This window comes from Rhinoderma darwinii, chromosome 1, assembly GCF_050947455.1.
Source record: "Rhinoderma darwinii isolate aRhiDar2 chromosome 1, aRhiDar2.hap1, whole genome shotgun sequence".
In the NCBI taxonomy this organism is placed as follows: Eukaryota; Metazoa; Chordata; class Amphibia; order Anura; family Rhinodermatidae; genus Rhinoderma; species Rhinoderma darwinii.
This window is the reverse complement of record NC_134687.1, coordinates 448,860,703-449,004,881: the sequence shown is the minus strand read 5'-3', so window position 1 is coordinate 449,004,881 and position 144,179 is coordinate 448,860,703. Positions and strand designations below refer to the sequence as shown.

Below are 144,179 nucleotides of genomic sequence, written 5' to 3'. Positions count from 1 at the left end.
TAGGGAAAAGATCTCTGTAGCTAACTTCATCAGAAGCCCTGATCTTGTACCTCCCTGATGGTTTATGTATGCTACTGCACTCATGTTGTTTGAAAAAGCCTTTACTCTCTTTCCCAAAAGTATAGGGATTCTGCTCCTTATTGACTGAAGTACTGCCTCCAGCTCCCTGTAATTGCAAGACTTTATGGAGGTCTGAGGATCCCACTGACCCTGAAGGCAGAAGGATTCGCCATGGGCTCCCCATCCCCAGGGGCTGGCATCTGTTGTGATGTTCAGGGTTGGGGACATTTCCCATGAAACACCCTTCCTGAGGTGCTCTACTTTCATCCACCACCTGAGCGAGAGTCTGGCTGCTGAGGAAAGGATCAATCTAGAGAGCGCTTGCTCTTGTCCCACTTTTCTAATTTGTCCCTCTGCAAAGGTCTGGACCTGAACTGAGCCCACATTATGGCCGGGATACAGGAGGTCAAAAAGCCCAGAACCGACATGGCCCTTCTGAAGGAAGTCAAACGATCTAAAAAGAGGACAGAGACTATCAAAGGCTTGATCTTTCCCTGAGGGAGAAAAGACATCTGTTTGGAGGTGTTTAGAGGGATCCCCAAAAAAATGCATCTTTTTTGATAGGGTTAAAGGAAAGGTGTCGAACATTTTTTTTTTTATATATAAATTAGCTTTTAGTATGTTATTAAAATACATTTTATTTATTTGTGTTTTTGTGTTGTACTTTTTTCTTTTTTATTGCTTTTACTTCACTATGGGGGCTGCCATTTTTTTTTCCCATCTCTGTATGTGTCGATTAACGACACATACAGAGATGGAATACGGCACATACATCCCCCCAGAGAATGCGAACGGGAGCCATTCCATTTACTATGGTGTACACCGTCTGTGTGGAAATGGCGCATGCGCCGCTCCCACACAGTCCAAAAGGAAGGTCTTCGGCCAAGCGACATCCGGCGCCATTTTCTTGTGGACCGGAAGCCGCACAGTAAGATGACTACTTCCGGACATATGTTCCAGGCAGCAAAGACGCGAGGAGTAGGATCGGAGGCAGCAGCGGAGGCAGGAGCAGGTAAGTTATGTTTGTGTGTGCATTATGTTCGTGTTATACGGTCTGATTACCACTGTATGTAATCCTCCTACACTGTGTGCCGCCATTTTCTGAGCGAATGCAGTGTAGGAGGATTAGAAGATTCAACCACCTCCTTCTCCTGGCACTAGCCAGGATAAGGGAGGGGGATTCTGTGAGCTCACTAGAGCGTGTGTGTCTACACCAAATTTGCAGCATAAAGCAATGAGGTTGCTTTACCACATTGCAATGCTGCAATTTTGGGAATTGCTCCCTCTAGTGACCAGCACATGAAATTGTTATAAATTAGAATCTAATTTATAATATTTCCTGACTTGTGAAAAAATTAAAACAATGTTTAAATCACTTAAATACGAACTGTTTAACTGAAAAAAAAAAAAAAACATTTCTAGCGACACATTCCCTTTAAGACGGACTTGTTCATGTTTATATTCCAACCCAGATCTATGAAAGTCGACTGTACTGACCGTAGATGGAGTGTCAAGGTCTCGGTGGTGTCTGCCACTACCAGAAAGTTGTCCAGGTAGGGAATGATCAGAATGTCCTTTGTCCGTATGTAGGATGTCATTTCTGATATAAGCTTGGTAAAGACTCTCGGTGCCTGAGAGATGCCAAACGTGAGCGCTCCGTATTGGAGGTGGACTAGGGAGTCGTTTAAAACTACTGCCACCCTCGGATACTTCTGGTGAGTGATGCAAACAAGGACATGGTAATAAGCATCCTCCAGGTCTATAGATGCCATCATACAATCCCTGAAAAGAAGATTTACTGTAGAGGGGTTACTCTCCATCCGAAATCTTTTGTAAATCAGGAAGGAGTTTAGCGGCTTTACAATTTATTATGACCATGAATCGGCCCTCCTGCTTCTTTACCAGAAAAAGTGGGGGGGGGGGGGGGGAATAGAAGCCCCTCCCTATCTCTGGTCTCGGGACTGGTACCAGAAAACCTTTCCTGATAAGAGCAATAACTTCTGATACTAGGGCCTGCGGTTCTTCTGAATCCTTCTGCCTCTTTGTGGAGGAGTCTGTCTGGGGGGGGGGGGGCCACATGAATTATAGCTTGCACCCAGTTTTTATGATATCTAGAACCCACTTGTTTGAGGAGATCCCTTCCCATTCTTGATAGAAAGGGGATAAATCGACCTCCTACCCTGCTCCCCCTTGCGTCATTGTTGGTGATCCTTGTTTTTGGGATCACTCTGAGGCTTAAACAGGAAACCCCTGTTCTTTCTAGGGAACTTAGAGGATCTAAAATACTGTTCCTTGGAAATGGGTTTTCTACCGGTATTAAATTTCCTGGGACAAAAGGAGTCTGGTTTGCCCTGGGTAGGAAACCCCTTCCTCCTATCGGATGCTTTGTCCAGATCATCATCCAGTGGGGCTCCAAACAAAAAAAAAATAAAAAAAAAAATCACCTGAACAAGGGATAGAACAAAGTCTCCCTTTGGAGCCTGCATCACCTTTCCATGTTTTCAGCCATATTGCCCTTTTGGCTGAATTGGATAAGGCTGCGGATCTGGCTGCCAGACGGACCGAGTCCACTGAGGATCAGCCAAAAAAAAAAAATCTGTGGCCTTAGACAAAACCGGAAGAGAAGCCAGTATCTGATCCCTAGGAGTATTGTCCCTAAGATGAAGCTCCAACTGGGCTATCCAGACCTTTAAAGACCTGGCTACACACATAGCTGCAATACCCAGCTTAAAGGCCCCCACAGAGGCTTCCCAGGTTCTCTTAAGGTAATAGTCCGCCTGCCTATCCATAGGATCGGGGAGAGACCCCAGATCCTCAACCGGTAAGGCATTCTTCCTGGATATCTTCGCTACTGGGGCATCCAGTGTGGGAAAACTATCCCAGTCCTTGAAGAGGCTCTGTCACCACATTATAAGTGCCCGATCTCCTACATAAGGAGATCGGCTCTATAAATGTAGGTGACCGTGCTTTTTATTAAAAAAAAAAACGATCTGTTTTCACCACTTTACTAGCGATTTTAGATTTATGGTAATGAGTTGCTTAATGCCCAAGTAGGCGTTGTACAGAGGAGTGTATGTTTCTGACCAATCAGCATCATGCACTCCTCTCCATTCATTTACTCAGTGCATAGGGATCCTGCTAGATCCTTATGTGCTGTCTTATACTAACACATTAACAATACTGAAGTGTTTAGACAGTGAATAGACATTCCACAGGATGTCTATTCACAATCTCTGCACTTAGTTACGGTTTCTATGGTAGTTACAGCAGAGCAAAGCGTAATCTCGCTGTAACCGGTCATTTACTGCGTAATCTCACGAGATTACGCATCCTCTGCTGTAACTACCAGACAGAGTAATGAAGTGCAGAGATTGTGAATAGACATCCCATGGAATGTCTATTCACGGTCTAAACACTTCAGTATTGTTAATGTGTTAGTATAAGACAGCACATAAGGATCTAGCAGGATCCCTATGCACTGAGTAAATGGATGGAGAGGAGTGCATGATGCCGATTGGTCAGCGTCACACACTCGTCTGTATAACGCCCACTTGGTCTAAAGTAAAAATACGCCCACTTGGGCATTAAGCAACTCATTAGCATAAATCTAAAATCACTAATAAAGTGGTGAAAAGATTGTTTTATTAAATAAAAAGCACTGCTGTCACCTACATTATAGCGCCGATCTCCTTATGTAGGAGATAGGGCACTTATAATGTGGTGACAGAGCCTCTTTAAGCCCTCTTCAAAGGGATATTTTCTCTTCAAGATCTTGGGAATGCCTAATTTCCTGTCAGGGTTCTTCCATTCCCTCTTAATGAGGCTGGATATATTCTCGTGAACAGGAAAAGTCCTCTGTTTCCTGAGACCCAGGCCCTCAAACAATGTCCTGAACAGACCGGGGTTCCTTGGGGTCATCAATATTCATCGTGGCCCGGATTGCCTTAAGGCGTTGGTTCACGTCCTCTGCTGGGAACATGTTCTTCCCTCCACCATCCTTGTCAGAGGAAAACTCAGGAGCCCTGCTCCCCTTCCTCCTCAAATCTGCGCTGTAGCCCCTCCTCCCCACGTGGGCCGCCGGAGCACCGCTTCCTGGGACAACCGCGCGTCCTTCCCACCGGAAGGGACGTGCACCGCGACCGGAAGTGGTCACTGCAGTGCGCCGGAAGCGGCCGAACGCTGGGTCAGAAGTCCTGGCTGACTGCCTGTACCGAAGCCAGAGGAGACCTCAACTGTGGCAGGAATCTTCCACCTCCGTAGAGGGAACCAGTGACCGGGAGGAGGGAGATACCAGTCCCAGACTACGGGTTGCTCCCTAAGAGACTTCTACCCTCAGAACACCTCCAGGAACAAAGGTGAGCACCTGCTGGAGGGTCTGCAATCCTGGAGAGTGTGTCTTGCCATCAGGACAATCCCATCCGGAGGACAGGAAACCTGACTGGGTGTGTGGAGAGATGTCCTTTTTTATATAGTCAGGCTTCCTGTCCAGCGAATGGGATGTCTCTCCAGGGGTGCTGTCATAGGTGAAAGGGTAAAACCCCCTCAGTTTTTTTGCGCATGTAAAATAACGCGTGTAAAAAATGCGAACACAGATGTCACATTTAACTGCAACACAGGAAAAACGCTGCGTGTTTTTACGCGCAGAAAACAGACCTTATTCACACGAACGTGGGGAAACTGCCGTTTTTCACGTCTGAGTTTTACCCACGTGGGACCAGTTTTCATGAAGGGATCCGTGAAAATGGAATAGAACATGTTCTATTTTTCAATGGACCCTTCACACGGTCCCGTATAAGAGGACCCCAAGGCTCTGCTTGGATCAGACTTTTAGCCACAACCAGAAGTATTTAATGCATTTTTTACAAAATGTTACAATTTGATGCAAAATTCCATAAAAGTGCCCAGGACTATGAAGTACTTGGTGACATTTTCACAATGTCAAGTGTCTAGAAAATAAATGGTTATGAGGTATCTCGATTTTTTTTTTTTACATTCAGTGTGAAATGGACCTTATGGAAGCAAAACGGGTTAACCCAAAACATGCAAACATGCTCTTTTGAAATAGAATACAATTCTACAAGGACGTGTCAACATTAAAAAGTTTTATTAATCAGAGTTCAAAAATAAAATAAAGGACAGTCGTTTGAGCATTACAAAAAAAAAAAAGGAAAAAAAAAGCCACAAGTGTAAAAAGGTTATCGTCGTTTTTGGAAGATGTTTCCCCGACCCATGCCACGTCCTCTGCCTCTTGCTGCCACTGATAGAGGGGAAAAATAAAAATAAATTTAAGTCAATGTTAGGAATACTATGTTAATCAGACTTGTGAAATTTCCTATTGTATATATAGGACAAGAGGCTGAAATACAGATTCATATTTCAGCCTTTATTGGGGAAATACAGGAGGTTACAATCTCAATGCCCAGCAGGATTCTAACAAGCCACAATTTTGCATAGAGCACGAGGGAGCGCCCTACTAGAACATTGGCCACTGTTGGAAATTGGCATTTTAACCTGACACGGAACCAGTAAGTGTAGCTTTTCTAGTGATATGCAAGTAAAGTGTGATCCTATTACTGACTGAATACACTAATATGCTTCAGACTAGAGATACAGATATGAGTAAGAGGGTAACTCTGGAAAAAGTTAGACAAAAATTTTTTTTAAAAAAAAAACACAAAGTCAAGACAAAAAAAAAAAAATAATTCCTAAATATTAGCTGCCATGAATACAGCTGGCCACACACACATCAGATAAAGCTAGCGCCTACCAGGATCAACTGGCAGTTTAATGCACCGTCTATAGTGGCAGCCTTAAACCCTTGCACATCACATGCGGAAAGAATTGTCCAGCAGTAGTCATTACCCTCTACCTATTAAAATATACACACTTGGCCGACGTGAGCTTTCAGGTTTATCAGTGTAGGGAGACTTAGCTGCCGGCTGGAGATCCATTTGCCTGTGTTGACTCTTAGGGTATGTTCACACGTCTTAACAAATTACGTCTGAAATTACGGAGCTGTTTTCAGGCGAAAACACCTCCTGAATTTGACGGTTTTTGCAAGAACTCGCGTTTATCGCATGTCCATTACGGATGTAATTGGAGCGGTTTTTCATTGGAGTCAAAGAAAAACGGCTCCAAAAACGTCCAAAGAAGTGCAATGAACTTTGACGTGGGCGTCTTTTGACAGCGACGTGTAAAATTACACCTCGTCTGAACAGATCATAAAACCCATTGCAAGCAGTGGGCAGATGTTTGCAGACGTAATGGAGCCGTCTTTTCAGGCGTAAAATAGGTCGTGTGCACATACCCTTAACACCAACAGATGCACCAGTGTTGGTGGGAAAAACTCTGCTGGCATTACTAAGAAGTCTCCACTTGTGAAGATAGTACGTATTAACGTAACATTATGGTGATCATTTTTTTTAAATAGATATTATTTCTCAGTCTTGGGCCTTTTTTTTCTTCTGCATCACTACTGGCACATGTGAACTTGCAGTTAGGGCTCTTAAAACTTTGGATTGTAACAGACCAAAAAATAAGTTTCCTAAAAACGTGGCTGGGAAAAATATTCTTGGGAAATTTCTTTTCTACCCTCTGCAGAGATCCATTCTACTTCTTGGGCAAAAAAGGATGCAAATGCTGCAGTGTAAACAAGCCTCGAGCTGTGTAACGTGTGCAGAGAATACATCATTAGATGCACCTACCTTGAGCTTTGAGAATAGCAGCTTTCCCCCTTCCAGCTCCCGAGCCCTGGTTTTTATTCTTCATGCTCTTTAACATTGGTGCATTTTTCAACATGTCCGGAAGGATGAGAAATCGTATTTTGCTACCTCTAATGTAGACCTGTTCAAGCTGTGCAACTCTGCCATCTCTGTAAGTCACAGTAATGTTTGACATCTGAAAACAAACATGAACACGGTCAATTTAATAGCATTCCAACACATAAAAATTGTTGATATATATATATATATATAAGACTGTAGAGAATTTTCAGCTGTTTCCTTAACCAAAGTTATAAGACATTTGAATTGAACTTAAACACTTTCATGACTGGGCCTAAAAAAGGCCTTCATGACCTAAATTTTTTTGTTTTTGCCCCTCTGCCTTTCATCAGCCATAACTTTTTTATTTTTTCATTGACGTGGCTGTATGAGGCCTTGTATAAATTAATTCTTCAGGTCATTACGATCGTGTAGATACCCAATACGTGTAGGTTTTGTTTTTATGTAATGTAGGGCCAATAAAATATTTTACGCAAAACGACACTTTTTTTTGGGACATTTAGATTTGTTACTTTTTTTTTTTTTTAACAGGTTCCCGACCGCTGGCCGTAAATATACGGCCAGCGGTCAGGGTCTCTAAAGTCCGGCGTATAGTATATATACGGCCGCACTTCAGAGACTGTGCACGCGCGATCGCGTGCACACAGCTCTATGCCCTGGCTGTTGCTAACAGCCATGGGCACTGGGCAGAATGTCAGGGGTCAATCTTTTGGCCCCTGAACATGTGATCGCTGTGACAACCAATCACAGCGATCACATGCATTTCTGCATAGAAAACAGTGTGCACGCGATCGCGTGCACACAGCCCTGTGCCCTCGCTGTTACCAACAGCTCTGGGCACTGGGCAGAGTATCAGGGACCAATCTGATGGTCCCTGAACATGTGGTCGCTGTGAAAATCACAGCGACCACATTTGTTTTATTTTGAGTTTTCTGGCAGTAAATCTCCTGCCTCTTTTCTTCTCCTCAAACATTGTTTCAGTTTGAGGAGAAAAAGAGACTCGAGAGAATTGCTGCCAGAAGATTACAGTGAAAAAAAAACAAAACAGTTACACTATAAAACATTCTCTGTATAGATAGATTGTATAGATAGATAGAAATCTATCTATCCATCTATCTTTTTTTCTATCTATCTACCTTTCTTTCTTTTATTCTATTAGAATAGGCAGGTAGGGAGTATATAATTATATATATATCCACATATATATAATATATATAGCAATAGCGGTTTATTTTTTTGTTAGCGGTAGTGTAGATATATATAGCAGTTAGGCCCCATGCACACGACAGCAAAAAACCTCCGTTTTTGCGGACCGCAACTGCGGTCCGCAAAAACTGAGCCATTCACTTTCATTGAACGCTGACACCTTTCAGTAGCACTACGGAAGGGTGTCAGTGCCGTGGAAATGTTCCGGGAATTATGGAACATGTCCGTTCTTTCGCATTTTGCGGGCCGTGCTCCCATACTTTGTATGGGAGCACGGCCCGAAAATGCGGCTGTCAGTCAGCGGCCGGCCGTGCCCGCGATCGCAGACAGCAATTGCGGGCACGGTCGTGTGCATGGGGCCTTAGTTTGTGTGTTTTATAAAAAAAATAAAAAAATAAAATTTGTTTAGTTAGTCTTAGTGTTAGTTACGTTATGGCGAGGAAGTTGTTTAGCGCCGAGGAGGCATACGCCATGCTGTGGTCTGAGTCGGAGACCGCATCAGAGATGGCGTCCGAGATGGAACCTGTTTTAGGTAGTGACGATGACAGCGTCACTTCAGGTTCATCTTCAGGGGACGTTGTCCCTGATGCAGTCGAAACTGCAGAACATGAAAGCGCAGGGCCAAGTAGCGCTGTAGCACGGGACAGCCTGGTCCCTCCAGTCCAGGCTCTTGTATGGGCACCTGCCCCATCTTTTGGGCCTAGAATCCACGGATTTACTGCCACTCCTGGCATAACCGTGGACAATACAAATTTTGTCCAAATGGATTACTTCCATTTATTTATAACGGACGACATCCTAAATCAGATTGTCCACGAAACAAATTTATATGCCACGCAATATATAAGGCAGAAACCTTCATCCACCCATGCCAGAGATTGGACGCCTACCAATTTGCAGGAATTAAAAAAAAATTTGGGGCTCACCCTAAATATGGGTATTGTCAAAAAGCCCTCCATTAGGTCTTACTGGTCAACAAGACCCGCCCAAGCCACCCCAGTATATTCTGCAGTAATGCCCAGGTCTCGTTATGAGACAATAATGAGGTTCCTCCACTTCAATGACAACGCACAGGCCCCCCCAAGTACCGATGCAAACCGGGATCGGTTGTTCAAAATAAGACCGCTAATAAATTCCCTGAATAATTTATTTCTGCAACTCTACACCCCTGAGCAGAATGTAAGTGTGGACGAGCAGATATTTTGGAAGTGTTATAGAAACTCTGTTGAGTTTTGTAAAACCAGCTTTGAAAAAAAGCGATATGTGAAATAATCTTCTTCTATCCTCCGCCCTCCTACTTCTCTATGTGATAAATAAGGCCACATATTTGGTATCCCCGTGCACGGGAGAAGTGGCAGAATGTGAACGGAGATTAATTTTGACCGTGGTCTATACCGTGTGTGAAAAATGCTGGTATAAACTGACGCATTTGCTAAAAAATTGCTAATTTTATTTTGTTCCATCTTATTCAAGAAACTTTCAGAAGAAAACTGGACTGTCTAAAAATATGATAAACCCCTTGAAGGAAACCTTGTGGGGTCTACTTGTGTGAATGAAGTCATTTATAGGGTGTTTCTAATGTTTCAGCAGCATTACGCCCCCAAGAAAACAGTATGCGGCTCTAAAATCAAGTGCAGAACTCCTGGACCGAAAAGGCCAAAAAGCCTCCTTTTATGCCAAGCCCTGGCACATGCCCGCACAGTGAATAAGGCACACATATTTGGTATCCCCATGCACGGGAGAAGTGGAAGAATGTGAAAGGAGATGAATTTTGACCGTGGTCTATACCGTGTGTGAAAAATGCTAGCCTAAACTGACGCATTTGCTAAAAAAGTGCTGATTTTATTTTGTTCCATCTTATTCAAGAAACTTTCAGAAGAAAACTGGACTTGCTAAAAATATGATAAACCCCTTGAAGGAAACCTTGTGGGGTCTACTTGTGTGAATGAAGTCATTTATGGGGTGTTTCTAATGTTTCAGCAGCATTACGCCCCCCAGAAAACAGTATACGGCTATAAAATCAAGTGCAGAATTCCTGGACCGAAAAGGCCAAAAAGCCTCCTTTTATGCCAAGCCCTGGCACATGCCTGCACAGCGAATAAGGCACACATATTTGGTATCCCCATGCACGGGAGAAGTGGAAGAATGTGAAAGGAGATGAATTTTGTCCGTGGTCTATACCGTGTGTGAAAAATACTAGCCTAAACTGACGCATTTGCTAAAAAAGTGCTGATTTTATTTTGTTCCATCTTATTCAAGAAACTTTCAGAAGAAAACTGGACTTGCTAAAAATATGATAAACCCCTTGAAGGAAACCTTGTGGGGTCTACTTGTGTGAATGAAGTCATTTATGGGGTGTTTCTAATGTTTCAGCAGCATTAGGCCCCCCAGAAAACAGTATGCGGCTATAAAATCAAATGCAAAATTCCTGGACCGAAAAGGCCAAAAAGCCTCCTTTTATGCCAAGCCCTGGCACATGCCCGCACAGTGAATAAGGCTCACATATTTGGTATCCCCATGCACGGGAGAAGTGGAAGAATGTGAAAGGAGATTAATTTTGGCCGTGGTCCATACCGTGTGTGAAAAATGCTAGCATAAACTGGCGCAATTGCTAAATTCTTGCATTTTTTTCCAATTTTGCCCACTTTAGAGAAAAAAAAAAAAATTATATATACACTGACAAATGCCACTAAAATAAAGCCCTATCTGTCCTTTAAAAAGAGTGTAAAATTCAAAGATGAACTTTATTCACCTGCTGAGTTATAGTCATCTAAAGAAGCGCATAGCAAAATTGTGAAATTTGCTCTGGTCATTTAGCTGTAAAACAGCCTAGTCCTTAACCGGTTAAATCCCATTGAGAGAACTTTACTTACAACTTTATCTTTTACTTATAATGTATTAGCATACTCCTGTATGCTAATACATTACACTGTCACTATGACACAAGCTGCTGTTAGGGCAGCACATGGTGCAAACTGGACAGCCATGGGGTCCTTTCTAGGTTCCCAGGGCTGACTGCAGAGGGATTCCCGGTCTTTGATCACGTCACCGGGTTTGCTTAGAGGATGAGCGCTCATCAGCCTCTTCTACAGCGATGCCAAAAGACCCCGTAGACTAAATACCTGCACCGCCTGCCATCAATAGACAGTGGGGGGCTCCTTAAGGAGGATCTGACAGTTTATTAATGCCCTATTTCCTAACTAATCTAATAGGCGCTATGATGCTGAAACTACAAAGTAATTTGTTTAAAAAAAAAAAAAAAAAAAACATTTGCAAAGTTAAGCATTTTTCTAAATATGCTTCTCTAATAGCAAAATGGGAGTGGACTTTTTTCACTCTGGGCAGTGTAATGTTTTCTGTCTGATGCTGTCCAATCAGTATACAGCTTCTCCCCCTTCCGTGCCCAGCAACAGCGTGATCATAAAGTATACAGCTTCTCCCCCTTCCGTGCCCAGCAACAGCGTGATCAATAAAGTATACAGCTTCTCCCCCTTCCGCACCCAGCAACAGCGTGATCATAAAGTATACAGCTTCTCCCCCTTCCGTGCCCAGCAACAGCGTGATCATAAAGTATACAGCTTCTCCCCCTTCCGTGCCCAGCAACAGCGTGATCAATAAAGTATACAGCTTCTCCCCCTTCCGCACCCAGCAACAGCGTGATCATAAAGTATACAGCTTCTCCCCCTTCCGTGCCCAGCAACAGCGTGATCATAAAGTATACAGCTTCTCCCCCTTCCGTGCCCAGCAACAGCGTGATCAATAAAGTATACAGCTTCTCCCCCTTCCGTGCCCAGCAACAGCGTGATCATAAAGTATACAGCTTCTCCCCCTTCCGTGCCCAGCAACAGCGGGATCATAAAGTATACAGCTTCTCCCCCTTCCGTGCCCAGCCACAGAGTGATCATAAAGTATACAGCTTCTCCCCCTTCCGCGCCCAGCAACAGCGTGATCATAAAGTATACAGCTTCTCCCCCTTCCGTGCCCAGCAACAGCGGGATCATAAAGTATACAGCTTCTCCCCCTTCCGTGCCCAGCCACAGAGTGATCATAAAGTATACAGCTTCTCCCCCTTCCGCGCCCAGCAACAGCGTGATCATAAAGTATACAGCTTCTCCCCCTTCCGTGCCCAGCAACAGCGTGATCATAAAGTATACAGCTTCTCCCCCTTCCGTGCCCAGCAACAGCGTGATCATAAAGTATACAGCTTCTCCCCCTTCCGTGCCCAGCCACAGAGTGATCATAAAGTATACAGCTTCTCCCCCTTCCGTGCCCAGCAACAGCGTGATCAATAAAGTATACAGCTTCTCCCCCTTCCGTGTCCAGCAACAGTGTGATCATAAAGTATACAGCTTCTCTCCCTTCCGTGCCCAGCAACAGCGGGATCATAAAGTATAGAGCTTCTCCCCCTTCCGTGCCCAGCAACAGCGTGATCAATAAAGTATACAGCTTCTCCCCCTTCCGTGCCCAGCAACAGCGTGATCATAAAGTATACAGCTTCTCCCCCTTCCGTGCCCAGCAACAGCGGGATCATAAAGTATACAGCTTCTCCCCCTTCCGTGCCCAGCCACAGTGTGATCATAAAGTATACAGCTTCTCTCCCTTCCGTGCCCAGCAACAGTGTGATCATAAAGTATACAGCTTCTCTCCCTTCCGTGCCCAGCAACAGTGTGATCATATAGTATACAGCTTCTCCCCCTTCCGCGCCCAGCAACAGTGTGATCATATAGTATACAGCTTCTCCCCCTTCCGTGCCCAGCAACAGTGTGATCATATAGTATACAGCTTCCATTCCCAACTGTGTATTCAACTGGCGATACCTCCGGTTGTGTCACAGCTAGAACTGCGATCCTGGTGTCATCTCAAAGATTCTTTCATACGCCACTGCAACCGTTCTAGGAGATACGGCTGTTTGAAGTGCCCCTTCCCTCTAGACTCACACGGTGTGTGAAAGCAGATTTATGCTGATAGAACAGCGTCAGAGGCTGCGAGGAAGTGCCACCTCAGGAGAATCGTGCCTTACCCATCACCTGTCTAGCATAGCCTCATTTGCATATTTAAAAAAAAAGCTCATAAACTTAAAATAAACTATGCCACACAATTTTCACTAGCATGGTCAGCTCCTATCAGGTGAGCTAGAAGATCGGGAATTACTAAACTAGTAACCGTCTCTTTTAAAGGGGGTTCTCCACTGATGACCCATCCACCAGAGAGGTCATCAGTACATCATCTGTGGGTGTCCAACACCCAGACCGATCAACCCCCCAAAAAACAAACACCTTTAGTAATCAGTTAACACCTTCCTACCACAGTACTTGAATCAGCCCTTCAGTCAGAGGACTAGTGTCACGATACTAGAATTTGGACGTCGATACCGATACTCTATATGAAAACAACACTTTGCCAACAATAACATTTAAAAAAAACAAAAAACAAAAAAAAAACCAAGCTTCCATTTTCTAATGCGAGGCTCGTGGTGTGATGAATTTGAAACCTCCATGTGCCTAACACATTAATAGTAATTAACCCATCATGTTCCACAGTCATAATTGACAACATTGGGTTAGTGAGGTACATGATGGGGTTAATAAACGATTAATGTGAGGCACATTGAGGTTCAAAATTCATAATACCTCGTGCCCCACATTAATAAGTGAACGAAAGCAGTTTTTATTTTATAACAGTGTAAACATCATAAATGATGCTATAGATTTGTTATTACGGTCGCAACAATTTATTTAAAGATTTATTGTAAAAAGTGTGTATTTTTTATTTAACATTACTTTATATTTCTTTTGCTTTATTTTTAAACTTTAATGTACTGGCATACATCTATATTCCAGTACATTAGCCTGTGTACTGATACATATGTCCTAACAACTGCCTGTGTACTAAGTATGCCCTAACAGGAAATATGATCAGACAGAGATGGGGCCCTTTAATGGACCCTGGGCTGTCTACCCATGTATGGTATGTCCCTCGATCGTGTCATATGGATTTGCTGTGACGCGATCCAAAGGGCATCCCCCCCCTTCTTGTTTTCCCCTTGAATGCTGCGGTCAGCTTTGACCGCAGAATTCAAGGGAATAGCGGCGGAGATGAGGTTTCTCTGATCTCTGCCGTTAGAGCGGGGCTGCGGCTGTGTAATACAGCCATTGCCCCACTCCTGACAATAAGTGCGCGCGATCAGCATGAGGTGATGCAGCTGGCACTGCACTAATGAGCGGCGACGCAGGCACTGAAGACAGAACATGGGGGCGTTTTGTAGCGCTCCCGCCATGTTCTGTCTTCAGTGCCAGCAATCATTAGTGCAGCACTGGTCGCATGACATTATCCGGACCGCATGCTCACATTGGTCAGGACTCAGGAATGGGGCAATGGCTGTATTACACAGCCGCAGCCCCGCTCTAACAACATTCACGTTACTATACTTAGCTGTGCGGCCGCACAGCTTAGTACCGAAACACATGAAAAAACTGTATTGAACAGTTTGAGGGTGCATGGTATTGAGATTTCGATGCATCGTGCAACCCTACAGAGGACACTGGCCACTTTCCAGGGAGATCAGCGCACGGGGTAGAGGCAAGAAGCTAGTGCACATGCGTGTCCATGGCAGACAGCTGCAGAAAGTGGACAAAGAATGAGGAGAGAAAACAAAAACTCCAGGAGGCGCTACAACTGACACCAATGTAAGATATTTCAGCTTTGAAAACACTTTTTAACCGTTTCATATTGCAAAAATACTTCATTTTAAAGGGGTTTCCCCCATGAAGGGAATTTATGTCATACCCACAGGATGTCAAATGGATGCGGGTCCCACCACTGGGACCAGCACCTATCTCTAGAACGGGGTCCCCTAATACCCATTCTAGCTTTTTGTGCTCGCGCTGACTCCCGGCCACTTCCTAATGACATGGTTGGGAGTTACGTGAACAGCGTTCTATTCAGTTCTACGGGAGTTACAGAAACAGCGTAGCTTAGCGAGATACGCGGTTTACGTAACTCTCGACCATGTCATCAGGAAGTAGCCAGGAGGCAGCATGAGCACAAAAAGCTAGAACGGGGTTTAGGGGGCCCAGTTCTAGAAGTGGGAACCGAATTGGACATTTTTTACATATCCTGTGGATGTCAAATTTCCTTCATGGGGAAAACCCCATTAACCCCTTGGTGAGCCTTTTCACGGCGGACCAGTCAAAGTCCTGCACAGGTGTCCCGTGCAGGCTGGAGCGGGTGCTCAGTTGTCTTTTGATGGCAGGCGGTGCAGGTGCTTAGTCTACAGCGACGCCTTTTGGCGTCTCTGTAGAAGAGGCTGATGTGCGCTCGTGTGAGCGCTCATACTCTAAGCAGGAGCTGTAACTGACAGCTCCTGATCTTAGAGCAGCCTCCTGAACACAGCTGGGGTCAGAAAACATTCCAACCCCAGCTGTTAAACTCTGATCGCCGCGGTCTGATCAAAGCAAACTCCCCTCTTTGACCTGGTCATCGTAAACCCGATGATGTGATCAAAGAGCAGGGAATCCCTCTGCAGTCAGCCCCGGGGACCTAGAGAGGAGCCCAGGGCTGTCTGGGCAGCACGTGCTGCCCTAACAGCAGCCTGTGTCAGAGGGGATCCGCCTCTATAAAACAACTCTGACAGACTCAGGCCATCCAAGTATTATATAGACAGCAATTCATCTGTACGGCCACCATATACTACTTACTACACTTCCACAGCAGGGAAAAGTCTGGATTATCCAGGCTTCCCCCAGGAAAGTCTTTGATAAGACAGACCCTTTAAGGTGGTCTTCCCAGAATCATAAATCACCACCTGTCCACAGGATAGGTGATATTTTCTAATCGTTGGAAACCACCAGTGATCATGACAACTGGGTCTGGAACCCCACATTCCTCCTCACTGCTGCTCCAAAGTTTATGGGAATGACTCAGACATTGAATGGAGCAGCAGGCACAAGCTCAGTCCCTGCTCCATTAAAGAGACTGTCACTAGTTTATCAATTCCCTATCTCCTAACTAATCTAAGAGGCGCTATGATGCCGATAACTACATTGTCATTTGTTTTTAAAAAAAATTGCAAAGTTAGGAGCATTTTTCAAAATATGCTAATAAGGCTATAATGGCCAAATAGGCGACTTTCTTTTTACTCTGGGCGGTGTAACGTTTTCTATACGAGACTGTCCAATCGCCATACAGCTTCTTTGCCTTTCCTGCCCAGCAACACCGCGTGATCACATAGTAGACAGCTTCCATTCCCAACTGCTTTCAACTGGTGACACAGCTGGTTGTTTCACAACTAGAACTGTGATCCTGGTGTCATATGAACGATTAAAATATCCTATGGTGTCTCATACTGTGTAAGGCAGCTTCATCGCTGGTGTTACCTCCCAGTTGTCTAATAAAGGCTAATTTACATATTTATAAAAAAAGCTAAACAATATAAAATAAATGTTTTGGGACAATTGTCACTAGCATTATCAGTGTGGCAGCATCTTTTAAATTAGCTAGAAGATTGGGCATTACTAAACTAGTGACAGAGCCTCTTTAAAGGTCCTATTACACCGGCCGATGCAACGAGCGCCGATCAACGAGACAGCTCGTTGATCGGCGCTCATTTGCTCCAGTCAAAAGGAGCTATGTATGGGGACGAGCAGTCGTTACTCGGATCGCTTGTCCCCATACGTTATCATGCCAGCAGCTTATCTCCCTGTTTTACACAGGAAGATGTGTTGCCGACAACAATATATATATATTTTTTAAACTATACAATCAACAGATGTACGAACGTTTGGTCGTTCATGCGCGGAACAGGCAATTATTGGCAACAAGCGTTATATGGATGCGCGTCCGCCCGATAATTGCCCAGTGTAAAACCCCCTTAAAGGAACAGTGTCATCACAAATAATTTTTTTATATGTTAAAGATGTTAGTGCCTTAATATAAACGTTTATTTTCATTTGTGTGTTTGTGTTTTACTGTTTCTTATTTTTACACTTTTTCTTCCCTATGGGGGCTGCCATTTTTTGTTCCATTTCTGTGTGTGTCGATTAACGACACACACAGACATGGAATACGGCAGCCACAGTCCCATAGGGACTGCGAACGGCTCCCGTCCCATTGACTGCCGTGTACGGCGTCTGTGTGGGAACTGCGCATGCGCCGCTCCCACACAGTCCTATTCGAAATTGGCGCCGTCCGGCGCCATTTTCCTGTGGACCGGAAGTCGCGGCCGGACAGTAATATTACTACTTCCGGTCGCGGCTTCCGGACTTGTGCAGAAGGAACAGCGGCAGCAAAGGGAGCGGACGGGCCGGAGGGAGCCGCGGCGGCAGGAGCAGGTAAGAGATTTCAATGTATGTTCGTGTTTGTGTGTGTTTACTACTGTATGTAAACCTACTACACTGTGTGTTAGCTCAAAAAATGGCGACACACAGCGTAGGAGGTTACACCGTTCAAACCCCTCGTTTATCCCGGCACTAGCCAGGATAAAGGAGGGGGGGATGCTGAGAGCTCACTAGAGCGAGGGCTTTTAACCCAATGTTGCAATGCTGCAATTTTGGGAACTAGCTCCATCTAGTGACCAAAAATGGGTAGTATTATAAATTAGAAAAAATTTATAATATTTCCTGACTCGCGAAAAAAATAAAAAAAATTTGAACAATGTTTAATCACCCACACACTAAATGTTTAATTTTTAAAAAAAAATCATGTTTTTCTGGCAACACATTCCCTTTAAAGAGGCTCTGTCACCAGATTTGCAAACCCCTATCTCGTATTGCAGCAGATAGGCGCTGCAATGTAGATTACAGTAACGTTTTTTTTTTTTTTTTTCAAAAACGAGCATTTTTGGCCAAGTTATGACCATTTTTATATTTATGCAAATGAGCCTTAAGTACAACTGGGCGTGTTTAAAGTTATGTCCAACTGGGCGTGTATTATGTGTGTACATCGGGGCGTTTTTACTTGTTTTACTAGCTGGGCGTTGTGAATGGGAGTGTATGATGCTGACGAATCAGCATCATCCACTTCTCTTCGTTAACACCCAGCTTCTGGCAGTGACCAGACACAAAGCGCGTTCGAGAGATCACGCTGTGACGTCACTTCCTGCCCCAGGCAGGTCCTGCATCGTGTCGGACGAGCGAGGACACATCGGCACCAGAGGCTACAGATGATTCTGCAGCAGAATCGGCATTTGCAGGCAAGTCGATGTAGCCTCTGTCGCCTGGTGCCGATGTGTCCTCGCTCGTCCGACACGATGCAGGACCTGGGGCAGGAAGTGACGTCACAGCGTGATCTCTCGAGAACACGCTGTGTGTCTGTGCACTGCCAGAAGCTGGGTGGTAACGAAGAGAAGTGGATGATGCTGATTCGTCAGCACCATACACTTCCATTCACAACGCCCAGCTAGTAAAACAAGTAAACACGGCCAGATGTTACACACACAATACATGCCCAGATGTACTTAAGGCTCATTTGCATAAATATAAAAATGCTCATAACTTGGCCAAAAATGCTCGTTTTTTGGAAAAAAACAAAAACTTTACTGTAATCTACATTGCAGCGCCGATCTGCTGCAATACGAGATAGGGGTTTGAAAATCTGGTGACAGAGCCTCTTTAAGGCTACATTCACACGACAGTGAAAAAAAAAAATGGCCATTTAACTGATCAACGGTCAGTTTTTCATGGCCTTCTTGCATCAGTGTCTCTAAATTTTCATCCATTTCCAGTTCATCTGTCCGTTTGTCATTTGTCAGTTTCTTTGTCCCAACCTCCTGAAAACACCCCAGTGCCCATGTGGATAGTGCTGCAATGTCCATCTAGATAGTGCTACAGCGCCAACTGTAGATAATGCCCACATAGCAACAGTGCCCACCATAGACAGCACCAGTGACCCCACGCATAGATAGCTGGTTTTTTTTAGCACTGTGGTGCTATGTGAATACACCCATAGAACGTCATGGTTCTGAAAACAGCCATCACACAGGAGTTTTTCACAGTCTTGTGAATGTAAAAGTCCTGTTCACATCACCGTTCGCTTTCCGTTCCGTCGGGTGAACCACGCAACGGAAAGTGGAACTGAAACCACAGCTTCCGTTACCATTGATACCAATGGTGCCGGAAACATTGCTAATGGTTTGCATGTCACCATTCTGGTAGGTTTCCGTTTTAATGACGGAATCAATAGCGGAGTCGACTGCGCTATTAATTCAGTCGGATAAAACCAGAAACCTGCCGGAATGGTGACGAACGGAAACCATCAGCAATGTTTCCGTCACCATTGATATCAATGGTGACGGAAACGGAAGCTGTGGATTCACTTGCAGGGTTCACCCGACGGAAACCTCCAACGGAACGGAGAGCCAACGCTGATGTGAACGGGCCCCAAGTCTTTCTTCACTGCAGATGGGGCAGCACGGAGTTCAGGACCCCTGTTTTCATGATCAGTGGGGAATCCAGCTATTAGAAAACGGTGGACAGGTAACAATTTATACATTTTGGAATTAACCCCTTGGGCCACCCTCAGTGATAGGAGTGCGCTCACCTGGCAGTTCATGTTATCCTCTGCCTCGATGAGTTTCCCTCTGTAAACCTCGCCAGTATTTGTCTCGCAGGTCACAATATGTCCCTCTGCTTCGTGCAGAACTTTGATGGGCACTCCGATAGACATGGCTCGTGGTTAAGTGTTTCAACCTGGAATAAAGCAAATTCAATCAGACGCTCCTACCACACCAGGGCTGTGTTATAAACGGCCTGAGCCGCAGCCAACAACCCATCCACTGCTACTCACTGCTTCAAACCGCTGGACATACTCACCTTACTCGTGCAAATGCTGATCTGCGTTCTAATGGCGTCCCGCCTGCCCCACAATGCAAAGCGAACAGGAAGATGAGGAAAGCCGGTACGGCTGATTTCCGTCGTAACAGAGCAAGCGCCGTCAGATACAAGAACTCGATCGGAAGGTTCCGGCCAATCGTGCTGCGTAATAACTGTTCCACCCGCCCTTCTGCGCATGCTCGAGAGCGCCCCTGTTTTTCGAGCTCATTCATGGTCATCCTGTAAGCAAACTAAATGAGAGACTGGCCTGTACTATTATAGCTATGCTGCACGGGTGACCTATTTTAACTACTTAAACTTGGATACAAACCAGAATCTGTGTTAATAATTAAACAATATTAGCACAATAATATATTCGTTTTTTTGTTTTTTTTCTAATGCGCAAATAAAAAGGGGAGCAGTTGCATAAAGCAACCAATCAGATTCTAGCTTTCATCTTTCCAATGCATCTTTCTTGTACTTGGGAGTAACAGGAGTGTCCTGATTGGTTGCTGTGAGGTAACTTCTGCTTTTTCTGTTTATTGCTGTGCATCTATCTCACTTTTGTGTCATGGGTTGTACTTTTTCTTACTTTGAGTCTTGTTTTGCACTTTGATTTTATGGACCATTCCAGGGGCGTCCATTAATGGGGTGTACTACTATAAACACATCAGGTTACCCTGAAATAGCGATACACATACTCCGTTATTCCACAATAGACCCTATTGTCAAACTGTATTAGTACACAACCCCCAAAAAGCTACAGGACTTACTAAGGACACTTTATAAGTTCATGAAGACATTGGGAGCTCAGACATTGATAGAGACGTTAAAACTTTTCCTTTTTCACTCACATTATGGGCAACGTGAGCGGGTTAATCAGGAGGAACAGTGAGAGGGTCATTGCTCCACAACAGGAGAATTGATCAAGGCATTCTGGTGAGGAAGGGAATGCTATCCAAGATGGCCACATGATATCTGGTGCCAACATGTCTGGTGCAGAACAATAGAGGGAGGAGAGTATGGTGTTAGGGCGGGAAAATTAAAAGTATGGGTTGAAAAGGCTGCGGGGATGGTAGAGGTAAGTGGGTTACAAAAAGGGCCAGGTAAGGAGCTCAGGTACATTTTTGTCTGGATTTATGATAAAATAATATCAGTAATTGCACAATAATGGCGGATCACGACGCTTCATTCTGCAATGGCAATGTGTGGGCCGCTGCGAGCAAATCACAGGCAGTACAGCGGACTACTCTTTAGTGGAGGGTTAATGGTAACGGTAAATTCACACGATTAACAAAATACATCTAAAAATACAGCTCCTGCATTTCAGACATTTTTTGAACAACTCGTGTTTTTCGCTGCATTTTTCGCAGCGTTTTTTACGGCCGTTTTTGGAGCTGTTTTCAATAGAGTCTATGAGAAAACGGCTCCAAAAACGTCCCAAGAAGTGTCCTGCACTTCTTTTGACGAGCCGTAATTTTACGCGCCGTATTTTGACAGCGACGTGAGCAATGGGCAGATGTTTGCCGACGTATTGGAGCCGTCTTTTCAGGCGTAATTCGAGGCGTAAAACGCATCCATTACGTCTGAAAAGAGGTCGTGTGCACATACCCTAAGGGCTTATTCAGACGAACGTAAAATACGTCCACTGCTTAAAACTCATGACATGTCCTATATTTGTGCGTTTTTTGCGCGTCACGCACCCATTGAACTTAATGGGTGCGTGAAAATCACATGCAGCACACGGAAGCACTTCCGTGTGACGCGCGTGATTCGCGCAACAGCAGTAAAAAGTATGAATGAAAACAGAAAAGCACCACCTGCTTTTCTGTTTACTAACATACAAACAGAGTGTCCTAATGATGGCGGCTGCGCAAAAATCACGCAGCCACGCATCATACGCAGCTGACACACGGAGCTGTTATGGACATTTTGCGCGCGCAAAACGCCGCATTTTTTGCACGCGCAAAACGCACACGCTCGTGTGAATCCGGCCTAACACAGAGGTTCCTATTGGTCAGCACAGGAAGCCACAGCCAGAGGCTACCTGGGGGTTCACTTGGGGATAGACAGAACTCGAACATCCTTAGCAAGTGTGACATCGCTGAGGCGGGCAGACTCAGCCGTAACCAATAGCAGCAGAGGGGGATTGGTATTGACAGTTGTATCCCTTGGTGGACCTGGCATGTTACTAGAATACAACGCTTAGAAAAAAAAGCTTTTAATAGCATATTAACGGTAAACAGAGGATAATCATACCTGTCCTATTCTTGTCAGTAATTACGGAAAGGACTCTCCCATAGAAGTCTATGGGAGCTTCCGTAAATACGGACGACTACTGAGGTACATCTGTAAACCATCCGTATATACAGAAGCATTACTAGGCAGCATGTTGATGACATCATTTGCAACCTCCCTCTTTTTGTACGGATCCGTATTTACGGATGCAATACAGACCATATTTACGGACAGTATTTCGGGATAGATGAAAATGCTGTCGTGTGCATGGGGCCTAAGGCTCTGTCCACATCTGCGTTGGTAATTTCCGTTGCTCTGCTCCGTCATTTGACCAGAACAATGAAAATAATGTCAGTGGACACCAACGGTGCCGTCGAACCACATTGTCTATAATATGGTCCACCAGGTTTTACCTGACAAAAGAGGGCTGCATGCTGCACTATTTTGTCAGGCATTTGTGACCGTTTTTTTCGTTAGGCATTTTTATCATAGGCATACAATGTAAAGTTCTGTTCGGCATATTTTTACGTTGCAGAAATACAATGCAAGCATGCCACGTGTGAGCGCACCCTTAGACCTTATTTACACGAACGTGTTAAACGTCCGTGGGACGGCCGTTGAAACAGCTATGTAATTCAATGTGGCCGTTCACACAGCCGTTTTTTCAACGGTCCGTGTGAAGGGTCCGTGGGAAAATAGGACATGTCCATTCTTTTCACGCTTCACGCATCCCTCCATAGAGTCTCAACTATGGGGGATGCGTGACATCGCGTCCCGCAGCGCTGAGCACGGATGCACCTCGGACGTGGAAAACTGCAGTTTTTCATGTCCGAGATGCGCAGCGCTCGTGTGAATCAGGCCTTAAAGGGGTTTTTCCATCAGGGACATTTATGACATATCCACAGGATATGTCACAAATGTCAGACAGATCTGACCTCTGGGACCCGCAACTATCTCTAGAACGGGACCCCCTAAACCCCGTTCTAGCTTTTTCTGCTCACGCTGACTCCCAGCCACTTGTTAACTCTATGGTCACAAATGACGAAAACAGCATAGCTCGCTAAACTGCACTGTTTCCATCACTCCCATAGTAGTGAATGGCCGTTATGGAATCAGCATAGCATGCGAGCTACGCTCTTTCCGTAACTACAATTTAGTTCTATGGGACTTACAGAAACAGCGTAGCTCAGCGAGCCATGCTGTTTCCTTCTTCATGGTCGTAAATGACATGAGTCAGCCGGAGCACAGAGCGGTAGAGCAAGGTTTAGGGGGCCCCATTCTAGAGATAGATGCAGGTCCCAGAGGTGGACTGGATATCCTCTGGATATGTCAAATGTCCCTAATGGGAAAACCCCTTGACACTTTCCCAAAAAATATACCACACGAAAAAAAGGAAAATATAAAGGCAATACACCCATTGTATTTATGAAAACACAAGTTTATTAAACATAAAAATATATATAAATATTTAAATGTGACAATTATTCAAATAAACATCTTGACCGTGTATTCATATATATACTGGGCGTATTACCTTTGTTTTCTTCTTTTTTTTGGTGTGGTACACCTGCTAAATAGCATGGTATATTACTTATGGTGACAATATAAAATGTGCAAGTACTAGGATTTACAGAAGAATGTTAGGGTATGTTCACACACCCTATTTACGGACGTAATTCGGGCGTTTTAACCTCGAATTACGTCTGAAAATACGGCACCAAAGCGCCGGCAAACATCTGCCCATTCATTTGAATGGGCTTTACGATGTTCTGTGCCGACGGTCATTTTTTTTTTACGCGCCGCTGTCAAAAGACGGTGCGTAAAAAAGACGGCCGCGTTAAAGAAGTGCCTGTCACTTCTTGAGACGTAATTGGAGCCGTTTTCCATTGACACCATAGAAAAACAGCTACAATTACGTCCGTAATGGATGCAGCGAAAAGCGCCTGCACTTGCCATTACGTCTGAAATTCCGGAGCTGTTTTCTCCTGAAAACAGCTCCGTAATTTCAGCCGTAACGGAGGCTGCCGTGTGAACATACCCTTAAACTATGCTCACGTTTGATTTGTCATAAACAAATCCGATGTGGATTTTTCAAAGATGCCATGGCAGAAATCCAAGGTTGAAACTCAGATTTCTGCTGCAGATATGCCAGCAGCTCCGCACAAAGATTAGCGTCAATGTAGTTGACTGCTTTTCCGTGCAAATAACATACTGCGGATTTTAAATTCTGCAGTTCGTCCATTATTCCGCACATATTTTATCGCTGCCTGTGAATGGCGTAACTAAAACCCCATTCATATGCATGGGATTCGGGAAATGTTAACACATTTGGTGAGGATTTATGTGTGGAATCTGCACCTAAATCCTCATCACATCCTGAACGTGTGAACATGGCCTAACGTTGCCTTATTAATGAAATTAATAAAATATATTTTGTTCTTACAAACGTACGCACCAGAGCAGAAACCTTGCATTCATCTTCTTGTCCAATACATAAGCTGCTGCACTTCACTCTACCCATCTGGTAGAATAATGATCTAAATGCGTCAACTTCTTGAAACATCAAAAGCCCAGCCCCAAACACATTCAGGCTTGACAAATAGCGTCTACAGAAAATGATAGTCATTGAGTAATCTTCCTAATATTTACAATAATAAACTCTTCTAATGTTTTTTTTGCGTATTCATTTATTTGCTCAAGTTTCCCTACGTTATCCAAGTGAGCGCCTCTCAGCGCGGGCAACTACGCTACAGACAACCGGAGTAGGAGGCTTCTGTAGACGCGTGTCAAGCCCCGCCCCCGGTTATTGACGTATCCGGCAGTGGGCGTTGTCCCAATACAGCCGGACGGGTTCCCACTCTGTGCTTTGTGGCTCCGCCCCGGATACAGGACGGGACGGCTGGTGTGGAGTCCGGTATGAGGGAACCCCGTATACTTCACGATAACCTAGTATCGTCATGAAGAGCCCTGCAAGTAACGATGTAGAAGCCGACAAGGCCGCACTGCAGTCACCGGATACAAGGCACACAGACAACCGTCAGTAACGATTCCTGCACAGGCTGTGTTTATGTCTCCATGTAGTTCTAAAGTAGGGGACCAACCAATCCTCAACCCAACTATAACCTATATACCCTACAGAAACCTTTATACCACATATGTTCCACTGACCCCTTTATACCCCATAGCCTCTGTTGACCCCTTTATACCCATGCAGTCTGCTGACCCCTTCATACCCCATATCATCCGATGGCTCCTTTATGCCCCATATCGTCCGCTGACCCCTTTATGCCCTGTATCGTCCGCTGACCCCTTTATGCCCCGTATCGTCCGCTGACCCCTTTATACCCGTGTCGTCCGATGACCGCTTTAAGCCCCATATCCTCCGATGACCCCCTTATACCCCATATCCTCCGATGACCCCCTTATACCCCATATCCTCCGATGACCCCCTTATACCCCATATCCTCCGATGACCCCCTTATACCCCATATCCTCCGATGACCCCCTTATACCCCATATCCTCCGATGACCCCCTTATACCCCATATCCTCCGATGACCCCCTTATACCCCATATCCTCCGATGACCCCCTTATACCCCATATCCTCCGATGACCCCCTTATACCCCATATCCTCCGATGACCCCCTTATACCCCATATCCTCCGATGACCCCCTTATACCCCATATCCTCCGATGACCCCCTTATACCCCATATCCTCTGCTGCCTGCGCGGTCTCCTTTTATTTGTAAAAGACCAACTCGTGCCCGGTTCCTTTAATGTTTTTGTATACAGTGACAAGGTTTTTTATATCTCTCTTTGGCTGTGCCCCAGGCACAAATCGGGGTCCTTGAGAAAGAGATTATGAAGTTTTGTATTCCCCAACTGGTTTTTCCCTGGGACTTGACCTCAGTCACGTTGGACACCTTTGGAAATGAATTTGAACAATGGGGGAGATTTATGTCGCCTGTTGTTGATCAGGTAGCAGCCTCTGAATGACGCAGGTTGTGCCTGATGTTGCTTAGTGACACTTTCCTTGTAAGAAAAGCAAATAAAAACTTTGATAAATCCGTTGTACTCGGTGCACCTGGAGGCCACAACCCCTTTTCCATATGTGAAGTAACATTGTAACTCAGAAAATCTGTCAGGGACCTTCGTAAATCTAGTGTTCGTTACACCTTTTTTTACTGGCGAAATTGCGTTGCTATTTCACCTCCAACTGGGGGCGGTTTTACTGCTCAACATCACATGATTTTGTGCTTTCTGTAGACCCTCTTGCTCTCTGTTATTGTGAACTGTAATAAGTGAAGATTTAACTACATTGGAATATTTCTGATGTGTGAGAAGCAATAAGGTCTCGTTCACATCTGCGTCGGTCTTTCCGTTGTTCTACTCCGCCAGAGGAGCAGAACAACAATAATACTGGAAGCGCCAGTTCCATTGTACGACAGACACCATTGACTTTAATGGTTCCCGTCAAGTTTCTGCCAGGTCGTCCGTTGTTTCACTGGAAATAGCATGCCGCACTATTATTTTCGGACTGATCTATGACAAAGGCCCCTAACGGAGCCTCCAACGCAGATGTGAACAAGCCATAAGATCCTCGACAAACTTGAAATATTATTGTAGATAGTTTCTGCGAGAAATCTAATTATTATTTAAAAAAAAAAAACATTGTTACATTTTAGGTGATCACGTCCAGTTGAAGGTACCCCTCATCCAGCAGTCTTACCACTGGGATTGTGGCTTGGCATGTGCTCGCATGGTGTTGCAGTAAGTAGCTTTGGAGTATTTGGGAATGAAAGTGATATTGCAAATCATATAAATATAAGGAATCTGAGCATGGCATGATGTTGTGCATTTTTCTGTTTAATACAATTTTTTTAAATATTTTCTAATCGTTCTTATTTTTATATAGATGCTGATTAATTTATGTTCAAAATAGTAGACCGCTTAGTAATAATGTTAGGCTTTAAAATGTAACTAAACTTTTGACAGGTCAGAAGTTTTGATCGGCGGGGGTCCGAACACTGAGCCCCCGACCAATCACTAAAACGAAGCCGCAGAAGCGCTCTGGTGAGCACTGTGCTGTTTAGTTTCTGATTGGCTTTCCTCAGAGTAGTGTACGGGCTCAATAGAAATTCTATGAGTCCGTACACTGCTAAAAAGAACTCGCAGAAGTGCTCAGCTTAGCGGTGTGCTGCTTAGTTTCTGATTGGCTTTCCTTGGAAAGCCGAGCAAGCGGTGTACGGACTCATAGAATTTCTATTGAGCCCGTACACTACTCTGAGGAAAGCCAATCAGAAACTAAGCAGCACACCGCTAACCTGAGCTCTTCTGCCGCTTCTTTTTAGCAATCAGTGGGGGACTCAATGCTCAGACTCCCACAGATCAAAACCTCTGACATGTCACTATGGCATATCAAAAGTTTTTAAAAAGGTGACTAAACGTTCAACAAACTTCTAACATGTCATAGTGACATGTCTGAAGTTTTGATTGAAGGGGGTCCGAGCACTGAGACCCCCACCGATCACTAAAACAAATTGGCAGAAGTGCTTGTATGAACGCTGAGCCGCTTGCTTTCTGTTTGGCTTTTCTCGGAAATATGATGTAGTGGTGTACGGACTCAATGGAAGATCTATGAGCCCGTACACTGCTACATCGGCTTTCCGAGAAAAGCCGAACAGAATCTAAGCGGCTCAGCGCTCACACGAGCGCTTCTGCCGCTTCGTTTTACTCATTAGTGAGGGTCTCGGTGCTCAGACCCCCAGCGATCAAAACTGTTGACGTGTCACTATGACATGTCAGAAGTTTGTTGAATGTTTAGTTACACTTTAAGGTTATTAGGCCTTATGCAGACTAACGTATTTCACGTCCTCGTGCTGTCCGTTGTAATAACTGACGGCACACTGACCAATGCAATTCAATGGGGCTGTTTATACATCTGTGATTTTTCATGAAGCATGTGTCTGTTGCGTGAAACTTTCCGCATGTCCTATTCTGGTCCGTTTTTGCGGATCAAACTCGTCCATTAAAGTCTATGGGTGCGAGAAAAACATGGACATTTTTCACACATCATTTTCTAAAGCGACATGCCCTATCTTCGGGCGCTTCCGCCTCTGACCTCCCATTGACTTCAATGGGAGGCAGAGAAAGCGTAATTCGCGCTGGTTTATGCCCGCGGCGCTCAATGGCCGCGGGCGAAAAACGGCGCGAAAATCGGCGTGCAGGGAGAGGAATATCTGCCTCAAACTTCCAAACGGAATTTTGAGGCAGATATTCCTCCTGCAAAATACCCCGTGTGAACATAGCCTTACAGAGGAAAAATACGGATGACAAAAACATTTGACACACGAAAACCACACTGACACAACCTTGACAGTTATATGCATGAAAAACTGCCCTTTTTTTGCAGAGGTAAATGGGACATGCTCGTGTGAATAAGGCCTTAAACTTATAAAATGGCAGTTTCTCAGACATGAAGCATATCAGAACCTAAAGACACCTACTTCTTGTTAGCACTCCACTTGTAAAGAAAAAAAACTCCTGTGACAATGGGAGAGGGGCTGTCACATTAACCCTCTTAGCACCTATCAAAGGGGCGGGGGCGCCATGCTTTCTTTCTGTTTGCCATGGCCAGCGTTCCTACATTCACTTGCTAGAAGATTGGCAGTAATGTGATGTCTTGTTAAAAATAAATGTATGATAATTAAAGTCCCCTAATGGGAATATAAAAAAATATAATGTGGAACATTGTTCTGAGATTTGCATACACAAGGGTTAACGTCTCCTTGACTGCCGGATAGACGAGATGATAAATTAGCAGTACAAACAATTAATATCAACTAATTTGCCCCCTGAAAGAACACAGATGTGCTTTGTAGGCAGCAATAAAGAAAACGGTCTATTTGGGTGTGGGTATATTGTGCTGCCTCCGGACTCCAGGAAATGAAAATCTCAGGTAACACATTTTCCACTTCCTGATCGTCCTACGTTAGAAAATGAAAGAGACATATAAAGCAATGTCAAGGGGGGGAGATTAGGATTGGCTGCAGCTTGGAGTGCTCTTTTGCCAAAGGCTGTACCCTCTGAAGAGAAGATCACGAGCCTGTAGTGGCTTACAAATGCTGTTGGTGAAGACCAAGTTGCTGCTCTACATATTTGGTCAGCCCAAGACGCTGCAGTGGTTTTAGTAGAGTGTGCTTTAGACCAAGGGCTACTTTGAGACTTTTTGTAGCGTTACTGATTGATTTTAACGATTGAGTGTCCGCTGCAGTCCACAAGATAGCCTGCAACTCAATGTATTCTTTTGAACTGCAGTTATAGCTAGAATCAATCAGTAGCGCTATCAAAAGCCTCCATGTAGCCAAGGCCTTAATGTTTAATGGTGAATCAAGGCCTTCTAAGACGTAACGGTCTTTGATCAGTTCCCTAATCCATCTAGCCAGATATGATTTGCTTTTTTTTTTACCCTTTGTCCATTAAACCATAGAACAGGAGTTTCCGATTGTCTGAATAAAGCTTCGTTCACATCTACGTCAGGGCTCCATTCATGAGTTCCGTCAGAGCTTTCCGTCAGGGGAACCCGTGAACGGAACCCTTACTGAAACAAACGGAAACCATAGGTTTCCGTTTGCATCACCATTGACTTCAATGGTGATGGATCCGGTGCAAATTGTTTCCGTTTGTCACCTTTGTTTAAGGGTTTTGTCGTTCTGACTGAATAAATAGCGCAGGGTTCCGTTCATGGGTTCTCCTGACAGACCTGCGCCGGCGGAACCCATGAATGGAGCCCTGACACAGATTTGAACGAAGCCTAATTGAGTTTCTTGTAGTTAACTTAGGATGGACCTTCTAACATCCAATAAGTCAAGATTATCTATGGTGTCTTCCTCAGTTTACTGAGGTAAAACTGGTAACGCAATTTTCTGATTATGATTACAAATCGAGAGGACTTTTGGAAGAAATCTAGGCATAGTCCTTAGGGCCTATTCAGGAGAGCGTTGTTCACGTCTGTGTCCTGTCCGAATTTAGAACAAACACACTGACTGAATATTAAAGACAATGGCCCAAGTCACATGTCCGATTTGACACACTGACCATTGCAGTGAAAATGTCCACGCAGCTAAAATGGCAGCATGCACTACTTTGGTCCAATTCTCGCACTAGTCTCTCCCATTCAAGTCAATGGATCAGCGAAAAATAACGAACAGCACACAGATGCCATCCAACTGCAGTCAGTTTTAGCATGGGATGCTAAAATTAAGCAGGAAGTTCTGCCAGAGAAGCATCCGTTGTTGTTTTTTTGATGGACGTGAAAAACTGACACACGGAAGGCGCTCTGACACAATACAGATTGAACTCTGATGTAAAATCATCAGTGTTTCCCTCATGAAACACACGAGTTTTAGAGCGCACTTCTGAATGCATTAGAATTACATCAAGCAAGATTCTCAAGTAAAGGTGACCATGCACATTAGATAAACGTTGGCTGATTTTGGCGGGACCTCCTGACCAACTGTGTATGGCGGTGTTCCAACTCTCCCCAATGGCAGATGTCTGGGAGATAAATATTGGGCCGTTGGATTTAAACATGATCGATCCTTTTGTTTTTGTTTGGTATAAACCGCTGCCAAAGGTGTCTGGCAGCGGCTTGCCCCTTCTATCTATTTGAGAACACCTGCACGCTCGGCCGAGCGAGCATGTGTATGGGGGGATTGGGAGGAATAGCTTTCTACCGGCTGCGATGCAATGTGTATGGAAAACGTAAGGCTCCTTATGTGATTGGGTCTGTAGTTCACTTATTCTTGCGGAGATTATAGCCAACAAGAAGAGTTTTGCTAGACTGAATTTTTTAACTGGAGTCCTGAAAGGGATGCAGGCACAAGTGCTTTAACCCAATAGATAAGTCCCAAGAGTGAAGAGGACTATGATATACTAGTCTCTAGGAACCTGGAAATCAATGGATGGTGGGAAAATTTTTCTTCAAGTTTAGCAATGGCAGACCTTGTAAAAACCGTAGCATGGTAGAGACAGCTTCATGAAGTCTATCATTCGTAATGCACCAGGTGTAAAAAAAATTCTCCAAATACGCTAATAGACTTTAATTGTACTGGGTTTTGAAGCTAAGAGGGTCTTCACTACCTCTTCTGAAAGATCCATGTCTTTTAAACTTGGCCGCTCAATTTCCATGCCATCATATGGTCTCTGTCTAGGTTGGAGTGATATGTTTCTTTCTGTGTTGAAAGAGCTGTGCGTAGCGGTTGCTTCCACAATCTGCCTTGTGATAAGGTTAACGGAAGAGAAAATCAAGCCCTTCTGGGCAAATGAGGGAGAATTGCAACGATTCAACTTTCCCGTCTTGTATCTTTCTCAGGATTTGAGATATAAGAGCAGAAGGGAACACCTAAATGAAGATCCTTTCCCAGGGAATAGAGAAACCATCTATTGCCAAAGGATGATCTGTTCTGCTGAGTGAACAGAATTTCCTGGTTTTGGCATTCTCTCTCGTTGCCATGACATTCAAATCTGGTTTGACTATCTGCCAAAATACTTTGAGGGTCCACTCGCCAGTATGTAGAAAACTGCGACTGAAGCAATCTGCTGTTATGTTTATGTCTATCCTGATGTGGACAGCTGCAATCGACATTAATTTGACCACTGCATAATCTGCCACCGTGTTGTTTATATAAAAAACCGCTGGCAGCAGGTCCAAATGAATTTGGACTTCTTGATGTCAAAGGAGAGGCATAAGTGGAGGAGAGCCAATTTAATCGCCCTTCGTGTTGGAAGAGAGAAATTCCTCGGCTCTGGACCATCTTTTCTGCACCTAATTGGTCTCCACATAGGCACCCCGGCCCAAGCTTAAGGCATTCATAGTGAGGACTTTTGAGTTCTTGTTTAACAGCAGGGGAAATTGGCATCAAGTGGTCAACGGACTTGGGATTTTTGTATCAAATTTTCAGAATTTCGTTCCATATGTTATTCCAAATGGCAGACAGTTGAACTGGAAAATCTGACTAATTTCTCATTGCAATGTGCAAGAATTTTCTGTGGGTTTTGAGGATGGGAATGTATAGGTAGGCGTCTTTCAGATCGAAGGTGGTTAGATGGTTGTTTTGTTGAATGATGTTAACTTATTTCTTCTTGAGGAAAAAGGTGTTCAAATACGTGAAGTCTATTACCAAACACTATGCGCCATCTGGCTTGCGAACTTCAAAGATTGGAAAATAAACACCTAGACCTTGCTCGGTTGTGGGATGCTTCTTTTTTTAACACCTTAGTGACCACCAATACGCCTTTTCACGTGAGTCACTAATGGGCTTTAGGCTAGGCTGACGCCTTTTCAGCTAAGCTCCAACGCCCGCTATCGAAGTTTACTTAGATCGTGGCCGTTTAACCCGTTAAATGCCGCCGTCAATAGCGACCGCGGCATTTAACTTTGTTTACAAAGGGAGTGCGCTCCCTCTGTCACCCACCGGCGGCCCGCGAATGCAATCGCGGGTCTCCGATGGGGTGTCATGGCAGCCGGGGGCTTGATAAAAGCCCCCAGGTCTGCCCTGGACATATGCCTGTTAGGACGCGCCGGAGGCACGTCCTAACAGATTGCCTGTCAGATTTACACTGACAGGCAATAATGCTCTGGTATACGAAGTATACCAAAGCATTATAGCAGCGATCGGAACATCGCACAGTAAAGTCCCCTAGTGGGACTAATAAAATAAGTAATCAAAGTGAAATAAAGATTATTAATAAAAAGTACAGTAAAAAAAAACAAAAAAACATTTTTTTCAATAAAAAGTGGTTTTATTTAGTGAAAGTGTAAAAAAAAAAAAAAAAAGTACACATATGTGGTATCGCTGCGACCGTAATGACTCCATTAATAAAGTTAATATGTCATTTAAACCGCAAGGTGAACACCGTAAAAAAAACCGCAAAAAACCATGGCGAAATTGCAATTTTTTTCCATTGCCCCCCAAAAAAGTCCTAATAAAAATGAATCAATAAGTCCCATGCACCCCAAAACAGTACCATTCAAAACTACGTCTCGTCCCGCAAAAAACAAGCCCAAAAAATCACTACATTGATGGAAAAATAAAAAAATTACGGCTCTTGGAAAGCGACGATGCAAAAACAAATAATTTTAGTTCAAAAGTGTTTTTATTGTGCAAAAGTCATAAAACATAAAAAAAACCTCTACATATGTGGTATCGCCGTAATCGTACCGACCCATAGAATAAAGGTAACATGTTATTTACGTCGCATAGTGAACGGCGTCTATTTAAAAACGCATAGAACAATGGCGGAATTTCAGGTTTTTGTTATAATCCCCCCCAAAAAGGTTAATAAAAGTTAATATAAAAATTATATGTACCCAAAAATGGTGCCATTAAAAAGCACAACTAATCCCGCAAAAAACAAGTCCTCATACAGCTATGTAGACGAAAAAATAAAAGCGTTAGAGTTCTTTGAATTCGACTATAGAAAAACAAATAAAATAGCTTGGTCATTAAGGCCTAAAATTGGCTGGTCACTAAGGGGTTAATATTCTTGAAGATGATGAATAACTGCGTTATTGCCCTTATTTATAAGAAAACAACATGGATTGGGATTTCCTTCAATTCCAGAGCATATAATTTTTGAATTGTAGAACAGACCCAGGTGTCTGATGCTTAAATGCATCCAAGTGTTCATCGCACAAAAAATCAGTATCCTATTTTAGGAGAGGAAGTTTTTCAAATATTTCCTCCTTAGGTTCTCCTTTCTGGCTCAGTCAGATGCAGAGGGCTCTATATGTTGGAACAGTAGATGCTGCAACTTTGCAAGCTGCTGCGGAGAAAATATATTCCTTTTTTTAAAAAGCGAGTCAGCTTTTCGATCCATAGGGTCCTTGAGCAGATATGATTACTCAAAAGGAAGCACCGTCAACTTTAGGATAGTCCTGATCTGAATAGGCTTTGGGGTCTAATTTATACATGCCCCTGGATCTATCAATTTTTTTTTGGTATTTGTCCCAATCTTTTTCAAACCAATCTTTCCGTTTATCTGCCTGGCTTGTTGATCAAAGCTTTGTCAGATTTCAGTCTTTTTTGAATTAGGAATTTTCTTTTTATTAAGGAAATAATATATTCTTCCGGTAAATCAATATCCGAGTCACCAGAAATGATCTCCCCCTTCAGAAACACAATCGAATCAGAGGATGATTGAGCAGGACCAGCAGAGTGTCCTCTTTCTAGTCCTCAGGGACAGGCTGTTGACAACTGCTGCACAGATTGCATTTAGACTTGCGCTTCCTTTCTTCCATACAAGAAGAGAGGCTGGACATCTGTAAAGGGATAAGGAGCAACATTGAGAAATGAGTTAAATCAAGTAGCCAGGATTTTTGCTAACCATTTGATATTGAGATGGTAATTGTGCATATCTAGAGCGTCTTTGTTATGTTTAGGGATCATGGCTATCTGTGCTAAAGTAGAAGTAGGGTACAGGAAGCACAAAATTTTAGAGTGTTAAAAAGGTTGACAAGATGCGGACTTAAGATGGAAGCACATGTTTTGTAGAAGACTGCTGAAAAGCCATTCGGGCCTAGGGATTTAGAGGTTTTTATAGCTGCTTTAATTTCTAAGTGGTGATATCCGCCTCCATGGTATTGACATCAATGGGGTTGAGGAGAGGGAGAATGAGATGATCAAAGAAGTCCGAAGCTAGCTCTGATTGAAACTGGAGAAGTTTGCTGCACAATTTAGCAGGGTGTTGACAAAATGGCTCCGAAATCCTCTGAGGTTTGACAGTAATAGCTCCTGTTGGATTGCGGAGACCGGTTTATATGTGCGGGTGGCGGTATTAAGTTGGCAAGCTAACCAAGCGCCAGACTTATTACTAAGGGCGTATTATCGTTGCTTAGACCGCCTAAGTTTTTTCCCAGTTGTGCATTCAGAAAGGATGTTGAATTTTAATCTTATTTTGCCTACCGCCTTCTCATTATCAGGAGTGGGTCATTCTTCCAGGCAGATTCTAGACGCGACAGCTCCGTAGTTAGGAATGGAATTATTTAGGCGAGGCTATCTGGATAAAAGCACCCCTAATGGTGGCCTTTTGGGCTTCCCATAGCATGACCTGGGAGTCAAATTTTTTTCAGGTTTCAGAAGCCAAAAACCAGGTGTGAATCATATAGGGAAATAAAGTATAAAGGACAGATACTGCTTCTGTTCTTAGTATATATGGTCCGGCATAGGACCAGAAAAAAAAAAAAAAATGTGCTGGATCCATCTCATGAATGACAACAACGGCGCCCGATGGAACCCATTGACTTTAATTAGTGTGGTCTGGTTTCTGTCATTTTACTGGATAAAAGAAGCGCAGAATGCAGTGCTATTTTTATCTGGCGTTTTTGATGGAATCTTAGTCTTAGGCTCATAACGGAGTCTTTGACGCAGATGTGAGCCTTATTTGAATCCACATCTTGTTTTGGCTTCAAAAACTGTATTAAAAAAATGCAACAAAGGGTGTATTCACTCATGCAGGTTTTGATCAGATTTTTTTTCGTGCACTTTTATGATCCACACCTGGGTTTGGCTTCAAAGGGAGAGAAAATATAAGGCTGGATTCACATATTGCTTTTCTGAACTGTTGGGAAGGAAACCCCATATAAAAACACATGCGTTTTTTAATTAACCATTTTAGAAAGATTTTTAGCTGCAATCCGGTTTAAATTTACTAGTCATAGGCTTACAACTGAAACACTTTTTAAAATGCATCAGTAATTATAAAATGCATGCATTTTTGCAATGCGGATTTCTCCTCAACAGTTCAAAAACACAACGTGTGAACCCAGCCTAAAGCACAGATACTGCTACACCTCTAATTTGAATCCATACCTGCACGCGTGTATACACCCTTAGGCCTCCCTGCACACACTAGTTTTTGTTGCAGAAATCTCTGCGCCTATCAGTGCCATTTGTCTGAATGGGGTTGTTTCTGTAGCAAGTGCATGGGTTTCTGCAAGTTCTATACAGATGATGAATGAAACTGATTTTTCTTTTGCAGAGATTTCTGCAAGAAAATCTGCTGCTTGTAAATCGACCCTTAGGCTGGGTTCCCACAGTCCAGATTTTGCATGCAGTTTTTAAGGCAAAACCAGGAACGGAACCTAAACCGAAGAAATATATAAAGAAAGGCCTTGGTGCCAGTTCATACGTAGCGTAAATACTGAGGATTTTCCGCAACGGAATTTGTTGCGGAAAATCCACAGCAAATACAGTAGCAGCTGTGGATGCGATAGAACAAACCTCATTCACACGCTGTGTAAATACTGAGCAGAAAGAATGCTCAGAAATTGACCTGCGGTGCAGAGTTTTATACCGCAGCACGTCAATTGTATTTGCGTAAATGCTGCTTACTTGAAGCGTGTTTTCACCGTTGAATTCAATGGGGAGGTAAAACCCACAACAAATAGCAGTTGTTTTTTTTGCGGCGGGTTCGCTGCAGTTCCGCCGCAAAAAACCCAACTCGGGGAGAAAAAAAATCTTATACTTACCCAGGAGTCTGTCTTTCTTCCTCCTGGGATGACTCTTCATCCCATGTGAGCGTCGCTGCAGCCAATCACAGGCTGCATCAGTCTCCTGGGTTCGTAACGTTATCTCTGGATGCCGGCTTGCTAGCTAAGTACTGCGGTTTTTCGCAGCGGACATACCGGGCGAAAAACTGAACCAGTTTGATTTGGTTTTTCGCCCGGAATTCCCTGTGGCACGCAGGGCGGATACGCTGCGTGCTTTTACGCAGCTTTTCCCCCCGTGTGAACCCAGCCTTAGGCCTCAGTCACACGAACGTGTTAAACGTCCGTGTGATGGGTGTTGAAACAACGGCCGTCACACGGACCTATATAATTCAATGTTGCCGTTCACACGGCCGTCGTTTCAACTGACCGTGTGAAGGGCCCCTTAGAAAATAGGACATGTCCTTTTTTTTTTTTTTTCACGCATCTCTCCATAGACTCAAGTCTATGGGGGATACGTGATATTTCATCCCGCAGCGCAGAGCACAGATGCACCTCGGATGTGAAAAACTACCGTTTTTCACATCCGAGATGTGCAACGCCCGTGTGAATCCGGCCTTATAGGTCTGCTCTCCTGGATCCTATTCTGGTTATGACTTGCAAAATCTGCCGCAAATTTTCACTGTGGGAACCCAGCCTTATGAGGAAAGCTAATTAGTTGATATCGATTGTGTGTACTGCTAAGGCCCCATGCACACGACCATAAAATCGCCTGTAATTACGGACCGTAATTACGGGCCCATTCATTTCTACGGCCGACAGACCCCTCCCGTATGTCTACGGGAGAGTGTCCGTGCCATAGAAACCTGCCCAAAAAAATAGGACGTCCTATTTTGTTCTTTTACGGACCGTGCTACTATACTTTATAATGGGAGCACGGCTCGTAAAAACGTTCGGCTGTCCGCTGCCGTAATTACGGTCATCATTACGGGCACGGTCGTGTGCATGAAGCCTAGGACTGGGTTCACATGTCGGGGTCAAAACCCAGCTGGATAACTGTGTCTCTTCTATCTGTCAGTCAATGAAACATTAACCCTTTTGTGTGCCATAGGATAATCAAGAAGATATATATTTTTTTTAATTCAATAAAAGTCCCCAAAAGTAGAAATTTTGGTCGTAGTAACCCTCACTATAAAGCTGTCATATTAGCCCCTTCCCGGCCGCCGCTTTATGTATGTGTGTGTGTGTGTGTGTATATATATATATATCTGACTTTGCCCCCCGTGAGGGCCTAAAGGCTATGTTCACACTGAGTTTTTTGCAGGAGGAAAATTCCTCCTGCAAAAATTGCTCCAGACGTTTTTTGCGCAGTGGTTTGACAAAAACTCGTCAAAACACTCGTCGAGGCGTTTTTTTCCTCTTTCTGACTAATTGAAATGGGGTTTTGGAGGCGGAAACCGCCTCAAGATGGGTCATGATGCTTCTTTTTACCGCAACGCGTTTTTTTTACTCGCGGTAAAAAAAACTCGTCCAACTCCAATTTGAAATCAATGGGAGGCATTTTCGGCCGCTTTTTGAGGAATTTTGCGGCGCGGTTTCCGCGTCAAAAAACTCAGCGTGAACAGGGCCTTATAGGAGCCTGTAAAGATACATTAGTATTGTAGTATATTGTACAAGCGATCTGATTGCTGGTTCAAGTCCTCTAGATAATCTAATAAAAACAAAAGTTAAATATAGTTTTTCTTTATATATAAAAATAGTTCAAAAATAAAAAAAAGCCTTTTTTCCATTTTTACTAAAAAGCTATGTAAAAAATATTAACATAGCTGGTATCGCTGCGTCCGTAAGAGTCTGAGCTATTACAATATAACATTATTTAAACTGCACGTTGAAAGCAGTAAAAAAATAAAAATAAAGATTCAAGTGCCAGAATCGCTGTTTTTTTGGTCACCTCATCTCTCACAAAAAAATGAAATAAAAATTGATTAAAAAGTCGTATGGGTACAGCTCGTCCTGAAAAAAAAATATATTTTTTTCACACTGCTCAATCAACGGAAAAATAAAAAAGTTATAGCTCTTAGAATATAGTGACACAAAACTAATTTTATTTTTGAAATATTTTTTCTTTATAAAAGTAGTATAACCTAAAAAAAAACCTATATATAGTTGGTATAGCCATAATCGTATTGACCTGCAGAATAAAGTTCACGTCCTTTTTACCGCACAGTGAACGCTTTTTTTTTCCCCATTCCACCTCACAAAGAAACCTTTTGCAGTTTCCCAGTACATTATATGGTACAATAAATGGTGTAGTGAAAAACTACAACTCTTCCCGCAAAATACAAGCCCCGAGACTGCTATATAGCCGAAAAATAAAAAAGTTTTGGCTTTTGGAAAGTGAGGAGGAAAGGTGAAAATGAAAAAAACAAAAATGACTGCGGAGGGAAGGAGTTTAAAAAAAAATCTATAATACGGAATTGCTGTTTTTTTCTTTTTATTATTATTTTATCATGTACTCATTCTGCAAAAAAACATATATTAAATGCTTACTTATATGTACCCTAAAATGATGCCTTAAAACATCTGCAACTCATTTCATGAAAAACAAGGTCTCAAAAAGCCATGTAGTCATTAAAATAAAAGTTATGGCTGATGGAATGCGGGAAGGCAAAAACGAAAAAAATTTCCTGCAGTCCTTAACATTAAAATGGGCTTAAATAGGAACTACACTTTTATCAAACTTTCGATATATCATAGGGACTTATCAAAAGTTTGGATCGGTCGGGGTCCGGGTGCTGAAACCCCCATTGTTGCTGAACACTTTTGCGACTTCGTTTCAGCAACGGAGGGCGTCTCAGCACCCGAACTCCCACCGATCCAAACTTCTAACATGTCTCTATGACACATCAAAAGTTTGACAGTGCAGTTAGGCTATGGACACTTTTGAACTGATTTTTTTTTTCTTATCCGGAGATGGGACCCACATCTATCTGACATTTATGACATATCCTGTGGATATGTCATAAATGTCCTTCATGGGAAAAAACATTTAAATCATGTTTATAACAGGCCTGGACAAATCCCAGAAGCTAGGCAGTCAATATGCCTAGAAATGTTCTACTGGCACCTAACTCTATAATTTTGTTTTCTACTAATAACCATTCTTGCCTGGCCACTAAAAACAGAAGAAATAATACAAACCACGCATTTTCTTAGGAGGAGATGAAGAAAATGTAGAATCCATCTTAGACATTTCTTCATATTTTAACCTGTAAAGCGTTAGTAAATATATCAGAAAGTGGAATATTGATTTATTTGGTATGAATATTTACCTGACCACCAGCCTTCCGTATTCCTTACCTTTGGTTACATCTAACATATTAGGTACCTCAGTCTCTTGAACGAAGATGAGTTCCAGAATGCTATGCAGGAGCTCCAACTCACGAAAAGTATTTGGACTATTGACCTGGCTTACCTAATGCACCACTTTGGGGTACAGCACCAGTTCTGCACACAGACCTTAGGTGTAGACAAAGGATACAAGAACCAAGTATGCCATTTATGTTTTGTCTATTCTTATAATGAAATGATTTGCATGTTTAGAAGATGTTGTTATTATTATTGATGATTTTTATTGCTTTGTTATAATGGGTTTACAAGTATAAGGTTTGATACATTGTAATGGATATTTGTTTCTCCATAGTCCTTTTATAGAAAACATTTTGATGCCGAGGAGAACAGGGTGAACCAATTATTTGCACATGCCAAGGCTCATGGTGTTAATGTAGAAAAAAGGTACATTCATTTTTGTTATTCTGTGATTCCTGCATGTATCCTTATATTCACTAAAAATGGAAATCCTGGCTTGTAAAAAAATTTTTTACACATGAGGTAAATTTTTGTTAAGGTAAAAAAAAAAAAAAGTGATTTACTTCCCTCCATATACCCCACTCTTCCCACCCTGACACATGAACCCAGCAATCAATCAATGGCCGCCACGCTGACTTCAGTAAGGTTCACCTTTCAGGGAACCATTAATGCAGGAGAAGTCTTTTTAACACATATACAGCTTATATAAATCTTTTATTTAAGCCTGGAAAACCCCTTAGAAGAAGCACTCCAGAAAGCACCTCAAAAATTATTATTTTTTGCCTATATAGGGCAGCATAGGCCATTATTCAAGAATAATGTAGAGGCTCTTGTGTATGACTTGTGTATACCTGTTCTAGTTAATGTACCACTTATGGGTTGTCTGGTTCCTTCTTCCTGTCTTATGTGGGTCCCCTAATGCAGCCTACATTTCCCATCATGCTTCTGGCTTTCCAGAGGAGGCTGGGGCTCATCACACTGCACTTGCTCTGCTGAGTCCCATCTAAGTTCCGCAAGTGATAGATCAGTGAGTCTCAATGTATTCCTATGTGATACAGCTTCAGCCTGTCTCCTGCTTGTGATAGGTTTCTTTCTGTCAGTTTTTACACAGGAGACAGTGAGAAGCAGCATCTTATAGAAATACACTGGAGACTCTGCACACACAGATAGTAAACTGAAAGTACAGAAATGGAGTAGAGGTAATTAGACAAGCCACGGTCAAAACCAGACTGTTAGATTAACTCTAAAGCTAATCATTGTAGGGGCTTGCCTATTATATCACTGCACTCCTTGTCCCTTAGAGAGGGCAGAAATGATGTCTTCAGCAGCTTCATATGCATGGGGGGACATACAGAGAAACAAGAAGGGTGGGGAGGATAGGGGTCTCAGAGCTGCCTAGATGGATTTGTTAGGTGATTATGTATAATCCTGCAGTTCTCAGGAAGTCATTCAGACAGCAGAAATTAACCTGTCTACACATAAGAGCATGGTCTAATTTGGTGGTCAGAATGCGATCACATGGCACAGCTGCGAAAGCGGTCAAAATGTATGGATGCATCAAAGCTGAGAGGAAACAAATGACACTGCTAGAATATTGATGGTGAGTTAGCATGATATATGCAGAAAAAAAAAAAACTTTTGCCGGAGAGCTTGTTTAAATATGAGGAGTCGATCTTGTAAGTGCAGCTGTTTGTGCCCCAGACTACCTTTTAGTTTCTGGGACAGGAAGCAGAGAAAGCAGTAGAAACACCCCAAAATGGCATTATACTCTCTTAATCATAGCATTACCCCTAGACAAATGTAAAACCGGTTTTAAGCAAGCCAACCAAGCATACTTTTAAAACCGATTGACCCCCACCCTGGTCATCATTTACATATTGGGCATTTCATACCAATATCGTATCATTAAAAGCTATAAAAATAATATATACATGGCAAAAATGTAATAACATTCTCAGATTGTCTTCGATTTTTAAAGGCACCTGCGGTAAATGTAATAAAATAGAGAGGTTAATAACCTTTTAAATCCCCCTGCCTCTACATCGGCGATGCTCCGGTGATTCCTGTTGGTCCTGCAGCGATGCCGTCCAGCTTAACCTCGTTAACGTGACCGCTGCTGCCAATCACTGGCCTGCATGTATGGCAAATGACCGCTGAGGTCTGCGATTTACCTGCAGCGGTCACGTGACCATTAAACGTGACATCATCGGTGCAGGATCGGTGGGTAGCATCGGCATAGCAGGGGCATTTAAAAGGCGAGTTGCCTTTTTTATTTTATAACCTTTAATGCAGGTGCTGACATTTTTAAAAATCTCGGACAACACCTTTAAATCCAGTTAGAGTACCCCCCCATCCCTCTCACTGAGCAGGGGCATGCTTGATAGTTTCTGTAGAGTGTAAAACATTATTGGGTATTAGTAACCAAATGCGTTTTTACCCATCAGGGATGTATCAAACAGACCTGTGTCACTGGCTGCTTCCGGGCGTTTGAGCTCAGTACTGCAGCTCAGCCGATATTCTTTGACTGTAGCCATCTGCTTCCGAGAATATCGTCCGGTGCCCGGAGGCAGCTGGAGTGGCGGGGTCCGGGTGTTGGCCGTGCACCGACCATATACTGATGACCTATCCGGTGGATAGGTCAGTAGTTGTCATAACGTGAAAAACCCATTACACGGGCCAATGTTTGGCAAACGAGCGTTTATATGAACGCTCTTTCCTGATCTTTGCTCTTTATAATCAGGGCAACGATCAGCCGAGGAACGAGAAAACGTTCTGGCAGCACATCTCCATGTGTTATCAGCGAGATTCGCTGCCGTCATGATGAAAATGTATGGGAACTATACATAATCATTGCTCAGTTTAAAAGGAGCAAACGAACTGTATTGTTGATCGGCGCTCGTTTACACGGCCCACATCAGGCCATGTAATGGGACCCATACTCAGTGATAGACAGCGTTGTGTATGGGCATGCATACAAAGACAGATAACAATCAGGCCCAACGATTGATAGCTAAGTCACAATTGTAGACAAACACAATACAACTAAACTAATAACACAATCATTGCTCAACATTCAGAAGAAATTTTGGACCATTCCTCCCTTCAAATGTGTTTCAGGTCATCAATATTTCTGGGATGCCTGGTGTTCAGTCCTCTTTGTCATGCTACAGCATCTCGACTCTGTGTTGGCCGTTCCAAAACACAAATCTTCTTTTTCAACCATTCTTTAGTTGCTTTACGTGTGCGCTTTTGGTCATTGTCTTGTTGCATCACCCAACGTCTCTTCAGTTTGAGGTCATGGACTGCTGCCCTTACATTCTCCTGTAAAATGTTTTGATAAACCTTTGAAGTCATTGTTCCCTCAATGATCGCAAGGCATCCAGGCCATTAAGCTCCAAAGCCGTTCCAAACCATGATGCTCTCTCCATCATGCTTCACAATTGGGATAAGATTACGGTGTTGGTGTGCAGTGATCTTTTTTTTTTTTCCAAACGTAGCGTAGTGCATTTCTGCTAAAAAGTTCAATTTTCGTCTCATCTGTCCGTAGAACATATTCTCAAAAGCATTGTGGAACATACACGTGGTCTCCGGAAAACTTGAGACGGCCGCAATATTTTTTTTTATTGGACAGCAGCGGCTTCCATTGTGGTGACCTATGATTACTTTCTAAGATTACCAATCTTGTCCACTTCATGTGTCACTCTAAGGCCCTGTTCACACTGAGTTTTTTGGCACTGATTTTGATGTGGAAACTGTCTGGAAAAAAAAGGCCGAAACCGCCTCCCATTGATTTCAATGGGATGTGGAGGCGTTTTTTTCCCGCTCATAGGGGGAAAAAAGCGACGTGATCTTTCTTCCCACGGTTCTGTCTCTGAACTCCTATTGAAATCGATGGGAGGCAGAGAAACGTTTTTCGCTGCCTTTTTTGCCTGCAGTGCTCAATGGCAGTGGCCGAAGAACGCTGCGAAAACTGCGGTAAGAAATTCCAGGCAGGTCAAAATCTGCCTCAAAGTTCCTGAAGGAATTTTGAGGCAGATTTTTACCTGCCTGCAAAATACTCCGTGTGAACAGGGCCTAGCACGTCTTCTGCCTCGAGGCATGGTTTACACTAACCAATCTTTCTTTAGAACAGGTTTGTTCGATTTGTGTCTCTTTATTTATGGTGTATTTACGCAGCGCAGTTTTAATGCATTTTGTGCTGCTGAGAACCGCACTGTAAAAATGCACATGTTTTTACAGCAATTTGCCACAGTTTTGCAGTTAGCATGGAAACCTCAGTAAAAACGAATGCGTGGTTTTTGGCTGCGCAGCAAAAATGCAACAAAACAGCATCGTGTGTATACACCCTTAATGGGCAAATCACTTGTGAATCCAACACTCCCAATCTCATATCCTTAGGCTATATTCACACGACAGAACAATGAAGTTCTATGGGTGTATTCACACGGCCGTTTCTTTAACGGCCCGTGAATACTGGCCGTCACAAAATAGAACGTTGTATTTTCATCCATTTTCGCGGCCCACTATAAGTCAATAGATCAGTTTTTGACGCCCATTAACAACTGACCCTCACATGGGGACTCCCTACAGTGTCCATATATGGACGGTGACTTCAGGGGCTTTCAACTATGGAGCCCCCAGCCAGAGCATCGCAAGCAATTTGGCCGGAGACTCCTGTTTTGGGCAAGCCCTTGACATCACTGTCCGTTTATGGACAGCGACATTAGGGGCTTTGTAATGCAAGAATCCCCAGCCAGAGTGTTGGCAACGCTCTGGCTGGGGATTCCGCTCCTGGAGGGAGCCCCTGACGGCACTGACTGGATAGTGATATCAAGGGCTCATCCAGGGGCGGGGTGGTGTGGCGCTACCTACATGGGCACTGTGTGGCACTACCTACATGGGAACTGTGGCAATTCATATGTGGGCACCACCTATGGTGGGCACTGTGGCACGATCTACGTTAGGCATTCTGGTGTTTTCAGGGGGTTGGGAAAAAAAAAAGCCCTGACAAATTAAATATATTTTTTAATGGCTGTGAAAAATGGATGATAAACGGCCGTTAAAAACGATCAGACGGCCCAGGAAATAGTTACAATTTTAGAGACCCAACACTGATGCAAAACAGCCATAAAAAAAAAACTCCGTCAATCAATGGTGATGCAAACGGAAGCTAAGGTTTTCGTTTGCCTTTCCGTTGAGGGGTTAACCCGACAGAAACCTCCGACGGAACCCCTCAATGGATGGGCAACGCTGATGTGAACAGGGCCTTATATAACTATCCGAACATATCTTATTAATAATCATAAAGACATCCAGGTAGTTCCAAAGGCTTCACTTACTTTTTCTTGCTACTGTACGCCCTGAGACACATACCCTGAGCATTTTGTAATGGAATCTGTGGAAGTATGCTATAATGTAGGATCATTTTATTACAATATTGTCCTAATATGTGTCCTGTAATTGTAGAAGTGTAACAATACAAGAACTGCAAGATCATCTTTCCCAAGGACATGTGGCCATCGTACTGGTAAATGCTGTTCTGCTCCTGTGTGACCTCTGTCCAAGCCGTGTTAAGTACTGCTGCTTTCTTCCCATTGGTCAAAAGTGCTTCTGCAAAAGCAGCGAATATCAGGGCCATTTTATTGTGCTTTGTGGCTACAACAAATCCTCTGGAAGTCTTTTCTACAATAATCCTGGATATGCAGACAGTGAGTACCTTTACTTTGTGTCATTAAATTGCTAACCTTCAGCCTGCCACTATATCTAATAGTATCTTTTAACCTAGGATTGTGTCGGACAAGCATCACCAACTTTGAAGAAGCCCGTAGTAGTTATGGTACAGATGAGGATATCCTCTTTATCTATGTGGACAGCTGACCTCAGAATGAAACTTGTCAAGAAACAGATACTTTCTTGTATGCAGAACAATTTCTGCAATACTTGCACTACAGAAACTTTTCTATGTAGAGGTTGCAGTTAAAAGAAACAAAAAACGGATAATAGTTGGATACACTGATCCATCCCGAGAGAACACTGTCCGTGTCTATCCAATACCAGAGGGAGTTATTTGTAGTATCAGGCTATGCAGTGAATATGCTAATCCAGATGTTGGCCTCATTACAATCCGGAGAGAATGTTTAGACATGTGCACTACATGGTCAAATGTTACGTGAACCCCCTAAACATCTCCTTTTAAAACCGTGGGCTTTAACATGGAGTTGATTTCCCCCTCCTTTAATAACCCCTTTTTTTCTGGGAATGCTTTTCACTAGAAGTCTGTAGAACAGATAGATAGGACATGGCTGTGAGGATTCACCGCCGCCACGAGAGCATTAGACCTTGTTTACATTTTTACGCTGATGTTGATGCGGTTTCCAAGTCGGAATCGGCATCCAAATACACCTTAAATCAACCTCTTATTGATTTCAATGGCTGAAAAAAAAAAGCATCCTGCTCTATCTTGGGGTGGATTGCGCTCCTGAAACTCCCATTAAAATCAATTGGAGGCAGAAAAATACGCTCTGTGCGGCTTTTGATGCTTTTAAGACCATGCTAGCGGATTTTCCAAATTAATAAGGTTTCCAATTGATAAGAAATTTAAAAAAAAGTGTCAGTCGAAATTCCAGAAGGAGATTTGTAAGCAGATTTTTTTTCTGCTTGACAAAAAAACGCTGTGTGAACATACTTTTAGTGAAGTCAGACGACAGTAAGGTTCACCTCGGTTTTTCTCGGATGTCTACAGCAGGGTTGACGGTCAGGGCTTGGTGCAGTTTGGTCCAGTTCTTCAACACCAGACATGGCAAACCATCTTGTTTTCATATTGAAACAGAAAAGGGCTTTACTCAGTTGGTACTACTCCTCCACCAAAAACACATCTGTCAGACTGCCAGTTAAAGGGGAATGTTTCCAGCCAATAGCCCTGGCATGGCACGTGGTGGTCTCAGATTTGTGTGGCTACATAACCTTGGAGACCCAATCCATTAAGTTCCTCACTAACCGTTCTTGTGCCAAGACTAATGACTTTTAAACAACATCTTGGAGCAATAAGTGTTGCAACTGAGGCTGGGAAGCTGGCAATGATTCTAACGAGGAGTCCATGGGCTCATCTACTCTTATATCTGATGTTCAGTGACTGGTGGTGGGTCACTTCTTTCCCCACTCTTTCTTCCAACTAGACTGTATAAATAGGAAAGTTGTGTACACTTCTAGTACTGACCAATAAGGTACAGTATGCAGTAAAGTACATTTATTTCTTACCTCTCCATTTATTTTTTTAATGCAGCTGCCAGAAGGGCATCAATAGGGCAAATAAAAGCTTTTATACACATATGGGTGTGGTCTCTTATATATTTAACCAACCAGTTCATTAATCTAATGTGGTCCACCATGTACGTATAAGTGAATAAAACACGATCTGCTGGCTGTCCAGCATGTATACCATTCACATCACATTTCCATTCTATGACTACAGCAGTTCTCCGCACCTTTGCATACTCTGAGTTTACAGTTTGACTCTCAATGCTGCTCCGCGTTTGAACCCCAATAAGCAGTGTCTGCTGTCTCTTATTTTACTAATTCATACATTGAGCTGCAAATAAATCTAATTTTAAATATTTCTGTGTTTTATTCTTCTATATACACATAGATCCATGGGGATAACATAGGAAATGTAGTTTTACTTTTTTCTGCATAGCTAGATTGTGTTCTTTGTAAAGAATCTGGAGTATTGATATTCCTTGTCTAAGCTGATCTACTTTCATTTTTATGAGATTGATGGCCTATTCTCAGGATTCACTTGAACAGGGATGAACTGCAGTACCAGTCCCGGCCACACAGATATGGATAGCACTTGGTCGGTTAGTGTAGTAAAGGGCACAGCAAGCCCTGGAGCCAATAGAAATAACTACTTGTAACCATACGAGCTATGCTGAACAACGTTTCATAGGTAAAATCCAACCCATATTGGGATTTGTATGCAGTTTATCAGCACTTCACAAACATTCACTTCACAGCTCTGACTGTGTAACTGTCATGAACTCCCACAATGCACTGCTCTCTGGAGACAAGAAAACAGCAGAATTTTAAATTTTAGCTTTGTCCGAACAGAAAATAAAACTTCATGTAAACAAAAAGCAGAATACGATGAGTATAGCAGAGATAGTCAACACATTTTGTAATGTTTTAAACATGTACCTCAGTAGTGCAAACACTATGCGCAGACTGTCAAGGTACCATATTATAATTAAAGGTACCCCTGTGTGTATAGAGTTCGTCAAAGACCTCTATATGCTAAAAGGCAATAATATTTAAAGGGACACTTAATCCTATGCTACCCCATAGGGGTTTGCGGCAACAAGAGCTTGTAATGGAGACCAGGCAAGCAAAACTCTGTACCTTTAACGTAAAGCCCACCACCCCACACAAAGGGCTAGGAGGAAATTGATCTCTCGTTTTCTCTTTTCCAGTTTCTACAAGGCTGTTTCAGTAGCTTGCAGAAAGTCGTGTAGACTGACAGACTGGTGTTTTGTGTTTTTTTTTTTGTTGCTCATTTATTTCTCATATGGGTATGCCTAGAGAAGTGTAAAAAGGTAGCTGTTCCATCTGTTTTTAAACCTGCATCAAAATAACATCACAGCAGATATGTTACCTTAACCCCTTCAGGACTGAGCCACTTTTGGACCAAATGACAGAGCCTCATTTTTTAAATCTGACGTGTGTTACTTTATGTGGTAATAACTCGGGAATGCTTTTACCTATCCAAGCGATTCTGAGATTGTTTTCTCGTGACATTGTACTTTAAAGTTAGTGAAAAAATTTGGTCGATATATTCAATATTTTTGTGTGAAAAACACCAAAATTTAGAGAAAATTTGCAAAAAATTTGCATTTTCAAAATTCAAATGTATCTGCTTGTAAGACAGATAGTAATACCACACAAAATAGTTACTAGCTAACGTTTCCAATATGTCTACTTTATGTTGGCATCATTTTTTGAACATCCTTTTATTTTTCTAGGACGTTACAAGGCTTATAAGTTAGCAGCAATTTCTCACATTTTCAAGAAAATTTCAAAAGCCCATTTTTTTAGGGAACAGTTCAGTTGTTAAGTGGCTTTGAGGGCCTTCTATATTAGAAACCCCCACAAATCACCCCACTTTAAAAACTTCACCCCTCAAAGTATTCAAAACAGCATTCAGAAAGTTTTTTCAACCCTTTAGGCGTTTCACAGGAATTAAAGCAATGTAGCGGGGAAATCTACAAATTTAATTTTTTTGGCATAAATTCCATTTTTCCTGTAATACTGAAGGTTTTTACCGGAGAAGCACAACTGAATATTTATTGCCCTGATTCTGCAGTTTTTAGAAATATGTGGCCCTAGTGCGCTACTGGACTGAAATACCGGCCTCAGAAGCAAAGGAGCACCTAGAGCCTTTTAGGGCCTTCCTTTTCTTAGATTATATTTCAGGCACCATGTCAGGTTAGAAGAGGTCTTGTGGTGCCGAAACAAAGGAAACACCCCAAAAAATACCCCATTTTGGAAACTAAACTCCTTGAGGAATTCATCTAGAGGTGTAGTGAGCATTTTGACCCCACAGGTGTTTCATAGATTTCATTAGAATTGGGCAGTGAAAATGAAAAATGACATTATTTTCCAATACCATGTAGCTTTACCTCAAAATTTTTAATTTTTTCAACAAATAAATGAGGAAAAGCACCCCAACATTTGTAAAGCAACTTCTCCAGAGTACGGAAATACCCAACATGTGGTCATAAACGGCTGTTTGGGGAAGCGGCAGGACTCAGAAGGGAAGGCACGCCATTTAGTTTTTAGAGCGCTGATTTTGCTGGATTCATTTCTCTGCACCATGTTGCATTTGTAAAGCTCCTAAGGTACCAGAACAGTGGAAACCCCCCAAAAGTGACTCCATTTAGGAAACTACACCCCTTGAGGAATTCATCTAGGGGTGTAGTGAGCATTTTGACCCCACAGGTGTTTCATAGATTTCATTAGAATTGGGTAGTAAACATGAAAAAATTCATTTTTTTCCCACTAAGACGTAGCTTTAGGTAAAAATGTTTCATTTTCTCATCAAATAAAGGAGAAAAATCACCGTAACATTTGTAAAGCAACTTCTCCAGAGTACGGAAATACCCCATATATGGTAATAAAGTACTGTATGAATACACATCCGGGCTCAGAAGGGAAGGAGCGCCATTTGGCTTTTGGAGAGCAGATTTTGCTGGATTGGTTTTTCTGCGCCATGTCGCTTTTGCAAAGCCCCTTAGGTACCAGTACAGTGGAAACTCCCCAAAAGTGACTCCATTTGGCAAACTACACCCATTGAGGAATTCATCTAGGGGTGTAGTGAGCATTTTGACCCCACAGGTGTGTCATATATTTTATTAGAAATGGGCAGTGAAAATGAAAAATTACATTATTTTCCAATAAGACGCAGCATTAGTTAAAAAATTTTCATTTTCTCTACAAATAAAGGAGAAAAAGCACCGTAACATTTGTAAAGCAACTTCTTCAGAGTGGGGAAATACCCCACACGTGGTCATAAACTGCTATTTGGACACACAGCAAGGCTCTAAAGGGAAGGAGCGCCATTTAGTATTTGGAGTGGAGATTTTATAATATTCGTTTTTTGATACCATGTTGCATTGAGCTATAGTACCAGTACAGTGGTACCCCCCAAAAAATTACCCCATTTTGGAAACTAGATCCCTCAAAGAATTGATCTAGGGGTGTAGTGAGCATTTTGACCGCACAAGTGTTTTGCAAAAATGAGTAAACAATAGATGTTGCAGATTGAAAATTGCTGTTTTCCACAAATATGCCATTTCAGTGCCCAATGTGTTGTGCCCAGCTTGTACCACCGTAGACACACACATCCCATAAATTGTTAAGCGGGTTCTCCAGAATACCCCATATGTGGTCATAAATTGCCGTTTGGGCACACTGCCAGGCTCAGTTGGACCACCATTTGGCTTTTGAAGCGCAGATTTTGTTTGGTGTATTAGTGGTATTTCAGTTTATAATGTGGGGGCATATGTGAGCTGGGCGGAGTACATCAGGGTATATGTAAGCTGGGCAGAGTACATCAGGGTATATGTAATCTGTGCGGAGTACATCAGGGTATATGTAAATTGGGCAGAGTACATCAAGGTATATGTAAGCTGGGCGGAGTACATCAGGGCTTATGTAAGCTGGGCGGAGTGCAACAGGTCATACATAATAGGATGATGTAATAAATGGGGTGAATGAATAATCCATGGATTGGTGTGTTACGCTTTGAACCAATCCTTTATGCACAGGCCGGGTTTATTGGGTATTATACAGAATATCTGCGCTCCAGCGTTGCCTTATATTTGACTTCTTCACTAGCCCTATAAGCCGCACATGGCCCTAAAGTTTCCTCATCACCGCTGCATCTACAGGGTCCACCTGTGGGGTCCAGCAAATGACGATGTGGTGTATTTAGTGAAATTCTACTGGACCTAAAAATGAGTCTGGGCCGTCATTTAGAATCATTTTGCACCATTGCGTTTTGGGAGTCATAACGTGTTATTTTTCCGTTAGGGCGTGTGTGAGGGCGCCTTTTTTGGGGAACGAGCTGTCATTTTTAATGGTTCCATTTTGGGGTACATGCGATTTTTTTTTTTTTTTTTTTTTTTTTTTAATCACTATTTATAAAATTTTTGGGGAGATGAGGAAACCAAAAAACAGCCATTCCACACGTTTCTTTTTTGGTTTTTTTGACCGTGTTCACCGTGCAGTATAAACAACATGTTAACTTTATTCTGCGGGGTGATACGATTACAGCGACACCAAATTTATATCGTTTTTTTACGTTTCACTACGTTCCCACAATAATAACTCTTTTCTAAAAAAAATCATGTTTTAGTGTCACCATTTTCTGAGAGCCGTAACTTTTTTTTATTTTTTCGTTGATATCGCTGCGGGAGGGCTTGTTTTATGCGTGACAAACTGTAGTTTCTATTGGTACCATTTTGCGTTACTTGCAACTTTTTGATCACTTTTTATTACATTTTTTTTGAGACAAGATGACCAAAAAATAAAATGCGGTCATTGTTTTTTATTAAAAATTTTTACCGTGTTCACCGTGCGGTAAAAATAATGTGACATTTTTTATAGATCAGGCCGTTCCGAACGTGGCGATACCTATTATGTATAGTTTTTTTTTTTCATATTTTCATGTTTTTTTTAATAATAAAGTAGTTGATCAGGGAAACAGGGCAAGTGTTGTTTTGATTATTTATTTATTAACTTTTATTTATTTTTTCTTTCACTTTTTTTTTTACATTTTTCACTTTTTCTTTTATACTGACCTGGGGACTTGAAGATCTGGTCTTCTGATCCCCGGTACGATGCACTGCACTACTTCTGTAGTGCAGTGTATCGCAACTGTCATTTTTCATTTGACAGTTAGCGTATTAGGTCCTGCCTCGGGCAGGACCTAATAGGCTACCATCCCTGTGCAACCAGGAAGCCTAGTAACTGCTTCCTGGTTGCCATAGCAACAATCGTCACCCGCGATCCACAGCGGGGGGGGGGGGGCCCGGGGGTTACAGAGGGAACTCCCTCCCTCTGTAAACCACTTCAATGCGGCGGACGTCATTGACAGCCGCATTGAAGGGGTTAAATGGCTGCGATCGGTGGTAACAGCAATCGCAGCGGCATGTCAGCTGTGTATAACAGCTGACAGCCGCTGAAGATAAAGCGCGCACAGCTCCTGTGCTCGCTTTATCTGCAGGGCGTAACTACGCCCGTCTGCGGGAAATCACTTTGATTTCGGACGTACAGTTACGCCCAATCGCGGGAAAGGGTTAAAGGCTATGTAAAGCTTTGAAAGGTTTTATAAACTGGTCAGTCAGTGTGATTAGTGCAACTTTCTAAATAGTTTTTATTAAAAACGTTTTACTGTTTGATACAGCTGCTTTGTATACTGTATACAAAGCAGCTGTATCTAGCGCTAAATCCTGTTCCCGTCAGGTCTGCGGGACTGACTGATTCAGTGACAGCGGGTCATGTTTGTCTCTGACATGCGGGATCGAGCTGCTATCTATCACATCTAAGCTCATAACTGACTGCGGGACTGACTGATTCAGGTCATAGCGAACGATACAGCTGCTCTGCATAGAGGATACAAAGCAGCTGTATCTCAAAAAGTAAAACGAATTTTTAATAAAAACTATTTAAAAAGTTGCACTAATCACACTGACTAATCTATTTATTAAAAAACAAATTGCCCTACAGGTCCATATTCCTAGAAGCCAAAACGGCACAAAAAAAATTGACATTTGGCTAAAAGGAGCACTGACCGAATACAGTGGGCTTATAGTTATGAGTCTGCTGTATTCATGAAGGGAGCACTCACCCAGCCCCTCTCTGTGATGACTGACAGGCTGCTGTGTGTACACAGCAGCCGATCGATCACCAGCCTGAAGGCACACATTTTTTGTGCCGTTTTGGTTGGTTAGGAGTATGACACATAGCCATAATATATTGCCCTTACTAGGGATGCATGATACTGTTTCGATGCTGTGCACCCTCAAACGGTTCGATACCGTTATTTCATGTATTTCGATACGAAGCTGTGCGGCCACACAGCTTAGCATTGTAACACATGAATGTATGAGAGTGGGGCTGCGGCTGTGTGATACAGTCATAGCCCCGCTCCTGAGTCCTGACAAGTGCGCATGGTCAGAATGAGATGATGAGGCCGGCACGGAGGACAGAACATGGCGGGCGCACTACAAACACCCCCATGTTCTGTCTTCAGTTCCTATGCTGCCTCTCATTAGTGCAGCGCCGGCCACATCACCTCATGCTGACCACGTGCGCACTTGTTGTCAGGAGCGGGGCAATTTCTGTATTACACAGCCGCAGCCCCGCCCTAACGGCGGAGATCAGAGAAACCTCATCTGTTGGCAAAGTATTATTTTGGTATCTCAAATCTCAATACTACACAAAGTATCGGTATCAAAGTCCAAATTCTGGTATTGTGACAACCCTAGCCCTTACATAGGGCAGCATATTTACCTGACCGAACCACTTTAATGTTTAACTTGTTTTTGAAGAATTTTGTTAGGTTAAATGCCCATCTACTTTGGATAACCCACAATTGCTCAGCTATGTCCTTGTCCCACTAGAGATGAGAAGCTCTGCAGAGACTATATGTGATATGTACTAAAGTAATGGACCAGCTGTCTATACTTTATGCAATGTGCAAATAATAGCTGACGAAGAAGCAACTGTACGACTTAGAAATAAAGAAGTTCGAGAAATTGGCAAACTCAATGAAAAACGGCTCAAGAAGTGACAGACGCTTCTTTTTACGGGTGTTTTTTTACGTGCCGTTTTTTCAAACGGCCGTGTAAATGCCCCGTCGGAATGAAGTGCCGTTTTTCCCATTGAAATCAATAGGCAGATGTTTGGAGACGTTCAGCTTCCATTTTTTCAGCCGTTTGTTGAGGTATTTCCCTAAAATCTACCGCATAGTGTGAACTAGTTTTCTGCAAAGTTACAGATGACGCAGACTTTATTATAAAAAAAACAAAAACGTAATTACACTAATTATTGGGTTTTGGAAATGACTAAAATGAGAATGTTTGCTCACCAGCAATACTCTTATTAAAACCAAAGTTGTATGGATTCCATTTGCCACAACTTATAATGTTACAGTAACATCCTTTGTGTTTTACTTCAGACCAGTTAATTTACTCCCGTACAATGTTAGGCTGGAAATCTGGTCTCACAGCTTGGGTTAACTCCGCAGCATACATTTCATGGCGTCCGGTCATCTGCGTGAAGGAATAAATCTGTAGTTTTATGGTTTTATTCTCTTTTAATATACAGTGAAATTCCTATACTCCAGCACCCAATCTTTTCTAATCCAGTGTGCGAATATTAAGCCAGACTAATTGGATAACTATTGCAAAATAATATACGTAAAGGAATTGTGATATTGGTAGTGCGAACACAGCCTAATCCTGACAGTTTGCAAAAATTTTGGCAATATAAATAAAGTATATGCAGGCAAAATAATCAAAAGCAAAAAAAGAGGTGCAAAAGACTTTTGAAAAAAATCACATAATAAACGTTGAGACAGCCAAATCCACTTTTCTAGGTGTTATGCAAAAAAGAATTTGATACTGTATATCATGTTAAGTAATGGGAAAGGGATCAGTACAGTACACTTCTATATAAAGAAATGTTAGAATAATGTTTTTCTTTTAATATGTAAAGAAATATGAATCCAGTTTTTTTTCCATGTTTTTTGAGTGTTGCTAATACTAACCTTGAAGTTCCATTTATCATTACTCTGTCGACAAAGGTTAAGGTCCAGCTCTGCAATCAGAAGACCATCACATAGCCTACTTAGCCCTGGGGTACGACTGCCATCAGGAGCTGCTACATAACTAGATCCATAAAAGTGGCCAAAGTCATGATGGGCTGCAGAAAGAAAAGATGTCCATTAACATAGTTTTCATAGTAAATGTTAGCCATAAATACCAATACAGAGATGTTGGATTGTTGTTTTGAGTCCCCTAAACAACAAGTCTGGTCATCGATTGTTTTGAAGCAGTTTGTTTGCCCTATGACTAACCATAGTAGCCAACAACTGACACTCATGCATCCCTACGCACACAAAAAAAAAATTCACACGGAGTGACCAGGTGTGCAAGTATGCTTGTCCCAGCTATCTAAGCAATTAACAGTAAAGCGACAGCCGTATTGCCTCTCACCTGTTTGTAGATGTATGTAGCAAACTGCTCTCACAATACAATATGACAATGTGGCTCCCAGACCAAAAAAAAATGTGCAACCATGTTTTAAATAGGATCTGTCACTGGTTCATTAATTCCCTATCTTTTAACTAATCTAATAGGTGCTATGATGCTGATAACTACAGTGTAATTTTTTTTTAAAATGTTTATTATTTGCAGTTATGAGCATTTTTCTGAATATGTTAATGTGGCTATTCTTGCCAAAGGTGAGGTGACTCTTTCTTCTCACTCTGGGCGGTGTAATGTTTTCTGTATGACCGTGTTCTATCAGCATCACACAGTTCTCCTCTTCCCAGCCCAGCCAACACAGTGTGATCATATAGTATACAGCTTCAATTCCCGACTGTGTTTTCAACTGGTGATACCTACGGTTGTTTCACAGCTAGAACTGAGATCCTGGTGCCATATGAAAGATTAGAATCTCCTATTTCATATGCCACTGTTCTAGGTGGTCCACAGCTGGAGATTTTTGAAAGTAAGTGAAGCACCTTCATGCTGATAGGACAGCGTCAGAAGCTGTGAGGAAGCTCCACCTCAGGAGAATCTCTGGTGTGGACGCCCACTTTTCTAGTGTAGCCTCATTTGCATATTTAGAAAAAAAAGCTCATAACTTTTAAAACAATAAACTTTTTGGGACACAATTGTCACTAGCATTATCAGGGAGGCAGGGCCTATTAGATTAGCTAGGAGATTGGGCATTACCAAATTAGTGACAGATCCTCTAAGTAAATATTTCCTCTGCTGGTAATACCTAGTAATTGTTTATACAGAGAGGACAAGCGGTTCATGACACCACTTAGTGTAGGTGCTGATAGTGTCCGAAGTGTCAAAAATTAGGCAGAAAAAATAAATAAAAAATCTCTGCATCCTTGGACTCCAGATAACGGAGCATTTTCATGACTATATTTGTGGCCTGTGTTCATTCTTTATATTTTTAAAAGAGAACAGGAATTAATCCAAGCAGGGGGGGTGGAAGAATTGCCTTGTTCAGATTAAGGCCCAATGCACACGGCGGTGCCCGTAATCACGGCCACGGTCAGCCGCCCGCATTCTCGGCCGTGTTCCCATACAAAGCGTGGGAGCACGGCCTGTAAAATGCAAAAGAACGAACATGTCCTATCTAATAAATAAATATACGGGAAGGTGTCCGTGGTCAATAGAAGTGAATAGGTCCGTAATGGCAGACTGCAATTGCGGTCCTCAATTACGGTCGCGTGCATGGGGCCTGACTCCGATTATTTGCCCAAAAAATAAATAAATATGGAGGGAAGGGTGAAAGCAGCACATCTATGTTACATTAAAAAAAAGATATGCTTTTCAGTCCACATTACTTCACACAAATATTAGAGCAAGCAATCTCATTTTGTCACCTTTCTTGCCATCTCCAGAAGTGAACTCATTTTCAAAGTGTTCCTAAAAAGAAATTGCCAGAACAATTTCATCAATTATACGTTATAATCACTTATACAAAAATGATCTAATACTGCAAGAAATGGAGAGTTAATCCATTAGTTGCGGATTTTCAGTGATGATGTTAATGAACGGCTCCGAAAATATGCTACTGAAGTACAATGCACGTTAATGGGGTTTAACAAAAACCCGTGTACATGCAGCTGAAAAAATTACACGCAAATCTGAGGGCATGCTATATCTGTTGCATTTTTTTCTGCATTTGACGCACTCCACCCACTGCTATGTATGTAACATTTGCAGATTCAAGGCTATGTTCACACGGAGTATTTTGCAGGAGGAATATCTGCCTCAAAATTCCGTTTGGAAGTTTGAGGCAGATATTCCTCTCACTGCACGCCGTTTTTCGCGCCGTTTTTCGCCCACGGCCATTGAGCGCCGCGGGCATAAAACACCGCAATATACGCTTTCTCTGCCTTCCATTGAAGTCAATGGGAGGTCAGAGGCGTAAACGCCCGGAGATAGGGCATGTTGCTTTTTCCCGCGAGGCAGTTTTACTGCCCGCGGGAAAAAGACGCCGACTCCTCCCATTGAAATCAATGGGAGGCATTTTAGGGCTGTTTTTGCAGAGTTTTGCGACGCGGTTTCCGCGTCAAAAAACTCGGCAAAATACTCTGTGTGAACATAGCCTTAAAGTGGATTTCAGGCCACTGCTTTCTAGGCCAGATTCACACGAACGAGTGCAAACTCGGACGGGAAAAACTGTTGTTTTTCACATCTGAGTTGCACCCTTACGGGTCCCATTTTCATGGATCCCCATAGACTTGAGTTAAATAGTTACATAGTACAGTTGAAAAAAGACATGTCCATCAAGTTCAACCAAGGGATGGGAAAGGGGAAGGGAAAAATTTCTACATGTAGGAGCTAATATTTTTTTGTTCTAGGAAATTATCTAAGCTTTTTTTAAAGCCATCTACTGTCCCTGCTGTGACCAGCTCCTGTGGTAGGCTATTCCATAAATTCACAGTTCTCACAGTAAAGAAGGCTTGTTGCCTCTGCAGGTTGAACCTTTTTTTCTCCAGACGGAGGGAGTGCCCCCTTGTTTTCTGAGGGGGTTTTACATGGAACAGAATTTCACCATATTTTTTGTATGTGCGATTCATATATTTATATAAGTTAATCATGTCCCCCCCTTAGGCGTGATTCACATGAGCGCTTCGCATCTCGGACATGAAAAACTGCCTCTTTTAATCCACAACAATATCTTGCTGGCCTTTGAAGCAGCTGATTGACACTGCATGCTGTTATTTAGTTTATGATTTACAAGTACACCCAGAACCTTCTCAAAAAGTGACTCCCCGAGTGTAGCTCCCCCTAGGACATATGATACCTGCAGGTTGTTCGTACCCAGGTGCATAACTTTACATTTATCTACATTAAACTTCATCTGCCAACTGGATGCCCAAACACTTAGTGTGTTCAAATCTGCTTGCAATTCACGAACATCTTCCATAGACTGAACAATATTACATAGCTTGGTGTCATCTCCAAAAATAGAAATAGTGCTATTAATCCCATCTTCTATATCATTAATAAATAAGTTGAATAATAGTGGTCCCAGTGCGGAACCACTAGGTTACACAACGTATAACCGGGGACCATTCAGAGTAGGAATCATTGACCACCACTCTCTGGATACAGTCCTTGAGCCAATTCTCAATCCAATTACAAACTATATTTTCTAAACCTATAGTCCTTAATTTACCCATTAGACGTCTATGAGGGACAGTGTCAAATGCCTTTGCAAAGTCCAAAAACACTATATCCACAGCGGCCCCTTTGTCTAGGCTTCTGCTCACCTCTTAATAAAAACAAATCATGTTGGTTTGACAACTTCTGTCCTTAGTAAAACCGTGCTGGCTGTCACTTATAATACTATTTTTTGTCACATAATCCTGTATATAGTCCCTCAATAGCCACTCAAACATTTTCCCCACGATGGATGTTATGCTTACTGGTCTATAATTACCCGGGGAAGACCTAGAGCCCTTTTTGAAAATAGGCACCACATTTGCCCTGCGCCAGTCCCTTGGCACTATACCAGTCACTAGAGAATCTCTGAATTTTATGAAAAGGGGGACAGAAATAACTGAACTAAGCTCTTTAAGAACTCTAGGGTGTAACCCATCTGGTCCCGGGGCCTTGTGTACATTTATTTTATTGAACTTGGCTTGGACCATATCTACATTCTGCCAATTCAGAATATCAACTGATATATTAACAGCACTGGCACCGGCTACATCAGCTGCTCTTTCTTCTGTTGTATATACAGAGCTAAAGAACCTATTTAGTAACTCTGCCTTCTCTTGATCCCCTGTGACCAACTTCCCATTACCACTATCTAGGGGTCCTACATGTTCAGACCTTGGCTTTTTTGCATTTACATGCTTGAAGATTTTTTTGGGATTTGTTTTATTATCATTGGCTACTTGCCTTTCATTTTGTATTTTTGCTGATTTTATTACATTTTTACACATTTTATTAAGCTGTTTATAATTTACAAAGGCTACAGCTGTACCCTCAGATTTGTATTTTTCAAATGCCCTTTTTTTGTCATATATTGCCCTTTTTACAGAAGGTGTAAGCCATGCGGGGTTTAATTTTTAGTCATTTATACTTGTTACCTATAGGAATAAATTTTGCACTATAATTATCCAAAGTAGATTTGAAAATCTCCCATTTATCATTTGTACCATTATTTGACATTAGTTCTTCCCAGTCTATATCCTGAATTGCAGCCCTCATCCTGGGGAAATTGGCCTTCTTAAAATTACGTGTTTTTGCCCTCCCAGCCTGTGTTTGTTTTTTACAGTATAGGTAAAATGTAACTATATTGTGATCACTGTTACCGAGGTTTTTACGAACATTGACATTCCCAACAAGCTCTGTATTATTAGAAATGACCAGATCCAACAGAGCTTCACCTCTAGTGGGGTCTTCCACAAACTGGCCCATAAAATTTTCTTGCAAGAGGTTGAGGAAATGTCTCCCCTTTGCAGTTGAAGCCGAACCATGACACCAATTAATATCACAGTAATTAAAATCTCCCATTATCACTACAGTACCCCCCTGTGCAGCCCGCTCCATCTGTTTATATAGCTGACCTTCCATCTCCTCAGTTATATTGGGGGGTCTATAGATTACACCAAAAGTAATTTTTTCAGTGTTTACCTCCCTTTCTAGTTCCACCCACAAGGTTTCAACCTCCTCATAATCTTCACCCTCTAATGTCTCATTCACACTCGCCTTCTTATCGCTTCTCACATACAGACATACACCACCGCCTTTCCTTTTGCCCCGTCTTTCCGAAACAGTGTAAAACCCTGCAGATTTACAGCCCAGTCATGAGAAGAGTCTAGCCATGTTGTCAGCAACACCAACTATATCTTTGTGTTCCTCCAGTACCAAGGCCTCCCCCATTTTGATTGCTAGACTTCTGGCATTTGTGAACATACACTTTAACTTGCCTTTCAGTTTTTCACTTTCAGTATCAGAAATGTGATTATTTGACATTATTTGGGCATTTTTGTTTTCACTGCTGTTTTGTAACAAAATGATCTCCTATCCTGTTGTCTAGTCCTCTTCCCACAGTCTTTTTCTCCCTCCACCAATATAGTCTGACCCCTCTCTAACATAACTACCCCTTTATTTTCTAAATTGACCTCCCTCCTCAGCCCTAGTTTAAATACTCCGCCACCCCAGCTAAAATTCTCTCCCCCAGCACAGCGGACTCCCTTCCATTTAGGTGCAAATCATCTGCAGAATACAGTTTGTACCCCAATGAAAAGTCAGCCCAGTGCTCTAGGAACCCAAAGCCTTCTCTACAACAAGACTTAAGCCATGCATTTAACTCCCTGAGCTCCCGCTGTCTTTCCTGTGATGCGCATGGCACATGCAGTATTCCAGAGAATACAACCTTGGAGGGCCTTCCCTTCAGCTTGTAGCCTAGTTCTTTAAAATTATTCTGAACGCTATCAAGGGATCCGTGAAAACGGAAGAAAATAGCACAACTTCTATTTTTCAACGGACCCTTCACACAGTCCATTGAAACAACGGCAGTGTGAACGGCCCCATTGAAATACATGCGTCCGTTGTTTTAATGAACGGCCGTCACACGGACGTATTCTACGGTCGTCTGAATTCGGCCTTAGGCTAATGTTAAATACTCACAGTTCCCACACGGTTGATGGCACAGGTAAAACAATGATTGGCAATCGCAGCATTTCTTGCCTCTATGGGCCATAGAGACTCACTGCAAACAAATTGGGACAACATTAATTACATGCTGCAATGGAAAGTCTAATAAAATCTAGAAAAGTTTTTCAATGTACTACTAAAAAAGCGGTTTGTATTAAAAATTCTACTATAGTTAATATTTCTCCTGTATATGTCTGTAGGAAAATGAAAACGTATTACAGAGGCTTGAGAAAGACCCTCCCTCCACTTGTCACGGGTCGAAACGTTGCCATTTTTTCCAGGATGTTTAACCAATAAAAGAACATGTTGATTAAAATTTGGGAGACGTGTGCTGCTGTTCAACCACACTTTTTCTAAGGATTCCATTACGTCAGACTGGGTTTGTCTGATCTTACAGCGTGTCACCGCTCTGGATATCGGGATTTGTGCTGCTTCGAATATTTTATTTTTTATATCCACAGGATATGTCATAAATGTCAGATAGATGCGGGTCCGACCTCTTCGACCGACACCTATCTCTAGAACGAGTTCCCTTAAACCCCGTTCTAGCTTTTTGTGCTCATGCTGCCTCTTGGCCACTTACTGATTACATGGTCGGGAGTTACGGAAACCGAGTAACTCGCTGAGCTACGCTGTTCCCGTAACGCCCATAGTAGTAAATAGCAGTTACGGAAGCAACGTAGCATGCGAGCTACGCAGTTTAACTCCCGACCATGTAATCAGTAAGTGGCCAGGAGTCAGTGTGAGCACAAAAAGCTAGAACGGGCTTTAGGGGACCACGTTCTAGAGATAGGTGCGGGTCCCAGAGGTGGGACCCGTATCTATCTGACATTTATGATATATTCTGTGGATATGTCATAAATATCTCTGATGGCAAAACCCCTTTAAAGGGAATGTGTTGCTAGAAATTTTTTTTTTTTTTTAGTTAAACAGTCAGGAAATATTATAAATTAGATTCTAATTTATAACATTTCCATGTGCTGGTCACTAGAGGGAGCAATTCCCAAAATTGCAGCATCGGCATGTGGTAAAGCAAACTCATTGCTTTATGCTGCAAAATTGGAGAAGACACACTCGCTCTAGTGTGCTCAAACAATGCCCCCTCCTTTATCCTGGCTAGTGCCAGGAGAAAGGAGGGGGTCGAATGTTCAAACCTCCTACACTGTGCATTCGCTCAAAAAATGGCGGCACATAATGGAGGATTAGATACAGTGGTTATAACACGAACATACGCAAATATGACTTACCTGCTCCTTCTGCCACCTCCGCTCCTAGTCCTTGCTTCGGAACATATGAACGGAAGCCGCGACCGGAAGTAGTCATCTTACTGTCCAGCCGCAGCTTCCGGTCCACATGAAAATGGCGCCAGATGTCGCACTGCCGAAGACCTTCCATTTGGACTGTGTGGGAGCGGCGCATGCGCCGTTCCCACACAGACGGCGTACACTATAGTGAATGGAACGGCTCCCGTTCGCATTCTCTATGGGGATGTATGTGCCGTATTCCATCTCTGTATGTGTCGTTAATCGACACATACAGAGATGAAAAAAATAAATGGCAGCCCCCATAGAGAGGTAAAAGTCAGAAAAAAGTAAAACACAAAAACACAAATAAATAAAATTTATTTTAATAACATACTAAAATCCAAAACATATAAAAAAAAAAATTTGTGACACTTATACTCCGTGCACAATGCAAATAAATATATATCATTTTGACTATGTGATTTTCTGTTTTTTTTTTTTATATAATATATCTCTCACTGGTAAAATTAACCTAGCCTAAAAATTCTAGACTGTTCATGACTTTGACAGTGGGCAAACTTACAAAATCAGCAAGGGATCAAATACTTATTTCCTTCACTGTAATGTGTCTATTTACACTGTAGTATAGTCCTGTACCATTTATTTAAGGTGACAAACTTTTTTGTATATATATGCACTACCGTTCAAAAGTTTAGGGTCACTTAGAAATTTCCTTATTTTTACAAGAAAAGCACAGTTTTTTTCAATGAAGATAACATTAAATTAATCAGAAATACACTCTATACATTGTTAATGTGCTAAATGACTATTCTAGCTGCAAACGTCTGGTTTTTAATGCAATATCTACATAGGTGTATAGAGGCCCATTTCCAGCAACCATCACTCCAGTGTTCTAATGGTATATTGTGTTTGCTAACTGTGTTAGAAGGCTAATGGATGATTAGAAAACACTTGAAAACCCTTGTGCAATTATGTTAGCACCGCTGTAAACAGTTTTGCTGTTTAGAGGAGCTATAAAACTGACCTTCCTTTGAGCTAGTTGAGAAGCTGGAGCATTACATTTGTGGGTTCGATTAAACTCTCAAAATGGCTAGAAAAAGAGAGCTTTCATGTGAAACTCGATAGTCTATTCTTGTTCTTAGAAATGAAGGCTATTCCTTGCGAGAAATTGCCAAGAAACTGAAGATTTCCTATAACGGTGTGTACTACTCCCTTCAGAGGACAGCACAAACAGGCTCTAACTAGAGTAGAAAGAGAAGTGGGAGGCCCCGCTGCACAACTGAGCAACAAGACAAGTACATTAGAGTCTCTAGTTTGAGAAATAGACGCCTCACATGTCCTCAACTGGCAGCTTCATTAAATAGTACCCGCAAAACGTCAGTGTCAACGTCTACAGTGAAGAGGCGACTCCGGGATGCTGGCCTTCAGGGCAGAGTGGCAAAGAAAAAGCCGTATCTGAGACTGGCTAATAGAAGGAAAAGATTAATATGGGCAAAAGCACACAGACATTGGACAGAGGAAGATTGGAAAAAAGTGTTATGGACAGACGAATCGAAGTTTGAGGTGTTTGGATCACACAGAAGAACATTTGTGAGACGCAGAACTGAAAAGATGCTGTAAGAGTGCCTGACGCCATCTGTCAAGCATGGTGGAGGTAATGTGATGGTCTGGGGTTGCTTTGGTGCTGGTAAAGTGGGAGATTTGTACAAGGTAAAAGGGATTTTGAATAAGGAAGGCTATCACTCCATTTTGCAACGCCATGCCATACCCTGTGGACAGCGCTTGATTGGAGCCAATTTCATCCTACAACAGGACAATGACCCAAAGCACACCTCCAAATTATGCAAGAACTATTTAGGGAAGAAGCAGGCAGCTGGTATTCTATCTGTAATTGAGTGGCCAGTGCAGTCACCAGATCTCAACCCCATAGAGCTGTTGTGGAAGTAGCTTGACCGTATGGTACGCAAGAAGTGCCCATCAAGCCAATCCAACTTGTGGGAGGGGCTTCTGGAAGCATGGGGTGAAATTTCTCCTGATTACCTCAGCAAATTAACAGCTAGAATGCCAAAGGTCTGCAATGCTGTAATTGCTGCAAATGGAGCATTCTTTGACGAAAGCAAAGTTTGAAGGGGAAAATTATTATTTCAAATAAAAATCATTATTTCTAACCTTGTCAATGTCTTGACTATATTTCTAGTCATTTTGCAACTCATTTGATAAATATAAGTGTGAGTTTTCATGGAAAACACAAAATTGGCTGGGTGACCCCAAACTTTTGACCGGTAGTGTATGTTTGATGCAAATTTTGCACAGCACATTGGCATATCAATTATATACATATAGCAGGACTTGTATTGAGATGCAAGAATATTCCAAAATAAATTGAATAAAAGCTTGCTTTACATAAGCTGGAATGTGTCCAACTATATGCGTTGAATGAGCTATACTTACCCTTCCTCTGCCCCAACAGTTACCTGATTTAGACCAAATATAACACATACTTTACATATTTCATAGTATAATGTTGGCATCATCTGCCTACATTGCTGTATTACCTAAGCTCTCCAACAGTGGCGGAAGGGTTGAAAATAATTTCTGCTCCATTCATGCTGTACATTAACCAGTTCAGGGGGTGGTGTCGTCCATAGCAGATGTTTACTGCAATTCTCCCATATGCAGTCTGGAATACTCTGTGTCCTGTGTTCCCCTCCATGTAATAAGTGGACTAAAATTCCAAGAAATACAGTTGAAAGGGTTTTCTGGTTTTATATAATGCTTACTGTATAATGACAAGATCGTCAACTTTCTAATATACATATACTCTATGTGTGGAAATACCCTTAAAGTGCAACTAAACTTTAAAAAGACTTCTGACATGGCATAGTGACATGTCAGAAGTTTTGGTCGGTGGGGGTCTGAGCACCGAGACCCCCAACAATCGCTAAAACGAAGCAGCAGAAGCGCTAGGGTGAGAAATTGGTGTTCGGGCTCAATAGAAAGTCTAGGAGCCTGTACACCAACTGCTCGGCTTTCTGAGAAAAAAACAGGAACCAAGTGGCACCGCAGTCACCTGAGCACTTCTGCCGCTTTGTTTTGTTTTATTATTGGTGGAGGTCTCAGTGCTCAGACCCCCCACAGATCAAAACTTCTGACATATCACTGTGACACGTCAGCAGTTTTTTTTTTTTTAAGTATAGTTACCCTTTAAAGAGGCTCTGTTACCACATTATAAGTGCCCTATCTCCTACATAAGGAGATCGGCGCTGTAATGTAGATGACAGTAATGCTTTTTATTAAAAAAAACTATCTATTTTTACCACTTTATTAGCGTTTTTAGATTTATGCTAATGAGTTGTTTAATGCCCAAGTGGGCGTACTTTCACTTTAGACCAAGTGGGCTTTGTACAGGGGAGTGTATGACGCTGACCAATCAGCATCATGCACTCCTCTCCATTCATTTAGGCAGCGCATAGGGATCCTTTTAGATCGCTATGTGCTGTCTAAGGGTATGTGCACACGCTAGCTACCTTTTACGTCTGAAAAGACAGACTGTTTTCAGGAGAAAACAGCTGCGTCGTTTCAGACGTAAAAGCTCCTCGCATTATGCGAGGCGTCTTTGACGCTCGTAAATCTTGAGCTGTTCTTCATTGACTTCAATGAAGAACGGCTCAAATTACGTTGCAAAGAAGTGTTCTGCACTTCTTTGCTGAGGCACTCATTTTACGCGTCGTCGATTGACAGCTGTCAAACGACGATGCGTAAATGACAGGTCGTCTGCACAGTACGTCGGCAAACCCATTCAAATGAATGGGCAGATGTTTGCCGACGTATTGTAGCCCTATTTTCAGACGTAAAACGAGGCATAATACGCCTCGTTTACGCTTGAAAATAGGTCGTGTGAACCCAGCCTTATACTAACACATTAACAATACTGAAGTGTTTAGACAGTGAATAGACATTCCACGGGATGTCTATTCACAATCTATGCACTTCGTTACTCTGTCTGTGGTAGTTACAGCAGAGGACGCGTAATCTTGCGAGATTACGCGGTAAATGACAGGTAAATGACAGGTTACAACGAGATCACGCTTCCTCGGCTGTAACTACCATAGAAACAGTAACGAAGTGCAGAGATTGTGAATAGACATCCTGTGGAATGTCTATTCACTGTCTAAACACTTCAGTATTGTTATCAATCAGAAATGTAATAATAAATGGGCTCATATGCTACTTTATATTTTGCACATTGTAACACATATGGCAAATTTAGACACCGCTCACATTAGCATCGTGGCTTCCATCCTGAACAGAATTATGGTAACCATGACGGATCTGTTTTTGAATGCATCCCAATGAATCCTGACAAGCTACATTGACTTATTAAAGAGGCTCTGTCACCAGATTTTGCAACCCCTATCTGCTATTGCAGCAGATAGGCGCTGCACTGTAGATTACAGTAACGTTTTTATTTTTAAAAAACGAGCATTTTTGGCCAAGTTATGACCATTTTCGTATTTATGCAAATGAGGCTTGCAAAAGTACAACTGGGCGTGTTGAAAAGTAAAAGTACAACTGGGCGTGTATTATGTGCGTACATCGGGGCGTGTTTACTACTTTTACTAGCTGGGCGTTGTGTATAGAAGTGTCATCCACTTCTCTTCACAACGCCCAGCTTCTGGCAGTACAGACACAGCCGTGTTCTCCAGAGATCACGCTGTGACGTCACTCACAGGTCCTGCATCGTGTCAGCACCAGAGGCTACAGATGATTCTGCAGCAGCATCGGCGTTTGCAGGTAAGTCGATGTAGCTACTTACCTGCAAATGCTGATGCTGCTGCAGAATCAACTGTAGCCTCTGGTGCCGACACGATGCAGGACCTGTGAGTGACGTCACAGATCTGCACTGCCAGAAGCTGGGCGTTCTGAAGAGAAGTGGATGATACTTCTCATCAGAACGCCCAGCTAGTAAAAGTAGTAAACACGCCCCGATGTACGCACATAATACACGCCCAGTTGTACTTTTACTTTTCAACACGCCCAGTTGTACTTTTGCAAGCCTCATTTGCATAAATACAAAAATGACCATAACTTGGCCAAAAATGCTCGTTTTTTAAAAATAAAAACGTTACTGTAATCTACATTGCAGCGCCTATCTGCTGCAATAGCAGATAGGGGCTGCAAAATCTCGTGACAGAGCCTCTTTAATGTGTTCGTATAAGACAGCACATAAGGATCTAACAGGATCCCTATGCGCTGTGTAGATGAATGGAGAGGAGTGCATGATGCTGTTTGGTCAGCGTCATACACTCCCCTGTACAATGCCCACTTGGTCTAAAGTGAAAGTACGCCCACCTGGGCATTAAGCAACTCATTAGCATAAATCTAAAAACGCTAATAAAGTGGTAAAAATAGATAGTTTTTCTAAATAAAAAGCACTTATAATGTGGTGACAGAGCCTCTTTAAGCTGCTGCTGCTTTATTTCGTTTAACCGAGCATTGCCTATACTGTCTACAACTGTATCCACTTCTCAACTGAGAGCAGGACTAGCTATGTCCAGGTTTACAGCCTCTGAATGGAAACAATACTGTTCTCATTCTCTGACAGCAAACAAATATCTTAAGAATATTGAAGAATTGAAACACAAAGGGGGAAGTTTAAGAAGACTGGCGTTTCATACACCAGTCTTAAACTGAACTGCGCTGTAATAAAATGCGCCAAATATATTAAAAGCTGCACGCCTCTTTGGTGCATCTCCGCCTCTTTATAGTAAGTCTGTCAGTACACGGGAGGCCACACCCCTCCAGCTAAACCCCACTTTTCTCAACACTTTAGAAGTGTGAAACAACAAAATTGCAAGTTATTGTGCAAATATGGCCTGCACCAGAATTAGTTATGAGTTGCATAAAGTTGTTAATAAAATTACCCTCATTGTATATTAGAAAGTTGTAAAACTTTACATCTATATAGTGATTAATCTACCACCACAGAAAACCCTTCTAAACTAATGTAATGAGTGGATAGCTTAAAAAACACAGTATGTCATTAGAAACATATCATTTTTACACTTGCATACCCTCATAGTAAGCCCGCAAACAGCCCATGTGCTGTGTGTTAATGAAGCACCTAGAAGTCCGCTCTACTATTTCGCTGAGTTTAGGGTTCCGGGGCATGCATTAGCATACAGCGCATGGACCATTTGCAGGCTTACTGCGGGGAATGCAAGCACGTACAAACATGAAAACGGCATATTCTCTGATTTAAACGGCGGAAATACTGTTATGCACTTAAAGCTTCTTTGAGATTGCTGTATTGACCCTGGGTTAGAATGCATAAGGCCCCATGCACACGACTGTAAAAAATCTCTGTAATCGCAGACCCGCCCGCTTCTATTGGCCGCGGACACCTCTCTGTACTGGTACGGATAGAACCGTACCGGGAATTATGGAGCATGTCCTACTTTTAGTTTTTTACGGGCCGTGCTCACATACTTTGTATGGGAGCACGGCACAAAAATGCGGCCCGCGGCGGCCGGCCGTGCCCTCAAACGCGGGCCGTGAGGTGGCGGGAGATAGCAGTTGGCCGACAGCTAGTCTATGTGTATGGCCAGCTTTGCAGGTTTTAATATATACAGTGAATACAAGAGCAGACCAGCTTTATTTGTATATGTACCTGTCTGTGACATGGAGTAACACAACAGTGGCTCTGTAAGATAATAAAAAAATACTCATTTGTAACCCACTAGAGCTGCTAGTTTGATAGCCATTGAAAGACAATCACTGGTGACCACCCAGTCCCTCCATTTCACAGCCATACAATTGGACAGCTAATGCATCTCTTCATTGTGGAGACCCCAGCTCTACTGCACTTTCTTTATATGATATTGCCACGCAAGTTATTGATTCGGATGATTGCATATAATAAAATTAACCAGTAATACACATTCCTCTAAATATTTCATAAAATTCCCTATTGCATACTAAATGGTGTTATAATCTCACCTCATTGAAATCTCCCACTCTTGGAATATGATTTTTGCGGCTCTTGCCAAGGACAGCTCCTGTGTTTGATATGACCACAGCAGTGTTCCATAGTGTTTCTCCATGTAAGTCATCCCTCTCCAAGATCGGAGACACGATGACTATGTTATACTTCTTTGCAAGCTGAAAGCGTCAAAGGGAAAAAGGACACAAAAAGTAATACAACGTATTCCAGGTCCCCATTGATAATCCCTTATCATTTGAAATAAATTACATATTTTTAGATTTCAAGCAAAGTGATGGCTTCTATCCATAGCCGAGTGGAAGAAACTACTGAAGCCACTATAAAAAGGAGAAATTGCAATGTAAAAATGAAATTCCCATTGCAATATATAAATAATGATGTGGTGTCTGTTGTTCAGTGTGAATAAAATTCATGGGTTTTCTATGGGTAATGATGAGATCTGAATTGTGGCAGAAAAATGTTTAGAGTACCGGTCAGTTTTCTTCTCCCATCGTTAAAGGGGTTATTCCCGATTCAACAACATCTCTTGTCTATGGGTTGAGTCTGGTAATGCGGTCATCACCTTTACTTGGGGTTTATGTTTTTGTTTTTTTTTGCTTCATTTTTCTTTGTTTTTCTCTTAACTACCAAAAAGTATAGGCTTCTGTGATTTTCAAAACAGCAACAAAAAATATATGCAAGTATAGGAATATAGTTGATTCTCCTGTGTATATGTTGATTTCATCTCGTGTCTACACAAAAATATTCGCTTGATATGCCTAAGGACGGGAGCTCCGGGTATCGTCCATATGTACATCTTTACCTACCGTTATCTATAGCTAAGATGGTCCTTTCTGTAAAGGATACTGTTACTTTGCGCTATGTTGCGAGTTATGTTTGTTTCTGTGATTTTTTTTTTCCCCCTTTTCTTCAGGACCTAGGTGCTCATGAGCAGTGCTCTGAGGGAGCTTCTTCCCTCCATAATTTGCATACGATACTCCCACTGGTATTTTGTTTCAGCACAGGAATATCAGGGTGGTGCTGTGAACTACACATTGTATATGTACTCTAATGACTGATAACATTGTATGCATGTCTTGGAATGTTAGGGGGTTAGGTACACCACTTAAGCGGGTAAAGGTATTTTCTCATATTAGACAATATTCGCCTCATATCCTGAGTCTTCAAGAAACATATTTGACGTTGGAATCGGCTAGATGGCTGAATAAGCCGTGGGTTCAGTGGTCTGCACATTCGTTTCATACATGTTATTCTAGAGGGGTGTCCCTATTGGTTCACAGATCGCTACGGTGGGAGGCTAAGGTGACTCGTAGGGATTCTGAGGGGAGGTTTATCTTTGCCTATGCTGAGATTGACTCTAAGGGCTACGTCATTATATGTATCTATAACCCACCTTCGGCCTCTTTGGAAATTTTACATTGGGCGGTTAGTTTTGCCCTTGACTACCCAGATGCTACTGTTATTTGCATGGGGGACTTTAATCTCTTAATGGACAGCAATTTAGATAGATTTCGTGATTCCTTGCCGTCTAGTGTGGGCATCACAACAAATACCACTTTATCTACATTTATAAATGGTACTGGATGGCGCTTTAAATGTCCTGATTTGTTAGAGTATACTTGTCATTCCTCAACAAGACGTACACTATCACGCTTGGATTATATCTTTGGGACGCCTGATTTGGTACTGCGCATGGCCTCTATAAAACATCGGATCATAATCCAGTTATTCTCACTCTCCGGACTCTATCCAGTCGAAGTAGGCCCCTGTGGAGGGTGAGTCCCCCGGTCCAGATGGCCTCCCTATAGAGATTTATAGTAAATACAGTGACCATTTAACACCTCAGTTACAGAAGGTCTTTGAGTCTGCCATTGCTTCTGGGGCATTGCCATTTACATTTTATGATGCCACCATAGTGGTTATGCTTAAAGGGAATGTGTTGCCAGAAAAACATGTTTTGTTTTTTTAAATTAAACATTTAGTGTGTGGGTGATTAAACATTGTTCAAATTTTTTTTATTTTTTTCACGAGTCAGGAAATATAAATTAATTCTAATTTATAGTATTACCCATTTCTGGTCACTAGATGGAGCTATTCCCAAAATTGCAGCATTGCAAAATTGGGTAAAAAGCCCTCGCTCTAGTGAGCTCTCAGCATCCCCCCCCTCCTTTATCCTGGCTAGTGCCGGGATAAACGAGGGGTTCGAACGGTGTAACCTCCTACACTGTGTGTCGCCATTTTTTGAGCTAACACACAGTGTAGTAGGTTTACATACAGTAGTAAACACACACAAACACGAACATACATTGAAATCTCTTACCTGCTCCTGCCGCCGCGGCTCCCTCCGGCCCGTCCGCTCCGTCTGCTGCCGCTGGTCCAAGTGCACAAGTCCGGAAGCCGCGACCGGAAGTAGTAATATTACTGTCCGTCCGCGACTTCCGGTCCACAGGAAAATGGCGCCGGACGGCGCCAATTTCAATTTGGACTGTGTCGGAGCGGCGCATGCGCAGTTCCCACACAGACGCCGTACACACATGTGAATGGGACGGGAGCCGTTCGCAGTCCCTATGGGACTGTGGCTGCAGTATTCCATGTCTGTATGTGTCGTTAATCGACACATACAGAAATGGAACAAAAAATGGCAGCCCCCATAGGGAAGAAAAAGTGTAAAAATAAGAAAAAGTAAAACACAAACACACAAATAAATATAAACGTTTTTAATAAAGCACTAACATCTTTAACATATAAAAAAATAATTTGTGATGACACTGTTCCTTTAAGTATAGGAATATAGTTGTAAATGTGTGCAATCCTTTTGACAGTATATTTTTTTTTTAGGGGGAAGTTGCCAAAAATATAAGTCTATGGCAGCTGTGTGACAAAACACAGTGTGAAACTTAGCCTAAATGATTGTCTTCCAAGATACCAGAAGCAAAACTCTATCGTCCTGTCATTCTTAATCATTAAACCACGTGCGCACCTTTGAAACGTATACATTCCACTCCCTGCATAATGTGCAGGTGTATATCGTTGTTTTGTCTTCAACACTGCGCAAACGCAGTATAATTCCTGGGCCGCCACCACATGTGATAGTAAGTTGTAATTACATTGTATTATCTATACTTGCTATACTACATATATAAATTGGACACCATACCAGTCCATTTTATACCACTGAGGAAGCCAGACTTTTTCTTGTGGTCCCTGTTTTTAGTGTACACCTCCCTGCTGGACTTATACCAAATTCTTGATTTCGGTGATGCTTATAGGTATGTGCCTTATTGTATTGCATGTCCGATTCTTTGATATGGTTCTGTCCTATATGAGGAATTGTTTTACGCTCTGATGTTCTTGTCCTATTTCAGGATTTCCTATATGCATTGAAGTGGAGCCTTTACATGTGCTTCTCACATCGTGCGGTCTGATTCAGATTGGGGGTTGTGAATACTTTACAGTGCATCACTGTTTGTTGTCTACAACGCTTTTAAAGGAACAGTGTCACGAAAAAAAATTTTTTTACATCAGTTTGATTTTAGTGTTTTATTAAAAACTTCTAGATTTATTTGTGTGTTTGTGTTTTACTTTTTTTTATTTTTTCACTTTTTCTTCCCTATGGGGGCTGCCATTTTTTTTCCCATTTCTGTATGTGTCGATTAACGACACATACAGACATGGAATACGGCAGCTACAGTCCCATAGTGAATGCGAACGGGGCCCGTTCCATCCACTATGCTGTATGCCGTCTGTGTGGGAACGGCGCATGCGGCGCTCCCACACAGTCCAAGTTGAACTGTGCGCCGTCCGGCGCCATTTTCCTGTAGACCGGAAGTCGCGGCCGGACACTAAGATTACTACTTCCAGTCACGGCTTCCGGACTTGTGCACATGGAGCAGCGGCAGCAGACGGAGCGGACGGACCGGAGGGTGCGGCGGCGACTGGAGCAGGTAAGTTATTTCTGTGTATGTAAGTGTTTTACTGTGTGTTTACTAGTGTATGTAAACCTACTACACTGTGTGTTAGCTCAAAAATGGCGACACACAGTGTAGGAGGTTTGACCGTTCAATCCCCTCCTTTCTCCTGGCACTAGCCAGGATAAAGGAGGGGGGGATTCTGAGAGTTCACTAGAGCGAGTGAGTTTTTTCCAATTTTGCAGCATAAAGCAATGTGGTTGCTTTACCACATGCAATGCTGCAATTTTGGGAATTGCTCCATCTAGTGACCAGCACTGGGAAATATTATAAATTAGAATCTAATTTATAATATTTCCGGACTCGTGAAAAAAATAACAAAAATTAGAACAATGTTTAATCACCTACACACTAACTGTTTAACTAAAAAAAATATAATTTTTTTTCTAGCGTCACATTCCCTTTAACTTGTTTGCCTTTTTGGTGTTAAGAAATATTTTTCTATTTTTGACATATTCAGGATGTGCATGCATTTCTTTTTACCCTACTTTCTATGGTAGTCACGGATAAGAATTAGTTTCATCTTTTTCAAGATTTTTCATATGAAAGAATTTTATTCTTTTCAAAAGCTATCAATCTTTCATAAGAATGGGTGGTAGCGATCATGTGAATGATCGGGATGTTAGGGCCTTTTCAGTATCTTACTACTGCTAATTTAGCAGCAAGGATTAAATGGGCTACCACTGTCCTCATGATAGAATATCTCTACGTCTATAAACAATAATGCCAATGTTGGGGATGGCGTAACTGGGTTCTTAGTGAACGTACTTATAGCAAAAATGCTGGACTATAAAGTAAGTAGTTTGGGCATTGCCAGAAAATATGGACGGCTGGACCTTTCTGGCTACATTGTCTTCAGCAGCTATCCAAAGTCCCTGGATACATACATCTAACTCTTTTAGGTTATATCGCTATGTGCAGCCACATAAACGCACTATAAGGGTATGTGCACACAATAACTGCAATTACGTCTGAAGTTACGGAGCTGTTTTCAGGAGAAAACAGCTCCTGAATTTCAGACGTAATTGCATGTACTCGCGTTTTGCGGGGCGTCTTTTACGGAGGTAATTTGGAGCTGTTCTTCATTGGAGTCAATGAAAAACGGCTCCAATTACGCCCCAAGAAGTGTCCTGCACTTCTTTTGACAAGGCTGTAATTTTACGTGCCGTCTTTTGACAGCGACACGTAAAATGACAGGTCGTCGGCACAGTACATCGTTAAGCCCTTTGAAAGTAATGGGCAGATGTTTGCCGACGTATTGGAGCAGTTTTTTTCAGACGTAATTCGAGGCGTAAAACGCCTCCATTACGTCTGAAAATTGGTCGTGTGAACCCAGCCTAACATTACTGCAGTGTCCTGAGAATGAATAGACATTACCTCCAGCCAGGACGTAATGTGTATTCAGAATCCTGTTACTTCTGTAGCGTCTCTGTGATATTTACAGCAAGGCAAGCGTAATCTCGTTTGAAACGACAGGTTACATCGTAATCTCGCGAGATTACCCTTGCCTTGCTGTAAATATCACAGACACAACAGAAGTGAGAGGATTCTGAATACACATCACGTCCTGGCTGGAGGTAATGTATATTCATTGTCAGGACACTGCAGTAACGTTCTAGTGTGTTTATGTGGCTGCACATAGCGATATAGCTATATCGCTATGTGCTGTGTAAATGAAGGGAGAGAAGTGTATGACGCTGATTGGTCATGTACAATATAGGCCACTTATAATGTGGTGACAGAGCCTCTTAAATAACTTTAAGGGTATGTTCACACGCAGTGTTTTCAGACGTAATTCAGGCATTGTACACCTCGAATTACGCCTGAAAAAACGGCTCCATTAGGCCTACAAACATCTGCCCACTGCCTGCAATGGGTTTTACGGTGTTCTGTTTCCATGAGGTGTCATTTTACGCGTCAAAAGACGGCGCGTAAAAAGACGCCCGCGAAAAAGAAGTGCATGTCACTTCTTGGGACGTTTTTGGAGAGTTTTTCATTGACTCCATTGAAAAACAGCTCCAATAACGTCTGTAAAATATGCCGCGAAAAACTGGAGTTGTTAAAAAACGTCTGAAAATCAGGAGCTGTTTTCAGGTGAAAACAGCTCTGTAATTTCAGACGTATTTTGCTAAGCTGTGTGAATATACCCTTATAGTGCTCAATAAAGGATCCTTAAATCCCAAATGTTCTAGACACGAGAGGACAAACAACCAGTTACCGTGGATTTCCAGTGAGAACAAATGGCCTATCCTTAGTATAGGCCATCGATATTTGATCGGCCTATACAAATTTTTGATTGGCCTATACAATATTTGATCGGAACCCTAGACGATCAGCTCTTTTGAAGGGGCTACGGCACCTATGCAAGCGCTCCTTTACCTAAACTCCTGTCACTGCTCTGTACTGTTAAATGCCGTCACACACTAGTAGCGCCTGTTAACAGTATTATAGTGTCCTCCCGTTCAAGTGGTGTAATGCCTTCTTGGCATTTAAAGAGACCAACATGGCTTGCAATTATGATGCAAATCTGATGATTTACCTGATTTTGGCAAAGCAACATTGGTTGCAATGTTGATTTTAAGAACAGCATTAAGGTGGCTACATATTTTTTGTAGTAGTTCTCTGAAAGCCCATTAAGGTCCAGGGCTCTATTAAGTCGAAGATAGGAGATATGTTTTTTAGATATCATTCGTAAGGCCGAATTTAGACGACCGTAGTATACGTCCGTGTGATGGCCATTAAAACAACGGTTGTCACACGGACGCTCGTATTTCAATGGGGCCTTTCACACGGCTGCTGTTTCAACGGACCATGTGATAGACCCCAGACGAAGGCCTGGAGCCGAAACGCGCATCGGGGTGTGACGCCAGGTAGCAATCTTTACTCTTATGGGTAAGTTACTATTATGTAACTATATATGCCATCCATACACGGTTGTAGTTGTCTAAATGCTATCTAAACGATATTTAAACTTCATTTTCTTTTTTACCCATATTGTGACACATGTAGGTTTCTGTACCTCTGTCGATTATTGATTACTGCTATTTGGTGTCCACTACCACACTGTGGTTAGTCATCTCTGAATTTTAAATTGAGATATATGTGTTTTTTATATTTTTGGATTCAATAAAAATGTATACTTTTATAATTATTTGAGTGTCATAGTCTCTGTTTCGTTATAGGTTATTATTCTCTATTTGAGCTAAATGACATTATTTGTTATTTTTGCCTAATAGGTACATATTGGTTACAAATATGGGATTACTCTCATCATGGTAGAGGGGGTTTCTGGTTTATCTCTGTTTTACATTCAGGACCATGTGAAGGGTCCATTGAAAAATAGAACATGTCTTTTTATGTATTTTCCTCAGTTTTAACGGATCCATCGATAGACTCAAGTCTATGAGGGATCCGTGAAAATGGGTCCCGCATGGGTGCAACTCGCACGTGAAAAACGGCCGTTTGTACTCATTCGTGGGACTCTGGCCTAACAGGACGATTCAGAGATTCCATATTTGGATAGTAGACATTTTGTTTGTTGTAATCTGAGAGATCTTAGTTTATCTGTTATTGCTTGGGAAGGTGTCACTTTATTGAAATTTTCCAAAACTCTAATTTAGGAAATGAGACCTAGCTCCAAGTTGCCTCTGATAACTGAGAACAAATGGATTGGAGACTGACTTTTGGTTAAATAGAAAGATTTCCTTAAGGGGCATCAATTTCTTCAGCTAGTAGTGGGTTTATTAATAGAAATACTGTGTGGCATTATCTACAGAGAGCAATGTAGCATTATCTACAGGGGATGTGTGGCACTATCTACAGAGGGCACTGTGGCACTATCTAAAAAGTGGGTGTGTGGCACCATCTACAAAGGTCACTGTGGCACCATCTACAGGGGGCTGTGTGGCACTATCTACAGAGGATAATGTGGCATTATCTATAGGGGGGACTGTGGCTTTATCTACAGGGGGCACTGTGGCACTATCTACAGAGGGCAATGTGGCACTATCTACAGAGGGCACTGTGGCACTATCTACAGAGGGCACTGTGGCACTACCTACAGAGGGCACTGTGGCACTACCTACAGAGGGCTGTGTGGCACTATCTACAGAGCGCACTGAGGCATCATCAACAGAGTGCACTGAGGCACTATCTAAAAAGGGGCCGTGTCGCATTATCTACAGGGAGCAGTGTGTTGCAATATCTACTCGGGGCAGCGTGGAGCACCATCTACAAGGGGCACTGAGTGTGGCACTATCTATGCTGGTTTTTACGCTACCAGTAGTCGTCAGAACATATCCCCTAGCCGTAGTGATAAAGTGAGACATGACCTGCATGTAAATAACCAGAGAGAGATACCGGCCACCTGTCATGTCCGTGGCTGCAGGCCATCAGGCTCACTCTTCCCCTGATGGCCGCAGCCATGGGTCGGTGAGCACTGGCCCCAATCTCGCTTCCACTCACATCGGCCGGATCCCGTAGGGTGAGCGCACACGCTCGTGCCCGCTCTTAAAGGGGCAGCGCGCGCACCGGACTTTAATGAACTATCAGCCCATGAGTGCCCTGGACTATAAGAGGGCTTCAGACCCTTGCTTCGATGCCTGAGCGTACCCTAAGTTTGTATATGCGATGGTCTCCTAGTGTGTTCCTGTTACCTGTATCCCGTGCTATCCTTGTCGTGTGCCGTCCTGAGCCAGAGTCGTGCTGTGCTGCATACCACGTCTGACCTGCTTCACCTCGCCTGACGTCTACCTGCTGCCTAGTCCCAGCCGAGCCTTCTTTGTTACTGTCCGAGCTGCCACAGGTACCCTATACGAACTATAGACTTTAACCTGCGCCCTGTTGGCCAGCTGCCATACCGCCAAGGCGGTACGGCCCAGTGGGTCCATGAACCCTACGTGACACCACCATAGTAGTTGTCAGCCAAATTAGTGCAGAAATTTCTGTTCGTTATTTGAAATTCTGGGAATAAAGCCACGCCCCATAAGACACACCCACCAAAGAAGTCACACTTTAAATGTCACTGGATCATTTTTTCAAATGTTGACAACTAGGTATAATGGCAAGGAAATAGGGCTGCTCCTCATGTACACACACATGGTAGCTTATCCTGAAAAGTCAAATGAAACGACAGTTACCTTTTAAAGTCTATAAAAACAAAATGTACCAATGCATGAATATGGTTAGCAATTTTTGTACCTCCTGGCAGAACTTAGTAGTGACTCCATTTTCAGCTGATTCTGCAAACTCTGTCCATGGCAGTCGCTCTCTTGTACAGAAAGCAAAAGGCATAGCTGGAAGGATATCATGGAGAGATTAGGACAAACTAGGTGACCAAGAATAAAATATTGTAAAGATGCAGAACATCTTACTAAATAATGAACTTATACTTCTAGAATTATGTCACTAACTATAAACAAGAGGGATTTCCTACAGTGTAACTGTCTCTTTAAAAACCACGGTCCTTTATTATTTTAATTTATATTTCCATCACATTTAAAATGGTTCATCAGCAACCATATTATTGGCATAAAAAAATCATGTTTTTCTATGAAACCCATCATTATTTGGAGTCATCTAATAACATCTTAACCCTAGGAGCCATATCTGTTATGCCAGTTTTACACGGTCGTAATGCGGCCACATTTTAGTGTATGTATTATAGCCGCAACACATGGATCCTGCGTGGTTATGCTGAATCAAACCTAGATCACCACGTGGCAACATTACGTACGCGTTATATCTGCATAGTTTTTTTATGCGGAAACCGTGTCGGAAAACGCGCTACAAAACGGCCGAAAATGCCTCCCATTGAGGTGGAGGCGGTTTTTTTCCCGCGAGCGTAAGTATCGGCTAGCGGGAAAAAGAAGGAACATGCCCTATCTTCGGCCTTTACGCTTCTGAGCAACTATTGACATTAATCAGAGGCAGAAGAAGCGTATTTTGCTTCGTTTTTTTGCCTGCGGCGCTCAATGGCCTCTGTCGAAAAACGCTGCGAAAATTGGCCTATGGCTGGGTTCACACTGAGTTTTTTGCAGGAGGAAATTCTGCCTTAAAATTCCATTTAGAATTTTGAGGCAGATTTTCCTTTGCCTGCATGCCGATTTTCGATGCGAAATACGCTTTCTCTGCCTCACATTGATGTCAATGGGAGGTCGAGGCGTAAACGCCCGAAGATAGGGCATGTCCCTTTTTTATCCCGCGAGACGGTTTTACCATTGAAATCAATGGGAGGAATTTTCGGCTGTTTTTCAAAATACTCTGTGTGAACTCCCCCTTAGGGCTTATTCAGACGAACTTGATAAACGTCCGTGCAACGCGCGTGATTTTCATGCGCCTCGCGCGGACCTATGTTACTCAATGGGGCCGTTCAGACAGTAAGTGATTTTTACGCAGCGTGTGTAAAAAAAACAAAGAAATCTATTGGCCCACATTTATTATGCAGCTTACGCCTGGTTTTGCAAATGTCCCCATTAAACTCAGGCCTAGAGGTGAATTTAAGGTCCCTTTTGGGGTTCCGTTTTTTTATTTTTAAGCAACTGCACGATCTGTTTTATATAGCAATTGTCTCCTGACATACCAACCACAGATCTATCCTTGACCCCTTGCACAGCTCACAGCAAGTTTAGCTTGTTACAGAATAACGGCACGTTACACATTCACTTGACATACAAATACCTCTAAACTGCATAGCACAGATCGCTCACTAGAAAAGTTATGTTTCACTAGTGTTTGTTTTTTTCAAAAAGCAAAAACAAAGTTTGCTTCAGGGATTTCTCAGTGTCCTGCAATGTGATTGGTTTATCATCTCACATAACGCATAAAATAACCTAAGGGCGGGTTCACACGTGGCGGAATTTCACTTAAATTCCGCTGCGGACACTCCGCAGCGTTAATCCGCAGCGGTGCCGTTTGTCCATTGACTTACACTTTAATTTAGCAGTGTTCGTTTAGACGAGGCGTAAAATTCCGCTGCGGAGCATAGGCTGCGGAGCGGAATTTGGTGTCCGCAGCATGCTCTGTCTGTTGCGGAGCAGTGGCGGACTCATGGCGGAATTTCTCCATTGACTTCAATGGAGAGTCAAAATTCCGCAATGAAGTCCGCAGATCTTATGTGTGCTGCGGAGCGTATTGTTTTTACTACCATGACATTTCTTCATTCTGGCTGGACCTATGTATTTCTAGGTCTACAGCCAGACTGAGGAAGTCAATGGGGCTCCCGTAATGACGGGAGCGTTGCTAGGAGACGTCTGTAAATAGTCACTGTCCAGGGTGCTGAAAGAGTTAAGCGATCGGCAGTAACTGTTTCTGCACCCGGGACAGTGACTACCGATCTCAATATACATGTATCTGTAAAAAACATATAAGTTCATACTTACCGAGAACTCCCTGCGTCTGTCTCCAGTCCGGCCTCCCAGGATGACGTTTCAGTCTAAGTGACGGCTGCAGCCAATCACAGGCCAAGCACAGGCTGCAGCGGTCACATGGACTGGTGCGTCATCCAGGGAGGTCGGGCTGGATGCCGAAAGAGGGACGCGTCACCAAGACAACGGCCGGTAAGTATGAAATTCTTTTACTTTCCCTAGGGAAAGTGCTGTCCCTTCTCTCTATCCTGCACTGATAGGGAGAAGGGAAGCACTTTTCCCGCAGTCCGCAGCAGCTAGTCCGCATCAATTTTCTGCACATTTTGTGCAGATCCGCAGCAGAATCTGCAACGCAGATTCTGTGCGGCATTGATGTGGACAGTTGCGGAGGAAATCCGCCACGTGTGGTCATGCCCTAACAGGGCACAAAGAATGGAACACAGTGAACTGCTGCAGAACATAAAATGATATCACTGGTTTTAGTAACAAGCGGTTTGATACTTACTCCATGCCTCCTGGAAACATACAATATTTACACCACCGATAGCTGCTACTTCCACAATCTCTGCAATGCGCCTGTGAATGGCATTCACCTGTGGAAGCAAGTATAATAAACGTTTTCACAGTACATCTATAGTGTCTTGCAAAAGTATTCACCCCCTTGGTGTTTTTTCCTGTTTAGTTGCATTTGAACATGAACTTAAAATGGATTTAAATTTGATTGTATGTAATAGAACTGAAAAAAATTGTTACAGTAGAAAAAAGAAAAAGATTAGGGTCTGGCTTCGTTTACATGTGCGTCAGGGTTCTGTTCTGACGTTCCGTCGTAGCTTCCCATCAGAACGGAACCCTGACTTCCACCAGTAACGGCAGGAACCAGAGCTAGCTCCAATCCCTGCCATTAACCCCTTAGATGCAGTGATGGAAAGTAATCGCTGCATCTTAGAGGTCACTGGCAGATCGGCAGCCCTGCCATGCAATCAGGGCTGCTGACTGCTGCTATGGCAACAGGAGGCCTAGCAATGGCCTCCTGCTCTGCCATTACAGAAGGCGATTAGGCCCTACCGGGAGGCGAAGCCTAAATGGCTTGCTGTCAGTGAATGACTGACAGATCTAATACATTGCACTACACAGGTAGTGCAATGTATTAGAAAAAAAAAAAACAGGCAGTTTGACCTTCAAGTCCCCTAGTGGGACTTAAAAAAAGTGTACAAAAAAAAAAACGTTTTAAAACATATAAAAGATTCAAGTAATTAAATAAAACACAATCGCCCTTTTCGCTTATCAAGTACTTTATCATTGAAACAAATAAATAAACCATACATATGTGGTGTCACCGCGACCGTAACGGCCTGAAGTATGAAAATATTATGTTATTTTTTCCACGCGGTGAATTGCATAAAAAAAACGTAAAAACCTATACCAGGATTTCTGTTTGTTGTTCACTTTGCCCTACAAATATTGGAATAAAAAGTGATCAAAAAGTCGCATGTGTCCAAAAATGGTACATATAAAAACTATAGCTCGTCTCGCAAAAAACAAACCCTCATACAGCTCAGTCGACTAAAAAATTACAACTTTATGGTTCTCACAACTTGGCGACAGAAAAAATACATTCTTTTCACAAAAGTAATTTTATTGTGCAAGAAGTTGTAAAACATAAAAAAGTGCTATCAATTTGGTATCAGCGGAATCGGACTTACCTGCAGAAAAAAAGGTAACATGTAATTTATAACGCAGGGTGACCGCTGTATAAAAAAAAATAAAACATTTTTTTTGATCACCTGGCCTCCCAAAAAATAGGATAAGTGATCAAAAAGTCGCATGTACCCAAAAATGGTACGAATAAAGACTACAGCTCGTCCCGCAAAAAAACAGCCCTCATACCACTACATCTATGAAAAAATACAATCCAATAAGCCAAGAAAGAAAAAGTAAGCCACTTTGCAGGCCCGACGGGAACTTTTCTTCCGTTTCAAGAGGCGAATTATCAAGGCCCTAAAATTAGGGAACCAGAAACGGTAGGGCCCAAACATATCTGCTGGTAGCGACGGTGCCCGTATTATACCAGGACAACACTTTCCCAGCAAAATTCCCCAAACTGCAAAGGTACGGAGTGTGGACCAAAAGGGGGATAAGAAACAACACCATTTATTAGTGCGACACTGGACTATGCATAAAGGATTACTTCACAGCAAAATATCTATGGATTATTTTATTGTTTTTTTTTTACCCCATTATTATACCGACTATGCCACTGATGTACTTTGCCAAGTTTACATATGCCCCCACATAATAAACGGAATTACCAGTAATACTCCAAACAAAACTACTACAAAGCAAAATCCACGCTCCAAAAGCCAAATGGCGATCCCTCCCCTCTGAAACCTACAGCGTGCCCAAACAGCAGTTTACTTCCACATATATCGCATCGCCATACCCGGGAGAACCCTTTTAACAATTTTTGGGGTGTGTGTCTCCAGTGGCACAAGCTGGGCACGACATATTTGCCACTGAAATGGCATACCGGTATCTAGGGAAAAACTTTAATTTTTGCTTTGCACCATCCGCAGCGCAATCATTTATGGAAAAGTCCTGTGGGGTGAAAATGCTCACTACACCCCCTTAATAAATTCCTTCGAGGGGTATAGTTTCCAAAATGGGGTCACTTGTCCATGGTTTAATAAATTATTTCACATCTGAGCCTCTGCAATTCGGAACCAATACTTTGTAAGTCGCCAAATTAGGCCTCAATTTTGTATGGTACTCTTTAACTCCTGAGCCTGGTCGAATGTCCAGGCAAAAGATTAGGGCCACATGTAGGGTGATTCTAAAACCGGGAAACACAGCATAATAATTAGAGAGCTGTCTTATTATGGTGGCACAAGCTGGGCAACAGATATTGGCATATCTATGGAAAAAATACAATTTTCACTCTGCAACATCGAGTGCACACTAATTTCTGCAAAACACCTGCGGGGTTAACATGCTCACTACACCCCTATTTGAATACCTTGAGGGGTGTAGTTTCCAAAATGGGGCCGCTTCTGGGGGGTTTCCACTGTTTTGTTCCCACAGGGGCTTTGCAAATCCAACATAGCGACCAGAAACCAATCCAGCAAAATCTACACTCCAAAAGACAATTGCCGCTCCTTCCCTTCTCTTCTGAGCCCTGCTGTGTGCCCAAACAGCAGTTTATGACCACATATGCGGTATTGCCGTACTCAGGAGAAATTGCTTTACAAATGTTGGGATTCTTTTTTTCCTTTATTTGTTGAGAAAATGAAACATTTTAAACTAAAGCTTATTGAAGAAAAGGAATTGATTTTATTTTCACTGCCCAATTCTAATAAATTCTATGAAACACCTGTGGGGTCAAAATGCTCACTACACCCCTAGATGAATTCCTCAAGGGGTGTAGTTTCCTAAATGGAGTCACTTTTTGGGCGTTTTCACTGTTTTGGTCCCTCTGGGGCTTTGCAAATGCGACATTGCCTCTGCAAACCATTCCTGCTAAATGTGATCTCTAAGGGTATGTTCACACGGCAGCGTCCGTAACGGCCGAAATTACGGGGATGTTTTCAGGAGAAAACAACCCGTAATTTCAGCCGTAACGGCATGTGCAGGCGCTTGAACGCCGCGTCCATTACGGACGTAATTGGCGCTGCTTTTCATTGGAGTCAATGAATAACGGCTCCAATTACGCCCCAAGAAGTGGCAGGTCACTTCTTTGACGCGGGCGTCTATTTACGCGCCGTCATTTGACAGCGGCGCGTAAATATACGCCTCGTGTGAACAGACAAACGTCAGCCCTTTGCTTTCAATGGGCAGATGTTTGTCAACGCTTTCAAGCCGCATTTTTCGGACGTAATTCTGGGCAAAAACGCCCGAATTACGTCCGTAATTAGTATGTGTGTGAACATAGTCAAATGGCACTCTTTCCCCTCTAAACCCCGCCGTGTGTCCAAAAAGTGATTTATGACCACAAGTGGGGTAATGTTTTATTCGGGAGAAATTGCTTTACAAATTTTGCAGTGCTTTTTCTCCTTTAGTCCTTGTGGAAATGAGAAAAAATGTGCTAAACCTACATTTTCTTTGAAAAAATTCTGACTGCCTAATTCCAATAATTTCTACAAAAAACCTGAGTGGTCAAAATGCTCACTATACCCCTAGGTAATTTCCTCAATGGATGTAGTTTCCAAAATGGGGTCACTTGTGGGGGGTTTCCACTGTTTTGTCCCCTCAGGGGCTTTGCAAATGCGACATGGCCTCCACAAACCATTCCTGCTAAATTTGAGTACCAAAAGCCAAATGGCGCTCCATCCCTTCTAAGCCCTGCCGTGTGTTCAAACAGCCGTTTATTACCACATGTGGGGTATTGCTTTACTCGGGAGAAATTGCTTTACAAGTGTTCCAGTGCTTTTCCCCCCATTAGTCCTCGTAGAAATGAGGAAAAATTAGCGAAACCAACTTTTTTTGGGAAAAAAATTTAGATTTTCATTTTCACGGCCTACTTCCAATCATTTCTGCAATAAACCTGTGGGGTCAAAATCCTCTCCATACCTCTGTTTTGGCACCGCAAGAGCCCTTCAAACCGGACATGGTGCCCAAAATATATTCTACTAAAAAGAAGCCCCCAAAATCTTCTAGGTGCTCCTTTGCTTCTGAGGCCGATGCTTTATTCCATTAGCACGCTAGGGCCATATGTGGGATATTTCCTAAAACTGCAGAATCTGGGCAATAGATATGGAGTTGCATTTCTCTGGTAAAACTTTCTGTGAAACAAAAATTTTTTATTGCAAATGAATTTCTGCAAAAAAAAAAAATTACATTTGTACATTTTACCTCTACTTTGCTTTATTTCCTGTGAAACAACTAAAGAGTTAAGAAACTTTCTAAATGCTGTTTTGAATACTTTGAGGGGTGAAGTTTTTAAAATGGGGTGACTTATTGGGGGTTTTAAATATATAAGGCCCTCAAACCCACTTCACAACTGAACTGGCCCCTGTAAAAATAGCCTTTCGTATTTTTCATGAAAATGTGAGAAATTGCTGCTAAAGTTCTAAACCAGTTCTGACCCCTTGAGAAAGCTATAAGCGAAACGCGCGTCGGGGCGCACTTCTATACTCTGGGTCACACGATTCTCCTCAAAACATGGGTAAGTGCATTTGCTGGACTCAAATGGACACTATGCCATTTTTCTAAGGACACTAGTCTCTTTAGGCAAACGCGGGTCTATATACTTTTCAACATTACTCAGTCTGGGTCTGTTGTACCTTCTGTATTTGCATTTATTTATGTAGATGTACCCTGTGTAGGAGGAATTTTGAACATTAATAAAGTTTATATACTTAAATGTAATTCAATATACTCTGTTCAATATAGGTACTTGTGATTCAGTAAAGGATTTAATTTTAGATTCTCTGTTCTTGTAATTTTATGTATCTGATGCTATTAATAAAGATGTGTAATTTTTTCATATGTGGATATATATGGACTCTTTTTCTCTAGTTTATTATATATTGTTAGAGTCTTTATCTCTAATTGTGTTCATGGGTGGTTGAGATTTGTCTCCCACCTTTATACTTATATGTCCTGTGAGACTTTGTGTCTAATTATAAAGTTCTAAGCCTTGTAACGTCCTAGAAAATAAAAGGATGTTAAAAAAAAACGATGCCAATCTAAGGTAGACATATGGGGGATGTTAGTTAGCAACAATTTTGTGTGGTATAACTATCTGTCTTAGGGCTTATTCAGACGAACGGGATATACGTCCGTGCAACGCGTGTGATTTTCACGCGCGTCGCATGGACCTATATTAGCCTATGGGGCCGTGCAGACAGTTGCGTGATTTTTACGCAGCGTGAGTCCGCTGCGAAAAAGTCACGACATGTCCGTTCTTTGGGCGTATTTCGCGCATCACGCACCCATTGAAGTCAATGGGTGCGTGAAAATCACGCGCACCACACGGAAGCACTTCCGTGGGACGAGCGTGATTCGCACAACAGCTGTCAAACTATGAATGAAAACAAAAGCACCACGTGCTTTTCTGTTTACAAACATCCAAACGGAGTGTCATAATGATGGCGGCTGCGCGAAAAATACGCAGCCGCGCATCATACGGGCCTGATACACGGAGCTGTTAAGTACCTTTTGCGCGTGCAAAACGCCGCGTTTTTTGCACGCGCAAAACGCATACACTCGTGTGAATCCGGCCTTACAAGCAAATACATTTAAATTTAGAAAAATGCTAATTTTTGCAAAATTTTCGTGTTTTTCACATTTAAATACTGAGTGTATCGAGCAAATTTTGCCAGTAACATAAAGTCTAATGTGTCACGAGAAAACAACCTCAGAATTGCTTGGATACGTGCGTGATATACGTCCGTGCAACGTGCGGGCTTTTCACACGGGTCACACGGACCTATACAAGTCTATGGGGCAGTGCAAACAGTTCGTGAGTTTTGCGCAGCGTGAGTCCGCTGCCTAAAACTCACGACATGTTCTATATTTCGCAGTTTTTCGCGTATAACGCACCCATTGAAGTCAATGGGTGCGTGAAAACCACGCATGTCACACGGAAGCACTTCCGTGCGAACAGCGTAAATCGCGCAACAGCTGTCAACCTCTGAATGTAAACAGAAAAGCACCACGTGCTTTTCTGTTTACAAACATCCAAACGGAGTGTCATAATGATGCAGCCGCGCATCATACGCTGATGACACACGGAGCTGTTAAGTGCCTTTTGCGCACGCAAAACGCACACGCTCGTGTAAATGAGGCCTAAGGATAAGTCATCAATTTTAAAAAACCCTTTCAATCTCAGACAACCCCTTTAGCTTTTTATACAGATTACTTCTATGTACAAAGTGTAAAATCATGTAGGAGGTGACCCTTGGGTTTAATATGCAGTTGTGGCTGCATGTAAGGCCAAATGCCCACTTCAGTTTTTTCCTTCAGGGTGCTAGCCGTTTTTCTGACGGCTAGCACACTGACCCATTTATTTCAATGGGGCCATGCACACTTCAGTTTTTTTTGACGGTCCCGTTGCTCCGTTCCGATCCAAAGTAGAGCATGTCCTACTTTGGTCCGGGATTCCGTGACCATGAGGCCCATGCAAGTCAATCGGGCCGTCAAAAAAACTGAAGGCACACGGAAGGCATCCGTGTGCCGTCCGTGTGTGACGGAGCCGTTGCCTAGCAACCGCCGGGCGGGCAGTAAAACATAACAGAAATATTACACTAATTGTCAGCCACTTGTCTCTATCAATCACTGATAGACAAAAGAGGCTGCTGATTAAAAATAAAATAAAAATAAGTTCATACTTACCCGGTCGTTGTCTTGGTGACGAGTCCCTCTTCTTCCTCCAGTCCGGCCTTCCTTTCTGACGCAGCAGCCTGTGATTGGCTGCAGAGGCCGCTGCAGCCTGTGATTGGCTGCAGAGGAGGTCACGTGGGATGAAGCGTCATACCTGGAGGCCGGCCTTCTGATTCTGATGTCATCCTGACGTGCGTGACCGCCGCTACAGCCTGTGATTGGCTGCAGCGGCGAGATGGATGAAACGTCATCGCTGGAGGCCGGACAGGAGGAATGTAAGTATGAATTTATTACATTAAAATTGTATTTTCCGAGCGCCAAGCATGGTATTGTCAAGGGTGCTGAAAGAGTTACCGCCGATCAGTGCAGCCCATTAACTCTTTCAGCATCCTGGACAGTACCATGCTCGGCGCACGGAAACGGAAACACGGAGTGCACATGGTCGATAAAACGGACACACGGATCTGTCAAAAACGGCCGTGAAAACCGTGTCGGAAGTGTGCACGAGGCCTAAAGGGGGAATCTGACATCTTTAGTATCAGCCCAAAACATGTTTTTGCTGGAAATAACTGAATGTCGATGGCCAGCTCTAGAAATGACCAAGCCAATGCGCTCCACAGGACCTTGACCACAACAAATAAAGGAATTGGTAATGATCAGCGTAGCACGAGCCGTAGAGTCCTGATCTGCACAGAATGTTAGTAGAATTCTTCTGCTCTATAAATATCTGACAGGACAGGGGCGAGTGATAACACCGTTTTGCACTCTTTGGGTACATGCACACTCTGTGTAACATCAGTGGGGACCAATAGGGCATGCTGCAGTTGTAAAAAAAACACCACACGCCCTGAATACCAGATGGTTTTTAACCGTACTATGTGGACTATAGGATGTATAAAATGTCCTGCACAAAAAAAAAATACGGTGTGCAATATTTTTAATTGATGGACCTGAAAGCCAACCCAGAACTGAGAAGAGAAGCTTCTTAGTGGTAACGGGAAAAATACTTTTATGCTTCGTTCAGACGTGGTGGATCTTTTGCGGATTTTCGTTGCAGAATTCCACACTGAAAACCCTCAAAAGTACAAATTACGGTACAATACATGTGAATGGAGACTTAAAAACCCCAATCACATGTAGCGGAAAAAAATCTAGTACAAGACACAAGACATGTTGGGGTTTTCAAATCTGTAGCCCGCCTATTATATTACACAATTGCTACAGATTATTGCTGCAGATTTCATGGCAAATCAATGGTAAATATACAAATAATACATGCAGATTTTGCCACAGATTCACTGTGCATTTGCAGGAAAATCAACTGTGTCTGAACAGGATCACACGGGTCGGATACGCTGCATAAAAGTATGCCAACCACACCAATTTGCACTTGGAAAGTCAAGTCTTTCCCCCGGGCCGTTGTCATGCCAACGCACCCCTCTGTTGTCCGTGCAGTCCGGCCTCCTGGGATCACGCTGCCGCCCATGTGACTGATGCAGCTTTTGATTGGCTACAGAAGTCGCATGGGATAAACGTCATCCCAAGAGGCTGACCTGGACGAACAACAGAAGAAAGCATCGCACTGACAACAGCCAGACTATAAGTTTGGCCTTTAAAATTCATTTTACACAAAAAAGGCTTTAAAGAGGCTCTGTCACCAGATTTTGCAACCCCTATCTGCTATTGCAGCAGATCGGCGCTGCAATGTAGATTACAGTAACGTTTTTATTTTTTAAAAACGAGCATTTTTGGCCAAGTTATGACCATTTTTGTAGTTATGCAAATGAGGCTTGCAAAAGTCCAAGTGGGCGTGTTTACAGTAAAAGTCCAAGTGGGCGTGTATTATGTGCGTACATCGGGGCGTTTTTACTACTTTTACTAGCTGGGCGTTCTGACGAGAAGTATCATCCACTTCTCTTCAGAACGCCCAGCTTCTGGCAGTGCAGATCTGTGACGTCACTCACAGGTCCTGCATCGTGTCAGCCACATCGGCACCAGAGGCTACATTTGATTCTGCAGCAGCATCAGCGTTTGCAGGTAAGTAGCTACATCGACTTACCTGCAAATGCCGATACTGCTGCAGAATCATCTGTAGCCTCTGGTGCCGATGTGTCCTCGCTCGTCCGACACGAAGCAGGACCTGTGATTGACGTCACAGCGTGATCTCTCGAACACGGCTGTGTCTGCACTGCCAGAAGCTGGGCGTTCTGAAGAGAAGTGGATGATACTTCTCGTCAGAACGCCCAGCTAGTAAAAGTAGTAAAAACGCCCCGATGTACGCACATAATACACGCCCACTTGGACTTTTACTTTTAAACACACCCACTTGGACTTTTGCAAGCCTCATTTGCATAACTACAAAAATGGTCATAACTTGGCCAAAAATGCTCGTTTTTTAAAAATAAAAACGTTACTGTAATCTACATTGCAGCGCCTATCTGCTGCAATAGCAGATAGGGGATACAAAATTGCTGCGTCTCCGCCGCAAAAGTCACAACACTTGGCTATTTGTTGCGGGTTTTACATTTCAATAGAATTTAATGGGGAAGAACCGCAACAGCAAAGCAACAAATACGCAGCATAACTTGACATGCTGCGGATTTAAGTTCCGCACCGCAGGTCAATTTATGAACGGTTTTGCTGCAGATTTTTTCTGCAGCGTGTGAATGAGATTTGTTCACTTTGCTGCTATTGTAAATGCTGCGGAATTTCCGCACAGAATTCCATTGCAGAAATTCTGCAGCGTTTAGTGGTAGGGTCTGTTCACCCAAAGTTTTTTGGTGAAGATTTTGACGCGGAAACCGCATCGGAATCCATGGCAAAAAAAGGCCAAAATCACCCCGCATTGATTTTAATGGGAGACAGAGACGTTTTCTTTTTCCGGGCAGCTTTCGGCCGCTCACAGTTTCCGCCTCCGACCTCCCATTGAAATCAATGGGAGGCAGAAAAAACCTGTGGCGCTCGTTTCTGAGCGTTTTTTTGCTTGTGGTCCTTGCTTAGGATTCAACGCCAATGGGCAAAAAACGCTGTGAAAAACGCTGAAAAAAACACTAAAACAATGCTGATTATTCAAAATCTGCCTCAAAACTTCTGAAGGAATTTTGAGGCAGATTTTTTTCTGCATACAAAAAAACTCAGTGTGAACTAGACTTTACATCTCGACAAAAGTAAGAGAGGAAATGTTTGGTAATGTATCCTAAACGACACTTTAAAAAAAAAAAAAAAAAAAAAAAAAGTGTTCCCAAATTATGCGCTGTGTAAAAAAAAAAAAGCGTCAGGTCAATTCTTGCCGCATTTTACGTATCGTGTATTGCATTGAATTCAATGAAGACATAAAAATAAAACAAATTTAAAAAAGGCGTCCAAAAACGCATCAAAAACAAATCAAAATACATATATTCATTAAAAACCAAACAAGCGTGTGTTTTTGACATGTATTATGCATCAGGTTTTTTTTCAGTCTCCAAAGTACGCAGTGTGAACATAGCCTAACATCCAGATGCTTTCTTCCACTCCCATTTCTCCAGCATTTATCATCCCCTGCTGTGCCCGCACCAGAACACACAGCTATGCCCAGTACCCAAACATGTGCAATGTTACCACACCTGCTCTGCCACTGGACTTGTAGTTGGCAACTGAATTTTATTCTGAATTAGTCCCACTCGGATTACACGAGGTCTTCGCAGTTGTTCACCGGCAGCATCAAAAACGTATCCCTTTACCTCAAAACCTTGTTGTGACGCAGAATCCACAGCACAACTGGGGAGCGCCAAACATCTGGAAACAAACAGATCATCCCCTGAGAATTTCACATCATAGATCCTCCACAATATTACCGTTTTATGAATATAGTCTACAATAGGTATGAAAACCTGACACAAAAGATACAGACAAATAAATAGACAGATAAGATTATAATGAATTTACAAACAATAGAAAATAAAACACAGACAAATAAACAGACAGAGAGGGATAGATAAAGATAGTAAGTTAATGGACAAGACATGTTTTCTCCTCAAGTTGGTCGATGTCCTCTCACCTCAGCTCCCTCCCATACAGCACCCGCCATACTTCTCGTAGCTCCTCCGCAGGGATATATTTCTCCAGTACATGCTCCACAGACGCCAGCTCTCCTGACATGGTGACTACTGTGTCCTTATCGGACCAAGACCCGGAGATGTAAGGGCTGAGGGCGGGACTAAAAGGACTGGCTCCTTCTCTGCCCACTCCCAGAATGTAGGGGTCATTGCCCGGGAGTGTGGGGACGTAGCGGGCGCAGGGTGAACACACAGAACCCAGAACTAGCATATACCGTGTGTGCCGGGCTGTCGTGCAGACTCTTCTATAGTAATACCATGACCACGTACGTTCAGTAAGACGGGCGCCGGGCCCTGCACTTGCCGCCGTCTGCCGAAGTTGCTCAGCATACGGGCCCCTAAGCCAGGGGGCCCCACCACATGTGTGATAATGTCTGCAGGAGCACTGTATCTAATCTTAGCATGTGTGATACGGTCTGCTGTTTTATTTTATTTTATCTAAGCCTGTTATTTGTGATACTGTTTGCTAGTGCCCTGTATCTAAGTCTATCATGTGTGATACTGTTGGGGTCCTGTATCTAAAGGCCCTTTTACACCGGCCGATAAGCGCCCGGTGCAGCGAGCGCCGATCAACGAGACATCATTGATCGACGCTCGCTTGCTCAAGTCACGGAGCTATGGATGGGGACGAGCGGTCGTTACTCTAACCGCTCGTCCCAATACGTTATGTTGGCAGCGTGTGTCTCTGTTTACACAGGGAGATGCGCTGCCGACAACGATAATATTTGACTTTTTTAACCCCTTAATGACCAGCCTATTTTAGACCTTAATGACCAAGCTATTTTTTACGTTTTTCAATCGTCGCATTCCAAGAGCTATAACGGTTTTATTTTTGCGTCGACATAGCTGTATAAGGTCTTGTTTTTTGCGGGACAAGTTGTAATTTTTAATAGCACCATTTTGAGGTACATATTATTTATTGATTACCTTTTTTTGGGGGGGGAATAGAAAAAAATCAGAAATTTCACCACTCTTTTTTGCGTCCTAAATCTACGGCGTTTACCGTGTGGTATAAATAACACAATAACTTTATTTAGCGGGTTGTTACGATTGCAACGATACCAAATTTGTATAGTTTTTGTATGTTTTACTACTTTTACACAGTAAAAACGCTTTTTTTTCAAAATTATTTGTTTTTGTGTCTCCATATTTGAAGAGCCGTAACCTTTTTATTTTTTCGCCGATGCGGTTGTGTGAGGGCTTTTTTTTTGCGGGACGACTTGTAGTTTTTATTGGTACCATTTTGGAGTCGATGCGACTTTTTAATCACATTTTTTTAAAGTCAGGATTCACAGAAAACAACAGCAATTTTTCTGTCGTTTTTTATTTAATTTTTTTACGGCGTTCACCGTGCGGGTTAAATAATGTAATAGATTTATAGTCGGGGTCGTTACGGACGCGGCGATACCAAATATGTGTAACTTTTTTACTTTATTTTGTTTTTTTAATAGTAAAGCATTTTGTAAGGGGAAAAGCTGTGTTTTTCATTTTTTTTTTTTACATTTTTTTTAAATTAACTTTATTAAACTTTTTTTTTAACTTTTTTACTAGTCCCACTAGAGTACTTTAATATGCGATCATGCGATCGCTATTATAATACACTGCAATACTTCTGTATTGCAGTGTATTATGCCTGTCCGTTTAAAATGGACAGGCATCTGCTAGGTCATGCCTCCGGCATGATCTAGCAGGCATTCATGACAGGCAGACCTGGGGGCCTTTATTAGGCCCCCGGCTGCCATTGGAGACACTGACACTTGGTGATCGTATCGCCGGGTGTCGGTGGGATGAGAGGGAGCTCCCTCCCTCTCTCCAAAACCACTCAGATGCGGTGCTCGCTATTGAGCACCGCATCTGAGGGGTTAAACGGGTGAGATCGATACTAATATCGATCTCGATCCCTGCTCGATCCCTAATATCGATCCCTGCTCTGTTTACTTATTCCGATGCCGCGACGTAAAATGTCTATGGCATCGGAATAAGGCCCGTTAGTGACCGACGTAGAAACACGATGGGCCGGTCACTAACGGGTTAAAACTATACGATCAGCAGATGATTGAGCGTTTGCTCGTTCATCTGCCGATCATTCCCCTGTTTACACAGGGCAATTATCGGCAACGACTGCCCGATAATCGCCCAATGTAAAAACCCCTTAAAGGACCGGTGTGGCGGAATTTTTTTTAAAATAAAAATTAGATTTTAGTGTGTTATTAAAATAAATGTTATTTATTTGTGTGTTTGTGTTTTACTTTTTTATTTTTTCTAACTTTTACTTGCCATTTTTACTTTTACTGCCATTTTTTTTTTCATCTCTGTATGTGTCGATTAACGACACATACAGAGATGGAATACGGCACATACAACCCCATAGAGAATGCGAACGGGAGCCGTTCCATTCGCTATAGTGTACACCGTCTGTGTGGGAACGGCACATGCGCCGCTCCCACACAGTCCAAAAGGAAGGTCTTCGGCCGACCGACATCCGGCGCCATTTTCATGTGGACCGGAAGCCGCGGCCGGACAGTAAGATGACTACTTCCGGTCGCGGCTTCCGGACATATGATTAGAAGCAAGTACTAGGAGCGGACGGAGCGAAGGGAGCGGCGGCGGCAGGAGCAGGTAAGTTATGTCTGTGTATGTTCATGTTTTACTGTGTGATTACCACTGTATGTAAGCCTACTACACTGTGCATTCGCTCAAAAAATGGCGGCACACATTGTAGGAGGTTTGAACATTCAATCCCCTCCTTTCTCCTGGCACTAGCTAGGATAAGGGAGGGGGGATTCTGTGAGCTCACTAGAGCATGTGTGTCTACACCAAATTTGAAGCGTAAAGCAATGAGGTTGCTTTACCACATTGCAATGCTGAAATTTTGGGAATTGCTCCCTCTAGTGACCAGCACATGGAAATGTTATAAATTAGAATCTAATTTATAATATTTCCTGACTTCTGAAAAAATTAAAAAAAATAAGACAATGTCTAATCATGTATATACTAACTGTTAAACGGAAAAAAAAAAAAATTCTAGCGACACATACCCTTTAAGGCTTCTTTCACACTAGCGTTACTATCAGTTTACCTTTCTTCTGTCAAAGGAAGAGAGGATCGAAACATTAAACGGAAAGCAACAGTTCCGTTAGAATTACCATTGATTTCAGTGGTAATTCTTTTTTCTCAGTTGCTTTCCGTTTGTCTCCGTTCGCTAGGTTTCCTTTTTTTTTTGACGGAACCAAAAGTGCAATCTGCAGAACTTTTGTTTCCGCGAACGAAAAGGAAACCTAGCGAACGGAGAGAAACGGAAAGCAACTGAGAAAAAATAATTACCAATGAAATCAATGGTAATTCTAACGGAACTGTTGCTTTCCGTTTAATGTTTCGATCCTCTCTTCCTTCGACGGAAGAGAGGTAAACGTATAGAAACGCTAGTGTGAAAGAAACCTAAGCCCCCATGCACACGACCATAAAAATCGTCCATAATTGCGGACCGTAATGACAGTCCGCAATTACGGACCCGTTCACTTCTATCGTCCACGAACGCCTTCCCGTTTTATTATGGGAAGATGTCCGAGCCGTAGAAAGCTGCCGCAAAAGATAGCACATGTCTTATCTTTTGCTTTTCAAGGACCGTGCTCCCATACTTTATATGGGAGCACGACCCGCAAATGCGGGTGGCTGTCGGCGGCCAGCAATGCTCGGAATCGCGGGCCGTGATTACAGGCACGGCCGTGTACATGGGGCCTTAGGCCTCATGCACACGACCGTAATGGTTTTTACTGTCCGCAAATACGGATCCGTAGTCATCCGCAACTCATCCACATATACAGCACGATGTCCGCAAATATGGTCCGTAATTCATCCGTATTTACGGATCCGCCAAACAAAAAATGGAGGAATCTTGGGTAATCCCCTGGAGTCGCATAGTAACGCTTCCGTAATTACCGACGGCTACGGGTGCACATCCGTAGCCATCTGTAATTATGGAAACGCCCATAGACTTATATGGTGAGTCCGTGCCGTAATTTTTGACAAAAATAGGACTAGTTCTATATTTTGCTGGATCTTTTCTACGGAACGGACACCCATCCGTAAATATACGGAAAGGTCCATAGCCAATAGAAATTAAATGGGTCCGCAATTTCATCCGTAATTACGGATCCTTAATTACTGATCCGTAATCACTTGCATGTGGGCATGTGGCTTAAGGGCCTATTCACATCAGCGCTGGCTTCCGTTCATCTGTTCCGTTCAACCTGTCCATCAGCGATAGTTTCCCTTTGGCTTTCCGTTCATCTGTTCTTCTGACGGAAAAGATAAACGAAACAGATGAACGGATAGACAACGCCAATGTGAACAGGCCCTAAGCCTATCATGTGTGATACGGTCTGCTGAGCTTGACCACTGAACTTTAACTAGACAAAATGTAACTTTTTGGTAGTAGTTTTTGCTTAAAGGGGTTGTCCACGACCGGACAACTGATGACCTATCCAAAGGATAGGTCTAGGGGCGTAACTAGGAAAGACTGGGCCCCATAGCAAACTTTTGACTAGGGCCCCCTCCCCTGGGTATCACACAACCCCTGCCCCTTGTAGATAGTGCCTCCCTGTAGATTCCGCCAACCAGTGCCCCCTATAGATAGCACCATACAGCCCTCCCCCTGTAGATAACCCCATATAGCCCCCCTGTAGATAACGCCATACAGCCCCCTTGTAGATAACGCCATACAGCCCCCCTGTAGATAACGCCATACAGGCCCCACTGTAGATAACGCCATACAGCCTCCCCCTGTAGATAACACCATACAGCCCCCCTGTAGATAACGCCATACAGCCCCCCTGTAGATAATGGCATACAGCCCCCCCATGTAGATAACGGCATACAGCCCGCTTGTAAATAACGCCATACAGCCCCCTGTAGATAATGCCATACATCCCCCCTGTAAATAACTCCATACAGCCCCCTATAGATAACGCCATACAGCCCCCCTGTAGATAATGCCATACAGCCCCCTGTAGATAACGGCATACAGCCCCCCCTGTAGATAACGCCATACAGCCCCCTCTAGATAACGCCATACAGCCTCCCCCTGTAGATAACGCCATACAGCCTCCCCCTGTAGATAATGCCATACAGCCCTCCCTGTAGATAACGGCATACAGCCCCAAATCCCTCTGTAGATAACACCATATGGCCCCCTGTAGATAACGTCATTCAGCCCCGATGTAGATAACGTCATACAGCCCCCTGTAGATAACGCCATACAGCCCCCCTGTAGATAACGCCATACAGCCCTCCCCCTGTAGATAACGCCATACAGTAGATAATGCCATACAGCCTCCCCCTGTAGATAACACCATACAGCCCCCTGTAGATAACGCCATACAGCCCCCCTGTAGATAACGCCATACAGCCCCCCTGTAGATAACGCCATACAGCCCCCCTGTAGATAATGGCATACAGCCCCCGTTGTAGATAAGGGCATACAGCCCGCCTGTAGATAACGGCATACAGCCCCCCTATAGATAACGCCATACAGCCCCCTTGTAGATAATGCCATACAGCCCCCCTGTAGATAACGCCATACAGCATCCCCCTGTAGATAATGCCATACATCCCCCCTGTAGATAATGCCATACATCCCCCCTGTAGATAATGCCATACATCCCCCCCTGTAGATAATGCCATACAGCCCCCCTGTAGATAACGCCATACAGCCCCCCCTGTAGATAGCGCCGTACAGCCCCCCCCTGTAGATAACGCCATACAGCCCCCCCTGTAGATAACGCCATACAGCCTCCCCCTGTAGATAACGCCATACAGCCCTCCCTGTAGATAACGGCATACAGCCCCAAACCCCCTGTAGATAACGGCATACAGCCCCCCCTGTAGATAACGGCATACAGCCCCCCCTGTAGATAACGCCATACAGCCCCCCTGTAGATAGCGTCATACAGCCCCCCCTGTAGATAACGCCAAACAGCCCCCCTGTAGATAACGCCATACAGTAGATAATGCCATACAGCCTCCCCCTGTAGATAACGCCATACAGCCCCCCCTGTAGATAACGCCATACAGCCCCCTCTAGATAACGCCATACAGCCTCCCCTGTAGATAATGCCATACAGCACCCCCTGTAGATAACGGCATACAGCCCCAAACCCCCTGTAGATAACGCCATACGGCCCCCCTGTAGATAACGTCATACAGCTCCCCTGTAGATAACGCCATACAGCCCCCCTGTAGATAACGCCAAACAGCCCCCCTGTAGATAATGCCATACAGCCCCCTGTAGATAACGCCATACAGCCCCACCCTGTAGATAACGCCATACAGCCCCCCTGTAGATAACGCCATACAGCCCCCCTGTAGATAATACCATACAGCCCCCTCTAGATAACGCCATACAGCCCCCCTGTAGATAACGCCATACAGACCCCTGTAGATAACGCCATACAGCCCCCCTGTAGATAACGCCATACAGCCCCCCTGTAGATAACGCCATACAGCCCCCCTGTAGATAACGCCAAACAGCCCCCCTGTATATAATGCCATACATCCCCCCTGTAGATAACGCCATACAGCCCCCCCTGTTGATAACGCCATACAGCCCCCCCTGTAGATAACGCCATACAGCCACCCCTGTAGATAACGCCATACAGCCTCCCCCTGTAGATAACGCCATACAGCCCTCCCTGTAGATAACGGCATACAGCCCCAAACCCCCTGGAGATAACGGCATACAGCCTCCCCCTGTAGATAATGCCATACAGCACCCCCTGTAGATAACGGCATACAGCCCCAAACCCCCTGTAGATAACGCCATACGGCCCCCCTGTAGATAACGCCATACAGCCCCATCCTGTAGATAACGCCATACAGCCCCCCTGTAGATAACGCCATACAGCCCCCCTGTAGATAATACCATACAGCCCCCTCTAGATAACGCCATACAGCCCCCCTGTAGATAACGCCATACAGCCCCCCTGTAGATAACGCCATACAGCCCCCCTGTAGATAATACCATACAGCCCCCTCTAGATAACGCCATACAGCCCCCCTGTAGATAATGCCATACAGCCCCCTGTAGATAACGGCATACAGCCCCCCCCTGTAGATAACGCCATACAGCCCCCTCTAGATAACGCCATACAGCCTCCCCCTGTAGATAACGCCATACAGCCTCCCCTGTAGATAATGCCATACAGCCCTCCCTGTAGATAACGGCATACAGCCCCAAACCCCTCTGTAGATAACACCATACGGCCCACCTGTAGATAACGTCATTCAGCCCCGATGTAGATAACGCCATACAGCCCCCCTGTAGATAACGCCATACAGCCCCCCTGTAGATAACGCCATACAGCCCTCCCCCTGTAGATAACGCCATACAGTAGATAATGCCATACAGCCTCCCCCTGTAGATAACACCATACAGCCCCCTGTAGATAACGCCATACAGCCCCCCTGTAGATAACGCCATACAGCCCCCCTGTAGATAATGGCATACAGCCCCCGTTGTAGATAAGGGCATACAGCCCGCCTGTAGATAACGGCATACAGCCCCCCTATAGATAACGCCATACAGCCCCCTTGTACATAATGCCATACAGCCCCCCTGTAGATAACGCCATACAGCCTCCCCCTGTAGATAATGCCATACATCCCCCCTGTAGATAATGCCATACATCCCCCCTGTAGATAATGCCATACATCCCCCCCTGTAGATAACGTCATACAGCCCCCCTGTAGATAATGCCATACAGCACCCCCTGTAGATAACGGCATACAGCCCCAAACCCCCTGTAGATAACGCCATACGGCCCCCCTGTAGATAACGTCATACAGCCCCCTGTAGATAACGTCATACAGCCCCCCTGTAGATAACGCCATACAGCCCCCCCTGTAGATAACGCCAAACAGCCCCCTGTATATAATGCCATACATCCCCCCTGTAGATAACGCCATACAGCCCCCCCTGTAGATAGCGCCATACAGCCCCCCCTGTAGATAACGCCATACAGCCCTCCCTGTAGATAACGGCATACAGCCCCAAACCCCCTGTAGATAACTCCATACAGCCCCCCTGTAGATAACGCCATACAGCCCCCTGTAGATAACGCCATACAGCCCCCCTGTAGATAATGGCATACAGCCCCCCTGTAGATAACGGCATACAGCCCGCTTGTAGATAACGCCATACAGCCCCCTGTAGATAATGCCATACATCCCCCCTGTAAATAACTCCATACAGCCCCCTATAAATAACGCCATACAGCCCCCCTGTAGATAACGCCATACAGCCCCCTTGTAGATAACGCCATACAGCCCCTCCTGTAGATAACGCCATACAGCCCCCTCTAGATAACGCCATACAGCCTCCCCCTGTAGATAACGCCATACAGCCTCCCCCTGTAGATAATGCCATACAGCCCTCCCTGTAGATAACGGCATACAGCCCCAAACCCCTCTGTAGATAACACCATACGGCCCCCTGTAGATAACGTCATTCAGCCCCCATGTAGATAACGTCATACAGCCCCCCCTGTAGATAACGCCATACAGCCCCCCTATAGATAACGCCATACAGCCCTCCCCCTGTAGATAACGCCATACAGTAGATAATGGCATACAGCCTCCCCCTGTAGATAACACCATACAGCCCCCCTGTAGATAACGCCATACAGCCCCCTGTAGATAACGCCATACAGCCCCCCTGTAGATAACGCCATACAGCCCCCCTGTAGATAATGGCATACAGCCCCCGTTGTAGATAACAGCATACAGCCCGCCTGTAGATAACGGCATACAGCCCCCCCTATAGATAACGGCATACAGCCCCCTTGTAGATAATGCCATACAGCCCCCCTGTAGATAACGCCATACAGCCTCCCCCTGTAGATAATGCCATACATCCCCCCTGTAGATAATGCCATACATCCCCCCTGTAGATAATGCCATACATCCCCCTGTAGATAATGCCATACATCCCCCCTGTAGATAATGCCATACATCCCCCCTGTAGATAATGCCATACATCCCCCCTGTAGATAATGCCATACATCCCCCCTGTAGATAATGCCATACATCCCCCCTGTAGATAATGCCATACAGCCCCCCTGTAGATAATGCCACACAGCACCCCCTGTAGATAACGCCATACAGCCCCAAACCCCCTGTAGATAACGCCATACGGCCCCCCTGTAGATAACGTCATACGGCCCCCTGTAGATAACGTCATACAGCCCCCTGTAGATAACGCCATACAGCCCCCCCGTAGATAACGCCAAACAGCCCCACTGTATATAATGCCATACATCCCCCCTGTAGATAACGCCATACAGCCCCCCTGTAGATAGCGCCGTACAGCCCCCCCTGTAGATAACGCCATACAGCCCCCCCTGTATATAACGCCATACAGACTCCCCCTTAGATAACGCCATACAGCCCCCCCTGTAGATAACGGCATACAGCCCCCCCTGTAGATAACGCCATACAGCCCCCCTGTAGATAACGTCATACAGCCCCCCTGTAGATAACGCCAAACAGCCCCCCTGTAGATAACGCCATACAGTAGATAATGCCATACAGCCTCCCCCTGTAGATAACGCCATACAGCCCCCCCCTGTAGATAACGCCATACAGCCCCCTCTAGATAACGCCATACAGCCTCCCCCTGTAAATAATGCCATACAGCACCCCCTGTAGATAACAGCATACAGCCCCAAACCCCCTGTAGATAACGCCATACGGCCCCCTGTAGATAACGTCATACAGCTCCACTGTAGATAACGCCATACAGCCCCCCTGTAGATAACGCCAAACAGCCCCCCTGTAGATAATGCCATACAGCCCCCTGTAGATAACGCCATACAGCCCCACCCTGTAGATAACGCCATACAGCCCCCCTGTAGATAACGCCATACAGCCCCCCTGTAGATAATGGCATACAGCCCCCCCCCCCATGTAGATAACGGCATACAGCCCGCTTGTAAATAACGCCATACAGCCCCCTGTAGATAATGCCATACATCCCCCCTGTAAATAACTCCATACAGCCCCCTATAGATAACGCCATACAGCCCCCCTGTAGATAATTCCATACAGCCCCCTGTAGATAACGGCATACAGCCCCCCCTGTAGATAGCGCCATACAGCCCCCTCTAGATAACGCCATACAGCCTCCCCCTGTAGATAACGCCATACAGCCTCCCCCTGTAGATAATGCCATACAGCCCTCCCTGTAGATAACGGCATACAGCCCCAAATCCCTCTGTAGATAACACCATACGGCCCCCTGTAGATAACGTCATTCAGCCCCGATGTAGATAACGTCATACAGCCCCCTGTAGATAACGCCATACAGCCCCCCTGTAGATAACGCCATACAGCCCTCCCCCTGTAGATAACGCCATACAGTAGATAATGCCATACAGCCTCCCCCTGTAGATAACACCATACAGCCCCCTGTAGATAACGCCATACAGCCCCCCTGTAGATAACGCCATACAGCCCCCCTGTAGATAATGGCATACAGCCCCCGTTGTAGATAAGGGCATACAGCCCGCCTGTAGATAACGGCATACAGCCCCCCTATAGATAACGCCATACAGCCCCCCTGTAGATAATGCCATACAGCACCCCCTGTAGATAACGGCATACAGCCCCAAACCCCCTGTAGATAACGCCATACGGCCCCCCTGTAGATAACGTCATACAGCCCCCTGTAGATAACGTCATACAGCCCCCCTGTAGATAACGCCATACAGCCCCCCCTGTAGATAACGCCAAACAGCCCCCTGTATATAATGCCATACATCCCCCCTGTAGATAACGCCATACAGCCCCCCCTGTAGATAGCGCCATACAGCCCCCCCTGTAGATAACGCCATACAGCCCTCCCTGTAGATAACGGCATACAGCCCCAAACCCCCTGTAGATAACTCCATACAGCCCCCCTGTAGATAACGCCATACAGCCCCCTGTAGATAACGCCATACAGCCCCCCTGTAGATAATGGCATACAGCCCCCCTGTAGATAACGGCATACAGCCCGCTTGTAGATAACGCCATACAGCCCCCTGTAGATAATGCCATACATCCCCCCTGTAAATAACTCCATACAGCCCCCTATAAATAACGCCATACAGCCCCCCTGTAGATAACGCCATACAGCCCCCTTGTAGATAACGCCATACAGCCCCTCCTGTAGATAACGCCATACAGCCCCCTCTAGATAACGCCATACAGCCTCCCCCTGTAGATAACGCCATACAGCCTCCCCCTGTAGATAATGCCATACAGCCCTCCCTGTAGATAACGGCATACAGCCCCAAACCCCTCTGTAGATAACACCATACGGCCCCCTGTAGATAACGTCATTCAGCCCCCATGTAGATAACGTCATACAGCCCCCCCTGTAGATAACGCCATACAGCCCCCCTATAGATAACGCCATACAGCCCTCCCCCTGTAGATAACGCCATACAGTAGATAATGGCATACAGCCTCCCCCTGTAGATAACACCATACAGCCCCCCTGTAGATAACGCCATACAGCCCCCTGTAGATAACGCCATACAGCCCCCCTGTAGATAACGCCATACAGCCCCCCTGTAGATAATGGCATACAGCCCCCGTTGTAGATAACAGCATACAGCCCGCCTGTAGATAACGGCATACAGCCCCCCCTATAGATAACGGCATACAGCCCCCTTGTAGATAATGCCATACAGCCCCCCTGTAGATAACGCCATACAGCCTCCCCCTGTAGATAATGCCATACATCCCCCCTGTAGATAATGCCATACATCCCCCCTGTAGATAATGCCATACATCCCCCTGTAGATAATGCCATACATCCCCCCTGTAGATAATGCCATACATCCCCCCTGTAGATAATGCCATACATCCCCCCTGTAGATAATGCCATACATCCCCCCTGTAGATAATGCCATACATCCCCCCTGTAGATAATGCCATACATGCCCCCTGTAGATAACGCCATACAGCCCCCCTGTAGATAATGCCACACAGCACCCCCTGTAGATAACGCCATACAGCCCCAAACCCCCTGTAGATAACGCCATACGGCCCCCCTGTAGATAACGTCATACGGCCCCCTGTAGATAACGTCATACAGCCCCCTGTAGATAACGCCATACAGCCCCCCCGTAGATAACGCCAAACAGCCCCACTGTATATAATGCCATACATCCCCCCTGTAGATAACGCCATACAGCCCCCCTGTAGATAGCGCCGTACAGCCCCCCCTGTAGATAACGCCATACAGCCCCCCCTGTATATAACGCCATACAGACTCCCCCTTAGATAACGCCATACAGCCCCCCCTGTAGATAACGGCATACAGCCCCCCCTGTAGATAACGCCATACAGCCCCCCTGTAGATAACGTCATACAGCCCCCCTGTAGATAACGCCAAACAGCCCCCCTGTAGATAACGCCATACAGTAGATAATGCCATACAGCCTCCTCCTGTAGATAACGCCATACAGCCCCCCCCTGTAGATAACGCCATACAGCCCCCTCTAGATAACGCCATACAGCCTCCCCCTGTAAATAATGCCATACAGCACCCCCTGTAGATAACAGCATACAGCCCCAAACCCCCTGTAGATAACGCCATACGGCCCCCTGTAGATAACGTCATACAGCTCCACTGTAGATAACGCCATACAGCCCCCCTGTAGATAACGCCAAACAGCCCCCCTGTAGATAATGCCATACAGCCCCCTGTAGATAACGCCATACAGCCCCACCCTGTAGATAACGCCATACAGCCCCCCTGTAGATAACGCCATACAGCCCCCCTGTAGATAATGGCATACAGCCCCCCCCCATGTAGATAACGGCATACAGCCCGCTTGTAAATAACGCCATACAGCCCCCTGTAGATAATGCCATACATCCCCCCTGTAAATAACTCCATACAGCCCCCTATAGATAACGCCATACAGCCCCCCTGTAGATAATGCCATACAGCCCCCTGTAGATAACGGCATACAGCCCCCCCTGTAGATAGCGCCATACAGCCCCCTCTAGATAACGCCATACAGCCTCCCCCTGTAGATAACGCCATACAGCCTCCCCCTGTAGATAATGCCATACAGCCCTCCCTGTAGATAACGGCATACAGCCCCAAATCCCTCTGTAGATAACACCATACGGCCCCCTGTAGATAACGTCATTCAGCCCCGATGTAGATAACGTCATACAGCCCCCTGTAGATAACGCCATACAGCCCCCCTGTAGATAACGCCATACAGCCCTCCCCCTGTAGATAACGCCATACAGTAGATAATGCCATACAGCCTCCCCCTGTAGATAACACCATACAGCCCCCTGTAGATAACGCCATACAGCCCCCCTGTAGATAACGCCATACAGCCCCCCTGTAGATAATGGCATACAGCCCCCGTTGTAGATAAGGGCATACAGCCCGCCTGTAGATAACGGCATACAGCCCCCCTATAGATAACGCCATACAGCCCCCTTGTAGATAATGCCATACAGCCCCCTGTAGATAACGCCATACAGCATCCCCCTGTAGATAATGCCATACATCCCCCCTGTAGATAATGCCATACATCCCCCCTGTAGATAATGCCATACATCCCCCCCTGTAGATAACGCCATACAGCCCCCCTGTAGATAACGCCATACAGCCCCCCCTGTAGATAGCGCCGTACAGCCCCCCCTGTAGATAACGCCATACAGCCCCCCCTGTAGATAACGCCATACAGCCTCCACCTGTAGATAACGCCATACAGCCCTCCCTGTAGATAACGGCATACAGCCCCAAACCCCCTGTAGATAACGGCATACAGCCCCCCCTGTAGATAACGGCATACAGCCCCCCCTGTAGATAACGGCATACAGCCCCCCTGTAGATAACGTCATACAGCCCCCCCCTGTAGATAACGCCAAACAGCCCCCCTGTAGATAACGCCATACAGTAGATAATGCCATACAGCCTCCCCCTGTAGATAACGCCATACAGCCCCCCTGTAGATAACGCCATACAGCCCCCTCTAGATAAAGCCATACAGCCTCCCCCTGTAGATAATGCCATACAGCACCCCCTGTAGATAACGGCATACAGCCCCAAACCCCCTGTAGATAACGCCATACGGCCCCCCTGTAGATAACGTCATACAGCTCCCCTGTAGATAACGCCATACAGCCCCCCTGTAGATAACGCCAAACAGCCCCCCTGTAGATAATGCCATACAGCCCCCTGTAGATAACGCCATACAGCCCCACCCTGTAGATAACGCCATACAGCCCCCCTGTAGATAACGCCATACAGCCCCCCTGTAGATAATACCATACAGCCCCCTCTAGATAACGCCATACAGCCCCCCTGTAGATAACGCCATACAGCCCCCCTGTAGATAACGCCATACAGCCCCCCTGTAGATAACGCCATACAGCCCCCCTGTAGATAACGCCAAACAGCCCCCCTGTATATAATGCCATACATCCCCCCTGTAGATAACGCCATACAGCCCCCCCCCTGTTGATAACGCCATACAGCCCCCCCTGTAGATAACGCCATACAGCCACCCCTGTAGATAACGCCATACAGCCTCCCCCTGTAGATAACGCCATACAGCCCTCCCTGTAGATAACGGCATACAGCCCCAAACCCCCTGGAGATAACGGCATACAGCCTCCCCCTGTAGATAACGGCATACAGCCCCCCCTGTAGATAACGCCATACAGCCCCCTGTAGATAACGTCATACAGCCCCCCCTGTAGATAACGCCAAACAGCCCCCCTGTAGATAACGCCATACAGTAGATAATGCCATACAACCTCCCCCTGTAGATAACGCCATACAGCCCCCCTTGTAGATAACGCCATACAGCCCCCTCTAGATAACGCCATACAGCCTCCCCCTGTAGATAATGCCATACAGCACCCCCTGTAGATAACGGCATACAGCCCCAAACCCCCTGTAGATAACGCCATACGGCCCCCTGTAGATAACGTCATACAGCTCCACTGTAGATAACGCCATACAGCCCCCCTGTAGATAACGCCAAACAGCCCCCCTGTAGATAATGCCATACAGCCCCCTGTAGATAACGCCATACAGCCCCACCCTGTAGATAACGCCATACAGCCCCCCTGTAGATAACGCCATACAGCCCCCCTGTAGATAATACCATACAGCCCCCTCTAGATAACGCCATACAGCCCCCCTGTAGATAACGCCATACAGCCCCCCTGTAGATAACGCCATACAACCCCCCTGTAGATAACGCCATACAGCCCCCCTGTAGATAACGCCAAACAGCCCCCCTGTATATAATGCCATACATCCCCCCTGTAGATAACGCCATACGGCCCCCCTGTAGATAACGTCATACGGCCCCCTGTAGATAACGTCATACAGCCCCCTGTAGATAACGCCATACAGCCCCCCCGTAGATAACGCCAAACAGCCCCACTGTATATAATGCCATACATCCCCCCTGTAGATAACGCCATACAGCCCCCCCTGTAGATAGCGCCGTACAGCCCCCCCTGTAGATAACGCCATACAGCCCCCCCTGTAGATAACGCCATACAGCCTCCCCCTGTAGATAACGCCATACAGCCCTCCCTGTAGATAACGGCATACAGCCCCAAACCCCCTGTAGATAACGCCATACAGCCCCCCCTGTAGATAACGCCATACAGCCCCCCCTGTAGATAACGCCATACAGCCCCCCTGTAGATAACGTCATACAGCCCCCCCTGTAGATAACGCCAAACAGCCCCCCTGTAGATAACGCCATACAGTAGATAATGCCATACAGCCTCCCCCTGTAGATAACGCCATACAGCCCCCCCCTGTAGATAACGCCATACAGCCCCCTCTAGATAACGCCATACAGCCTCCCCCTGTAAATAATGCCATACAGCACCCCCTGTAGATAACGGCATACAGCCCCAAACCCCCTGTAGATAACGCCATACGGCCCCCTGTAGATAACGTCATACAGCTCCCCTGTAGATAACGCTATACAGCCCCCCTGTAGATAACGCCAAACAGCCCCCCTGTAGATAATGCCATACAGCCCCCTGTAGATAACGCCATACAGCCCCACCCTGTAGATAACGCCATACAGCCCCCCTGTAGATAATACCATACAGCCCCCTCTAGATAACGCCATACAGCCCCCCTGTAGATAACGCCATACAGCCCCCCTGTAGATAACGCCATACAGCCCCCCTGTAGATAACGCCATACAGCCCCCCTGTAGATAACGCCAAACAGCCCCCCTGTATATAATGGCATACATCCCCCCTGTAGATAACGCCATACAGCCCCCCCTGTTGATAACGCCTTACAGCCCCCCCTGTAGATAACGCCATACAGCCACCCCTGTAGATAACGCCACACAGCCTCCCCCTGTAGATAACGCCATACAGCCCTCCCTGTAGATAACGGCATACAGCCCCAAACCCCCTGGAGATAACGGCATACAGCCCCCCCCTGTAGATAACGCCATACAGCCCCCCCTGTAGATAACGCCATACAGCCCCCCTGTAGATAACGTCATACAGCCCCCCTGTAGATAACGCCATACAGCCCCCCTGTAGATAACGTCATACAGCCCCCCTGTAGACAACGCCCTACAGCCCTCCCCCTGTAGATAACGCCATACAGTAGATAATGCCATACAGCACCCCCTGTAGATAACGGCATACAGCCCCAAACCCCCCTGTAGATAACGTCATACAGCCCCCCTGTAGATAACGCCATACAGCCCCCTGTAGATAACGCCATACAGCCCCCCTGTAGATAACGCCATACAGCCCCCTGTAGATACACCATACAGCCCCACCCTGTAGATAACGCCATACAGCCCCCTGTAGATAACACCATACAGCCCCAACCCCCCCTGTAGATAACGCCATACAGCCCCCCTGTAGGTAACGCCATACAGCCCCCTGTAGATAACTCCTTACAGCCCCCTGTAGATAACTCCTTACAGCCCCCCTGTAGATAATGGCATACAGCCCCCGCTGTAGATAACGACATACAGCCCGCCTGTAGATAACGGCATACAGCCCGCCTGTAGATAACGCCATACAGCCCCCTGTAGATAATGCCATACATCCCCCCTGTAAATAACTCCATACAGCCCCCCTATAGATAACGCCATACAGCCCCCCTGTAGATAACGCCATACAGCCCCCCCTGTAGATAACGCCCTACAGCCCTCCCCCTGTAGGTAACGCCATACAGTAGATAATGCCATACAGCACCCCCTGTAGATAACGGCATACAGCCCCAAACCCCCCTGTAGATAACGTCATACGGCCCCCCTGTAGATAACGTCATACAGCCCCCCTGTAGATAACGCCATACAGCCCCCCTGTAGATAACGCCATACAGCCCCCCTGTAGATAACGCCATACAGCCCCCCCTGTAGATAACGCCATACAGCCCCCAACCCCCACAAAAAAAAAACGGCCTATAGTTTGTCCTACAAATGAGATGTATCCCCTATCCACAGGATAGAGGATACATGTGTCATCGCTGGCAGGGATAAGGAGAACGGGGGACCGAAAGTCCCCCGAAGTTCTCCATGACAAACCTTGGACTTCCAGGGTCTGCGCAGTTCAATAAAAATGAAAGGAGCGCTGGTCACGCATGCGCACAAGCGTGACTGGTGCACAATTCATTTCTGTGGAGCTGTCGACAGACCCCGAAAGTCTGAGGTTTGTCATGGAGAACTTCGGGAGACTTTCGGTCCCCCGTCCCAGCGATCCCACATGTATCCCCTATCCTGTGGATAGGAGATGCATGTCTTTTGTAGGAACAACCCCTTCAGTGGCGTCGCGCTTTAGCAGCCATAGCGGCTACTAGCGGAGCCTCTGGCCATGGGGCTACGGCTGCTACAGCGGTAGTTACGCCACTGGATAGGTCATTAGTATATGATCAGTGGGGGTCCGACATCCGGACCCCGCACCAATCAGCTTCTCCAATCAGCCATTTTTTGGTTTTCCAGTTTAGTTTATTCCTCCCCACCTTTTAAAAGCCATAACTTTTTCTATTTTCCAGTCAGGGCTTTATTTTTGTGGGACGAGTTGTCGTTTTTCACGGCACTATTTATTGAACCATATAATGTACTGGGAAACTGGAAAAAAAATCTTATTGGGGTGGACTGGGAAAAAAACTGTGATTCCTCCATTGATTTTTGGGTTTCGTTTTTACTTCATTCACCCGTGTGGTAAATACGAGATGTTACATTTATTCTGCGGGTCAATGCGATTACGGTGATACCCAATTTATATATTTTTTTGTTTTACTACTTTTATAAAGAAAAAATTAATTGTCAAAAAAAATGTTTTGTGTTACCTTATTCTGAGACCGATAACTTTATACATTTTTCCTTCGTTTGAGCAGTGTGAGGGCTTGTTTGTTTTGCGGGAAAAGCAATAGTTTTTATTGGTACCATTTTGGGGTAAATGCAAGTTTTTGATCAGTTTGTTTTATTTCTTGTAGGAGACAAGATGACTAAAAATCAGCAACTCTGGTGTTTTTTGTTTCTTATTAGGCGTACACCGTGTGGGTTAAATAATGTTATATTGTAAAAGTTTAGACTTTTACAGACACTGCAAAACTAATTATATTTATTTTATTGTTTTTTTACATTATTTTGGGGGGGGGGAAAGGAAAAAGGGGGGTTTGAACTTTTAATATTTTTTTGTATTTAAAAAATATGCAGTTTTTCACGTCCGAGGTGCATCCGTGCTCAGCGCTGTGGGACGCGATGTCACGCATCCCCCATAGTTGAGACTCTATGGAGGGATGCGTGATGCGCGGAAAGAACGGACATGTCCTATTTTCGCACGGACCCTTCACACGGTCCGTTGAAACAACGGCTGTGTGAACGGCCACATTGAATTACATAGGTCCGTGGGACGGCCGCTGTTTCAACGGTCGTCCCATGGACGTTTAACACGTTCGTGTAAATAAGGCCTTACTATAAGGGTATGTTCACACGGCAGCGCCAATTACGTCTGAAATTACGGAGCTGTTTTCAGGCGAAAACAGCTCCTGAATTTCAGACGTTTTGACAAGTGCACGCGTTTTTCTCGGCGTCTTTTACGGACGTAATTGGAGCTGGTTTTCATTGGAGTCAATGAAAAACGGCTCCAATTACGTCCCAAGAAGTGACATGCACTTGTTTTAGGCGGGCGTCTTTTTACGCGCCGTCTTTTGACAGCGGCGCGTAAAAAAAAAGCCAGTCTGCACAGTACATCGTAAGACCCATTGAATTCAATGGGCAGATGTTTGCAGACGGTTTGGAGCCGTTTTTACGGACGTAATTCGAGACGTAAAACGCCTGAATTACGTCCGTAAATAGGGCGTGTGAACATACCCTTATAGTGATGTTCATTTGATTCCTAAATCCAGGGACTGGGGAATTGCTGCTGGTTCTAGGTAAGTATAGGCAATAACCGCTACAAAAAATTTATGTATCTGTGCTCATAACCGATAGTACTAATAATGACCACTAGATAGAAATGGAAAAACACTGATGGGAATATCAGGTGTACTGGTCACAGCCTTAGGCCCCTTGCACACGACCGTAGATTTCATCCATCCATAAAAATACGTATCTGTAGTCATTTATCGTCATCCGTAAGCCATCCGCATACATGGAGTGGTGTCCGTAAACACGGTCCATTGTGTATCCGTAATGCATCCATATTTATGGTTCCGCAAAATGAAGTTGAAAACCACAACTGACGTGCAACATCTGAAATCCTGACGTCGCCTAGTAACGCTTCTGTAATTACGGACGGCTATGGGTGCACATACGTAGCCGTCCGTAATTACGGAAGCGCCCATAGACTTCTATGGGGAGACAGTGACATAATTACAGACAAAAAAAGGACATGTTCTATCATTTCCATAATTGCATGGAAAAATACGGAAAGGTGTCCGTAGCCCATAGAAATAAATGAGTCCGTAATTACGGATGAAAAATACGGACGTGTGCATGGGGCCTTAGCCAAGTCTTAGGTCTCATGCACACGGCCGTGCCCATAATCACGGTCCGCGATTACGGCCATGGCCAGCCACGGACAGCCACCCGCATTTTCTGCCAGTGCTCTCATGTGCACAATCCCGTTGTCCACTATAATTATCCATATATACTTGCCAAAATACCTCTAAACCAGAGGTATAATTAAAGAATAGGTTGCTCTTTTATGCTTTAAGGGTAGGAACATACAGTCATGTCCGTGGCTGCGGGCCGTCAGCTCCAATCTCCCCCTGAAAGCGCAGCCACGAATTGGCAAGCGCTGGCCCCAGCCTCCTCCTCAGGAGACGCCAGCGCTCGCTTCCACTCACCTCAGTGGCACGCGCACCGGACTTTGATGAACATCTGGCCGTGAGTACCCTGGACTATAAGAGTGGTCCAGCCCCCTGCTTTGATGCCTGAGCGTTGTTGTTGTGGTGTCCCTAGTTTGTCTATGCAATGGTCTCCTAGTGTGTTCCTGTTCCCTGCATTCCATACTATCCTGGTCAAGTACTGTGCTGAGCCTAAGTTGTGCTGTGCTGTATACCACGCCTGACCTGCTTCACCTCACCTGACGTCTACCTGCTGCCTAGTCCCAGCCGAGCCTGCCTTGCTACTGTCCGAGCTGCCACAGGTACCTATACGAACTATAGACATTGACCTGCGCCCTGTTGGCCAGCTGCCATACCGCCAAGGCGGTACGGCCCAGTGGGTCCACAGACCCTTCGTGACACATACACAGCTTGTTCAGGGCGGATACACTGCGCCAAGCTGCGCAGCGTATTCACCCTGAACACTGCAGGGAATGCCGCCTGAAAAACCGCACCACATTGTGTTCATCCATTTACAGTTCGTCTGTCCGTTTTTAATGACTGTTTAAAAAAAAAAGAATGGATTTCTTTTGTCAGGGTTTTTTTTGTCCCAATCCCCTGAAAACACCACAGTGCCCATGTAGATAGTGTCACAATGTCTCTGTAGATAGTGCTCACATTGTGCCACAGTGCCCACATATAGTGACAGTGCCTACATATAGTGACAGTGCCCACATAGTGCCAACCCCCCCCCAATATAGTGCTACAGTGCCCATGTATATAGTGCCACACCTCCTTGCATATAGCACCCCCCCCTTGCAGATAGCACCCCCACCCCATGTAGATCGTACCCAACCCCCCTTGTAGATCACAGCACCACCCCCCCTCCCTTGTATATCGCACCCCCACATGTAGATCGCACTTCCCCCCCCTTCCTTGTAGATAGCGCCACTGTAGCTGCCACTAGGTGCAATCTGCAAGAGGGTGCTATCTACAACAGGGCGGTATCTACAGGGCAGTGTGGCTATGTACTAGGAGTCCCTGCTTCCTCCACGGAACTGCTGTTCCGTACTGTATCATTTTGTTTAGTACAAAACAGCAGTTCCATTGGGAATCAGCTGCAGAATGGGGCGGACCAGGCAGTGACGGGGCGGAGCTTCCTGCTGCAGCACAGCGTGACGGCGCCACTAAAGAATTGATTCAACGATTCTGTTAAAAATCGAATCGTGGAAACCCTTGAGGGCGAATTAATCTAATTAATTTGATTAATCGCTCAGCCCTTGTGGTAGCCCATTTACTCCTTGCTGCTAAAATACCAATATTGAGATACTGAAAAAACTCTAACATCCCGATCATTCACATGATCAGGGGACTGTAGAGTGCGTACACTCCTACTGGGGGGAAGTGGCTTCACCTACTCACCTTCCCCATTAATGGCCATACCTTTTCCCAAACCCCCTGTCCCTCTAATAAGACTCAGACACTTGGGTTGGATAAATTTGGCCACAGCAGCCATTTTATTTACAAACAAACATCAAGAACAACAATTTACAAATAATAATAACAATGGAAGGGGAGTCCTTGGAGCTACAAAAGTCTGTCACGAAACAGCCCACCTGCATAGTATTTTACTCCCAGCCGTCACCCTACTGGCTCAGGGGCACCGTTATACCTGCAGTTGGCTGACCTCAACCGCAACCACTCCCCGGGACTCCACCCAGCGGGAGCCCAAATTGACCACTCCTCGGGACACCACCCAGCAGGAGCCCAAATTGACCAGACTACCAACCATAATAAATTGGGGAGGGACCATACCCCCTATGAATCCCCCCCCACAGTAATTTACCACCAACTCCAAGGACCCCCAATCCGCCATACAACTGCTGCGACATTGCAAAACTGTTCCACAGCATCCTCTGGTACCTGCGGAAAAACAAAAACAACGAGCAACAAAGCCAAATACCAAAATAACCAACACAGACGAACACAACATTTTGGGAGGGAGGGTGGGACAAGCTTCCCTGTGCTGTTAACTAAAGATGGCGGCGTCCTTCCTCTCTCCTACCCTTAAGTAACCTGACCTCGCCCCACTCACATACGCCCCCTCCTAACCACACCCCTAACTCCTTAACTCCTTCCCTTCCTACATCCCTGATCATGGTGGCCTCCCCCTATGGCATTCTGCCGGGTCCAGCCTGTACTTGATCAGGGGACTGTAGAGTGCGTACACTCCTACTGGGGGGAAGTGGCTTCACCTACTCACCTTCCCCATTAATGGCCATACCTTTTCCCAAACCCCCTGTCCCTCTAATAAGACTCAGACACTTGGGTTGGATAAATTTGGCCACAGCAGCCATTTTATTTACAAACAAACATCAAGAACAACAATTTACAAATAATAATAACAATGGAAGGGGAGTCCTTGGAGCTACAAAAGTCTGTCACGAAACAGCCCACCTGCATAGTATTTTACTCCCAGCCGTCACCCTACTGGCTCAGGGGCACCGTTATACCTGCAGTTGGCTGACCTCAACCGCAACCACTCCCCGGGACTCCACCCAGCGGGAGCCCAAATTGACCACTCCTCGGGACACCACCCAGCAGGAGCCCAAATTGACCAGACTACCAACCATAATAAATTGGGGAGGGACCATACCCCCTATGAATCCCCCCCCACAGTAATTTACCACCAACTCCAAGGACCCCCAATCCGCCACACGAACATACTTAGACACCTTTAAGTATGCGAGCCCCCACCCAACAAGAGGGCCCTTTCGATACCTTCCTGCAGGCGCAGAGTCCACAGGTCAATCCCCACGGCCGTCAGGTACACACCATCACCTAGCCAATAATTATCCTGGCCATCCTCGAAGTCATAATGACGCACGAAGACCCCCCCGTTTCTCACCACGAAACTGCCCGATTAACCTTAACCCTGGCTTTATTTAACCGCGGCACCGATCTTGCATGCCGCCAAACCTTGCGCGGGACAATCTCTGACCACACCACCTTAATACCCGGGAAAACGGACCATAACCTGAGTAGATCGTATTTTATATCCCTGATCAACTCACGAAAAGGACGACTACCCAAATTGTTACCCCCGACTTGTAACACCAAGACATCCGGGGCCCTGTCCATCCGCACAAACCGATGCACGTCCGGCAACACCCGACTCCACAGCATCCCCCTACTCCCCAGCCACCGCACGACTACATCTTCCCGCCGAAAACCCAACTGCCGCCCGTCCGGACGAACATGCGCCCCCCAATGAACGTAGGAATGCCCGACTATCCACACCAATCGGCCCGCGGGTCCTGAAAGAGAAAACCACTGATTAACAAAACGAGTAAGGATGCAAGCGAAACATGGAGGAGGAGAGAAAAAGCGACGAGGGGGGCAGGAGGGAGTGTAGAGAAGGAGGGATTACGACTGGACTATCATATAAACTGAGGGCGCACATACAGCTGGAAATGGCGGGAATCCCATCGACCTATCCGCTTTACCACTTCCTCACCCAATCCCCATGCCACCGCCTCTGTCGCTGCCCAATCCCAATCCGAAAATAATGGGGGGGAACAAAGCCTCCTCCAATCCCAACAGCCGCACACACTCCAATCCGTTACCAACACATCTTCCATTCTCAACCCCACAGGTCTCCTTGTGCTGGGAGCCACCAGCTCCCCGACCCTCAGGGCCCCAAAAAATGCCCACGAGAATGCCAACCTATACAGGATCACCTCGTAGCTGGAAAAACAAATGTCACACAACACCCCCCACAACTGTTCCAGCAACATAAAAGACACTGGGCGCCGCCGATCCAGCAACGTCCTCCCTCTCCTGTACCCCCTCAGGGCCTGGCCAACCCAAAAACTTTTTGTAACATCCGTGTACCCCCGGACGTTACAACCAAAAACCAGGGCTGCCACAAAATGATTTACCTTGGACACTGACCAGCCCCCGAGACTTGCCCCAGAAAACTAACAACGCCACCACCCGATCATCATCCGTCACTACACCCTCCAGAACTGCCAACCAACTCTCCCCCTCCCGCCATGCCGAATCACAAGCAGCCCAAGTACCCTGAGCAAGCGAAGCCTGAATCAAACCTCCTGCGGCTCGTAACCCAGCCCCCACACCCATTGTGGGCAAGCGATCCCGTCCTCCTCCGCGTCCGGAGCCACCATCCTGAAACGCTCCCACTGCAAGCGAGAAAGAGAATCTGCATTGTCATTTTTGATCCCTGGCACATGAACCGCCACAACCCAAGCGTTCAAAGACAAGCAACGTAAAACCAAGTGCCTCAACAGCCGGACGACCGGGGGGGATGACGCTGACACGTTGTTAATAGCCCCCACCACGCCCAAGTTGTCACAATGGAACCGTACCTTACTGTCCCGAAACCTCTCATTCCAAATTTCCACCGACACTACTATGGGAAACAGCTCTAGGAATGCCAGGTTCTTCACCAAACCCAACTCCGCCCATTCCTCAGGCCACCGCGCCGCGCACCACTGACCCCTGCAGTAAGCCCCAAATCCCACGCCCCCCGCAGCATCTGTAAACAGCTCCCAATCCACGCTGTCAACCACCGGGGCCATTATCAAGGACCTCCCATTATAACGATGTAAAAACTCAAACCAAACTGCCAAATCCGCCCTCAGCGCCTGTGTCAGACGAATAAAATGATGAGGGGCTGTCACCCCAGCCGTTGCTCCCGACAGCCGCCTGCTGAAAATCCGGCCCATGGGCATAATCCTGCAAGCAAAGTTAAGCCTACCCAACAATGACTGTAATGCACGTAACGTGATCTTACGCAAATGCCTAGCCCATCCACCTCAGCCCGTAACGCTACCAATTTAACTTCCGGGAGCCGACACTCCATCCTCAAAGAATCAATGGTGATTCCTAAAAAGACCAGACAGCAGCTAGGTCCCTCCGTTTTGTCCTGGCCAAAGGCACACCGACCCTCCTTGCCACCCACTCCATCGTGCTCAACAATGTAGCACAAACCGAAGACCCGCCGGGACCAACACACAGGAAATCATCCAAGTAATTTATGACCGACGAGACCCCCGCAATATCGCAAACCACCCACTCCAGGAAAGAACTAAAAGCCTCAAAATAGGCACAGGAAATAGAACACTCCATAGGGAGGCAGTGATCCACAAAATAAGCCCCGTCCCAATAACATCCTAACAGCCGTATGCTCTCAGGATGCACAGGGAGGAGGCGAAAGGCCGACTCAATATCCGTTTTTGCCATTAATGCACCCACACCGTAGCGGCGCACCCACGCAACCGCTGCATCAAACGACGTGTAAGCCACCGAGCAAAGTTCCGGAGAAATTCCATCATTAACCGATCGCCCCCTCGGGTAAGATAAATGATGTATGAGCCTAAACTTATTCGGCTCCTTCTTAGGCACCACCCCCAGCGGTGACACCACCAGATCCGGTAAAGGGCAACTCTCCAACGGACCTGCCATGCGCCCCAACTCCTTCCGCAACTTATCCCCTACTACCCCTGGATACTGCAACGCTGAACGCAAACTACACAAGGTAAACGGCACCTTGTGAGCAGAGGCAGGGATACGGAAACCAACCCGAAAACCATCCAACACCAATCTTGCCCTGGACCTATCCGGGTACCTATTTAAAAAGGGCTCCATGTCTTCCCACCTCACCGGTGTCCGGCCCTTGACTAGCGCCCCCGGCCCCTCGTCCTTTTCCCTTCCGAAAACATTTAACCGCTCAGTGAGAGATCCCCCCGCAGGAGAAGCAGCTATGTTTGAACTTACAACCCGGTCCGAATTTACACTGGCCCTCATTACACTGCCAGCAGAACCCGGATTTTCCTCCTGCCACTCCTGCTACCCCCCAGAAGGCAATGAGGGGCCGGCCACCCTGGCCCCACCCCCCTTGAAAGGACTGGCCAAAACGCACTGGAGCCATGACCCGCAACCATAACCCTATGTCTTTGTTATCCCACCTAATGTAAGGTCTCACTGCCTTCCGCTGCCGGAACTGCTCATCATAGCGCAGCCAAGTCTGCCCGCTGTAAACTCGATGAGCCTCTCCGATAGCATCCATATAACAGAAGAGGCCGGAACGATGTTCCGGCGTCTTCTGTCCAATTACGCTTGCCAAAATCGCAAACGCCTGCAACCAATTAACAAAAGTTTGGGGAATCAACCGATACCGAAGTTTTTTCTCCTTCTTCTTGCTTTCCAACCACTTCCCTTTATCTAAATTGAACTTCTCCAACGGCAACAATGAAAAAATGTCCACATATTCATCCCTCCATATTTTTTCCCTTCCGGTTTCAGATGCGCCCCAATGGGCCCTCAAAACAAACATAGACCTCGCCCTTCGCCTTATTATCCAACTGTACCTCATCCACTGCCCCATCCTTTTCTGTCTGCACCGACACTGCCACACACGCTTCCATAGCCACCACCCCAGCTCCACATAGCGCGCTATCCACCACTGCAGGCCCCGACGGCCCCACCCAAGCTGCAACCGGGGACGGGGTACCTATCGCCCCCCCTCCGCATCACGCCAAAAGGTCACGCACACAACACAACAATTCCTGAATCTCACCCCCACCACCCGTACTTCCTGTAATCCCCACCGCTACACCCCGGCAATCCCGTAGGCGAAAGTGAACCCCCACCCCATACCCCCGGGGACCGAAATACAGCAGGCAATGAAAAAGTAGGAGGATAAATTTGGCCACAGCAGCCATTTTATTTACAAACAAACATCAAGAACACCAATTTACAAATAATAATAACAATGGAAGGGGAGTCCTTGGAGCTACAAAAGTCTGTCACGAAACAGCCCACCTGCATAGTATTTTTCTCCCAGCCGTCACCCTACTGGCTCAGGGGCACCGTTATACCTGCAGTTGGCTGACCTCAACCGCAACCACTCCCCGGGACACCACCCAGCGGGAGCCCAAATTTACCACTCCTCGGGACACCACCCAGCAGGAGCCCAAATTGACCACTCCTCGGGACACCACCCAGCAGGAGCCCAAATTGAGCAGACTACCAACCATAATAAATTGGGGAGGGACCATACCCCCTATGAATCCCCCCCCCCCACAGTAATTTACCACCAACTCCAAGGACCCCCAATCCGCCATACAACTGCTGCGACATTGCAAAACTGTTCCACAGCATCCTCCGGTACCTGCGGAAAAACAAAAACAACGAGCAACAAAGCGAAATACCAAAATAGTCACACAGATGAACACATCATTTTGGGAGGGAGGGTGGGACAAGCTTCCCTGAGCTGTTACTAAAGATGGCGACGCCTTTCCCTCTCCTACCCTTAAGTAAACTGACCTCGCCCCCCCTCACATCCGCCCCCTCCTAAACACACCCCTAACTCCTTAACTCCTTCCCTTCCTAACATCCCTGATCATGGTGGCCTCCCCCTATGGCATTCTGCCGGGTCCAGCCTGTACTTGATCAGGGGACTGTAGAGTGCGTACACTCCTACCGAGGGGAAGTGGCTTCACCTACTCACCTTCCCCATTAATGGCCATACCTTTTTCCAAACCCCCTGTCCCTCTAATAAGACTCAGACACTTGGGTTGGATAAATTTGGCCACAGCAGCCATTTTATTTACAAACAAACATCAAGAACACCAATTTACAAATAATAATAACAATGGAAGGGGAGTCCTTGGAGCTACAAAAGTCTGTCACGAAACAGCCCACCTGCATAGTATTTTTCTCCCAGCCGTCACCCTACTGGCTCAGGGGCACCGTTATACCTGCAGTTGGCTGACCTCAACCGCAACCACTCCCCGGGACACCACCCAGCGGGAGCCCAAATTGACCACTCCTCGGGACACCACCCAGCAGGAGCCCAAATTGACCACTCCTCGGGACACCACCCAGCAGGAGCCCAAATTGAGCAGACTACCAACCATAATAAATTGGGGAGGGACCATACCCCCTATGAATCCCCCCCCCACAGTAATTTACCACCAACTCCAAGGACCCCCAATCCGCCACACGAACATACTTAGACACCTTTAAGTATGCGAGCCCCCACCCAACGAGAGGGCCCTTTCGATACCTTCCTGCAGGCGCAGAGTCCACAGGTCGATCCCCACGGCCATCAGGTACACACCATCACCTAGCCAATAATTACCCTGGCCATCCTCGAAGTCATAATGACGCACGAAGACCCCCCCGTTTCTCACCACGAAACCCGAAACTGCCCGATTAACCTTAACCCTGGCTTTATTCAACCGCTGCACCGATCTAGCATGCCGCCAAACCTTCCGCGGGACAATCTCTGACCACACCACCTTAATAGCCGGACCATAACCTGAGTAGATCGTATTTTATATCCCTGATCAATTCCCGAAAAGGACGACTACCCAAATCGTTACCCCCGACATGCAACACCAAGACATCCGGGGCCCTGTCCATCAGCGCAAACCGATGCACGTCCGGCAACACCCGACTCCACAGCATCCCCCTACTCCCCAGCCACCGCACGACTACATCCTGCCGCCGAAAACCCAACTGCCGCCCGTCTGGACGAACATCCGCCCGCTCCGCCCCCCAATGAACGTAGGAATGCCCGACGATCCACACCAATCGCCCCGCTGGTCCTGAAAAATAAAACCACTGATTAACAAAACGAGTAAGGATGCAAGCGAAACATGGAGGAGGAGAGAAAAACGATGAGCGGACCTGGAGGGAGTAGATGGCGACGCCTTTCCCTCTCCTACCCTTAAGTAAACTGACCTCGCCCCCCTCACATCCGCCCCCTCCTAACCACACCCCTAACTCCTTAACTCCTTCCCTTCCTAACATCCCTGATCATGGTGGCCTCCCCCTATGGCATTCTGCCGGGTCCAGCCTGTACTTGATCAGGGGACTGTAGAGTGCGTACACTCCTACCGGGGGGGGGGAAGTGGCTTCACCTACTCACCTTCCCCATTAATGGCCATACCTTTTCCCAAACCCCCTGTCCCTCTAATAAGACTCAGACACTTGGGTTGGATAAATTTGGCCACAGCAGCCATTTTATTTACAAACAAACATCAAGAACAACAATTTACAAATAATAATAACAATGGAAGGGGAGTCCTTGGAGCTACAAAAGTCTGTCACGAAACAGCCCACCTGCATAGTATTTTACTCCCAGCCGTCACCCTACTGGCTCAGGGGCACCGTTATACCTGCAGTTGGCTGACCTCAACCGCAACCACTCCCCGGGACACCACCCAGCGGGAGCCCAAATTGACCACTCCCCGGGACACCACCCAGCGGGAGCCCTAATTGACCACTCCTCGGGACACCACCCAGCAGGAGCCCAAATTGAGCAGACTACCAACCATAATAAATTGGGGAGGGACCATACCCCCTATGAATCCCCCCCCCCCACAGTAATTTACCACCAACTCCAAGGACCCCCAATCCGCCACACGAACATACTTAGACACCTTTAAGTATGCGAGCCCCCACCCAACGAGAGGGCCCTTTCGATACCTTCCTGCAGGCGCAGAGTCCACAGGTCGATCCCCACGGCCGTCAGGTGCACACCATCACCTAGCCAATAATTACCCTGGCCATCCTCGAAGTCATAATGACGCACGAAGACCCCCCCATTTCTCACCACGAAACCCGAAACTGCCCGATTAACCTTAACCCTGGCTTTATTCAACCGCTGCACCGATCTAGCATGCCGCCAAACCTTCCGCGGGACAATCTCTGACCACACCACCTTAATAGCCGGGAAAACGGACCATAACCTGAGTAGATCGTATTTTATATCCCTGATCAATTCCCGAAAAGGACGACTACCCAAATCGTTACCCCCGACATGTAACACCAAGACATCCGGGGCCCTGTCCATCAGCGCAAACCGATGCACGTCCGGCAACACCCGACTCCACAGCATCCCCCTACTCCCCAGCCACCGCACGACTACATCCTCCCGCCGAAAACCCAACTGCCGCCCGTCTGGACGAACATCCGCCCGCTCCGCCCCCCAATGAACGTAGGAATGCCCGACGATCCACACCAATCGGCCCGCGGGTCCTGAAAAATAAAACCACTGATTAACAAAACGAGTAAGGATGCAAGCGAAACATGGAGGAGGAGAGAAAAACGATGAGGGGAGCCGGAGGGAGTGTAGAGAAGGAGGGATTACGACTGGACTATCATATAAACTGAGGGCGCACATACAGCTGGAAGCGGCGGGAATCCCATCGACCTATCTGCTTTACCACTTCCTCACCCAACCCCCATGCCACCGCCTCCGTCGCTGCCCCAATCCGAAAAGAATGGGGGGAAAACAACGCCTCCTCCAGTCCCAACTTCCGCAGACACCTACGAAAAACCCACGTAAACTGATACCGGGACATAACGGACCCATCCTCATGACACAACAACTGTCCCCTACGCACCGTTGAGACCTCTCTGAACCCCGCAAAGCAGGCGACCGGGCACATCCTGACCCCCTTGGCCACCCCCAACACCACTCTCTTACCCCGACCCCCTTGATCCGTCTTAGACCGCCGGATCCAGAATTCCACACTCCGATCCGTTACCAACACATCTTCCATTCTCAACCCCCCAGGTCTCCTTGTGCTGGGAGCCACCAGCTCCCCGACCCTCAGGGCCCCAAAAAATGCCCACGAGAATGCCAACCTATACAGGGTCACCTCGTAGCTGGAAAAACAAATGTCACACAACACCCCCCACAACTGTTCCAACAACATAAACGACACAGGGCGCCGCCGATCCGGCAACATCCTCCCTCTCCTGTACCCCCTCAGGGCCTGGCCAACCAAAAAACTTTTTGTAACATCCGTGTACCCCCGGACCTTAAAACCAAAAGCCAGGGCTGCCACAAAACGATTCACCTTGGACACTGACCAGCCCGCGATAGAGACTTGCCCCAGAAAAACTAACAACGCCACCACCCGATCCTCATCCGTCACTACACCCTCCAGAACTGCCAACCAACTCTCCCACTCCCGCCACGCCGAATCATAAGCAGCCCAAGTACCCTGCGCAAGCGAAGCCTGAATCAAACCTCCTGCGGCTCGTAACCCAGCCCCCACAACGATTCCGGGCAAGCGATCCCGTCCTCCTCCGCGTCCGGAGCCACCATCCTGAACCGCTCCCACTGCAAGCGAGAAAGAGAATCTGCGATGTCATTTTTGATCCCTGGCACATGAACCGCCACAACCCAAGCGTTCAAAGACAAGCAACGTAAAACAAGGTGCCTCAAAAGCCGGACGACCGGGGGGGATGACGCTGACACGTTGTTAATGGCCCCCACTACGCCCAAGTTGTCACAATGGAACCGTACCTTGCTGTCCCGAAACCTCTCACTCCAAATTTCCACCGCCACTACTATGGGAAACAGCTCTAGGAATGCCAGGTTCTTCACCAAACCCAACTCCGCCCATTCCTCAGGCCACCGCGCCGCGCACCACTGACCCTTGCAGTAAGCCCCAAATCCCACGCCCCCCGCAGCATCTGTAAACAGCTCCCAATCCACGCTGTCAACCACCGGGGCCATGATCAAGGACCTCCCATTATAACGATGCAAAAACTCAAACCAAACTGCCAAATCTGCCCTCAGCGTCTGTGTCAGACGAATGAAATGATGAGGGGCTGTCACCCCAGCCGTCGCTCCCGACAGCCGCCTGCTGAAAATCCGGCCCATGGGCATAATCCTGCAAGCAAAGTTAAGCTTACCCAATAATGACTGTAAAGCACGTAACGTGATCTTACGCAAATGTCTAGCCCGGTCCACCTCCGCCCGTAACGCTACCAATTTATCTTCCGGGAGCCGACACTCCATCCTCAAAGAATCAATGGTGATTCCTAAAAAGACCAGACAGGAGCTAGGTCCCTCCGTTTTGTCCTGGGCCAAAGGCACACCGAACCTCTTTGCCACCCACTCTATCGTGTTCAACAACGTAGCACAAACCGAAGACCCGCCTGGACCAACACACAGGAAATCATCCAAGTAATGTATGACCGATGAGACCCCCGCAACCTCACAAACCACCCACTCCAGGAAAGAACTAAAAGCTTCAAAATAGGCACAGGAAATAGAACACCCCATAGGGAGGCAGCGATCCACAAAATAAGCCCCGTCCCAATAACATCCTAACAGCCGTATGCTGTCAGGATGCACAGGGAGGAGGCGAAAGGCCGACTCAATATCCGTTTTTGCCATTAATGCACCCACACCATAGCGGCGCACCCACGCAACTGCCGCATCAAACGACGTGTAAGCCACCGAGCAAAGTTCCGGAGAAATCCCATCATTAACCGATCGCCCCCTCGGTTAAGATAAATGATGTATGAGCCTAAACTTATTCGGCTCCTTCTTAGGCACCACCCCCAGTGGTGACACCACCAGCTCTGGTAAAGGGCAACTCTCAAACGGACCTGCCATGCGCCCCAACTCCACCTCCTTCCGCAACTTATCCCCTACTACCCCTGGATACTGCAACGCTGAACGCAAACTACGCAAGGTAAACGGCACCTTGTGAGCAGGGGCAGGGATCCGGAAACCAACCCGAAAACCATCCAACAACAAACTTGCCCTGGACCTATCAGGGTACCTATTTAGAAAGGGCTCCATGTCTTCCCACCTCACCGGTGTCCGGCCCTTGACTAGCGCCCCCGGCCCCTCGTCCTTTTCCCTTCCGAAAACATTTAACCGCTCCGTGAGAGATCCCCCCGCAGGAGGAGCAGCTATGTTTGAACTTACAACCCGATCCGAACTTACACTGGCCCTCATTAAACTGCCAGCAGAACCCGGATTTTCCTCCTGCCCCCCCTGCTCCCCCCCCCGAAGGCAATGAGGGGCCGGCCACCCCGGCCCCACCCCCTTGAAAGGACTGGCCAAAACGCACTGGAGCCATGACCCGCAACCATAACCCTATGTCTTTGTTATCCCACCTAATGTCAGGTCTCACTGCCTTCCGCTGCCGGAACTGCTCATCATAGCGCAGCCACGTCTGCCCGCCGTAAACTCGATGAGCCTCTCCGATAGCATCCATATAACAGAAGAGGCCCGAACAATGTTCCGGCGTCTTCTGTCCAATGACGCTTGCCAAAATAGCAAAAGCCTGCAACCAATTAACAAAAGTTTGGGGAATCAATCGATACCGACGTTTTTCCTCCTTCTCCTTCTTGCTTTCCAACCACTTCCCTTTATCTAAATTGAACTTCTCCAACGGCAACAATGAAAAAATTTCCACATATTCATCCCTCCATATCTTTTCCCTTACTTCCGGTTTCAGATGCGCCCCCAATGGGCCCTCAAAACAAACATAGACCTCGCCCTTCGCCTTATCGTCCAACCGCACCTCATCCACTGCCACATCTATTTCTGTCTGCACCGACACTGCCACGCCCGATTCCCTAGACACTACCCCAGCTCCCCATAGCGTGCTATCCACCACTGCAGGCCCCGACGGCCCCACCCAAGCTGCAACCGGGGATGGAGAACCTATCGCCCCCCCTCCGCATCGCGCCAAAAGGTCACGCACACAACACAACAATTCCTGAATCTCACCCCCACCACCCGTACTTCCTGTAATCCCCCCGCTACACCCCGGCAATCCCGTAGGCAAAAGTGAACCCCCACCCCCTACCCCTGGGGACCGAAATACAGCAGGCAATGAAAAAGTAGGAGACAGCGACTCACCGGGCTGCGCAGGTGCTGTGTCCCCACCAGCCGGGGCGAAGGATCCATCCAGACGTCCCTCTTGGTCACCGAACTCACGGTCGTCCACTTCATCCTGCCCAGACGGGCCAGGACAAGCGCCGCATGCATGACATCCCCGACCTTCTGATGGAGCGCTCCGTAACTGCGCCGATGAACTGGGCCTCTCCGCCCGTCTGTTGGGGGGCTCGACCACCGTGGCACACGCCTGGAATTGGTTGCATCATCCTGGGTACAGGTGGGCCGCCCGACTGGAGCATCGCCAGCACGGCCCACCGCAAGTCCTGGGTCCCGTCGTCTGGAGGCAGAGGGAGGTCCCGGATGCATGGGCGCCTGCCCTACCACCTCCGCTGAGCCAGGCCGGCTTCCAGGATTCCTCTCAGACCAGGCCGTCCTGCTCACGGCAGCCGAGCGAGGGGCCCGGCCTGGAGGGTCCCTCGTGGGGCTCCTTACCCTGCGCCTGGCTCGTGGCATCACTTCCGGGCTCAACCTCTCCGGAGGCCTCGTGCGACGTGACCGCCGCCGGGGAGGAGAGGACGGCACCGCCTGCGCCCCAGATCCAAACACGGCCGCGTCCTCCGTACTCGCCCCTGAACCAGGGGGCTCCCCATCTTCCTCTCCTAGTCCGCTCACCGCCGAGCTCGGAGCCCCAGACAGCGGGCCGGAAAGCCCCAGCCCCTCCGCTAGCCAGGCCATGCCTCGTTCTGCTACTGCTGCCCGGAGCTGGGTAAGTAGTGCATCCATTGTCAAATCCTGGACAAGCTTCCCTGTGCTGCTACAAGCTTCCCTGTGCTGTTACGTCCTTTTCCCTTCCGAAAACATTTAACCGCTCCGTGAGAGATCCCCCCGCAGGAGGAGCAGCTATGTTTGAACTTACAACCCGATCCGAACTTACACTGGCCCTCATTAAACTGCCAGCAGAACCCGGATTTTCCTCCTGCCCCCCCTGCTCCCCCCCCCGAAGGCAATGAGGGGCCGGCCACCCCGGCCCCACCCCCTTGAAAGGACTGGCCAAAACGCACTGGAGCCATGACCCGCAACCATAACCCTATGTCTTTGTTATCCCACCTAATGTCAGGTCTCACTGCCTTCCGCTGCCGGAACTGCTCATCATAGCGCAGCCACGTCTGCCCGCCGTAAACTCGATGAGCCTCTCCGATAGCATCCATATAACAGAAGAGGCCCGAACAATGTTCCGGCGTCTTCTGTCCAATGACGCTTGCCAAAATAGCAAAAGCCTGCAACCAATTAACAAAAGTTTGGGGAATCAATCGATACCGACGTTTTTCCTCCTTCTCCTTCTTGCTTTCCAACCACTTCCCTTTATCTAAATTGAACTTCTCCAACGGCAACAATGAAAAAATTTCCACATATTCATCCCTCCATATCTTTTCCCTTACTTCCGGTTTCAGATGCGCCCCCAATGGGCCCTCAAAACAAACATAGACCTCGCCCTTCGCCTTATCGTCCAACCGCACCTCATCCACTGCCACATCTATTTCTGTCTGCACCGACACTGCCACGCCCGATTCCCTAGACACTACCCCAGCTCCCCATAGCGTGCTATCCACCACTGCAGGCCCCGACGGCCCCACCCAAGCTGCAACCGGGGATGGAGAACCTATCGCCCCCCCTCCGCATCGCGCCAAAAGGTCACGCACACAACACAACAATTCCTGAATCTCACCCCCACCACCCGTACTTCCTGTAATCCCCCCGCTACACCCCGGCAATCCCGTAGGCAAAAGTGAACCCCCACCCCCTACCCCTGGGGACCGAAATACAGCAGGCAATGAAAAAGTAGGAGACAGCGACTCACCGGGCTGCGCAGGTGCTGTGTCCCCACCAGCCGGGGCGAAGGATCCATCCAGACGTCCCTCTTGGTCACCGAACTCACGGTCGTCCACTTCATCCTGCCCAGACGGGCCAGGACAAGCGCCGCATGCATGACATCCCCGACCTTCTGATGGAGCGCTCCGTAACTGCGCCGATGAACTGGGCCTCTCCGCCCGTCTGTTGGGGGGCTCGACCACCGTGGCACACGCCTGGAATTGGTTGCATCATCCTGGGTACAGGTGGGCCGCCCGACTGGAGCATCGCCAGCACGGCCCACCGCAAGTCCTGGGTCCCGTCGTCTGGAGGCAGAGGGAGGTCCCGGATGCATGGGCGCCTGCCCTACCACCTCCGCTGAGCCAGGCCGGCTTCCAGGATTCCTCTCAGACCAGGCCGTCCTGCTCACGGCAGCCGAGCGAGGGGCCCGGCCTGGAGGGTCCCTCGTGGGGCTCCTTACCCTGCGCCTGGCTCGTGGCATCACTTCCGGGCTCAACCTCTCCGGAGGCCTCGTGCGACGTGACCGCCGCCGGGGAGGAGAGGACGGCACCGCCTGCGCCCCAGATCCAAACACGGCCGCGTCCTCCGTACTCGCCCCTGAACCAGGGGGCTCCCCATCTTCCTCTCCTAGTCCGCTCACCGCCGAGCTCGGAGCCCCAGACAGCGGGCCGGAAAGCCCCAGCCCCTCCGCTAGCCAGGCCATGCCTCGTTCTGCTACTGCTGCCCGGAGCTGGGTAAGTAGTGCATCCATTGTCAAATCCTGGACAAGCTTCCCTGTGCTGCTACAAGCTTCCCTGTGCTGTTAACTAAAGATGGCGGCGTCCTTCCTCTCTCCTACCCTTAAGTAACCTGACCTCGCCCCACTCACATACGCCCCCTCCTAACCACACCCCTAACTCCTTAACTCCTTCCCTTCCTACATCCCTGATCATGGTGGCCTCCCCCTATGGCATTCTGCCGGGTCCAGCCTGTACTTGATCGCTACCACCCATTCTTATGAAAGAATGATAACTTTTGAAAAGAATAAAATTCTTTCATATGAAAAATCTTGAAAAAGCTGAAACTAATTCTTATCCGTGACTACCATAGAAAGTAGGGTAAAAAGAAATGCATGCACATCCTGAATATGTCAAAAGTAGAAAAATATTTCTTAACACCAAAAAGACAAACAAGTTAAAAGCGTTGTAGACAACAAACAGTGATACACTGTAAAGTATTCACAACCCCCAATCTGAATCAGACCGGACGATGTGAGAAGCACATGTAAAGGCTCCACTTCAATGCACATAGGAAATCCTGAAATAGGACAAGAACATCAGAGCGTAAAACAATTCCTCATATAGGACAGAACCATATCAAAGAATGGGACATGCAATACAATAAGGCACATACCTATAAGGGTATGTTCACACACACTAATTACGGACATAATTCGGGCGTTTTTGCCCCGAATTACTTCAGAAAAATGCGGCTTGAAAGCGTTGACAAACATCTGCCCATTGAAAGCAATGGGCTGACGTTTGTCTGTTCACACGAGGCGTATATTTACGCGCCGCTGTCAAATGACGGCGGGTAAATAGACGCCAGTGTCAAAGAAGTGACCTGTCACTTCTTTGGCCGTAATTGGAGCCGTTATTCATTGACTCCAATGAAAAGCAGCGCCAATTACGTCCATAATGGACGCGGCGTTCAAGCGCCTGCACATGCCGTTACGGCTGAAATTCCGGGGATGTTTTCTCCTGAAAACATCCCCGTAATTTCAGCCGTTACGGACGCTGCCGTGTGAACATACCCTAAGCATCACAGAAATCAAGAATCAAATAAGCCTGTGATTGGCTGCAGCGGTCACATGGGATGAAACGTCATCCCAGGAGGCTAAACTGGAAAAGAAACAGGGAACTCTGGGTAAGTATAACCTTTGGTTCTTTTTCTTGCGATTTTTGCAGCGGAATCGCTGTGATGTCACAACACAGCACTTTGTTGCGGGTTTAAGCACCCCATTGAATTCAATGGGTTAAACCCGCAACACAAGAGCAGTGATTCTGCAGCTTTAATGACCATGCTGCGGTTAAAGAAACTGCACCGCAGGTCCGTTAATGTGTGCGTTTTTTCAACGTTTTTGTCCTGCTGTGTGGGGATAAGATTTGTTGAAATCTCACCCACACTGCTAATACTGTAATCCGAGGTATTTTCGCCTAGTGTGTTCCCACCCTTAGGGTATGTTCACACGGCGGGGGTCCGTAACGGCTGAAATTACAGGGATGTTTCAGCCTGAAAACATCCCCGTAATTTCAGCCGTACCGGCATGTGCAGGCGCTTGAACGCCGCGTCAATTACGGCCGTAATTAGCGCTGCTATTCATTGGAGTCAATGAATAGCGGCTCCAATTACGGCCAAAGAATTGACAGGTCACTTCTTCTACGCGGGCGTCTATTTACGCGCCGTCATTTGACAGCGGCGCGTAGATATACGCCTCGTGTGAACAGACAAACGTCTGCCCATTGCTTTCAATGGGCAGATGTTTGTCAGCGCTATTGAGGCGCTATTTTCGGGCGTAATTCGGGGCAAAAACGCCCGATTTACGTCCGTAAATAGGCCGTGTGAACATACCCTTAAAGAGAACCATGCTTTAGCATCTTGTCTTAGAGCTCTGCACTGTGCATTTCCTCCGTTATTTCTCCAGAAAATTAATAAACTGACAACTGGGTGTTACCATTCCCCTGGTCAAATGGGCAATTCCTTACACAGCCTGATACCGTCAGCACTAATTGGACAGTGTCAGGCTAAAGCTTTATGTCAGTTTTGCACGTGTAAAAAACGCAGCGTTTTTCCTGCGTTGCAGTTCCGTGTGAAATCCGTGTACGGTGCGCTTCTGCGTATTTTACGCGCGTATGTCATACGTATGTCACGCGTTTTTTATGTCGGCAAAAAAAACGAAGGATGTGTTTTTCTTTTTCTCATCATTTCTTTAGCAACTGTTGCGTGAATCACGAACAGCACACGGATCTGCGTCCGTGTGCTGTCCGTGGTTTTCACACACCCATTGACTTCAATGGGTGCGTGATGTGCAAAAAACGCACAACTTTGGGACATGCAGTGAGTTTCACGCAGCAGACACACGCTGCGTGAAAAACATAATGTCTGAATGGCCCCATTGATTTGCATGGGTCCGTGTGACGTCCGTTGTTTTAACGCGCGTAACACAGACGTGAAATACGCTCGTCTGAATTAGGCCTAAGTAAGGACCCCCCCCCCCAATTGGTAATGCCCAATTGTCAACTTATTTATACATTTCTCGGAGGAGTAATAGAGGAATGGTACAACGCAGAGTTCTAAAATAAGATGCTTTAGCATTGTTATATTATGGTGTAAAAAATAATTTACTAAAATGAATATGTCTGGAGGGCTAACAGTTCCTCTTTAAGGCCTTATTCACACGAACGTGTATTACGTCGCACGGACCTATGTTAGTGAATGGGGCCGTTCAGACAGTCCGTGATTTTCACGCAGCGTATGTCCGCTGCGTAAAACACACGACATGTCCTATACCTGGCCGTTTTTCGCGCAGCACACACCCATTGAAGTCAATGGGGGCGTGAAAATCGCGAACGGAACATAGAAGCACTTCCATGTGCCGCGCGTAATTCGCGCAACAGTAGATAAAGAAATGAAGGAAAAAATAAAAGCACTTCCTTCATTACTTTTTCTAAACTTCAAAGCCGCGTGTCATAAGCATGGCATATGCGTGAATATCACGCAGCCACGCAGCACATACTAATGACACACGCAGCTACAACGCGCAAAAAACACACACGTTAGTGGGAATAAGGCCTAAAGGAGTTGTCCAGTCTAAATAAAATATCTAATACAATTTGTGTTTCAGTTCAATGTAATTGCAAGATTTCTGCTATGAGTACTTCTCATAGCTGACTACAGGAGCATACCAAGAGTATGCTGCGTTCCATGATGGGCCCCATCCCATACCCCCCCCCCCCCCCCCCCCCAAGTCTGACCCACTCCCAAATTGGGGCTACTGCACAAGTCGGACATGCATATTCTTTTTTGTAAATATTAGACATAAAAAAAATTTACTCACTGATCCCGTCTACATTTGTCCACAGGAGCCCCCCCCCCCCCCCCGGATGACCTCAGGCTGCCACACCAGGCTGTTCGGCGGCACAAGGTTTTGACACCGGACTGCATCAGGACGTTATGTTCGATGCAGCACAATGTATTGATGCTTCCCAGTGTCAGGACATTGTATGCCCCCTTCCCCTCAAGGACCGGAGGAACCCCCTGCGACTGCGATCGTTACGCCACTGGCTGAGGGATTGTCACGCAATTTCAAGCCTAGACAATTCATTGTGCCTGGAACAGGCTGGACTCCAGTTTACCTACACTGATACTTTGTAGCAAAACAACAGGATAATGCTATGTTTAGCTTACAGAAGATTGCCTGCAGTGATACATTGTAACAAAACTTTAGCTTTGAGAAATATAAGGTATATACAGGTTTTCAACCTCTGGATGTAAACAAGAATGTATCCATTAACTAACAGCAAACAGAGATCTTGAAAATGGCGAAGGATTAAACAGATAGCACTGTATATAAGAAAACTGCATAACTTTAATTATAATTAAAACTCGGACAATGATTAAGCCATATTTACATAATGGACTAATCCTTTAAATGCGTATTAACCACAAAACACACTTTGAGTAAGTTGGTACAATTGCAAAAATTCTAAAGGTATGTGAATTATGACTCTTACCCTATTAGACCTGCAGCGTGTAGAGTAGGTGGTGTTACCAGACATCCTCTTTGATGACCGTGGCTCCTCCAGGGATTTTGGCTTTTTGCATCTGTTTTCTGTTTTGGACTATGTTCTGGTTTGCTCTGCCAGGTTTAATAGGCATAGCTTATTTAGATAAATTGAACCTTTTATATCCTTATTTTTATTTCTTCCTATGAAGAGAAAAAGTATTGTCGGATGCCTGCTTGCTTCTTATACCAAGGCCATTGTTGAGCCATTACTTATCTCCATTATTTCCAATCTCATTGGTCATTTAAAACCAATGGGATAATTATTATTCTATCCTCAACTGGCATGTCCCTTCCTATTGTGAAGGATGGTTTATTTGCTTATATTCTCTATTAAATTACATTATGAATTATCAAGCAGGATGCCGAACATATGTATTCTCCATTTTGTAATGACCTTTCCTCTATATAATTCGAGATGAGTCTCAAAGAAATGTCTTGTCTTCATGTGTTCATAATATGGTCTTCATACCCTATTGTAGCGGGTTAGCTGAACGCCTAGACATAAAGTGCAACTATTTCTCATTATCGCAACAAATTCCCCCATGAGAACGAACCACTAACAACACCCCATTATATGCTTGTCTCCAGGTGTTACCTGATGTCAGCATTTTAATGAAGAATTATAATTATGCACTTGAAATATTCTTATCGTCTGCTATTGGCTGAATAAGAAATATTGTCACATTGTCTCTGATTGGTTAACCTCAAGTCTACACCCCTTTTGAATGATATTATAATTGAGTTTGGCAATAAACCCCCAGAGAAGTATTTTGAGCATATCAGCAGTGTCTGTGTGTTTTCTTCTCCTCTCTCGATATATATCGGTATGAAATTTCCGGATTAGGATGCTGGATAAAGTACCTGGCATGAGTGTCTGTTGGAACACTCGTCTAAATTTCAGTCTAATATATTTTGAGCCATTGACTTCCACGACACTACCAAGTCCTATTCCAACATTCCTAACCCAATATATGTTGTATATCCACAACTTTACTATAAAAGACCATACAATCCGCATCTTATTTTACATATTTGGCCACATTCAAATATCATCTAAGAAAAATATGCACAACTCTAATTCCCTCTGAATTTTATTGTATGTTATCTAGAAACCAGGAGTAGGAACAGCACGTATTATTATAATCCCTGTGCAAAATTACATTTAGACCCAAAACTTGTAGATTTCCTTAGTTAACATGAGCTACCTCTCCAAGTGTGTACAGAACACCCTGCAGATGATAGACATCGTTAAAGGGTAACAAACTTCTGACATGTCAGAAGTTTTGATTGGTGGTGGTCCTAGCACTGAGACAACCACGAATTACTCAAACGAAGTGGCAGAAGTGCTCAGGTGAGCGCTGAGCTGCTTCGTTTCTGTTCTGCTTTTTCCGGAAATCAATGTATCAGAGTACGGCTCAATAGAAAGTCTATGAGCCCGTACTCCGATACATCGGCTTTTCTGAAAAAGCAGAACAGACACGAAGCGGCTGAACGCTCACCCGAGCACTTCTGCCACTTCATTTTAGTGATTGGTGGGGGTCTCAGTGCTCGGACCTCCACCATTCAAAACTTCTGACATGTCACTATGGCATGTCAGAAGTTTCTCAAACGTTTAGTTACCATTTAAATGTGAAATCGACATGTAAGCAGTTACTTTCTAGGACATACAGTGCATACAATTGAAGTAGCAATAGACAGGGTTTATAGTGTTTTATTAGTCCTCTTGTAATTTTAGATCTTACTCTAGCATTTGTAGATTTCAAGTTTAAAATATGCAGCTGTTGAATTAAGAATGCTGGACACATTATGATAAATATTCTTTTATTACAGACCCTTTTTCTAGGAAGAAAAGCAGCTTCATTGAAATGGATGGGGAACAGGTCACCTTCTGTTCCTGAAAAGTTTTGTAAAGTCTGGGAGAAGTGGTGTTCTACATCTTTTACCCACTTTTCAGCGCTGCACTGAGTATGACTGTATTCCAGCAGCATACTAGGAATATATAATATTGTCCCTCCTCTTTGATAAGTAATTATCATATATTTTGTGGAACAGGATGTGTTATGACTTTAATGGTGAACTGTATAGATTTCATTTATTTACAGACACATGAGCAGTATATGTTCTTGCTGGTTGTACTTGTACAGTTTCTTATGTTTAATTCTTCAATAAAACTAATATTAAAAAAATCTATACTACCAGAGAAGTTGGTAAAAGAAGAGTTTAAGGGGTTTTCCCATGAGAGACATTTATGACATATCCACAGGATATGTCATAAATGTCAGATAGATGCGGGTCCCACCTCTGGGACCTGCACTTTTCTCTAGAACAGGGGCCCCCTAAACCCCGTTCAGCCGCTCTGTGTTGCGACTGAATGAGGTAAATTCTGACCATAAAAAAGGTTATATGGTCGTGAGTTATGAAAACATCGTAGCTCGCTGCGCTACGCTGTTTCCATAAGTCCAATAGAACTGAATGGTAGTTACAGAAATAGCGTAGCTCACATGCTACGCTACTTCCATAACTGCCATTCACTACTATGGGAGTTACGGAAACAGCGTAGCTCATCGAGCTACGCTGTTTTCTTAGCTCCCGACCATATAACCAGGAAGTAGCTGGGAGTCAGCGAGATCAGACAAAGCTAGAACAGGATTTAGGTTGCCCCGTTCTAGAGATAGGTGTGGGTCCCAGAGGTGGGACCCGCATCTATCTGATATTTATGACATATCCTGTGGATATGTCATAAATGTCTCTCACTGGAAATCCCCGTTAAGTGTGGCTATGACATTATTTGGTAATATACCAGCCCACTTGGAGCTTGCTTCACCACATCATATCCATAAGCACGTAGGGGGTGCTCTTTTGAAAACATCCAATTGGCAACAATTAGTTTACAGCGGATTATCAGAAAAAAAAACATACAGATTATTTCTATGACAGATTGTCGGTTGGTAGTTGGTCTGTTGAATGAAAGAATGCAATCAATTATTACCTGACAATGAGGAAGGACATTCGGAATTGTATGTTTTAGCCAATATTTATTACATTTCATAAGCTGGCTATACATGTGAGAGAAAAATTGGATGAACCCACCAATTTCCAACGATCTTATGTATATTAGGGCATCCCCACTGTTCCTTAATCCTTTGTTTCCATGGGAGATAAGCTGCCGCCAAGCAGGGGTCTGGCAGGAGCTTATTCCCTTCTCCCAATTCGGCCGAGCGGGCATCTTTATGGGAGAGTCAGAAGAAATAGCTGTCAGATGAAAGAGACATCTCATCTGTATGGTTAACTTTAGCAGCCACCTTCATGTATTACAAGAAGAGATCACCGGGGGCGTACCTATAGGGTGTGCAGTAGTTGCAATTGCACCTAGGCCCTGGAACCGACAGTACTATAAATTAAAATGGCACGTTACAGATTTTGCATTAGGGTGCAGGGGCTTCAAGTTACGCCTCTGGAGCTCACACCCCATAATACAGATCCCATCTTCTCCAGAGTGAGGGAGGAGGACACTTAGTGTAGTTCTGTAGTCTTTTCTGTCAGATGTGGTTTCACCTGCTACCTTGAAAGGACTGATGGGAAGAATAAAAATCTTAAATTAAAATATGCTGGCTCACCTAATGTTAATAGTTTGGTCAGCAATATACTCAACAGAAGAGGCCCAAAAAAACGACTGCGCTGAATTAAAAAATATTTCACTACTTATGCTGGTGATCTCTAGTTAAAAAGATGTAACTTACGAACTGCTGTCATTTATAAGGGCTACAGTAGCTCAAACATTGCACCTGGCTAGCTGCATTTAAGGGTCTCCTTTGTAACACTAGGGCTCCGTATTTACTACAGAATGAGTGGCAGAAATCCGTGGCTGACACTTGGATTTCTGCTGCGGATGTGTAGTTTAATGTGCCGCGGATCCACACCAGGATTAGCCACATTCAATGACATTCATCCGCATGGAACTAATCGCATGCTACTTAAATTTTCAGTTTTTGCTTTACAGTGCATGCGAACGGGGTTACAAAAAACCCATACACATGCATTGGATGCGGATTGTTTGCGGAATTGATCTTAAAGGGGTTTTCCAGGAATACAACATTTTTGTACTAATACTCTATGTCAAAAATAAATAAACTTCCGAATATAAATTGTGTCAAAGATCGGAACGCATTTGTTCCTATTCCCCCTACCTCTGGCCGGCCGGAAGTTCTGCTTTCCATTGTAGTGTTTTTTTGCTTCGACACACGCTCGTGCAGACAGACCTGAGTATCGACACAGGTCTGTCATTGAAGCATAAGCAGAGAATGAACGACGCGGGCATTGAGGAGGCTGTGGACCAATACGATGCCTCAAACCCGGGACTTCTGACATACACCCAGGCTTGAGGCATCCTATTGGTCCACAGCCTCCTCAATGCTCACCACGTTCATTCTTTAATTATGCTTCAATGCCCGCCCCATTTTCTGAGTGTTCCTTCATATAAGGCCGAATTCAGACGAGCGTTGCACATCTCGGACATGAAAAGCGGCCGTTTTTCATGTCCGAGGTGCATCCATGCTCTGCGCTTTTGGATGCGATATCACACTTCTCCCACAGACTAGAGCCCTTGGAGGGATGCGTGAAGCGTGAAAAAAATAGGACATGCCCTATTTTCTCACCGACCCTTCACACGGTCCGTTGAATCAACGGCCGTGTGAATGGCCACATTGAATTATATAGGGCCGTGTGACGGCCGTTGTTTCAACGGCCGTTACACAAATATTTAACACGTTCGTGTGAATAAGGCCTTACTCAGTGCTCGTGCACTGCCCGCCGCAAAAATTGTGTCTCCCCGGAAAACCCCTTTAAATGTTTGAACGGGGCCTAGTCATTGAACCGACAACTAATATTCCGGTTGTTTTTTTCTTTCTGCCAGTGTGTGACATGCGCTTTACATTGTTGACGTTCTTTCATTTCCATATTCATTTTCCTGTTAGTAAAGTAACTGGGATAAAGAAGAATCTTGATCACACAAGCAGTGGGAATAGGTATTCAGTCTGCATATTGTTTTTTACTGGAGCTATTTTAAGGAGGATTATGGAAAACACACATCTCTCTTTTATGATGAGCTTATTTATGTATTAAGGGAGCATAGGGTTTTGTCCTGAATGTTAAGTATTTGTTTTTATTTGGTGGGTAGGGAGCAAAATACGTGATGTGTCTGTGGTTTTCATAGCATGAGATTTATTGCAGCTGGAGACTTTTCACTCCAAATAAGCTCAAACAATTGATCTTAAAAGGACTTTCCATGAAGCATTTTCTCATTGTTCTACAATGACTTTTATTGGTACATTTTTTCTTAAAGAACATTTCCACCTAGAATCAAAAGGTAATTGGTCCCGGAGTTATTTTTCTTCGACTTAACAAATCCTGGTCAGCCATTTCTTAGGCCTAGTTCACATCTGTGTCAGGGCTCCGTTCATGAGTTCCATCTGAGCTTTCTGTCAGGGGAACCTATGAACGGAACCCTGACTGAAACAAACGAAAACCATAGCTTTCCGTTTGCATCACCATTGATTTCAATGGTGACGGATCTGGTGCAAATGGTTTCCGTTTGTCACCGTTGTTTAAGGGTTCCCTCGTTTTAACTGTATGAATAGCGCAGTCGACTACGGTATTGATTCCGTCAAAGGGTTCCGTTCATGGATTCCCCTGACGGAAAGCTTCGACGGAACCCATGAACGGCGTTCCAAAGTAGATGTGAACGAAGCCTAAGTTGTAAATGTTTCTTCCCTCTTACTTTTCCAAATGTGACAGCAGAAAAACTATAGCTCCTATAGAGTTTGCCACCAATATTTCCAGACTTCTAGGAGGATAAATCTGCCTGGTTATGTACTGATATTCTGCTCACCCCTTTATGTACTGTTTGTCAGATTTGCCATACATTTACCAATGCAGCCTATTGAAATTCTTCAATATTTAGTAAAATGAATAATATAATATCTTGCACATATAGTCTTATTTTTAAATATTTTTTATACTTATAAGCCACTAGTTTGTGATCAGTGGGGCTCTAATCCCAGGACTCTCCCCAACCAGTGAATGAGACTGACCTGCAGTACCAGGCGCCAATGTGTGTGAGAGAAAAAAGGGTAAATTGCTTGGTGGTGTAGTACCCCCTTCACTTTTCTAATCAGTAAAGTTCCCTGGGTTCAGACACCCAAAAATCACGCATTAACCCCTTAACGACATGTCACGTACTGGTATGCGGTAGCCGTTAAGGGGAAGTATGGGCTCCATACTCAGTGAGTGACAACTGTGTTATACAGCCGACACCTCACTGCAATGGGCGGAATGAAAGATCACTTTGATTCCTCCGATTCAACACCTTAAATGCCCCCCCCCGCAACAGGATCGGTCAGTGACGACGGTTGTTATGGCAGCCTGGGGGCCTAATGAAGGCCCCCAGGTCTGCCATCTTTGTACTCCTTTGAAGCCCTGCCTCTGGCTGTCAGTATTACATTAGTATTCCAGTATATTATGCAAGCGATCCAACGATCACTGCTTTAATAAAAAAAGTAAAAAACAGTTAAATAAAGATTTTTATAATGTTCCAAAAAAAATAAATATTAAAAGTTATAAAAAAAACCCTGTTAACATAACGTGTATCGCCGCGTCGATAAGTGTCCGAACTATCACAATATAGCGTTGCTTAACCCGCTCGGTGAACGACTTAAAAAAATATACATATAAAATATGCAAATTGCTGTTTTTTGGTCACCTTAGCTCTGCAAATAAAAAGGAATAAAAAGTGATCAAAAAGTTGCATGTACCCCAAAATGGTATCGGTGAAAACTACAGCTCGCCCCGCAAAATTTAAGCCCTAACACCTCTAAATTGATGGAAAAAAAAAGAAGTTATGGCTCTCAGAATATGGCGACACAAAAGATTTTCTTTTTTTTAGCAAATAGTTTTATTTTTTTAAAGTGGTAAAACATAAAACAAAACATATACATTTGGTATCTCCGTAATCGTATCAACCTGTAGAATGAGGTGAATATGTCGTTTTTACTGATGGACCTCCCAAACATGGTGTAATCACTGTTTTTTGCCCGTTTCACCCCACAAATATTTTTTTTTGCAGATTCCCAGTACATTATGCTTTACAATAAATGGTGTTATAAAAAACTACAACTAGTCCCGCAAAAACAAGCCCTCATATGGCTATGTCGATGAGGAAATAGAAAAGTTATGGCTTTTGGAAGGCGGGGAGGAAAAAACTAAAATGAAAAAACTCAAATTGGCCTGCTCTTTAAGGGGTTAATGTTCTTTGCTATGAATCGGCCATCGATGGGTATTCCTGGAATACCCCTTTAACTATCTGCTGTAAGCTAGCTAGTGTGAAACTTGGTAAAGTTATTATTTTACATTCCTTGGGTTCCATAATTGTACAGAGATAATGAATTGATGATGCTCATGCTATGTCCCTGAAGAAAACCCTGCAAATACTTCTCAAGCATTAAAATCACTGACACTTGTAATTTAGAAGGAAAGGCACTACAAGCATTGGATTAACCAATTATACACTACTCTTCACAGCGACTTCTTATTGACATGAATCAAGTGTTCTCAAGTCTTTAGTAATTGTAAATCATATTATTTTGAACTATAGAAAATGTTATTTTCTTTTGCCACATTGTAGCAAATGAAGAAAAAATGCAGCACTCCAATAGATACATTAGGAGATTTTATTCACTCCACTGCATGTCAGCAGCATTTCAACTTCTAAGTGCACAGTGCCATATATAGCAAAACATGTAGTGACATCACTTCCTCCATGAGCAAATACGTAATAGACAGATGATCTCATGTGTAAACATAACATTACATTGGCAGAGGCGTAGCTAGGTTCTCCTTCACCCGGGGCAAAGATTCAGATTGGCGCCCCCCCAACTTATTTCCCGACATCTCCTTCCCCCTCGCCATGTTTGCTTTCTCTACCAATCAATGAGGTGTAATTTTTTTTCACAATTTTTTTAATGTAACTCGAGCATGAAAGCATTTCTACATTTTACAAGCGATATAGTTATATAACGTAGTTAAACTAGAAATAAATTAAGAGAAAATAAATTAAAGAGGCCACACACAGCCCCCTGTAGATAGCTACACACAATCCCCCCTTGTAGTTAATGCTACACAGCCCCCCTGTTGTAGATAGCGCCACACAGCCCCCCTTGTAGATAGCGCCACACAGCCCCCCTTGTAGATAGTGCCACACACATCCGCCTTGTAAATAGCACCACACAGACCCCCTTGTAGATAGTGCCACACCCAACCCCTCTCTTGTAGATAGTGCCACACACATCCCACTTGTAGATAGCGCCACACACAGCCCCCCCTTGTAAATAGCGCCAGACAGCCTCCCTTGTAGATAGTGCCATACAGCCCGCTTCCCCCCTTGTAGATAGCGGCACACTCCACCCCTTGTAAATAGTGCCACAATCCCCCCCTTGTAGATAGTGCCAGACACAGCCCGCTGCCCCTTTGCAAATAGCGCCACACTCTCCCCTTGTAAATAGCGCCACATTTCCCCCTTTTTAAATACGCCACACTCTCCCCTTATACTTAGCGCCACACTGTAAACAGCGGTAGCCTAACGCTACCAGTCTCCGCTCTGCCTGACGTGACTTACCGGTGGAGCCAAGGAGGTCATGCGGCGCAGGCAGCGGCTGAGTTCCTTCTGACTAGGGTCGGTGACAGCCAGGGCCGGCCTTAGGTTGGATGGCGCCCTATGCGGGACTCGCTATGGCCGCCCCATACACAAACTAAAAATTAATGACATATATAGACACGCTGGAACATATATACTGTACATACATAAAGACAGATATTTAGACATACAGGCAAATATACATATACACATTCTGGATTATATACATACAGGTAAATATATAGACGTACAGACACATATACATACACACACACACACACACACACACACATGCACACATCGGCAGATAAATACACAGACAGGAACATATTCAAATACATAAAAGGCACATACACTACCGTTCAAAAGTTTAGGGTCACTTAGAAATGTCCTTATTTTTGAAAGAAAAGCACAGTTTTTTTCAATGAAGATAACATTAAATTAATCAAAGATACACTCTATACATTGTTAATGTGGTAAATGACTATTCTAGCTGCAAACGTCTCGTTTTTAATGCAATATCTACATAGGTGTATAGAGGCCCATTTCCAGCAACCATCACTCCAGTGTTCTAATGGTACATTGTGTTTGCTAACTGTGTTAGAAGGCTAATGGATGATTAGAAAACACTTGAAAACCCTTGTGTAATTATCTTAGCACCACTGTAAACAGTTTTGCGGTTTAGAGGAGCTATAAAACTGACCTTCATTTGAGCTACTTGAGAATCTGGAGCATTACATTTGTGGGTTCGATTAAACTCTCAAAATGGCTAGAAAAAGAGAGCTTTCATGGGAAACTCAACAGTCTATTCTTGTTCTTAGAAATGAAGGCTATTCCATGCGAGAAATTGCCAATAAACTGAAGATTTCCTACAACGGTGTGTACTACTTCCTTCAGAGGACAGCACACACTGGCTCTAACCAGAGTAGAAAGAGAAGTGGGAGGCCCCGCTGCACAACTGAGTAACAAGACAAGTACATTAGAGTCTCTAGTTTGAGAAATAGACACCTCACAGGTCCTCAACTGGCAGCTTCATTAAATAGTACCCGCAAAACGCCAGTGTCAACGTCTACAGTGAAGAGGCGACTCCGGGATGCTGGCCTTCAGGGCAGTGTGGCAAAGAAAAAGCCATATCTGAGACTGGCTAATAAAAGGAAAAGATTAATATGGGCAAAAGCACACAGACATTGGACAGAGGAAGATTGGAAAAAAGTGTTATGGACAGACAAATCGAAGTTTGAGGTGTTTGGATCACACAGAAGAACATTTGTGAGACGCAGAACAACTGAAAAGATGCTGGATGAGTGCTTGACGCCATCTGTCAAGCATGGTTGAGGTAATGTGATGGTCTGGGGTTGCTTTGGTGCTGGTAAAGTGGGAGATTTGTACAAGGTAAAAGGGATTTTGAATAAGGAAGGCTATCACTCCATTTTGCAACGCCATGCCATACCCTGTGGACAGCGCTTGATTGGAGCCAATTTCATCCTACAACAGGACAATGACCCAAAGCACACCTCCAAATTATGCAAGAACTATTTAGGGAAGGACCAGGCAGCTGGTATTCTATCTGTAATGGAGTGGCCAGCGCAGTCACCAGATCTCAACCCCATAGAGCTGTTGTGGGAGCAGCTTGATCGTATGGTACGCAAGAAGTGCCCATCAAGCCAATCCAACTTGTGGGAGGGGCTTCTGGAAGCATGGGGTGAAATTTCTCCCGATTACCTCAGCAAATTAACTGCTAGAATGCCAAAGGTCTGCAATGCTGTAATTGCTGCAAATGGAGCATTCTTTGACGAAAGCAAATTTTGAAGGAGAAAATTATAATTTCACATAAAAATCATTATTCCTAACCTTGTCAATGTCTTGACTATATTTTCTAGTTATTTTGCAACTTATTTGATAAATATAAGTGTGAGTTTTTATGGAAAACACATAATTGTCTGGGTGACCCCAAACTTTTGAACAGTAGTGTATATATACAAGCACAAAGATATATTCACAGAGCCATATATACCCAGTATATATAATGTAGTAGACGTTACCTGCAGTCCTATGTAGCACCACAGATAACACAGTGATAACTCTCTGAGTACAGATAATGTAGTGGGTGTTATCTGCAGTCCCATGTAACGCCACAGCCAATACAGTGATAACTCTCTGAGTACAGATAATGTAGTAGTGTTACCTGCAGTCCTATGTAACACAGCAGATAACACAGTGATAACTCTGAGTACAGATAATGTCATGGGTGATAACTATACCCACAGACACATATAAACACACAGAGAGGCATATATATATATAAG

General features: G+C 45.0%; 3 protein-coding genes across 5 annotated transcripts; 1 reads left to right on the top strand and 2 right to left on the bottom strand.

Moving 5' to 3' along the window:
- Positions 1-5,145: 5,145 nt before the first annotated feature.
- Positions 5,146-20,008, bottom strand: SNRPD3 (small nuclear ribonucleoprotein D3 polypeptide). The gene is made up of 4 exons (XM_075831888.1): positions 19,856-20,008; positions 19,584-19,732; positions 6,765-6,957; positions 5,146-5,317 (listed from the first exon to the last, which is right to left on the bottom strand). Exons 2-4 carry the CDS (start codon positions 19,707-19,709, stop codon positions 5,256-5,258), a joined length of 381 nt encoding a protein of 126 aa, XP_075688003.1. The 5' UTR covers positions 19,710-19,732; positions 19,856-20,008; the 3' UTR covers positions 5,146-5,255.
- Positions 20,009-24,865: 4,857 nt separating this feature from the next.
- On the top strand, positions 24,866-61,731 carry GUCD1 (guanylyl cyclase domain containing 1). Of its 2 annotated transcripts, XM_075831868.1 has the most exons (6): positions 24,869-25,129; positions 26,780-26,864; positions 39,967-40,132; positions 40,286-40,377; positions 45,418-45,659; positions 45,737-47,564. In XM_075831868.1, exons 1-6 carry the CDS (start codon positions 25,051-25,053, stop codon positions 45,826-45,828), a joined length of 756 nt encoding a protein of 251 aa, XP_075687983.1. In that variant the 5' UTR covers positions 24,869-25,050; the 3' UTR covers positions 45,829-47,564. The 2 variants fall into 2 exon arrangements, with proteins under 2 accessions (XP_075687990.1, XP_075687983.1); XM_075831875.1 differs by lacking the exons at positions 45,418-45,659; positions 45,737-47,564 and adding an exon at positions 61,634-61,731 and having other exon boundaries at positions 24,866-25,129.
- On the bottom strand, positions 54,500-92,798 carry UPB1 (beta-ureidopropionase 1). Of its 2 annotated transcripts, XM_075831854.1 has the most exons (10): positions 92,390-92,781; positions 91,956-92,127; positions 81,539-81,626; positions 78,869-78,963; positions 69,698-69,859; positions 65,254-65,423; positions 61,407-61,488; positions 57,137-57,179; positions 55,277-55,431; positions 54,500-54,779 (listed from the first exon to the last, which is right to left on the bottom strand). In XM_075831854.1, the coding sequence occupies exons 1-10, from the start codon at positions 92,656-92,658 to the stop codon at positions 54,696-54,698; spliced, it is 1,320 nt and encodes a 439-aa protein (XP_075687969.1). In that variant the 5' UTR covers positions 92,659-92,781; the 3' UTR covers positions 54,500-54,695. The 2 variants fall into 2 exon arrangements, with proteins under 2 accessions (XP_075687969.1, XP_075687960.1); XM_075831845.1 differs by lacking the exons at positions 78,869-78,963; positions 81,539-81,626 and having other exon boundaries at positions 92,390-92,798.
- Positions 92,799-144,179: the final 51,381 nt, after the last annotated feature.

Coding starts and splice junctions, on each gene's coding strand:
- SNRPD3 (XM_075831888.1), bottom strand. CDS start 19,709: ATGTCTATCGGAGTGCCCATCAAAGTTCTGCACGAAGCAGAGGGACAT. Junction 6,958..19,583: donor AGGATAACATGAACTGCCAG/GTGAGCGCACTC, acceptor GTTTGTTTTCAG/ATGTCAAACATTACTGTGAC. Junction 5,318..6,764: donor TGCTATTCTCAAAGCTCAAG/GTAGGTGCATCT, acceptor CCCCTCTATCAG/TGGCAGCAAGAGGCAGAGGA.
- GUCD1 (XM_075831868.1), top strand. CDS start 25,051: ATGAAGAGCCCTGCAAGTAACGATGTAGAAGCCGACAAGGCCGCACTG. Junction 26,865..39,966: donor TGTGCTCGCATGGTGTTGCA/GTAAGTAGCTTT, acceptor CTAACATATTAG/GTACCTCAGTCTCTTGAACG. Junction 40,133..40,285: donor ACAAAGGATACAAGAACCAA/GTATGCCATTTA, acceptor GTTTCTCCATAG/TCCTTTTATAGAAAACATTT.
- UPB1 (XM_075831854.1), bottom strand. CDS start 92,658: ATGCTAGTTCTGGGTTCTGTGTGTTCACCCTGCGCCCGCTACGTCCCC. Junction 92,128..92,389: donor CTGTATGGGAGGGAGCTGAG/GTGAGAGGACAT, acceptor GTTTGTTTCCAG/ATGTTTGGCGCTCCCCAGTT. Junction 54,780..55,276: donor ATGATAAATGGAACTTCAAG/GTTAGTATTAGC, acceptor TCCTTCACGCAG/ATGACCGGACGCCATGAAAT.